The sequence below is a fragment of the Athene noctua genome, chromosome Z, assembly GCF_965140245.1.
Source record: "Athene noctua chromosome Z, bAthNoc1.hap1.1, whole genome shotgun sequence".
Lineage (NCBI taxonomy): Eukaryota > Metazoa > Chordata > Aves > Strigiformes > Strigidae > Athene > Athene noctua.
The window spans coordinates 81,412,524-81,556,702 of NC_134077.1; the positions used below are offsets into that span (position 1 = coordinate 81,412,524).

The 144,179-nt window shown below is 42.2% G+C and overlaps 2 protein-coding genes across 5 annotated transcripts; one reads left to right on the forward strand and one right to left on the reverse strand.

Annotated features, from left to right (window-relative positions):
- The first annotated feature begins 2,387 nt into the window (after positions 1-2,387).
- Positions 2,388-31,310, forward strand: RNF20 (ring finger protein 20). Of its 3 annotated transcripts, none has more exons than XM_074932319.1 (20): positions 2,388-2,444; positions 12,094-12,264; positions 12,400-12,567; positions 12,685-12,832; positions 12,980-13,162; positions 14,382-14,500; positions 16,459-16,605; positions 16,786-16,863; positions 17,176-17,295; positions 18,554-18,733; positions 18,936-19,071; positions 19,718-19,839; positions 20,165-20,562; positions 21,155-21,272; positions 22,849-22,998; positions 23,940-24,152; positions 25,243-25,368; positions 26,497-26,637; positions 29,619-29,720; positions 29,946-31,310. In XM_074932319.1, exons 2-20 carry the CDS (start codon positions 12,136-12,138, stop codon positions 30,120-30,122), a joined length of 2,955 nt encoding a protein of 984 aa, XP_074788420.1. In that variant the 5' UTR covers positions 2,388-2,444; positions 12,094-12,135; the 3' UTR covers positions 30,123-31,310. The 3 variants fall into 3 exon arrangements, with proteins under 3 accessions (XP_074788420.1, XP_074788422.1, XP_074788421.1); XM_074932321.1 differs by having other exon boundaries at positions 2,439-2,484; XM_074932320.1 differs by lacking the exon at positions 2,388-2,444 and adding an exon at positions 4,497-4,571.
- Positions 31,311-33,589: 2,279 nt separating this feature from the next.
- GRIN3A (glutamate ionotropic receptor NMDA type subunit 3A) lies at positions 33,590-109,106 on the reverse strand. Of its 2 annotated transcripts, XM_074931644.1 has the most exons (10): positions 109,026-109,106; positions 107,458-107,647; positions 77,275-77,879; positions 69,762-70,809; positions 54,016-54,161; positions 52,466-52,581; positions 49,943-50,094; positions 38,718-38,882; positions 37,897-37,970; positions 33,590-35,076 (listed from the first exon to the last, which is right to left on the reverse strand). In XM_074931644.1, the coding sequence occupies exons 2-10, from the start codon at positions 107,539-107,541 to the stop codon at positions 34,740-34,742; spliced, it is 2,727 nt and encodes a 908-aa protein (XP_074787745.1). In that variant the 5' UTR covers positions 107,542-107,647; positions 109,026-109,106; the 3' UTR covers positions 33,590-34,739. The 2 variants fall into 2 exon arrangements, with proteins under 2 accessions (XP_074787745.1, XP_074787744.1); XM_074931643.1 differs by lacking the exon at positions 109,026-109,106 and having other exon boundaries at positions 107,458-108,140.
- Between the last annotated feature and the right edge of the window lie 35,073 nt (positions 109,107-144,179).

Genomic DNA, 144,179 nt, shown 5'->3' on the forward strand with positions numbered 1-144,179 from the left:
TCTGTAGGCTGTTCCTTATACAGCTTTAGTTACTCAGTTCATCTCTGGGTCTTTGGTGTTTTTCTTCATACCAGTCTCCCCTCTGCTCATGCTAAAACAAGTGCACATGCTTGCCGAGAAACTCTGCAGTCATTCAAATTCTTAACCAGCTATAGTTTTGAATGAAGTACATACTTAATTCTCTTACAGCAATATCAAGTGAAGGACTGTGGTTGCACCTGCCAGTTTCAAGAAAAAGCAACCCCACCTGTCACATTTCTAGCAGATTCTAAATAATTGCAAATTGCTGCAGGACATCTTCCACAGTTCCTTTTCGCTGGCATTAGATGGCTTGGCTCTCCCAGTTCCCTCACAAATGTATCTCAAGTATTAATCCAAGTATTAATATTCCGTCTCTTTCTCTCCTTGGTGCTCATGTATGTGCTTGTATTTTTTTCCCACGTGTGCTGAATTGTTTGTGCATAACAATTCACAAGGACGTTACAGTTAATCTATGAACAACACTAAGGGGAACAGCATATTCCCTCTACTGGAGGGGAGCAAGTATTTCTGCTCAGAGGAAATGACTGCCTGGAGTTAAGTAAAATCAGAGTGGTAATGGACGGGAGGAGGAGAGCAATCTTTGTGTCTTGAGTTTTAAGGCTGTTTGGAAAGCCACACAGGTATCCCGATGCACAGCCATTTATTTTTTAGCATTACAGTCTAGCTGGCTGTAAAAACCTTTTAAACCCCGGTTTAGGGCAGGCCCAAACACAATGCGGTATGCAGTGTATAAACAAGCAGGTCAAAGATCGGTTTCAATGCTTATCTAAAGCATGGTAATTAAGACAGATATGGAAGGGAAGGTACAAGAGTTGGAGGGTGCTTTGCAGGAAATGGCTTTCTCTTTCCCCATAGAGGAAATGCTGAAACACGTAGAGATAAGAGACACAGATGTGAAATTCAATAAAAGGCTGTGACTGTCTCCATTTCAGTTGCAATTTTCCCGTGATAATGTAAAGCTAGTCTGCATGGGATCAACACCTCAGAAAAAAATATGTAGAGAAGAGAAAAACCCAGTCTAGAGCAGAGGGAGGGAAAACACAAGGTCTGAAAGCTATACTGACTTGAAGACCTGATTTGGAGTACATTCAATTCAATTAAAAAAAAGCTCCTTTTGTTTTCAAACGTTTTGGCCAAGGACTGGCTGCACTGAGAATCAATGACTTACCAACCTTTTCTTACTCAGTTAAGGCGTCTCCAGAGCAAGGAAATGCTGTGGGTGGAAAGCAAACATTAACAAATGTTTTGGCTTTTTTTTTTTTTTTTTTTTTAATAGCTAGGAGAGGTTTGAATGCAACATTTGAAAAAAATCCCCTGAGGTACTCGGCATTTCCAGTTCTGTTCTTGAAGTTTATTTTATGCTACAGTACAACGTAGATACAGACTTCAACCAAGCGGGTCAACTTCCCCATCCCAGCTGCTCTTACACTTTCTCACAAGGCTACAGCAGCAGACAGCAAACTGGGTCACCCAGCTCGTCCTGACAGCTGCAGGTGAAAAAAAATAAATCATAGGTAAGCTTTGTATTTCCTTGGAGGATTCAGATGTTCATTCAGCCTTAAGTCCTGTAGTGTATTACTAGGCTAGTCTATTGCTCTTGGGCATAGCAGCCCCAGATTTGTGATTTGCAGGGTGGGGACTGTGCCTTTTCTGCATTTCCCATTGGACACAGCTGCTGTGGAGATGAAGAAAGTGAACCCCCGCACCTGCACAAAAAGCTTGCAGTTGCTTAAGATACAAATCTACTTTAAACTGATAAATAAAACGGGAACTCTGCGAACCTGACGATATTTGTAGGCGTTTTCGTGCTTATCTACAACGAGGGGCAGAGATGAAGATACAAAATCTAAAATATTAAAATTTTACTTTAAACCTGCATTATCTAAAATTTTATTTCAATCTTAGTTGGCGCCAGTCCTTCGCGGTGTACGTATTTTTAGACATTTTACGTAAGTAAACGTTACGTGCATTACAAAAGTTTACCTACACTTTACCCGCGGAGCGCCGCGCGGGCGGGCGGGTGTCGCCGCGGAACGGGACTAGGGCCGCAGGCGCAGGCGCTGGGCGACCCCTCGCCCGCCCCCGGCGAGAGGCCCGGCCCCCACCGTCCTCCCCGGGCCCCGCAGAGCGGCGCCGCCTCCCGCGGCTGCCCGGGCGGCTGCGGCCATCTCTCGTACGGGTAAGGGCGCCAGCGTCAGGCGCCGCGGCGGCACCATGGCAACGGCGGCCATGTCGAGCGAGGGCAAGCGGCAGCGCGAGGGGCGTCCATGACGGGTGAGGGCGAAATGGCGGCGGGAAGGGGCGGCGCTGCGTGACGCCTGCTCAGCCGCACACGGGATTGGGCCGCCGCGGCGGCAGCGACTTCCGGTGGGCCGGAGCAAGGCGGCGGCGGCGGCCGTGGGGTCTGTGGGGCGGCCGTGGGGTCTGTGGGGCGGCCGTGGGGTCTGTGGGGCGGCCGGGGCGCGGCGGGTGTCTGGGGAGGGGCGGGCCGGGAGCCAGGGGTGCGGGGGCACGGGGGTTCTCGGGGGCGGAGGCCGTGTACACCCGTGAAGGAGGGGACGGGCCTAGGGCTGTCGTGGGGAGGAGCGGTGGGTGCGGGGCTGCCCGCAGCCGTGGGTGCGGGGTCCGCGGTGCCCGGGGGTCAGTGCCGGAGTGCCCGGAGGCGCGCAGCGGGCGGGCTGTCCAGCGGTGGGCGCGGGTTGGTGGTGTGGGCGGCTCCGCGGTGCGCGTGGGGTCAGTGGCAGGAGCGTGGGGGGTCCCCGCAGAGCGTGGAAGACAGGAACAGTGTTAGGGCACGTCTCTGAGTGTGTGGGGTCAGCGAAGTGGCTCCCTGCTTGTGCTTGGGGAGTCAGTGGCGACTTGGAGTGGGTTTCTTGTTCCGTGTGGACGATGTGGAGCCTTATGCAGTGTTTCTGGGGGAAGTCTGTCAGACTTGAATGGGCGGCCACGACAGGTTTTTGTGGTAGTCTAAAGGGCTGCGGGTTATATGAACAAAAAATGAAAATGTAGAGAGTGGTTGGTGTGTGTAGGAAACTGAATGGTGAGTTTTGGAAGGTTTTTTGACCAGAGGTGCCAGGAGCTTATGAAAAGGCTCAAACACAGTTGGTGGGCATGGGTTTGAAGTGCTAAGGCTTGGACAACTGGCCCAAGCCAGAGTTGACCTATAGATGAATCCTGTATATTTGATAACTGATAACCATTGTGCTAGTAGGTATTGTACTGTTACAACAACCCACTTATGCCGATGTAAAAAGTGCTAAAGCTTTGAAGTACTGAAGCCTGAACAACAGGCCCCAAGCCGAAGCTGTGAACTTAGTATGTAATCATTAATAAAGTGTGTGAACTCGCTAGTGAAAGATGAAGCTGCAGCTTAGACAAAATAGAATCAGTAGTGAGGAGAGAATGTATCCAACTTCCCTTGTTCAGCCTTGTTCAAGACTGAGAACCCACGTATCTGGCCTTGTTAGAAACTCCCTTGGTTTCCCCCCCGAGTCCTGGCCAGGCTTTGGGTGGAATCCAACAGGAGAATGAAACCAAAAATTTTCCTCTCAAAACAAAGGTGCCAGCTGTTCTGGCCTGTCGATCTCTGGTCTATAAGTCTGGGCCCATTTGCAGTGACTTTGGCAGCCTCACCTACGGGTGGAGGCACCGCGTAGGATTTCCCCCTTGCTGGGACAGGCTCTGCAAACCCTCGCTGTGACCGGGGCTGCCCAGCCACTGCGGGTCTGCATGATGGTAACGTATGCAAGTGGTGATGGATCTTTCTTAATCTCCATTCTCTTTCACCTGTAGTAATGATTTAATGCATTACCCTGTTTTTTCCTGTTTGCTGCTTCAAGTGCACTATTCTGCTTTTTCTTACTGCATGTTTTCTGTATTACACTGTTAATCACCAGTAAAATACGCCTGCTCTTTTCACTCTGGTGTCTGAGTTTAATTGGTATCCTTAAGCAGCAGAACAGGGTTGTAGATGAGTGGCTAAGTGTCAAGTTTGCTCTCTGCAGGAGATTATTGGTGGTCAGAGTAGATAACTTTTGGCAAGTGATAGATGTGGGGAGTGCCAGGTAGAGGTGTATTTTGGTCTCTGTGTTAGATGGTTTTAACGATAAGAGGGGGATTAAGTTGAAGCTGAGTCCCTGGTAGGGAGGACAGTCAATCTGGTGAGTCAGTGTGATTTTTTGGGGGAGAGGAGAATGTGAATAGGCTAGGACTGAGAGTAAGGTTGCATTCCTAAAGGAAAAAGTGTGTCTGTGGTTACGAAAAATTAGTGTGTCAGGTCCTGGTGTACAGTACGTAGGGAAGTGAGTAGTGGGGAGAGGGGAAGCTAGAGCTGTGAGGGATGGTGTCAGGAGGTAGAAGAAGAAATATTTTGTCTGTGGACAAAAAATATGAATGTCACTGGTGTCTTGCTGGACTGACAGATAGCAGATGTTTTTAGTGACAGCTGTTCCTCCCATCCCCTCCAGTGGCCTAGTCATTCCAGCTAACATCAATGCCCACTGAATTCCGATGCTAAAGGGAGGAAAACAGTTAAGTGGAAGTTGTTTATTTTTAATTTTTGACATGTATTTGATACTTACATTAAAAGACAGGTTACAGGAGCACTGTATGTGCTGTTTCGGTAACTCATTTAGAAATATTCTTTATATTATTTTGCATATGGTGAAGGGCAGTGCTAAGCTAAAGTTATTGTTAAGTGATAAAATTTGGCAAAGCAGTGTACCAGCTTAATCTTAAAAATACTGTAGCCTTATTGCTTTCAGCAGAATAGCTCAAGTAAAGCTACTACATGAGAACTGGCAGGTTCTGTTTGTAACCCTTGGTTTAACTGTAAATGCCATTATAAATTTAAATGGAACAATACAAATCTTACTTATGGTCTGCTTTTCATTTACTTCTGGGTTGCATTTAATTTAGAGGTAGAGAGGGATCTGCGGATTGCGTTGGCACAGCATCAGTGAATATGGGAGAAGGCTGCTTACATCTAATGAAGATCTAATTAGTTTCATTTTCCATCAATATCTGCTACATTTGTTTTAGAAAGCTTTTAAGGAGATACTTGGTATTTTTCTAAATATTTTAGGGAACTGCAAGAAATACTGTTCAAACATAAAAAAAACTTTTAATGTTGAGGGTCATCAAGTACTGGGATAGGTTATGCCGGCACACGTCAGAGTTTCTATCCCTGGAGATACTCAGAAGCTGACTGGTTATAGGCCCTTGGCGACTTGCGCTGGCTGACCCTGCATTATTCAGGGGGATGGAGCAGGTGATCTGCAGAGATCCCTTCCAGCCCCAAGTATTCTGTGATTCTGTAACTAGTAGTCCAGAGCTTTTCAGATTGCATTAATTTGGGAATATATAAACTTCAAATCTGTCTGTGTCTCTCCTGATACACGGGAAAAATCTTCAAATGGGTCTTTACAAATCTTGTCTTGGAATCACTGTTCAGTTCCATAGGATTTGTAAGATCTCTGTGTAAGCTTTTTCAGGCCTCATCTTCAAGGTATTGCTGCCCTTGGCTTTGACTGAATTTGAATATTGATATAATAAGAACAATTTGATTGGCATGAAGTGAACTGATGCCACATAATACGCAGTCTCAGTTGCTTGCTAGAGTCTAACCCTGATCATTTTTGTTAATACAGAGAGAGATCAAAAAAAGCAGAGACTGACCCTGCACGAATATTTTTTCCCCAAAACCATGATAAATGCTTCCATTTCAGCATTACAGATCAGTGGATTTTTTTCCCATCAGCTCGTTGTTAGCAGTGGTAATCCTAGTGGCGTCTTTTAAGACTTAATGTTTGACCAGTATTTTCCAAAACCTTTTGAGTTATGTGGTCTTGTGTTGGTTTAAGCCCTGCCGGGACCAGAGAGCACGTTGCCGTTGTCCCTCCCCCACCCTCAGCCAGTCGGGCTGGCAGTGAGGTACAAACCCCGGGTTAAAGTAAGAAGAAATTTAATATACAACAGTGTGATAAGCAATCTGAACAACAACAGTGGCAATGATAACAACAATAAACAGCAATAACAGTGAACAAGACAAAAGATATACAGAGAAATACCGCAAAATGGTCACGGAACAAAATCAACGCGTGGGTCCCGCCACCAAAAAGCCAAAGAGAAAGTAAAATCAAAGTTTCCCGCCCCTGGACATGACATCAGCATGGTATGAATAACCCGGCTGGAGATCCCTTCCCCCTCTCTCTCTGCTGGGGAAACTTAACCCTATCCTAGTTAAACCGGGACATAATCCACCCCTTTATTCTATCCCATCTGCGTCATGTCCAGCTGCCATTTAGCAGTTAACAATAACAAAACAACAATTTACAAAGGCACAGCATAATTCACGGCATGTTCTCACCCAGAATCAAGTCCCCCTGTGGTACGCATCGGACCTCTCCATTGTTCTGCATCACCCACCAGGTACACCCAGGTCCTTGGGCAAAAGCAATCCCGTGGATGGGTTTGCGTTTACCTTTGCCTGGTGCAGGACTAAACCAGACCATTTTCCCCAATATATCCCTCATGCGCACCACAGGGACTTTATCCCCATTTACGGCACGTGGAGGTTTCGACTGAGCCGGGCCAGCTCAACTGGCAGATCCTCTTGTGTTGACTAGCCAGGTGGCCTTTGCTAGATGCGTGTCCCAGTCTTTGAAGGTCCCACCTCCCAGTGCTTTCAATGTGGTTTTTAACAGTCCGTTGTAGCGCTCGATCTTCCCAGAGGCTGGTGCGTGGTAGGGGCTATGGTAGACCCACTCGATGCCGTGTTCTTCTGCCCAGGCATTTATGAGGTTGTTTCAGAAGTGGGTCCCGTTGTCTGACTCAGTTCTCTCTGGGGTGCCGTGTCGCCACAGGACTTGGGTTTCAAGGCCCAGGATGGTGTTCCGGGCGGTGGCGTGGGGCGCTGGGTAAGCTTCCAGCCATCCAGTGGTTACTTCCACCATCGTGAGCACGTGGCGCTTCCTGTGGCGGGTCTGTGGCAGTGTGATGTCGTCGATCTGCCAGGCCTCTCCATATCCATATTTCAGCCATCGCTCTCCATTCCGCTGGGGCTTCACCCGCTTGGCATGTTTGATTGCAGCACACGTCTCACATCTGTGGATGATCTCTGCAATGGTGTCAATAGTAAGGTCCACCCCTCGATCTCGAGCCCACCTGTATGTTGCATCCCTACCTTGGTGGCCCGAGGTCTCGTGGGCCCACCGGGCTATGAACAGTTCACCTTTGCACTGCCAGTCCCAAGTCCACCTGAGCCACTCTGATCTTAGCAGCTTGGTCTGCCTGCTGGTTGTGTCGATGTTCATCAGTGGCCCGACTCTTGGGTACATGGGCATCCACATGGCGCACCTTCACAGCGAGGTTTTCCACACGGGCTGCAGTGTCCTGCCATACTTCAGCAGCCCAGATGGTTTTGCCCTTACGTTGCCAGTTGTTCTGCTTCCATTGCTGCAGCCATTTCCACAGGGTATTCGCCACTGCCCACGAGTCGGTGTAGAGGTAGAGCCTCGGCCACTTTTCCCCCTCAGCAATATCCAAAGCCAGCTGAACGGCTTTCACCTCTGCGAACTGGCTGGATTCACCCTGTCCCTCAGCAGCTTCAGTGACCCGTCGTGTGGGACTCCACACAGCAGCCTTCCATCGTTGATGTTTTCCCACAATGCGACAAGACCCATCAGCGAACAGGGCATATCGCTTCTCCTCATCCAGCAGCTCGTTATATGGTGGGGCCTCCTTAGCACGTGTCACCTCCTGTTCTGGTGACATCCCGGAATCTTTGCTCTCTGGCCAGTTCGTAATCACCTCTAGTATCCCTGGGCGGCTGGGGTTCCCTATTGGAGCCCGTTGTGTTATCAATGCAACCCATTTACTCCACGTGGCATCGGTTGCATGATGCGTGGAGGAGGCCTTTCCTTTGAACATCCACCCCAGCACCGGCAGTCGGGGTGCCAGGAGGAGCTGTGTTTCAGTGCCGACCACTTCTGAGGCAGCCCGAACTCCTTCGTACGCTGCCAGTATCTCCTTCTCAGTTGGTGTGCAATTAGCTTTGGAGCCTTTGTATCCCTGGCTCCAAAAGCGTAGAGGTCGGCCTCGGGTTTCCCCAGGTGCTCTCTGCCAGAGGCTCCAGGTAGGGCCATTCTCCCCGGCTGCGGTGTAGAGCATGTTCTTAACCTCCTGCCCTTCCCGGACTGGCCCGAGGGCTACTGCTTGGGCAATCTCCTGCTTAATCTGTTCAAAGGATTGTTGTTGCTCAGGGCCCCATTCAAAACCGTTCTTCTTACGGGTTATGTGGTAGAGAGGGCTCACAATCAGGCTGTAGTTGGGGCTGTGCATCCTCCAGAACCCCACAGCGCCCAGGAAAGACTGAGTCTCCTTTTTAGAGGTTGGTGGGGCCATGGCTGTGATCTTGTTTATCCCCTCCATTGGGATGTGGCAACGCCCATCTTGACATTTTATCCCTAGGAATTGAATTTCCTTTGCAGGCCCCTTGACTTTCTTTTGCTTAATGACAAAGCCGGCCTTCAGGAGGATTTCAATTATCTTCTTCCCTTTCTCAAAGACCTCCTCGGCTGTGTCCCCCCATACAATGATGTCATCAATGTGCTGCAGGTGTTCTGGAGCCCCACCTTTCTCCAGTGCAGTATGGACCAGTCCATGGAAAATGGTGGAGCTGTGGTTCCACCCCTGGGGCAATCGATTCCAGGTGTACTGGATGCCTCTCCAAGTGAACGCAAACTGTGGCCTGCACTCTGGCGCTATCGGAATGGAGAAGAACGCGTTAGCAATGTCAGGCGTGGCGTACCACTTGGCTGCCTTCGACTCCAGTTCATACTGGAGCTCCAGCATGTCCGGCACTGCAGCACTCATCGCTGGCGTAACTTCATTCAGGCCACGGTAGTCCACAGTCAGCCTCCATTCGCCATTGGGCTTTCTCACTGGCCATACAGGGCTGTTGAAGGGTGAGTGAGTTTTGCTGATCACCTTCTGGCTTTCTAGTTGACGGATCAACTGATGGATGGGGACCAGGCAATCTCGGTTGGTGCGGTACTGCCGCCGGTGCACCGTCCTGGTAGCAATCGGCACTCGCTGCTCCTCAACCTTAAGCCACCCCATCACTGAGGGATCCTCTGAGAGGCCGGGTAAGGTGGACAACTGTTCAACCTCCTCCGGGGCAGCTACACCAAAAGCCCACCGGTACCCTTTTGGGTCTCTGAAGTCCCCTCTCCTGAGATAGTCTATGCCCAGGATGCACGGGGCATCTGGGCCAGTCACAATGGGGTGCTTATGCCAGTCCTTCCCAGTCAGGCTCACTTCAGCTTCCAGTAGGGTCAGCTGCTGGGATCCCCCTGTCACTCTGGAGATGCAGATGGATTCAACCCCAATGACATCAGGGTGCACTGTGCGCCAGTGTCCACCAAAGCCTTATACTCTTGTGGGTCTGACGTGCCAGGCCATCGGATCCACACTGTCCAGTAAATCCAATGATCCCTTTCCTCCACCTGGCTGGAGGCAGGGCCCCTCTAATCCTGCTCATCATCGCTCACTTCTTCAAGAATGATTTACTGGTCCCCTCAAGAGGGTCAGACATAACGTCAGCCATTCTGTTCTGCCTGGGGGATTTCTGACTGGACACTGGAGCTGCGCTCTTCTTGGAGGACTCCTCTTTTGTGATGGTCTTCCCTTTCAGCTGCTCTACTCGTGCAGCCAGGGCGGCAGTGGGCTGTCCATCCCACCTCCTCATGTTTTCTCCATGGTTGCGGAGGAAAAACCACAGGGTGCCTCGTGGTGTGTGCCTTCTGCTGCCTTTCTCTTGGGTGGGGAAACGTTTACTTCTAATGGCTGAGACATCAGCCCGTGCAGGTGGAGTGTAGGACATGTCCTCTTCCATTTTCTGGACCCTCTGAGACAGTTCCTCCACAGCTGAGACCAGGGAATGTTGAGATGAAGGGAGATTTCCCTCATGTTGCCGGAGCTTGCCAACCACTCCATCCACTGTTAGAGTCTGGGTGTCTGTCCACCAGGACACTATTGCCAATGCTTTCGAGTGTGCTTCTGGTGCGCTCTTCAGGAACTTTTGCCACATCAGGTGTGTGCAAGGGGCCTGATCTGGGTCCGTGGGTGACTGCTCATCATTCAGATCACCATAGATCATCTCAAACACAGCCAGTTCCCTGAGGTTCTGGATGCCTTTCTCAATGCTGGTCCATTTGCCTAGCTGACATAGGATATCATCCTTGTAGGGGTGCCTCTCCCTTACACTGAGCAGGAGTCGCTTCCAAAGGCTGAGGGTTTGAGTCTGCTTCCCTATTTCCCTATCAATGCCAGCATCCTTGGCCAAAGATCCCAGCTGCTTGGCCTCTCTCCCCTCCATCTCAAAAGCACTGGCTCCATTGTCCCAGCATCGGAGCAACCAGGTGCCAATCTGCTCGCCTCCCAGGAGGCCGAAATCTCTCCGCATATCTCGCAGCTCAGTCGGGGACAGAGATCTGACAGTCACCTCTGGCCCTTCCTGCTGTTCCCGTGATGGGTCTGGCTCTTCCCCATCCCCCACTTTGTGAACTGACTTTCTGGTATATTTTGTTTTCTGTATCGGGGCGACTGACACCGGCACTGCCTGGCTCTCTGGCTCAGCTGCTGTGCTGGTGGAGGCGACTGAGACTGGCTCAGTATCTGGACCGGGGGGACAGGCAGTTTCAGTGAGTTCACTCTCAGGTTCTGTAGCCTTTTCTTCCCCTTGAGGGCAGTGGGTGGTATTAAAGAGGACACGGTAGGCATGGGCAAGTCCCCAACACATTGCAGCGATTTGTGTCTCCTGGGTTTTGCCAGTTTGGTAACACACACTTTCTAAGCACTCCATCAGCTTCTCAGGGCTCTGCATTTGCTCAGGAGTGAAGTTCCAAAGCACTGGGTGTGCCCACCGACTCAGGCCTTTGCCCATCTTTTCCCACACCCCTTGCCACTCACTATTATCTGACCTCGGGGCAGGTTTCCGGGCACTGCTATTGTTAGAGAAGTGCTGCATGGCCAAAACCGAAATCAGGCAGACATCAGAAAGCATTGTGCCACAATCACACTGGCCTGCAGGCTCCAAGGATAATTGAAACTCCCCAAAGCCGAGAGGATCTCTTCCCCTGGCGCGCCCATAGAGGGGGTGAGACCCCTAACTAAAGCCCAAACGGCAAACAGGTACCGGCCCACCCCCCCACCCCCCCCAGCGATACAAAGGCAGCATAAGCATTCAATAGCCCGTATAACAACATAAGACCCTTTATACATTTTCCACCGATAACAAACGCCACCACAGGGATCATACACTGGATATAAGGATTAATCCAGCCCCACCACACAAACAAGTGGGCCAGCATTGCAAACATTTTCTTATCAAACAAATACAAACAGAAAAATTACACACAGCAGAATGCTCTATCACGCTCTGGTCAGGGTCTGTCCCTTTTTATTCTTATTTCAGCCCCATGTTGGTGCTCCAATAACGGCTGTGTTCGTTTAACCCCTGCCGGGATCGGAGAGCATGTTGCTGTTGTCGCTCTCCCACCCTCAGCCGGTCGGGCTGGAAGTTAAGCACAGACCCCGGGCTGAAATAAGAAGAAATTTAATACAACAGTGTAATAAGCAATCTGAACAACAACAGTGGCAATGATAACAACAATAAACAGCAATAACAGTGAACAAGACAAACGATATACAGAGAAATACCGCAAAATGGTCACGGAACAAAGCCAACGCGTGGGTCCCGCCACCAAAAAGCCAAAGAGAAAGTATAATCAAAGTTTCCCGCCCCTGGACTTGACGCCAGCATGGTATGAATAACCCTCAGCATGGTATGAATAACCCGGCTGGGGATCCCTTCCCCCTCTCTCTCTCTCTGCTGGGGAAACTTAACCCTATCCTAGTTGAACCAGGACAGGTCTGTACTGTGTTGAGCATCTTGTTGCTGTGATGGATCAGTATGTTTAAAACTCTGAGTTAATTGTGTTGGATGTGTGTTTGCTAGGGTTTTTTTTAATACTGTTCTTTAATGTTCAGGAAGAACTTCGAGAAGGTGGAAGTCTATATGCTTTGGTCACCATGTCTGGAATTGGCAATAAAAGAACAGCTGGAGAGCCTGGCCCTTCTGCACCTCCAGAGAAGAAGGCGGGGGTTGAAGATTCGGGGACCACAGTGGAGACCATTAAACTTGGTGGCGTTTCTTCAACGGTATGTCTTCCTTGCATACCCTCACTCAAGCTCTTGCGTATTTTTCATCTGGAAACAAAAATATTTGTCCATTTTCTGTGTGAGCATGGTGATCTGGCTTGTGTGAAATGTGCCTTGCCTTGTGCTTCTGCACAGGAGGAGATGGACATCCGAACCCTACAGACCAAGAACCGGAAACTAGCAGAGATGCTGGACCAGCGGCAAGCCATTGAAGATGAGCTACGGGAGCACATTGAGAAGCTGGAGCGTCGGCAGGCCACTGATGATGCCTCTCTGCTGATTATCAATCGGTACTGGAATCAGGTTAGTAACATGCTTTGTTATTTTATATATATTATTCTTTTGTCTCTTCTACTGTTTTACTGCACACCTTTTATTCACATCCATTCTTTGTCTTGTCTTCCCTGTTTCATTATTCAGTTTGATGAAAATATCCGCATCATCCTTAAACGCTTTGACCTGGACCAAGGTCTTGGAGACCTTTTGTCTGAAAGAAAAGCATTGGTTGTACCAGAACCTGAACCAGACTCGGACAGTAATCAGGAGCGCAAAGATGAGAGGGAACGAGGTGAGGCGTCTGGCTGGCGGCAGTGGAAAAGATGGATTTCAGCTGTGGACAGTGTTGATGTCCCTTTCTAAAGGGTGACAACTCTCTGGTTGTGAAGACTAGTGATATGTTGCACACTTACTTTTTTACACCTCTTTCTGTTCCCAGGTGAAGGACTGGAGCCAGCGTTCTCCTTCCTAGCCACTCTGGCCAGCAGCACTAGTGAGGAGATAGAATCTCAGCTGCAGGAGCGTGTAGAGTCCTCCCGCCGTGCTGTTGCCCAGATTGTGACAATGTATGACAAGCTGCAGGAGAAAGTGGATGTGCTGTCCCACAAGCTGAATAGTGGAGGTATGACCAAGGTGCTGATCCCTGGCTGATAGGCAAGAATCCTTACCTATTCCCATCTTAGACATGATTTTGCATTGTACGCATTAAAGCCTAGTCCTTCTCGTGCTCATTGATTTTCTAAAATAAATTAGCTTAGCTTTACAAACTCTCAGTAACCAAAACCTTTAATAAAGACTAATACCATATTAGAAATGTATAATAACTGCCTCTAAATTGGAATGCTGAGAACTCTGCAGTGTGTTGGGCTAAGGAAAGGCTTGTTCCTGCCGGTAGTGTGTTCATGCACCTGATAAGTTGCATATTACATTTGAATCTTATCACGCAGCTGTCCTCAGCCACTGAGTAAAAGTCTTCATGCTTACAAGTAAAGAAGTGAAATCAGTATTGCAAACTGACGTTGGACTCCTTCTCACTTGCAGTTTAGTAAAAGGTGTAGGAATAACCAGGTCCTCTTTCGACTGAGCTTTGAACAAAATGGTAGCCATCTAACATCTCAGTATGCCAAGTGTAGCCATCAATTTTGAACACAGCAGAAGAAAGCCAAATGACTAGCTTCTGAAAATTAATGTAGCAGATTCAGTGGACACTCGACTCTCCGAAAAACTTGATTAGCTTAAGGTTAGAATTTTAGTCTTTTGAATTAAAATTCAGGTGGAATATCAACTCATCTTCAGTTTGCCTTCTATCCAGAGTGCTCTGATTAAGGATGCTTTAATCAAGGAGCTCTGGCAAGTGTAGCAGTGCTGTAGCAAAGCATTACTCTCCTTAGTTGGCAGTCTTAAACTCTGTAGTAGAATTAGCATTAGTGCAGTGTGAGCCTCACTTGTTGTTAATTGTCATCTGGTATGTTAGCTCAAGCTACCTGTTGTTGCAGGTTTACATATTAATCTGCTTTAGGGTGTCACTGGGTTACAAGGGCATGTTTTGTGTTGCTGTTACTAACACAGTTGGAATGATCTCTGACATTAGGGGATGGCAATTGACAATCAGAAATGAGTAGTATGTTAAACTGCAGAGCCTATTGCTTAGTGAATGCAAGTCAAAGCTTTGTGTGGCTGGAGATCAGACTCTCAGGAACCACCTGCTGGAGCAATACAGTAAGCATAAGTTAAACCCAGAAATTTCCTTTTCTGTTTTCTTTTTTCTCTCTTTGCTGTTTAAGAATTAAAACCAGCCTTCCTTGATTTCTGTCATTTGCTTTTCTTTATGTGTCTCTCAGACATTTCATTGATGGAAGAAGCAGTCCTGGAGCTTAATACCTACCTCTCACATGAAAATGGACGGCTGCAGGAGCTGGCTGATGTTCTTCAGGAGAAGCACCGGATCATGTCTCAGGAGGTATGAAAAGGAGAGAGAAAGAAATCTGCTTTAGGTTCCTGCTTAGAATCATTTTTGTTTGCCTGTATTGGGTTTGCATAGTAAGGTTTTGGTAGCAGGGAGCTACAGGGGTGGCTTCTGTAAGACTCTGCCAGAAGCTCCCCCTGTGTCTGACAGAGCCAGCTGGCTCCAAGCCAAATCCACTGCTGGCCAAGGCTGAGCCCATCAGTGACAATGGCAGCGCCCCTGTGATAACTTATTTAAGGAAGGGGAAAAAAGACTATGTGAGAGTAATTGCAGCCAGAGAGAGGGGTGGGAACATGTGAGGGAAACAACTCTGCAGACACCCAGGTCAGTGAACAAGGAGGATGAGGAGATTCTCCAGACACCAGAGCAGAGGTTCCCCCGCAGGCCGTGGTGCAGGCCATGGTGAGGCAGCTGTGCCCTGCGCCCAGGGAGGTCCATGGGGGAGCAGATCTCCACCTGCAGCCCGGGGAGGAGCCCACCCCGGAGCAGGGGGATGTGCCCGAAGGAGGCTGTGACCCCGTGGGAAGCCCGTGCTGGAGCAGGCTCCTGGCGGGACCTGTGGCCCCATGGAGAGAGGAGCCCACGCTGGAGCAGGTTTGCTGGCAGGACTTGTGACTCTGTGGGGGACCCACGCTGGAGCAGCCTGTTCCTGAGGGACTGCACCCCGGGGGAGGGACCCACGCTAGGGCAGGTCGTGAAGAGCTGCAGCCTGTGGGAAGGATCTATGCTGGAGAAGTTAATGGAGAACTGTCTCCCATGGGAGGGACCCCGTGCTGGAGTGGGGGAGGAGTGTGGGCAGTTGTCCCCCAGAGGAGGAAGGAGCAGCAGGACAAGGTGTGATGAACTGACCACAACCTCCATTCCCTATCCCCCCATGCCACTGGGGAGTAGAGAAATTGGGAATAAGGAAGGGGTTGGGGTAAGGTGTTTTTTAAGATCAGTTTTATTTCTCATTACGCTGATTTCATTGGCAATAAGTTAGTTTTCCCAAGTTGAATCTGTTTTGCCTGTGATGGTAATGGGTGAATGATCTCAACCTGTCCTTATCTCCACCTACGAGCCTTTCATTGCATTCTCTCCTCTGTCCAGTTGAGGAGGGTGAGCGATAGAGCAGCTTTGATGAGCATTTGGCATCCAGCCACGGACAACCCACCACATTACTATAGCTTGGAAAGCAGGTTATTGCCTTAGAGAGGGACAGGAGCAACACGGTTTGAAAGTTGTGTTGTGAACAAAGGTTATGGAAAGGGTGGTTGTTGTGGAGAACTGTACATAGATTTTTCTGTGTCATTTGGATTGATTTGCTTGTTATATCACTGAATGAAAAAGTATAACCAAACTGGTGAGTTTAATGGATTTAATTTAAAAAGAAAACAGAGCAGAGGAGGTGGTAAGGTGATGCTAAGGTTGTGTAGACATCCAAGACACCTGACATGACATTGGTGTTGTTTCAGATTCCTTGTTTTCTCTGCCGTATATGAAAGTGAAATGACATTAATTGTAAGATGATCCCAGTCATTAACAGATTTGCATTATTGGTAGTATTTGTTTCAGAGGTTTCAGTTCCTTTAAAAACTATGTTAACACTGGCCTTGCTCAGTGTTAGACAACCAAGCATTTCAGTGATCTGTGGAGTAGATGAACATGTGGATTGAAAAGATCTGAAAAAAAGAAGCGCCTTTAAATAAGCTGAAGGTGGCTGCCTCTGTTCTGCCAGATATTACCAGCTTCTTGCTGTTTCTTCATTTTCAGTTTTGTCTTATTATCATTACTGTGGGATTCAGCCAATGTAAAATTCAGGACAATTCATTGGGTAGTCTGTAGCCAGCAAAAGATGGGTGGAAAGCACATGAATCCAGGGTATGACGTATAAGAGAAAAATTAATACTTAGCAGTCTCAGAAAACATTGATTTTATTCAATATGCTGGCTGAAATGCTCTTTTGATTGCAGTTCTCCAAGCTGCAAGAGAGAGTGGAGACAGCAGAATCTCGGGTGTCTGTTCTGGAGACTATGATTGATGACCTTCAGTGGGATATTGACAAGATACGCAAGAGGGAGCAGAGGCTCAACCGGCACTTAGCAGATGTTCTGGAACGAGTAAGCACCTTTCTCTTTGCCAGGAAACCAGAGAAATGGGTGTAGTTTTGATATGTGTGACATGGTACTATGCTGTGAGAAGGGAGAACCCGTAGTGTACCATCTTTGGTCTTGACTTTGTTGTATCAGCAGTTTTGACCTTTAGTTGGGTATTGATTAAATCTGTTGCTTTTTTTGCAGGTGAATTCAAAAGGCTACAAGGTGTATGGAGCTGGGAGCAGCCTCTATGGAGGCACAATCACCATTAATGCCCGCAAGGTAATGTCAGGGGCTTGCCTGTGGGCAAGGGGAAGAATATAGTCAAGGAGAGCTTATGTATAGGTCCATAGATTGGAATAGAAATTAGATACCTCCTTTGACACAAATCTCTGTGACTCTGGGCAAGCCATTTTGTCTGTGTACAAGTTTCCTACCTATGAAACAGACCTGATGAAAGTAGATTCTGTTTCACTTGGTAATGTTACCTGACAGTTAAGTATGTAATTTCTGTTACTGTATAAACAGTTGCTTAATAAGTACCCTCAGCTGATACATTAGCAGTAGGATTTACAAGCCATTTATATCCAACAGTTTGAGGAGATGAATGCAGAATTGGAAGAGAATAAAGAGCTTGCTGGGAATCGCCTCAGTGAGTTAGAGGAACTACGCCAGGATCTTGAGGAAGTAACAACACAGAATGAAAAACTCAAGGTAAGACATCTGTACCTATTTGAGGATGAAAGTGTGCTGTATGGTTTGTTGCCCTCTGTCTTGCTGTGCTGTGTCTCCAGAAAACCTGATGAATACTATTCTGTGCTGTACTTGCTCTTTAGCTGGGTTATATTTTGTACAAGGTACAATTTAGCAAGTTTCTGGGACAGACTTGCAGTTCAGTGCATTGGTGACATCATGTGGTTATAATTGGAAATTGTAATTGTTTCTTATTTCCTGTATTCTATTCTGATCTATTCAGTACATTTTAATGATGTCTGGGTAAAACTAATTTTACCTCTTTACAAGTATTGGTCCCTCTTCCACTTTTCCTCCACCCCATGCAAGTGGAATGAGAGAACTGACGAAATTGGGCCACTTGTGTAGGAGACTGGCTCTTGAAAGAGTTGAACTTCAATCTTTCCCTATGTGGTAGAAGGGACAGATAGGAAACGGCATATGAATTTCTTATGCCTTGAAGGTGGTAATGCAGAATCTGTGACTATAGTAGATAAGTATATGACCTAGAGAATAATCTTAATTTTATCTTGGTGCTCAATAGATCTGATAGCCAGTTACAAGAAATGTCTGAGCTGATAACCTAAGCTTCAATAATGAGATTTCAGAAACTGTCTTGAAGCACCTCAGTTCTGTTTATCCACGAGTTTGTTTAAGAGAAACACCATTTGGCTTACAACTTTATTTTTCTCTTAATTAGTGTTAAACTGTATGTGTCCATTTCACTGCTGGTAGTCACAATCAATTGCTAAATTTTTTTGTAAGGAAAATTCAGGTTCTGTACTTCTGCTTTCTCTCATTTCTCTTTCAGTCATAAATGTCTCTTATGGGTAGAAGGCTGACAATGACTACTTGCATACATATTTTCACTAGTTTTCTATCATACTTTTCTGTATGTTCATCTTTATTGATTTAGGTGATTATTGTTTTACAGTAAATCTATTGTGAGGGTATATCATGTTTTCCAAGCTTATATCTTTGAGAGAAACTATTTCAGAACCTGACAATCAAGAAACTTTTGACTACGAAGGAGAAACAGCCTAGTGCATACAGAGAAAGCAGACTGTTTAAAAATTGATACTGAAGCATATCACATGTATCTGCTTCATAGCAATGGTATTAAAGTGCTACTTTTGACTTTGTGGCAGGTTGATTCGATGTTCTCCTACCTTGCAAAATAGATACCAAAGACAAGGAGATAGTTTTTTATTCATGTGGTGTTTTCTTGTGTCCTGACTAGGTTGAACTGCGACGAGCAGTGGAAGAGGCTGTGAAGGAGACCCCAGAATATCGCTGCATGCAGTCCCAATTTTCTGTTTTGTATAATGAGAGTCTCCAGCTGAAGGCACATCTTGATGAGGCCCGAACTCTGCTTCATGGCACCCGCACCACACACCAGCGCCAGGTGGAACTAATTGAGGTAGCACTTCTGCTGCATCAGACTAGGGAATGTTGTCATCCCACTGACCTTTGCTGCTGGGTCTGGGTGGCTCTGGGAACATTCAGGAAATTTGTCTTCCTGGCAATAATTCATCTGTTTTGTTGATACTCATCTCGCATTGACATGGTGAGAGATACTCCAGGGTCACAGCATCAAGTTCTGTCCCCTTTTTACTCCTCAGAGGGACGAGGTCAGCCTTCACAAGAAACTACGCACAGAGGTGATTCAGCTAGAGGACACACTGGCACAAGTCCGCAAAGAATATGAGATGTTGAGGATAGAGTTTGAACAGACGCTGGCTGCCAATGAACAAGCAGGTATGGAGTTTTTCTGCTGTGCTTAAACCCACAACTTTCCCGCCCCAAGCCAGTGCTCATTAGAAGCTGCACTGCAGTAAAACACCTGGTTTGCTTTTTTGTCTGTTGTTCAATATTTGTTCTGGCAAGTTTCAATCTCATGAAACAAAGCTCTTCACTGGGAGGCCAGTTCCATGTTATCTGACTTCCTTTTAGATGCTGCAAAATACATACATTTTGCTAATAATTTGGTTTATGACAGAGTATTTTGCATTATTAAAAACTACTTTTGTGGGAATTCATTTACAAGTCTGGAATGACAACTTGAATAGGAAACCAATAATTTTCAAATTTCATCAGAGAAAGAAGTTTTCTGAAGTAGTATTTAAATTCTGTAGCATAACACATTTCCTTTATGAACATGGGAAAAAAGTAGTATTAAGGGAAAATTCGAACTGGGAATTTGCAAGGACTTGTGATTGCATGTAAAACTGGCATGAGTTGTTTTCTGCAAATTTGTTATGTTGCTATGTTGTGTGGCAGAATGATAGCAGTCTTATTTTGGTTCTTTGTCATTGTTACTTAGTTTGTTCTTCATCTCTGTGAAAGTCCTTGCAGAAGGTTGGCAAAAGTGTGGTTTGTTGCAGCTGTGTTTCTGTTTTTGTAGGCCCAATTAATCGGGAGATGCGTCATCTCATCAGCAGCCTCCAGAATCACAACCACCAGCTGAAGGGAGAGGTGTTAAGATACAAGCGTAAACTGAGAGAGGCCCAATCTGACTTGAGCAAGGTATCAGAGCAGGAAATGCCAGAAAAGAGCAGAAAGTTCCTAGGACAAGGGAATGCTGTCACCCTTGCTTGCAATACCAACCTTTCCAATAAAGCATGCAGGATGCAGTGTAATTTTTGATGGAGCTCTGTGCTCTGCTGCTTTCACTTACCAAATGAATAGTCATCTTTTGTAGCTATGTATGTTCCATGACAAGTGATAGCAGTTATGGAGGGGGCAGGCAAGCATGTATCTGGGAAGACAAGGGAAGGGGCATAAGGTAGATTTCTGGCTAAGAACTTAATGGTTTGTTTTCTGCGTCTTCTTTCTTGCTATTCCACAACAGATCCGCTCTCGCAGTGGCAGTGCTCTCTTACAGTCCCAGTCCAGCACTGAAGACACAAAGGAGGAACCTCCAGAGATCAAGCAGGAACCTGATGATTCTTCTGCTCAAGTGTCTGTCCCCAAGGCTGCTTCTGAAGATGTTAATGAAATGAAGGCCCGGCGAGATGAAGAGGAGCGGGAGCGAGAGAGACGGGAGAGGGAGAGGGAACGAGAGAAGGAAAAAGAGAAAGAGAGAGAGCGAGAGAAGGAGAAAGAAAAGGAAAAGGAACGAGAACGGGAGAAGCAGAAGCAGAAGGAATCTGAGAAGGAGAGAGAGTCCAAAGAGAAGGAGAAAGGGAAGCATGAAGATGGAAGAAAGAAAGAGGCTGAAGTGATCAAACAGCTGAAAGCTGAGCTCAAGTAAGCATTGTCCCTCACTTTCCTGCTTGAGTAATGCCCAAACTGGGGTGTTTGAGATGTCTTGTAACTTGCTGTTATGAAATTAGCTTCACTGAAGTAAAGTGAGAGGCTTCTGGCACCCTCTGTATCTGTGATTTGGACAGTGTAGTAACATTTCTCCTATGACAGCCTAAAGCATGAATTATCAAACCAGATACTTCATGGTGTAGGTCAAGTAATCTTTATTTATTGCTGCCATAACTATTGCGTAAAGTTTTACAGCAGCAGCTTATTAATAAAGAGTACAGTAGTCTTTGTGTCTTGGATCAGTACCAAAGCAGAGATGGATAGTTTGTTGCTTACTGTTAGGGTATATTTCCTCCTCACCATGCTTCTCTTGGCTTTTCAACCCATGTACCTGAACATGTTTCTTTTTGGCCTCCAGCATGTACTCCTTGGCTATTTCATGTTACCAGGGTAAGATGAGCCAACGATGAATCCATATGCGTACTGTGTGGGAGATGGAGAGGATATTGCTCTGACTTCATGCTGAATGTGTAACAGTGTAGCTTTATTGCTGTGTTCTCACACTTATCTATCTCCCTGTCTCTAGGAAGGCCCAGGAGAGCCAGAAGGAGATGAAGCTCTTGCTAGATATGTACCGCTCTGCCCCCAAAGAGCAGAGAGACAAAGTGCAGCTGATGGCAGCTGAGAAGAAGGCAAAAGCTGAGGTAAATATCATTTGTCTTTCCTTTTTCTCTCAGCGTGTTACTTAAAACTTCTTTTTGTATACTCTGCACCTGAACTGTGTTGGTTTTGTCTTCAAAACTGGAGATTGTTCCTCTTCTCATCTTTGTCACTTAGAAGAGAGATTGGAATGGTCTGGAGATGAGGGAGATTGTGGGATGTGCTCCTCTGGGAAGGAAGGGATGATCCCTTTGCCCAGACTGAGGGACATGATTCTCACTTTCTCAGTTGTAGATTCAACTTGTAGTGAAGCTGAGCATATGTCCCAGGGATGTACACACAGAGAGAACACTAACATTTCTAGTCAGACTGTCACAGACAAGATACTGCCTTCAACAGTATGTCCGTACAGAACTCACAAAATGTAAGCATAGACAGACAAGTCCCCTTCCTCTTCAGCTGGGAAAGATAGAATGTCACTACTGAAGATACATGCACAACAATCTCTAGGTGCACAAGCGCACGCACATTTGTAGATCTTTCAAGTAGAAACACAGCTGCTCTGTCTGTCTGGTACTCCTGTGATCCTGGGCCCTCTTATGTTCCTCATATACAGGTCTCACCTGTAGCAAGCACTTATTCCATGCAGCACACATATACAGATAGGGTGGAGAGTTAGATTACACAGAGATAGTTAAGAAAATATTTAATAAGAAGATAGAAGAAGATAGGACAGGCTGTGGCCATCATGTGCAGGGCTGAGCTGGACTTGATATACTGACTGCCTACATTTTACAGATGAACAGCTCCCTTTATACCCTTCTCTTTTTATCCTTGCTCTCCCTTCCCCTGCATTTCACATTCTGTGTTTGTACAGCTCTATCAATTCCTGCAGCTCTCCCAGTCCAGGATCTACCTCTGGTTTACAGTCTTAGCAGTTGCAAAGTCCAGGTTGACTTCCTGGAAGTGGTGCCTGTAGTTTCTTGGTGGCCTATCTGCTATTGTGACTGGGGAGGTTTGTTTCCTGTCTTTGTCTCCATGTTTGTTTTGTCAGGTCTGTGTCTCTGTATATTTTGTTTCTGGTTTTCTCCCTGTGCCCTCTGCCTTAGTTTCCCAATTTACAGGGTCCACAGTCAGATAATCTTGCTGGAATAAACATTCTCACACTCTCACATGCACTGTGACTGACCGGATTTGGTTCTCATCACTGCCTCCCTTAACATTTGTCTGTCATGTTTGTCACTATGTTTAGTTTATGGCTTCCTCTTTCTCTTATTATCACTTTTTGTATTGAAAAAGGTCCTTGACCAGATGTCGTTAAAGGAGCAGATACTCTCCATCCACATACCCTTACATATACAACTGCAACGAACTAATGTTCCTACTCTAATAAAACATGCTATGGAATTTTCAGGAGTTTTGAAATCAAGGTCTTGGGCTAGCAGCTCATTTTAATGGTCCACCTGCCAGTAATACACTGTCCTGTTGCGATGGGTTTCCTTTCCCCATGCCTTGAAAGCAGTTTTTCCGATGTTCCAGAGAATTGTGGGGAAAAGGCTCTTAAGAATGTTTAGGCCACGTTTTGTGTTTAGTGTCATTTCTGTTTTGTCCTTGCTGTAGCTGGAAGAACTGAGGCAGAGGGTGAAAGAACTAGAAGATAAGGAGAAAAAGGAGAGTAAAAAGATGGCTGATGAGGATGCCCTCCGCAAGATCCGAGCAGTGGAGGAACAAATTGAGTATTTGCAGAAGAAGCTAGCCATGGCGAAGCAGGTAAGAAATTTCTGATGTGTTCTGTCTTGGCTGGAGCACCTGGGAAGGTACTGACTTCATTTTATAGCCGGGAAGATTACCTGAGAGAATTTCTGCCTCTCTGTGTGCCAGAGATGTCCTTGTTTATCAAAGGGGGGAAAAAACCCAAACAGCCCAAAAATCAGCAGTGATCAAAAAAACCCCACAACACCAGGGTGTCACAAACCTCATGGTGGGGGCTGGTGGGGAATACTTAATTGTTTATGACCTAGGTTAAGAGCACAGAGGAGAGATGACTAGATCAGCCTTTAGGGGAGGAGGTTACAATTTCTCTTTAAAAGTGTTATCTGCACAGTTCATGTAATTAATACAAGTGCATGGTACCCTGACATACCTTCTTCCACAAAAAAAAGGCTTCATCTAATGATAAGAAAGCAGGACCACCTCAGTGGAGGAGAGGCAAGCCAGTGACTTGACATGTACTTTCTTAGAATCCAGATTCTTATAGTACAGAACTGTTCTACCCTGTCACTTACTTCATGTTGAAGCGGCCTAAGTAACTTTAAGGGGCTTGTCAGCCTGTTAGGTGGAAGCTGTTGAGTTGTTCACATGAAGAATTCTTGGCCTAGTGTTTATGACAGCTATTCAGCTAGCTGCCTGATGTTGGGAGGCGGTCTCTGCCCAGTCCTGGCAATGACTGATTTTGCCAGCAGACACACCACAGTCTGTGAATGCTTGTGGAGGTGACTGTCTCTTTTCTACACCTTCTAATTTAGACCATCTCTGCTGTGGTGCAGACTTTCAGGGAGCACTTTTTTTCTGGATGCTGGCAAGATGCTGTTCTCTGATACGAAGACATCTTCCCTCATCTGTGCTAGGTTTGGTGTCTCTGAGTAAAACATTCAGGGTCATTGTAACGGGTACAGGAGACAGTTTTTCCAGAGCCTGTGACCTTTTTTCAGGAGGAGGAAGCCCTGCTGTCAGAAATGGATGTCACAGGCCAAGCCTTTGAAGACATGCAGGAGCAAAACATCCGTCTGATGCAGCAGCTTCGGGAGAAGGATGATGCCAACTTCAAGTTGATGTCAGAACGCATCAAGTCCAACCAGATCCACAAGCTGCTGAAAGAGGAGAAGGAGGAGCTGGCAGACCAAGTTTTGACGCTGAAGACACAGGTAACCTGGGAGAAGGAGAGAGGACAACAGAACTGATGGGGGAAGGGGGAGGTGGTCTGGATTAACTTTGGTAGGCAGCTGAGCTCCACACAGCTACTTGCTCACTCTCTCACAGTGGAATGAGGGAGAGAATTGGAAAGGCAAAAGCGATAAAACTGGTGGGTTGAGATAAAGACAGTTCAGTAGTTGGAGGAAAGCTGTGTGCACAAGGAAAGCAAAACAAGGAATTCCTTCATGACTTCCCATGGCAGGCAGGTGTTCAGCCATCTCCAGGAAAGCAGGGCTCCATCACCTGTAATAGTGACTTGGGAAGATAAACATTGTAACTCTGAACATCCCCTCTGCTTCTTCCTTTCCACTAGCTTTTATTGCTGAGCATGGTGTCATATGGTATGGCATATTCCTTTGGTCAGTTGGGGTTAGCTGTCCCAGCGTACTTGACAGCATGAGACACAGAAAGTCTTGATGCTGGGTAAGTACTGTTCAGCAGTCGCTAAAGCAGTAGGGTGTTGTTAGTGCTCTTCTTGGCCCAAAATCCAAAATCCAGCACCGTATGAGCTGTTTATGAAGAGAATTAACTGTATCCCTACCAAAATCAGTACAGGAGGGAATGTTCCCTGAATTAACGCAGGTATGCTGCATCAGGCTTCAAAGGGACCTGCCTAAGTAAGAAAAAGACATTATTGTATAAAATATCCTACAGGTTCAGTGCTATGGAGAGCAGGAGGGAGAAGGAAAGCAGGAAGTAATTTTCCTGTCGTAATGATACTTCTACATATGTATTCTGCCATCCTTGGAACCAAGGTGGAACTGTTCATTCCCTGGCAGCAGTTCTCTAAGCCACCTTACAAAAAACAAGACATCTTGGTTGCAAGTACCTGACTGCTAAGTTTTAAAATGTTTATTGGGGAGCTCTGGATACTGTTCTTAGACTGCTAGTGTCTCTGTGTTTAAGGAGAGGAGGTAAGCTGAAGAGGTACTCCTTGGTGATGAGGAGATAGGGATAGTTTTAGCGTGCAGCTTTAATGACAACTCTGAAAACCTGCAGAGCCTGCATGTCAGTCCTGTACCTCCTCTCTCCCTTCCCAAGGTGGATGCCCAGCTGCAGGTTGTACGTAAGCTGGAGGAGAAGGAACACTTACTGCAAAGCAGTATTGGAACAGGCGAGAAAGAACTAGGTCTCCGAACACAGGCTCTGGAAATGAACAAACGCAAGGTGAGTGATTGCTTGATTTCCCCTTGGATTGTAAGATGGAGTTGTTTTGTGGGAAGTATGGAAGAATCCTAGCTCTCATTGGTATTATGGAACCTGATAGTCCATTGTTTTGGACTAGTATACCGGAAGGCTGAAGAGTCCTGAAGAGAGTTCTGATTAAACTCATCTGTAGACTGATGTTTCCTTTGATACGAAGGAGCACATCATACATGTTTCTGTGAAAGTCTGACTAGGGAGCTGAAGTAAGGTGCCTTTAAAAGGAAACCTGTTGTGGAAGATGAGGCAGCAGTCAAATGAAGTTAACTGGGATCAAGTGGAAGATGAGGCAGCAGTCAAATGAAGTTAACTGGGATCAAAGCTTTTATAGGAAAGATGGGGTAAGTAAAAGGAAAATATGGCTAGGGAATGTTAAGACCTTTAACAAATACCTAAAATCAATAAAGTAGGTCTGTTATGAGTAAAATAAGACTAAGTCTCATTGTTGATGCTGCCCTTGTTATTACATCTTTAGCAGAAATGCAGGAATGACATCAAAACAGAAAATAAAGCAGAAATACCACTGTGAACAGGAAACGGGTGGAATTCAGCACAACCATTTCTGCTTAATATTGCAATCTGTGGTGTTGAGGGAACTTGGCTGATAGATTCATTGGTGCAGGGCCAGTTAGCAAGTGATAGGAGAACTGGTGAAGAGAGAAAATGATTAAAAAGTAAATATTTATCTTGCAGTTCTGTCTAGTTCAGCTATAGAATGCCTCTAAACAATTTATTAGAGAAAATGTAGAAGGTGAAGGACTGAAAGCACTTAACAAGGAGAGAGTTGTGTGGTGATCAGTATTTTTCAAAGTGACTTGCATTGCAGTGTGATGGAGTTGGCTCTACTGAAGTGGAATGTTGAAGTTAAATGATTAGAACTTGTCAATAATAAGGTATTTTGCTGTTGAAGTAATGTTTAGGGATCAATTCCAGTTATCCCATTTGGAAGTACCAAAACTAGATTGAAAAAATAGATTTTCAGCAACCCGAGGAGTATTCTATGAGCAGTCTTGGATTGCTAGGCAGAGGGACTAGAAATCACTAGAGCTCTTTTTCCGTGTTTAACACTTCTGTACTGGTTTTCTTTTTCAGGCCATGGATGCAGCCCAGCTTGCGGATGATTTGAAAGCCCAGCTAGAGCTGGCTCAGAAGAAGTTACATGACTTCCAGGATGAGATTGTGGAAAACAGAGTAACCAGAGAGAAAGAGATGTTCAACTTCAAAAGGGCTGAGGTATATACTTCATGTACAGTCCTTCAGTATCTGTCTGCTTTGGTCTGTCCCCTTGTGCACTGAGTTTGGAGTGGGTTTCAACTACGCTACTCTTTTTGGAGTCCAGTTTCACCTTGATTTCAGCTTCATCAGGTCTTGGCTCTTTCAGGTTTTGTCCACTGATAACTGACAATACATTTGGCACCAGATGATAATGTCATTTCTTTGTGGCACCCAAAGGATTGTGATTGGGATAGGTAATGGACAAAACATGGACTGAACCTTTTAGTGGAATACTCATGGGGAATTTTAGTTGTAATTGTGGTGGAGGGACAAGGGTGGATTGTGTACTTCGTTCAGTGTTGTGATAATGTTAGTTTAATGTGAGAAAGTTTGGTTGTTTGTTGTATTGTCTGATGAATGTGGATTTTAATGATAATTCTTAAATATGTGATTCACAGAGGTAAGGGGTAGAATGTATTAGGGGTATGTGTGTGTGGCAGCGATTTTGGTAGCAGGGGAGAGGCTACAGTGGTTGCCTCTGTGAAAAGCTTCTGGAAGCTCCCCTGGCCCCAAGTTGGACCTGCCTCTGGCCAAGGCTGAGCCAGTTAGCGATGGTGGCTGTGCTTCCGTGGTAACATATTTAAGAAGGGAAACCTGGGCGGAGGAGTAGGAGCTGTAAGGGAGATACCTGTGCAGACACCAAGGTCAGTGGAAGAAAGAGGCAGGGGAGAGGTGTGCTGGAGCAGAGGCCCCCCTTGCAACCTGTGGTGAGAGGGCAGGGTCACCCCCACCTTGCAGCCCACATAGGTCGCCGGTGGAGCAGATGCCCACCTGCAGCCCGTGGAGGACCCCAGACTGGAGGAGGTGGGTGCACCCAAAGAAGACTGTGACCCTGTGGGGGACCCATGCAGCAGCAGTGCCTTGCTGGGACTGCAGCCTGTGGGAGGGACCCACACTGGAGCAGTTTGGGAAGATCTGGAGCAGTCTGGGAAGAGCTGCAGCCCGTTGGAGGGACTAATGTCAGAGAACGTTCAAGGAGGATTCTCTGCTGTGGGAGGGACCCTATGCTGGAGCAGGGCAAGAGTGTGAGGAGTCCTCCCCCTGAGGAGGAGGGAGCGGCAGAGACAATGAGCAATGAACTGACCACAACCCCATCCCCTGCCCCGCTGCACTACTGTGGGGGAGGATGTAGAGGGATCAGGAGCAAAGCTGAGCCCAGGAAGAAGGGAGAGGTGGAAGGAAGGGGTTTTTTAAAGATGTGGTTATGTTTCTCATTGCCCTACTCTGATTGATTGAAAAATTAAGTGGTGGTGTGTTTAAATTTGATGTTCTTTTTCTTCCTCTAATGAATGTCTTTTTCCTGTGATCATAATGGGTGAGTATCATTCCCTGTACTTACTTCAATCCCTGAGCCTTTTGTTTTATCTCTTCCTTCTCATCCCTGAGGAGAAAGGAGTGAGCAATCCCTGTGGTGCTTAGTTGCCTTCTGGGCTTAAACCACTGCACATGGATGTTAGGGAAGACATTAGGGTTAGTCCTGCCTTGGGAAAGGCAAACCCATTCACAGGATTGTTTTGGCTCAGGGATCTGGGTGCACTTGGTGGGTGATGTAGGAGAATAGGGAAGTTCAATGTGTGCCTCAAGGGGATTTGAGTTTGGGTGAGAACAGCCAGTGAATAAAATAACATGATGTTAATTGCAAAGTAGCACTGCTGCTGAATGCCATCACTACTGCAGTTGCTGTGTGCCATATCAATTGTATTACAGGAAGAATCACCCTAATCGATGAAGGATGGACTTTGTGCGCTTGTCATGGTTTGAGCCTAGAGGGCAACTGAGCACCATGCAGCCAATTACTCAGTCCTTCCCCCTCAGGGATAAGAAGGAGAAAATAAAAGGCTCAGGGATCGAGATAAGGACAGGGAGGGATACTTGCCCATTATGGTCATGGGAAAAAGACACTTGTTAGGGGAAGAAAAGGAGCATCAATTTAATTTAAACACCACCACCACTTAATTTTCCAATCAGAGTAGGACAGTGAGGCATACAACCACATCTTAAAAACACCTTCTTCCCCCTCCCCCCTTCTTTATTCCCAGGCTCAGCTTTGCTCCCAATTTCTCTACCCTCCTCCCCCTCCATGGGTGCAGGGGGGCAAGGGATGTGGGTTGCAGTCAGTTCATCACCTGTTGTCTCTGCTGCTCCCTCCTCCTTAGGGAGGACTTCTTGCACTCTTCCCCTGCTCCAGTGTGGGGTCCCTCCCACGGGAGACAGTCCTCCATGAATGTCCCCTCACAGTCCTTCCCACAGGTTGCAGCTCTTCCCAAACTGCTCCAGTGTGGGTCCCTACCACATGTTGCAGTCCTCACAGTGATGAACTGCTCCAGCACAAGCTTCCTCCAGAGTCCCAATCTTCTTCAGGCACTGCCACCTGCTCCAGCAGCATGGAGTCCTCCATGGGCTGCAGGTCAGCATCTGCTCCACCAGTGACCACTACGGGTTGCAGGGCACAGCCTGTGCTCTCGCTATGGTTTACAGGGGGGGTCACTGCTCTGGTGCATCTCCCACCACTCCCCCTTGCCCTTTCTTCCACTGACCTCAGTGTTTGCATAGCTATCTCTCTCACAGCTCCTCACAACTCCAGCTCCTTCTCCCAGGTTTCCCTTCTTAAATACGTTATCACAGAGGCACAGCCAACATTGCTGATTTGCTGGGCCTTGGCCAGAGGTGGGTCAGACTTGGAGACGGGAGACTTCAAGAAGCTTCTCACAGGGGCCAACACTGTAGCTCCTCCCATGCTACCAAAAACCCCACCACACACATAAACTCAGCACAAATCTCTGGTAAATCTGTTGGATTATTGAGGATGAAAGTATGAGTGGAGTTACTTAGCTAGGTGCACTGTTGGCCAGGTGCTAGTTTAGTTCTCTTTGGTCCCTGAAGAAGCTGTGACAGAATATACTGCTAGTTTATTTGGTCTCTTAATTTTTTTTATACAGGAAGATATTTCTAGGTTACGCAGGAAGCTGGAGACCACTAAGAAGCCTGACATGGTTCCCAACTGTGATGAGATATTGATGGAAGAAATCAAGGATTACAAGGTGAGTAGCTGCTCTGTCAGCTTCCCTCTTTAATTCTACTTTACTCAAAAGGCTGTGTAGTCGTATTTTCAGTATTTGACATCTTTTATCTGGCCTTGTAGCCCTATCTTGCATTGAAGAAACTACCTTTTCCTTATGAGTAATGGAAGGATCTTCATCTTCAGTCACCTTTTAACATACCTAGTGCAATGCAGTGGGCCCTCACTATAATGTTCTGTCTTGCAGGCCCGCCTGACCTGCCCATGCTGTAACATGCGCAAAAAGGATGCTGTGCTCACAAAGTGCTTCCATGTCTTCTGTTTCGAATGTGTGAAAACACGCTATGACACCCGGCAGCGTAAGTGCCCCAAGTGCAATGCTGCTTTTGGTGCCAATGACTTCCATAGGATCTACATCGGTTGATTCCTTCCACTGGAGTGACAGAAAGTTGCCGCTTATGCTGACCACCCAGCCTCCCTCACTTTCTGTGATTGTCACCTTTGGGCCAGTCACTGCTTCTGTCAGCTTGTTTGCAGTCTCTTCTGGGAAGTGTGGTTAGGGTATGGAAAGAAACAGATTCTGGATCTTGCTTCTTTTCTTGTCCCTTTTCTTTTATTCTTGCCCTCAGTTTTTCTGGATTCCCATCCATCACTTTCACACTGTGAAGTTGGGAACATCTCACTCAAGTCCTGCCTTAATGGGATGGAAGCTGTCTTTTGTGCAGCAGAGATAAATGAGGCCTTTATTTGAGGAGTTTGCTTCAAATGTTAATTATTAAGTCCCATCAAGGTATGGTAGTGTTTCTGAGAGCACATGGTTTCCCACTTAAAGGGCCAAATAGCAAATGAACAGGTAGGCCTGTAGACCTCAGTGGAGTGACTCCTTGGACCTATATTTTCCTGACTTAGAGCAAGAATCTGTGAAGGCTGGTGCATTAGTAAACATCTTCCCTACCCCACAAAAGCAAACGCACGTATTACTATCCAGAAGAGGAGAACGAGAAGATGTTGGAGAATCTTTGAAAAAAGCATTCCACTGATGAACCCTGGTTGATGTGGACATCTTCCCCTAGGTTGAGGCATTGCTGTCATTGTCCTTAGTTTCCAGAAGAGAATTTTAGAGGTTACTTCGTTGCAACTTGGACACAAAGATTAATCTTGTAATGCACACAATCTAATAAAAGCTGTTATCTGGGTTATTTTTCTGGTTTTCTTGCCTCTGGTAGTATCTCTGCTTCTGTCCTTTGTCCATTTATTGGAAACATTTTTCACAAGCTTTAAGCTTCTAAAACAGAGATCAATTTCTTCCTTCCTCTGCTTTCAAGAAATGGTTGACTGAAACAACCTTTGTCCTTTTGGCTGTGTCTTTGCTACCTTAATCCTGAGGGTCAAGATGCTGGATTAGTTACACAGTCACACAGTCACTTTGTCATGGCCGCTGGGAATTTTATGAATGGACATGCCATAGGTTATAATCTTATGCTCTCTGTCTTGCAAGGCTGTATTTGAAGTCTGCTCCTAACATCACAGTGCAAAGTCATTTATTTACAACATTCTTTCACAAGGTATGATGCTTTTCCTGTAAACTTAATTTTTTTGGAAGGTGCAACTGACAGAGGTTTGTCTCATCTGTGTCCCTTCTCTGATTCATAAAATCTGTATTACCTTCCTGTATTCTCTGTAGAAAATAACAGAAACAGTAGTAAAGTGAAAGCTATTAATTATAGACTCTTACAGTATGCATTATTATTTTTCTCTTTCTGAAAATATTCAGAAAATATTAATTCAATCTTGTAAATTATTATGAATCCTGAAAAGTGAGAAGGAACACAACCCTATTTTTGCAAGGGGAAGCTGGAATCCTGGGAGTCTGTGGTATGATTTAAGTTCTGTTACAGCAGAAGGCAGAACCCTCTACTTTCATTGGACATTGCTTTCTGGATTACAATTTGTGATGTCAGATTGGAGAAAGAATGGTGCGTTAGGATTACTGATAGTAGATTTTGTGGTACAAATGCTTGTTAATCAAAACCAAGACCTGGCTCACCAACAAACACTGTAGCTTCAAACAGCTTTGCTCTAACAGCAGACTGCCTTTTACAGCTGTGAACAACAGCCTGAATTAAACAGCCATTGTAGAGGTGTCAAGCCCCTTTACCCTTTCTCAGTCATTAGGTCACGTTGCTTTTCTACTGAAAAACCAAGCTTGAAACTTTTGTTTGTATATTGGCAGTGTTGGGTTCACTGGTCATGGCAGAAAACAAAGACTTGAAACAGTTGGGATTTGTTTAACAGAAGAAGTTGGAAACTCCTCTTTCCTCACCAAGAAAGACAAATACTTTCTTATCTTAAAATAGTATTTAAGCTCAGGAAGTCCTTGAAGCTCATTCTGGAAGTGACTACATTTCTCTATGTGCTTATAATTTAAACATTGAGAAACAGTGAAAATCTTAGGTGGTGTTTTGTCTTGCCAGAATGAGTGGAAGTAATGAAAAGTTTATCATGACCAGAAGTATTTTGGGGTAAAAGAAGGGAAAGGGGGATTCTTTCTCAAAAATCTGTTGAAATTCAGTGCCTGAGCCAGAATAATTAAGTGTAAACAAAGAAAAAGCCTCATCTATATTTTTTGGTGCATCTTGTCATAGCCAGTCCTCCCCTCCAGCTTATGCAGTTTGCAGGCTGTGACAGGTGTGTGATAGTCTCCACCCCATAGAAAGCTATGGCAGTCTTTTTTCTGTCTCCTAGGAGATCAGGCTGGAGCAATATTTCAATAAGAAAGTAACTGCCAAAACATGTCTTTGTTAGGCAACAATAACGTGGACCTTCTCCCAAAAGTCTTCTAGTTGGTGCTGTGGTAATTTAGAGCAATCCCTATTCTACATTAGACATGGGAGTAGCCCTAAGGTACCCACCAGAAATAAATTTTTTGCTTAACATTTATTAGGTGGTTGACATTTTACTTAAATTTTTGTTTTTAAATGAAGTAATTTGTTGAAAGGTTGGGTGTTTCAATTGGAACTTTGAACTAAACCACTTTTTTGTTTAAGATATTAGCATTTTCAATTTTTTTTCAGAAAAAAAAATAATTCTGGGATCATGCATGTAGAGATGAAGACGTAACAAACTTGATAAACATGCCCAGAAAACTGGGATGAAATATTTCTTTCCTAGTGTTTGTCTTAGAACAATGACAAGAGCAGTGCTCATCTGTTCTAACCAAATGATGTTGGAGGTTTTAAGGTACTGCATGTTACACAAATAAAAAGCTCTTTCTGAAAAAACGATTATCTAAATGAGGGAGGGAGCGTAAGGGAAGGCAACAAAATTAACTTGTGTGACTTTCCGATAGTCGTCTAGCTTGTCTGGAGCAAGGAAAGGAGGGACATCCTAGGTCTTTCAGACCTACCTGATACACAGGGCTCTGGATCCCACTTACCTGTTTCATGTCCTAATTGCTCTTTCCTGCATTACTGACTATATTGAAAGAAGCAGATGTACTTGCTGCCCAAAAGCAGAGGCTGAAGCCTGAACAGAGAACAGAATATGAACTCCTCTTGATGAGGCTAATTAAGTCTAGGTATCAATGCTATCAGCTTTTAGTGGTCCATGCAGAGCTTTTTATTTGCGAGTGTTTGTCAAAGGTTAAATGTGCAAAAAGGTAGAATGCCTTTTTCAAACCCCCACATAGAGTTTCAGATATGCCTGTAGCCTTTAAACCATGCCTGGTGAGAACATCACCCCTGGCAACATTCACGCAGGTAGCTGGAGATCCAGAGGGTGTAAAAATTACTTTGGTAATATATCTGTGAAACCAAAGTTAATTCTGACAGTGTTACAGATGTTCTTTTTCTCTTTAGTATGTGTTGTGAAGTGTTTAAAAATTCATAGAAATCCTGTTTAAATAACACAGTCAGTTGGGTTGATGCAGTATTTATTCAGATGCTTACCCTTCCTTCCCCTCATCATCCAGGTGCGAGGGAGCTTCACTCAGTACATTGCCTTTGAAACCACACCTCTCCTTCTCCTTCACAGTGAGCCCTGGTCCACAGGGAGGCTTTGGTGACTCCCTTGGACTTGGGTGGGAGCTTGGTGTCAGAATAAATCATGGATCAGAGCCCCTTTATGTCACTTCGGCTGTGAGCAAGAACCCTATTGTCAACTGAAGACAGAGAATATTAAGGGAGTAGTTTTGCATTGTTAAGTACTTCACCTTTGGCAGTAAATACTGGTTTACAGTACTGCCACCCCTCTTTTCCCCTCATCCTTGCTCTGTGCCACCGTGAACCCATCCCCACACATCTGCCGGTGCAGCTGTTTGCATGGCTTCTCTCTGGGTGGGAGCGAAAGCCAACTGGGGCTCAAAAGCAGACAGAAGTGTTGGGGTTTTTTTTTTCCAAGTTATTTTTAAGCTGGGTGAGTTCCTTTATCACAGTCACGGAGCAGCCACATCTGCATTTGTGCTGACAGAGCTGAGGGTATGGTGTGTACTGGGATTGCCACCAAGAATTTGTCTCGTGAAACCACAGCCTGTGCCAGGAGGGAAGGGATTGCCAACACAGAACTAGCACCTGGCATAATGAGGCAACCATAAGGAGCCTTAGCATGAACAGAGACTAGACCCATAAATATCACAACAAAAACATACTAACAAGGAACATGCTTCCAATGAGCAGTTTAAGTTTCCTTTTTTTTTTTTTTTTTTTTTTTCTTTTTTGGATTAATGCACAGAAAGGGCTAAAAAAGTGGGAACCTCACTGTACTGTTAAGTGGAGGAACCAGGAACCCTTACTGTTTGGATGTTCCTTGTTTCTCCAGTCCCTTGGGAATGGATGATGTTTGCCAGGAGAATGAGAAACTTGTTATGAAAGGAGGAGGACTCAGGAGGGTGGCAGTGGCTGTGGGCTGCTGCAATTCTGCTCTCATGAGAGCATATTGCGTGCTTTATTTTTGCACCTCTTTCTGGCATTACAAAAGTGTGTTACAAACTTTACAGGGGAAGGGGAGCAAGGAAGAAAAGGGAAAAGGGACAAGGTATGCTGGCCTAGGGCTCTGCAGTTCTATTTGTCCTCTGATACTCTTCCAGCTCTGATTTCCTGTCCATGGCGAGTTGCAGCTCCTGCTTGATGATTTCGATCTGCTTCTCCAGCTCTGTAAGCTCTTGCATCACTGAGGTCCTAGTGATATTGAGAGACTCTGCTTTTCCATTAGTTGTTAAAGAAGCCAGAGTCTCTCTTCTCATCTGTGGTAGGGGGATGTCCTGGTGCTGTTGGATCGCCACCTCATTTTGCCCTTCATCAGTGCAGATATATTTCTTCCGGTGACAGTTGCCCATATTGGCTGTATTCCACACAGCATGCTGGCTGTTCCCTAAATGGGACCTGAACAGAGATGGGAGAGTTAGTATGGAATGAGAGCCTGCACCTGTGTGTATGCAACCCTCCTGTGTGAGCCATCCTACTGGAAAAATACGATGCTGCTGTTACAAATTACACAGAAACAGCATTCTTTTATCCTTGGAATTATTTTTCTTGAGAAGCACAAATGAACATAAATGGCCACAGTTTTGTGGTTAAACCACAGCAGAGCCTAGAACAGAATCCTAAAATTCATCTTTCCTGAAACTTTTTTTTGTTAGTTATGAAATTACAGTCCTTTCAACTCCAGCTCAGGAAAATGTAAGTCCTCCTCCAAAGCCTTCTGAAAGCTTTTGTGGTTTCAATGTCCTAAGTTTATTCAGCATTAGTTCTTTGTGTGTTAGTACTGTGTGTTAGCTTAGGCATTTGCTCTTACGGAGGAAGAAAGAGGTTGCCTAGAGTTGATGTGGAGAGATGAAGGGGAAAGTGTGCCCTTTGGACTTGAAGTCTTGTGTAGTAGCTGCTTGTGCTCTGGGGGATGGACAGGATGATGTGATATATCCAAACCTTGCCAGGGACAGACATGAGCTTCCTGACACAGAACAAACAGAACTTGGAGTTCTCATGCTGGGGGAGAAATGCCCATTTGCAAACTTTTTCTAACACTTCAATGTTTACCTGTGGAAAAGTCTTTCTAAAATATTTTGATTCCAGAGAGTCTTTTTTCTCTTTCTTCGAACTTTACTCTGCATCCCTCTGAAATCAGGGCATTTCCCAAGTTTCTTCCTGAACAGAGGTGCACCCTGTGTCCTCTGCTCTCCGACTGGAGCATAAGGAAGCACAAGAGTTTGCTCTTGTGGGAGAGCAGCTTGTCTCCTACCTACTTTCCTTTTTTGGATAGATCTGTGTGCATTCGTTTTATAAACTCAGTTTGAAACTCTACAGTAATTGCTCTTAAAACTGCTCCATCATAGAGGCCTTCTGTGGGTATCCTTGGACAAAATGCCTATTAGTGTGAGCTACCAATTATCAGGTTGAAGAAGAGGAATAACATTTCAGGACTGGGATTGCTGAAAACAATAGGTTTCAGGAGGAGTCTAGAGTTGAGAGTAGATACTCTTCTCACCTGCCTGCAGAGAAGGAAGCTGGGAAGTGGAAATTTCGTTAGAGGAGGTGGTGATCAGGAATGTTTTCAGAAAGATGGGATGGCAGACAGGGAGGAGGGGAGTCTTTAGGCAGGAGTGGCAGCCCCAGCCCGGGTCACACTCCAGAGGGCTCAGGGAAGCGTAGCCAGGACATGTATGTAGGGTTGTTTATTTTTGTGTAGATCAGTGATTTTGTCATAGTTCAAAATAAAAGGAAGAATCCTTGTGCTAAACTGTATGTGTGTGTTGCAATTAAGTTATTATCTCCCAAAGAGGTGAAAAAGAAAGTGCCTCTTAAGCACGTTTCAGACAGGGAATAGGATTAGCCTGGGCAAGCAGAAACTGACAAAGCATTTCTAGGGCCAAGAGCAGAAGGCCACCACACTGCATTTCCACACATGCAAAAAAGGCCAAGAACTACTGACAAGGGGCTGTGGTGCTCAGAGCTGACTCCCTGATGTGTAGCTCTGGCCCATGGTTCCCACAGCCAGGGCGACCCAACTTGCCTTGGAGCAGAAGTACCTGCCTTGGAAGAACCTGCAGCCCTTTGTTTTGTAAATATTTCTCAGAGTCATATCATTAATCCATCATTTCTGATACATTTTTCTTTCCTCTTGTAAATCAAAACACATCTTTTCGATAAAGTGCTAGTAACTGACATAGCTTCCGCTACTGCTGGCAGTGGTGCTTTTGTCTGGGGGTCTGGGCAGGTGGTTTTAACAAAGGCCAGAGTCCACAGTTAACACTCAAGTTTCATCAAGTAAACAAAACCCTTTACAATTTGGCTACTGACGCTGAGCAGCTCAGCTAGTTTTTGGATAGGACCTGAAAAAAACAGTGGATTTTCTTCCCTGAGGAAAAGAGCAGTAGCATAATACAAATTCTTTCCACCTCTTTTCTGTATCTTTGTGCTTTTAATAATTCCACAGTCCCCAGCAGGAATAAAAGAAAGTGTAATAACAGAACTGATTTAAGAGTCCTGGGTGGTACCTTGACACATCAGTGGCAGCGCTCACTATAAGCTAGGCAATGTGTTATTAGGTGTCTTAGAGTTAAATTCACCATAAATCTGTACAAACAGCAAATCAGACCATGAGAAGAGCAAGGGTGGTGAGCGGGTATGGAAGCACACACACATGGGCTGGATGCTGTATGAGCAGAAGTTACTGGGCAGCAGCACATCTTCATTCTCAGTGTTGAAAGAGTATTTGTGTGTTTCTTTTCTTAAGCTATTATCTGTGGGGCTTATGGCCATCTCCTTGTGTTACAAAATTTTTGCACTGCTCAGTATCTAGCAAATTCACCTGGTGCTTTTTTGTATCATCAGATATAGAGAGCCCTCTCTTCTGGAAGACTTGCCCTCGCACCTGAGGTTGTGGGAGTGTGAATGCTATGACTCAGTGAGGAGGGTGTACCAGGAGGAAATGTTTTGCACCAGTCAGCTCCTGGCACTGCTGTTCCAAGATAAAAAATGAGGAATTGTTGTGTACAAGGAGGATCCACACTATGGGATTTTGTGGGAAATTATTAATTCCTTTCTGCCTCCCTCCCTTGTCACTTCTGTTTCCTCTTCTTTTGTTCTATTATCTTCAGGGTGTATTAGATCCATTAGTAGATAATGATAGATACCCAGACACAACGTATTTAATTTCAAAGTAATTTCTGTAGTTTGTTTTTTAAGGCATGAAAAACCTCCTACCTCTTTTCTACTCGTTTTGTCTTAGGCTGGCATTTGTCCTCAATAAATGAACTGTTCAGAGCACGATGTAATCTCTAGAGGGGAAAAAAGAAAATAAATTAGTATAGGGAAGATTAAGAATAGCTCCATAAGTAGGTAAACAATTTGGGCTTTGTGTGATGGACTTGTGCATAAATTACTTTGCATGTTCAAGGATATGAGCAATGTCTGTGCCTTGTCATTACAACAGATTTATTTTCCTGTGGTTTCCCAAGGAAGGGCAACTTAAAAGGTTGATCAATAGTTTGCAAACAATTCTTGGTGTTAAAATTCCTCAGAAAAAAAGTGGACCTTGGCAAACTTTATTACTTTCTAAAAGATCTCTCTCACTATACTGTTTTAAAGCAACAGAAGCTCTTCCTTTTTCTGCCTTTTGCTGCAAAGTAACCTCTTCCTTTAGAGCAAACACCTAGAGCAATTTTCTTCCACTATTTTCCCTAGAATAATGAAGGAAGTTACTCAGCACTTCCTGCATGCATCAGAAGTTTGGGAACCCATAACAGTGAGATAAAATGTTCAGGATAACAACACTGGTGTCCAAAGCATTTGTAAGGTTACAAGTGCAAATGGAAAGGTCCCTTCTGTAGGCTTTGCGAATGTAGTGGAACTGTTTCCTCAGTGCTTCTCACTCCATCATTAAGTAAGCCTCTGCAAATTCCAGAAGCTGCAGACACACTTCAAATGCCAACCATCCGCACTTTCATAAGCTTTTATACCTTGTTCTTGTCCAGGCTTTCTTAATTGGCCACATGACTTTCACTGGGTTACTTCTGAATACCCACCTGACTTGTATGGAGCCAGTACTTCATCTTGGATTTCTTCTTGATTCGCGGTAGGACTAGTCTGTACACAATGTGTTCCCCAATGGTAGTGAGAATGGACAAACCAAACCCAATGCACAACATCACAAAGAGCCCAGAAAAATGCTTGATTCCCATTTGCAGTGTCTGTAAATAAAGTCAAAAGGGGAGGTTAATGAAGTAGGCTGTTAGTGTATTTTAACAGATGCTTCTGCTTTCTCATTTGGAAATGTATCTGACTGAATACACAGTGGTGAAATATTGCAGAATAGTCTGGATACTGTTCACAACAAAGCCTTTCTGTGCTGCAGAAAACTTGGTGTTCAATCAGAGCAAAAGACCTGTCATGGGAATGAGAATCAGCCAAAGACCAGGGAATTTTTTTCCTTCTGCTGTTTCCCTAATGAGTTTAAGTGTTGAACACATACAAGAATCCAGTATTTGTGGAGTCTGCATTTGTAAAAGCAAATACTGCTTGACAGAATACAATCAATGAAATGTAAAGCAAGTCCTTCATCAGCAGTGAGTTAAGACTCACTGTTCATATTTTCTGGGAATTGATCATTAACTTCTCCTTTTTATGCTTTACCCTTGATGGAAGGTCACGGAGAAAATGTTTTGAAGTATTAGCACAAACATGGCACCACTCCACTCCCGACATCAACAGGACTGAAGTTGTGTTTGTTAGGAACCCTGACTGCAATTATGAAAAACAGGAACAGGAACTTTGTTCTGCTGACCCACCCTTTTCATGTAGGGTAGGAAGCCTTTAATTAATTTGCATCTCTTACTGGCATTAATCATGTCTGAAGACCAAGAAACCATGTTCAACAAGCAGTCTGTACTACAAACACCTGCACCTCAATGGGTGGATCAGCTTTGCATGTTATGTATAATCTTAGTACCTTTATTCTCATGCCTCCGTGACTCAGTTACGAGTTGATCAATAACTAAAATCTCTTTCTAATAATTACTGCCTACAGATTACATTGGAAATATTTCCAAGAATATAAGTTCTGCTTGTGCTTTTCTATTAAAGACTGTTACTCCCCAAGTCAGGTAAAAAAAAGGCACAGAAAATTGCTTGGGTAGGGTTGTATGTCAGGAGATGGTACCTCAGATGCTATGACCCTGGAAAATTGACCTGTGTGTTCTTTCAGTTTGTTAGTTTGGTGGGTGGGTGGTGGTGGAGATTGTGCTTTATTATGACAGCTCTGTAATGCAGAAAAGAAGCTGGATTTAGTTGAAAGATAAATCACAGAATGTTTGAAAAATCTTGTTATGGGGTCATTTTAAACCAAAGAGTTGAGTTTGCTGAAGTTGAAGGCTTGGAAGTCCCTTTGTGTACTTTCATTGGGCAATTGCGGGCAGTATTTCCCTCTTCTGGTTTTCATATTTGATTTCTGTTCTTTAAAACACATATGAGAAAGCATATCACATATTTTTAACAAGAACAGAGCTTCAGCAATCTACCAGAGTGAGAACTTTTGCATGTGGCACTGGCAATGAACTCTTATTTCAGGGGTTCTCTGCCAAAATCAACCTGCTTGCCCTGAAGTGCACTAAGCAGAATTTTTGGGAAGAGAATTTTTGTACAAGTGAATAAACACTTCAAGGGTGTTGAAAGGTATAATGGGGGTGTAAAAGCAATCTCTAAAGAAACTTACTGCAGCCTGGAAAGTGGAAAACCACAGTAGAGTGACTCTGAGGTAGAAGGGTGTCAGAGTCTTGGCATGAGAGTCTTCTGATGCTGAGAGTGTATCAGTCCAACCTAGAAGCAAAACTACCCTCTCAGCATTGGAATTTCTAATTGACAAGAGCCTGTTGTTCCATACTGTGTCCTTCCAGTTAGAGAAATAGGATGGCAACACAAAAATCACAGGTGGTAGCACTTTAAACCACTCAAAACCTGAAGTGTTTGACTGGAGGTTTGTGTTGCCTGGCCCATTTTTTTTAATGAGCAATGAAGCCCAACTTCTAGTCTACATAGCATAAAAGCAGAATGAGGCCCAACATCTGACCTTTTTGTCAGAGGTCTTTAGAGCCAAGGCCTCAGTATGATACATCTCTGAATTCAGCACATGAAAGTATCTGTAAGAAGCAAGAAGACTGCTATCTGTACTAACTGAATATACTGGTTAAATGTGCTTTTGCTAATTCTTCAAGAAGTATTAATGCAAATCACCTGCTTCCCAAGAAGGATGTTCAAAGGCAAGTATGAGACAACTCAAAGATATAAAGTTAAGAGTAAATATAAATTGAATAAGAAATAGAATAGTAAAGTATTAGATTTGCTCAGTCATCTGGAAAACACACCTATCTATATATGCTCCCAAGCTACTGCTGTTTGGTGTCACGCAGAGTAACAGTCTACAGGTGGGCATTGCCATAAACTCCTTCAGTGGCAGGAACCTGCAAATCACCTGGGTGAAAGTCCTTTTGCCTAGCTACCTTGAGAAGTAATGCAGAAGTCCCCAAAGGCAGAGGACATCAGTAGGGAGGCATGATCTGCTTCTGATAGGTTGCTGTATGATAGGGAGCATTTATATTGCTCTGAGATTAGGAACTAGGTTTAATGGAATATGGTAAAACTCTAGCCATTCAACATAATAATAAAAAAAGGCACACAGTGGCAAATGCAGTGGGGATTCCTGCATGCGTGAGAGGTCTCCCCCAATTTGAGGTCAATGTTTGATGCCACTCTAGTACTGGTGCAGAGAGAGCACTTGGCCAGCTCCTTATATGAAAAATAGCTCCCTCATCTTCAGTAACACTGCTCTCATTTATGCTGATCAGGGTCTGGCTCATTGTTCTGTCAGCTCTGCAGAATAGTTTTCTACTTTCCCTGGAAACAGGTGAAAGAAATTTCAGCACTAGCAGCTCTGATGTGTTTTTCACTTGTAATGGATAGCTTTTGAAATTGTCCCAAACAAGCTATCTTTTCCTAGGAAAGACAATGCCAAAACAAATCATCAGTGATATTTCATCTAGCAATAAAGAAGATAATGCATTGAAAATGCTGCCTGATAAAGGCTGCACAGCAGAGGAAAATTTCTGAGACTAAATTAAGTGGGGAAACTAGGTAGGGGAGAAATAATTAGCACAGTGTGTCTTACAGTGTATGGAGTGATTATTTATAGCAATATCAGCACATTTACATACCACTGTAAAAAGGCAATTTATCAGCTGTTCATAATTACTGTAGACACACACATGCTAAGTAATAAGGGAAACCATCTAATAGAGGCACCTCTCATTTTCACAGCTTCATGCTGATTGGTATCAGAACAGCAAACTCTACTGCTTATTTTGTAGTTTATGTATTTTTAGGTGCATATATAGAAGAAACTGGAATCTGTATCACTACTTTCTGCTGAAGTAGGGTTCAGATGTGTGTGTGTTAGGTTTTTGTTGGCAATAGAAGACCAACTGATTACTTTCTCTACTGCAATATCTTATTTTGTTGTGTTTTTTTTTTTTTTTAAAGGGAATAAAAGCCCATCAAGTGGTGTGTTCTCTATTAACCCAGGATAAAAATACATTCCTTGCTACAACTTTGTAATCATAAATTCAGGAGGTAGCTCTCTGCATTTTAGAAGAAGAAACTCAATTATGCCCATGTGGTGACTCTGAAGCAATAAGCAACCATAGTCAATCCTGTGACGATTACAGCTAATGGGTGCTAAGCTCTACACTGGCAACAGCCTCTAAGTTATTTGCCACTTGCAAATCGGGAAATTGGCAGTTTCTGAAAGCCAACAAATACAAGAGCAGAACTGGAGGTATCTGCTTTTTTATATATCCTCGGAGAGACTTTTCTAATTTATCAACCCATATCTACAATTGCTACCTAAACATTTCCTGCTGTCTCCTCTGTAGTTACATGCTTTCTCTTTGGGCCCTGAATAGAAGGAAGGGATGCAGAGAAGAGCATTTGATATTTGTGACCTTTCTGAAGGGAGGAGCAAAGACAAAAACTAGCACTTGGTGATTTCATTACTGTATTTCACAGGAAAACCTCCTGCTTTACTCCCTACTGCAAGAGACTGTACATGTTTTACTTTCCCTGGTTGTACTGAGAGCAGTGAATAAGCCATAAAAATACATATGTGGTCCAGTTTTGACCAGTTAGAAGCCTCTAAAGATTTTTGTGGATACAATACAAGTTGGCAGCACAGGTACTGGTGCTACATACTGCTGAACCCAAACACTAAGCAGGGCACCATGTGTATATTAGCTATAATAATAAGCTATCCTTTTTGATAGCATGTTCCCTGCAAGGATTTTAAAAAGCTCTGCTGAGATCAGGAAGTTAAATTTTGCAGCACCTCTGTGGAGAAGGAATTCTTTCCAGCTTTACTAGGGATAAATGAAGGGCAGATTTCTAAACATGTTTTGGCATATCAGTAGGTCTGCAAAATCCTACTGATGCTGATGTCTGCATTTAGGTAACTAAACTATGAAAACCTGTCCCTCTCTTCAGATTGTGGCATTTCTTGTAGCTGCAGAGAAACATTTATTTATTTATTATTTGTTCTTATGGCTTTTTTGTGCTCTCAAAGAAGTGGCAGCATTGAATATATATTTATATTCATATTAAATATATATTTATATTATATTGAATATATATAATATATATTTAATCTCTTTAGGGAGATTAACAAAGATCAGTGATTGTGGCTTTAGGGTTCCAAGTGCCAAATTTTAAGATACTGTAAATCATTGTCTTGCATTAGCAAGAGAAGTTGCTTTCCTGTCTTCTTGTGAGGACTTTTACACAGATCTGGAAAAATACTCCCCTTTTGTAATAAATATTTTTCTTTCAACTCATCCATTTTCTGAGCCCTGTCCATAGTGGGAAGAAAAACCATACACATATCATCCAAATTAGGTACTGAGAAGATGTTTGCTTCTGTGGTATCACTGGCTGGTGAACTGGGAATAACAGCTTTGTCTTCTCAGAGAATAAACTATTTTTTTTTTTCTTTTTTTTTTTTTTTTTCCCCCCAGTTTTGACAGGTGAATCTTAATCTGTTACTCATTTTCAGGCGACTCAAAACATGATTCTCCTGACTCTGATGTCAGACTCAATACTCATATACTCTTTTCTTCAGGACCATTGTGTAAAGTATTTTTTACCCCAGGGCAAGTCCAGATACCACTGCCTGTTCCCACAGTGGCACAATCCCTTCACAATGTGTTTGTCACTTTGTGATATCCTTTTTCATAACGTTCCCAGTCCTCTAGTGGGCAAGGGCTGACTCTCCTCCCCAGACAGCATACATGGAGACTGAGAAAACTCTCTTGGCAGCAAAATCTTTGTTCCTGTTGTGTTTGTTTTTCATGCACTGGTAACAAGGTACTGTGAAGGTGACTGATGGGCAGCTTTTATTTATGAGCTGCTTTATTTGTGGAGGGTCTGCATGACCTTCCCTTAACACCTGGAGTATACCACAGACAAACATAAAAACCAGAGCTTCAAGGTAATGGCTAGAAAACTGACTGTTGAGTTGTCAGATGATTGGTATAACAGAAAAGGAAATTAACTTTTGACTTTTGAGGAGACTAGGCAAAACTCAGAGCAAAAGGCACAATTTGCTGGATGACAACTGGATAAAATCATGGCAAGATGAATGAGGCACTGTCTGACTGTGCATCCCAGGTGATGCCAAGGCCAAAGATCACCAATTCAGGCACAAGCTATGGCAGGTCAAGTTTGAGCAAGTTCCGTCAAAGACTCCAGAGAGGAGCCATCAGTGGATCCCACCACTGATGAGAGGAGAGGATGAAAGGACTTTGTTTTCTCTGTGTGCCTGGTCTGGGTCAGATGGAAGCCCATGGTCAATGATCAATCCCCACCATTAGCAGCATGGACCTCTTCCTCAGGCACTGGCAGGGGGTGCGTGGCACTGTGCCCTCCCCAGTGTCACCACCCATGGAAAGTAGTGGGTCTGCACTAACAGAGTCAGTTTGGACTGCCATTGTTTCTGCATATATTGTTACTGTAAATGTCAGGTTAGATACTATCTCTGTGAAGCATCAGTAAGCTGTTGATATTAATAGTTGGGATACTGTTACATAACGATATATAATTTTTTATTCCATGTATTGGTTGCTATCTGACTGAACTGCCAGTCTATGTACAAATCAGTCTCTTAAGTTCTAGAACTTCAATTGTTCTGTGACACTTGGAATAGAGAATATGTAAGACTTTCAAGAGAAATAGAAGATACAGTTTCAACAATAACATTTTAAAAAATGTAGCTTAAAAGCTATGCAACAGTCTGTAAGCACAGTTAGCTTTCCCCAAAGTCTGACTGCTCCCTGGATCAGGAGTGGCCAGCACATCTCCTCTACACCCTGCCCTGATCATTACTGCCTGGTCTAAACAGTCAAAACCTCTGCTAATTGACAGACAACTTGCCTGTTCAGGCCATCCACCCTGCCAGCCGTCACAGTGGCTTAGTGCCACAGCTGTTCCGCTGCCATGAGTAAAAAGTTGCAAACCTGCCAATTCACTGTATATTTTGGTTCCCAAAAATGCCACACAAAGAATCTGCAGTCTCCCCTGAGTCTGGATGGAACTAATGTGCTGGAGGGGAAAGTCCTAGGAGTCTGACTCCTGCTGAAGTGGTATTCATGAGAATAACAGTAGGGTAGAGGAAGGGCTACATGTATGGTATGCAAACTGAAAACAAATGACATGGATTATGTCCAGATGTAATATGTGCAAATGTAACTCTGCCAACCCCACTTCTCTCCTGCACCATGCTCTGCCCTAAATAGGGACTTAGCAAATTTACAACAGAGAAATTTCCTTGAGACTAGAATATGACAATTTTAAATTGCTTGAGTACTCAAGCGATATTGCTAGAGACTAGCAATCAGCATGAACAGCCACTGGTACCAACAATTACTTGTGGTGAAGAGGGTAAGATGCAATTCACTGCAGCAACTCATTCCAAGTCTGAGTTAGCTGCATCCCCCATGAATGACCCAATGGGTGCTGGCGAGAGTAAGACGCCTTGGGCAAGTGCTTTTGCTGAGAGGTTCATGCAAAACAGTGGAGTCAAGCCCTACTGGCCTCTGCACTTTCAAACTCATCTTTATTTGGTTTCTCAGCTTGAGGAGTCACTGCAATTTTCCAGTCCCAGTCTGAATCATACCTTTCCAAGACAACTTTGTTTTCAAATGCAATTTAGAATGAGCGAAGTACTGCCACATAGAGAGAGATGAAAAGAGCTAGCAGTGAGTTCTGCCACAGGAAATATAATTTCCCAGTGTAAGATTAGGAAAAAATGATGAGTAGGAAGATGAATCTCAAAACAAATCTAAGGAAAAATTAACCTCCGTGGGCAAGGAGTGGCAGGTGGATAAGAATCAGGTACAGCCTAAAGAGGTAATGACAAAAAAGGAAGATGGATATTTCCCCATTTAAAGGCTATAGTGATCAGTATTTCACCTACATATATTACCATTTTTGAGTCATTGCTCCTGGTCAACGGGTGCAGTGTGTCACAGACCAAATTTATCAAAAGACAGAAAAACACCAAGCCTTACTCTAGCTACCGAAAGGCAATTGCTGGGTCTTAATTTGGTATATAATCCATGTAAATGACTACTCACTTGGAAGCTTAGACTTTTTTGAAAATTAATTATCTGCATCTGTGTTGAACATTGTCCACACTTCAGTGAATCTGTTGAGTGTTACTGTCACTGACTGAAGGATATTAAATAACAGAGATTTTTGGGCTGTACAGGAGTAAAAGATACAAACTGTCATAAAGATAAGAATATTTCCTGTGCTTCTTGATGTAATAATGGGGAAACTATGCTTTAGAGCGTGTCTGCTGCCTGGCTCTGTTCAGCTTAGTGAAGTTGCCCCAGGTGTGAAACTGCAAGTTCTAAAACCTGGAAATTCTTGATGAACAGGAGTAGATGAAGAGGAGGGCGTGTTCATGGGAGATGCAGTGAAGTAGAATAATTCAGGAAAAGGAAGGTCTGGACTTAGCAGAGCTTACCCCACAACGGTACAGCCTTACAAGTGGTCTTTTGTTTCCACTCACTCTTTCTGATTGCATAAGGCCTTTGAGTAGGTGTGGATTTGTTCAAAGACAAAGCGTCTGAGTGATTTTTTGGAGTCCTTCCATTCATAAAATCATCTAGGTTGGAAAAGACCCTGAAGATCATTGAGTCCAACCATTAACCTCACACTGACAGTTCCCAACTACACCAGATCCCTCAGCGCTATGTCGACCCGACTCTTAAACCCCTCCAGGGATGGGGACTCCACCACCTCCCTGGGCAGCCCATTCCAACACCCAACAACCTGTTCTGTAAAGAAATGCTTCCTAATATCCAGCCTAAACCCTCCCTGGCACAACTCCAGGCCATTACCATCGGTTACTTGGTTAAAGAGACTCATCCCCACCTGAACCAGCTTGCTGGACTTTGGCCTCTGGAGAAGAACTCAGTTATGCATGTTGGGTTAGTACAATTGAAGATCAAATAAGGGCTACAGTCAGATAACCTGACTAAAAGAAAAGCAGCTAGACCTGCCTTCCCTTCTGTCCATCACATGGAGGTTACACTCAAAAGAGTGAATTACTTTAAAGTACAGCATGTCTTCCAGTTGTGACCCCATGCTTAAAACCTATTCAAAACTAAGAAAAAAGGAATTTCATGGGACTATTAACTTTACAAAATCAGAATTTCAGACTGGAATAGCTTTTTTTCCCACCTCCTCTCCCTTTGCTGGCAGGCCTTGAGGAATCTTTGAGTAATTAAACCATGTCATTGTTTTTTCATGCCATGAAGGGAAGTTTAAGGCTTACCTGGAAACCAGTGACTCTTAGTATTGTGTCACTTGAACATGAAGGGGTTAATAAAAATCTAGGAAGCGAAAGAACTGGGTTTGCCTCAGAGATAATGTACAAGCAATAGCTGTGCAGGAAAACGGTATGGTCTTTCCTCGTATTTTTAAATTGCAAGGGGCTTTCAGAAGAGTAACTGTAAAAATAACATGCTGCTTATCAGATTTTTCTCTCCAGTTTGAATGCAAGGTTTATTCTATCTTTGCTCATGTTTGCTTTTCTTCACAAGAAGAGAAATCCAATTGGTTTTATAATATGCCTTTTGCAGTTTGTCAAGCCAGGGCTCATCTTTACTACGGCAGAAAAAAAGTTCCTTTTTCTTTAGACAGTCTTGAGATCCTAAGGCTTAGAGCAGTGATCTCCAGACTTTTTTGATCATGCACCTCTATCAGTAATTTTTTGAGCATGCCCCCCCATATATCTATATTTATTTAATTTTATATATATATATATATATATATATGTATTACTGCAGTTCTAATGTTTTCTTCCTGCAACCCAAAGATTGTCTCATTGCACCCCTAGGGGCTGTATACATCTCACTCTAGAGACCACTGTCTTAAAGGAGGAAATACATATTTTGGGAGAAAACCAGCTCTAAATAAACCCATATTTTTAAACTGGAATATGTTTAGAATCTAATTCTGTGTCTTAGCTATTTCTCTAGGAATACAGATCCCTGGATACAGCTACTGGAGTAAGATTCTCATGATCAGAGGAAGTTCCTTGTGTCTCATCACTGGGGAATTATTAAGAAAGTAGGTTTGTCTCTGCTATAAGAGTTTTCAGTTTTAAGACAGTTGTGGTAATTAATACCATTACCATCTGGTAATTTTCCTGAGATTTAAATCAAAGGATTGTGTTAAAATGTAGAGTAACAAGAGGTCACTGAATAAAGTGCTTGTCAGGAACAGATATGTCAGCTACATTAGAAAGAAAATTCCCCAGGTACATGTCTTGTTAGATGATAATATAATCTTCAGATAAGCTAGATCAGAATAGCAGTGAATGCACACTTTTGTTTTAATATGTGTTTTAAATTCCTGTGTTGAATTAATCACAAAAAAAGGAGAAAAAATTGAGAAGTTGAATAAAAAAAAATAATTTTATTCTATGAATGTCTGATGTTAGAATACAATTTAATCCATATTGACACGATCTTAATGAAAAAGTCTAAAATGTAGTAAAAGATGCAGAAATACCTCAACAACCTATGCATTAAAAAAATTCAATTAAAGATTTTGTCTTATCTCTAAAAAAATGCTAGCTTTCTAGTGAATTAGTCAGCAGTCAGAGGTTTGCAGACAAGACACTCAGGTGACCACTGAAGAGTGGAAGTCAGAGCCCTAGGAAACTGGGCTTCTCTTTTAGGGGAGGATGGCCATGCTACCACTTCCTTGGGGAACATGTAGGGTTGGTTTGGTATTTGGCTGAATGCTCTGAGGAGATATCATATTTCTAGCTATGTGTTTTGTACCATTGAGAATATATAACCTGTGTCTTTTGGAAGACCTTGAGCTAAAAGTGTACGCTCTAAGCTTCAGGCATGCTGGGTCTTTTGGTTCCTCAGTACTTTATCATTTTTTTACTTGACAGTCTAGGAAACTTGATGAAAAACTGCTATTCTGATAAGAGGAGTCTTTTTCTCATAAATAATGGCCTATGTCTTCAGCTGCCACAGCCGGCGTAACTCCTCTGATTTGATACCAGGACACAAATCCATGGAGATTTACTTCCAGTTCCTATAGATCTTCTTAGATGTGAGACCTGATTTTCTTCTGTTCTTAACATGGTATCTTAAGGGACCATTCTGTGGCTAAATCCTATCTTTGGTACAAGTAGCTGCCACCCATGTTAGGAATTGGTCAGGGTTATATCAGAAATTTGGAATGTACTAAATTCCTACTTTCTCTGCTTCTTTTGCTCTTGTTAGTCTCTCTGTTAGCTATTTTAGCTACCGCTCCCATGTAAGATGGTCCAGAATCATGGAAGATCCTGTAGACAGTGATACACATAATTGAGTGGAATCAGATAGATCTGTGGTGCAGTGTGCAGTTTTTAAATGCTATGTTGCATGCCTCGTTCATCTCCAAAAGTGCTCTCTGATGCATGCACTGCATGCCTAACTTAGCTGCACAGTCTTGCTGATGTTTTTCTTGTGCTCTGATCTGAACACTGCTGGGCTTAGCATCTCCTGCTTTTGAAGCCTAATGTCTTCCTCCATCTGCAGCCCATCTCTGTCATGTGTGTACATCTACTGCACATTGTGAACATGAGGGAATAATCAGCAACTTGAGCAAATCCTCATTTACGTGACCCAATTTCATTGCTTACCTCTGTGACAGCAAAGCTTCTTTTCCCACATGGAACAACCTTGTACCATTTGTCGTGCAGAACATCCATGAAACCATGGGACTTGTACTGACTTATCAGTTCAGAGATGTTTGAGGTGAGAGGAGAGTTGGGAGGAAGACCAATACCATATCCTAGAAGGAAAAACAGTACAATCATCTCTCTCCTACTTGTTTGCTTTTTGCTAAAGTATGTTCATTTCAGATATAAACTACCAGCATGGCAGCTCAAGTTGGCATTCTGTTTTAGCAAGCCAGTTCAAACCTGGATGCTGGCTTACTGTGGACTGAGAATGCTGAGATGAGACTTTTTACTGTGCAAAGTAAAGGGGTCGAATACAAACAGGAAATGCAAATTCAAAATTGTTAAGCCACAAAAATATGTAAAATTGGACGTTCAAAAACTCAAGATGGAGGTACAGATAGATGAATAAATCTCTTATCTCTAGAAACACAGCATTTTTCATGCCCTTGCCATGGGTTCTTCTTTTTTACCTTGTTTTAGGGGTACACAAAAAGGCTTGCAAAAGGGCCTTAACATCAGGTAAACCATTCTGTGATCCCTTTACATTTTTAGATCAGTGGATGTGACTGTGGATGTCATAGTTGACATTTTCTTTTTTTCCTATGTATTTTCTGATGAGAAGCTGTGTCAGTGTAAATGTACATGGGAGCAGTCTATATTGCTGTTCCACAGCAATTTAAAGCCCAGGAGCTATGCTGTCCATTCGTGCAGTTCTGCTCTGGCAGTGACATGCAAACTTAGATAGTAATAAATACAGTTTTTAGCTACCGTGGTGTCTTCTTTTACCATGTTAAAGTGCTGGTAAAGGACTTAGTGTTAAATGAAAATGGATTCTGTAACTATAATACGGTCTTTCAGTTTGCAGAATCTATGTGTTTTGACTTTAGAAAAACAAATACAGTTCATGCCTGGAAGACATGCAGTTGCATGCAGAGATGTCCTGCCAGTTGCCTGCAGAGATTCCTTTCTAGTCCATTATGGATTTTTGTTTTTCAGCTCAGAATTCAGAATTTCAGACTGTCTCCTTTAAAAAAAAACCCACAATACAGGAATTAAAAAAACCCAAACCCCTAAAGGTACATGAGTGGTAGATTTGCCATCATAGTGACTTGCTTTTCAATGATGCAGAGTGATGTGCTGATATGTGTACCTACAATGCAGTAGCTTCCCTTGCTGTTGATTTTTGTGCATTGTGCCTGTATTTCCACCTGAATATATTTGCTAACACTGAAGGAAGGAGAAGGCTTTCAGAGAAGGCATAGATAATATTCATGAATACCACATTTTCAGCATATTTAAGTGTTTTGTTAGGTGATAGGAAGTCCAGCTATGTAAAAACATTTAGTTTGGGGTTTATTTGTTTTTTCTGTATTGAGATTTGCTTTACTTGATTCAAAGTTGTGGAAGCTGATGGTTTACTTCGGCAGAGCTGACCTTTCTGAAGTGGAAGATTTATCAGATTTCATGCACATGGTGAAACATGCAGCTGCACACACACAAATCCTGCTGCAGCTTGAACAGCTCTCAGTGTATCTATCCTTTCCAATAACAAAAAGAAAAGAAGAAAATTGATTGCTTTCAGTCTCTGGTGTGAATTCAGATGAGAGACACTGATGAGGTATGGCAAAAAGGAGCATTCTGCAAAATGCCTAGTGCTGGTGACTTGTAGCTGAAATGATTAAAATGCTTAAGCTTCCTCTGGCCTTCATTTAGAATATTGCCTTGCTCAATCAGGTTTGAACATTTCTGAAGAAGGTTGTTTTAATGTGTGATGGAAGTGGCCAGAATGATTGTCCCTGGAGGGGAGAAAAGAAGGACCTTCAATCATTTTCACTGGCCATCTATCACAAAAGTGATTCCTGAAATCTAATAGCTGCTAATGTGGTGACCCATGCTATTAGCACTTTCAGAGGAGCCTTGCTTCCAGGCTGCCTTCTGATCTGTCCTTGCTAACCCATCAGGGCTGCCGAAGGCCACGTACCAGGGTAGTCTCCCTTCTTCAATTAGCTACAGATTCAGTGGGAATCTTCAAAATGGGAACTGACCTTTAAAATGGGAACAGTATTTATCTACTTCAGATGAGAGTGAAAATGTAGAACAGCATTTTGAACATATTTCACTGAGTTTTGAACATGTGTAATGAAAGTGAGCCTACAAAAAGCTAGCCTAATTTCAGGACCTACTTTATTTCATTGTGAGCAGTGAAATGGACTGTGCCTCCTACTTGTTTGGAGACAGACTGCCTGAACACTTTGAATAATTCCTATATAGAGCATGTCAACAGATGGTACAAATCATCTGAAAGTTCAAAAATCACAAAAAAGGGTGAAACTTTAGTTCTGCTTTATCACTGAGAATTTTACCATAATCTTCAAGGGGTCCACAGCTTCACCTGCATACTTTCACTGAGAATACCAAATCACAATAAAGCAAATGCAACACATGAGAAATAGAGCAGTATGATATTAAACTGATTATTACCTTCAATGGCAAAGGGTTTTCCCACAGTTAGAAGCTTGCAGTCAGCATCTATTGATACTTCATAATCTAAGAGTGCTTTATCCATGATGAAGGCATCGAGTTTCTCAGGATCGTGCCTATGTTCAACATCAAAGTCAGAAACAATCATTTCACAGTCTAAGGCTCAGTGATGCTCACTGAATATTTATCTGTGCAGCTCTCTGGAAGATTACTGAATGAAAACCAAGACCAGGGACTGCTATTTTAACTGCAAACTGATTTGTATTTTGAAGAAGGGAATTGTGCATGAAATACAAACTGTGCATCTACAGCAGAACAATGGGCATAGGTTTTACTTTGCTCCCATGAAATACTATGGAATTGAAAGACAGAAAATAGTAAAATATGATAGACTTTGACTCAATTGAAAGATAGCACAAAGCTCTATTGGAAAAGATCAAAAATTGCTAAAATACCAGTGCTATCTTGGCTTCTTTGTGACGTTAAAGTTATGGTCATGAGAGCAAAAATGCAGGAGGATAACTCATACAAAAGCGTTTCTCCTCCTTTCCCCTTGAATATGAGATAATTTCCTTCACCCAGATCAGCTTTTCTCTACATTCAGATTTTGTGAACACAGAGGACTCAGTTTTACTAACATAATCATTTAGGAATAGCACACTTGAATAAAATGATGTTATAAAAGAACAGTTGCAGTGCCTGTTCTCATCTGATCCAGGGACTGCCCCCTCCACTTTTGTCACCTTAAAGGTCTGGGTGCTCTCCTGATGTGAAACTGCATTACTTCATTGATTTCAATGGATTGATTCCAGTTCAACCCAAAGGAACTCCCATGTATCTTAATTATCATTAGGATGGTTCTGGGAAAGATACGTAAACAGGAAACTACTTCTGGTGAAAAATTCTCAGGCCATCTGTTAGGCAACTTCTATGTGTAAAATGAATGAATTATTTCAGGCTTATTATCGCCTCTCCTGTTTTCTGGCAGAATGAATCGGTTGCGTGACCCCCAGATTGTTAGGCACAAATGTCTGAAACACAGAGATATCATGATTCCCTAAAGCAAGAAGACTTGGTGTTTATCATTTTTTACCAGACTAATGCTTCTTTTATTCATTTTAATGATAAATGCTTTAAGGTTTCTCTCTAAGAACCTTCTCTTCTCCCAGCATGCTGGAGATGCTGAGGAACCTCATTCACAGCTTTTGCTTGGACTGTGATTTTTTTTTCTGAATGCTCCTCACTGCCTGATGAAGGGCTCCCAAGCACAGAAACTTGCCAGGATTTATACATTGCCCATGCTTGATGGCACTCTAGCAGTTAGTGCAAAGCACTGCTTCCCCTGGAAAGACTCCAGCTGGTGCTACGCTAGCTTGCTCTCCAAGTACCGCTTCCTCCAGGTGATAACGTGCTTTCTCCTCTATCTCCCACACTCCTTTCAATGACTGTTTTGTGGGATAAGTGACACTGAAAGTGGGAAACCCATCACCATCTCACCGCTGTGCATTCTAGTCAAGAGACCAGATCTGCTGTTGCACGCAAAGGCTCACTTTAGATATGCCACTCCATCCGGGGTTGCAGGGACATTGTACCGTCGCATGTACTCATGCATCTCTGGGAAGCTTTGCCTCACATAATCTTCTGCACTGCTTTCTCGCACGGTTCCAAACCGAAAACCTTGGGATGGGTGGTGGAGCTGAGGAGATGAAATTACAGATTAGAGTAATTTGCCTCCTTCACAACTGGTATCTTGGTCTTACGTGTGAACAGTTTATCAGAAATTCTCTGCATTCAGAGACCAGTCTCTGATGTTTTCCTGCATTCCACTTTCCGCATCACAGAAAAAGTTTGACAAGACTTACCAGGTGACTGATTAGCCTGTTTGTGTACTCTCAGGACTTTCTTCAAATGTGAAAAACATTTCCCTTGAGACACCCTGAACCTCCAAATCCAGGTGTTTATTTGGATTGTTTATCTTTCAGCATTCAGGTACTGTCATGAGAAGCCTCTAGGCTTGCTAGGATTCACTTTCTGGGACACGACGTAGCCAGTGAAGGACCCACAATCTGGATTAGTTTTGGCAGAATGTCTTTTACTGACTCCATAAGGATGAGATGTGGTCTTCTGCAGAAGGGTAGTACCACCATTTCATTTCTAGAAGCCACGACACCATACCATAGGCCGCTGCAGTCTTTTCTGCCATTCTCCACAGCGAAACTATGGACTGAAGTGCTGTGGACACCAGAAAGTCTCCCCTGGCAGTGGGAAGGAGGAAGACCACCCCTCAGCATAGCCCAAGCTGTAAGCTTGATTACCAGGTTATGCACACAGAATTTCTGCAGGTCTGTGTCCTTTCCACAGATGGCTCCACTTTCTCTATTAAAGCCCAGAGTAGTTTGGATGTTCACAAGTTTCAGACCTCAAGTACCCTCTCTGTCTTTGGAGTATTTAGTGACTCATGGGGAAATTCTCAAATTGCAGTGGAGGTGCCAGGCGGTGTCCTCTATTATGCCAAGCACTTCTGTGAGATGGCCGAGTGTTGCCAATAGTAATTGGAAAGCTTTCAGCAATGTACCAGCTTCTTAAAAGGTCAAACTTTCAGATCATGGGAAGGCAAATAAAGCTAAGGCTGAAGTAGTCATGCTCTGTTTACTTTCCAGGAGGCTCATGATTTTCACAGCAGCTTGCAAAGATGATCTCACCACGGCCATGCTCTGCTTTGCAAAGACCAAGCAAAGAGGCATTGTGATGGTCCATCTGTCTATCTGCATTATCATCTACGTAAAACAAGAGTGTAGGGCAACACAAAGCCACACAAACAACACTTCTCACTTTTCAATGACCCCATGGATAAAAGAGTATTCCTATCTTTTTTAAGAATAAAAAAGGTAGGATGTAAATGCACAGTCATCTAGTTCAGTCTGAAAAGGAACAGAAAAAGGTATTTTGGATGGTATTTTGATGTCCTGGAAGATATGAATATTCTGTACTTCTGGTAATTTTTTTCTGGAAAGTGGGCAGGTGCTTTCCACATTGTGCTCTGTGGATCTGGTCCCTGCATTACAAACCAGGAATGAGACCTGCAAGTAAATGCAAGACTGTGGGCATGGAGGGAGTCTTGGCATGTTTTTTGAGGTGTTCTGGTCTGGATAACCATGGGACAAGTAATGCAGGGTGCACCTCCATACAGAGGTGTCCATAGAGCATGCTGTGCCAGAAGGACTGTGGGTGCAAAGGGAAATGTTCTTGCCTGAAAGTGTGGAAGCAGTGTGCAAGTGCCAGAAGATGTAAGTAACAGAGACTTGTGCTGTCACAATACATCACGGAGACTTCCAGCACAATGCTTTAAACCCAAATCTAGGTCCAGTCTCGAGCCACTGAAAATGACAAGCTGAAAGGATGAGCTTGGAGTGGGCTCCATGCACTCTATGTCCCAAGAAGCTACTCATCACAGTCAGTACTATTTTTTTTAGGGTTTATTTCTTGTCAGTTTCAGTGGAGAGGCCAAAAACCCCACTGAGTCTCAACACAGAACCATACTGCCATCTTCCATGTCAGCTTAGGTGCTGTGATATTTGTGGCCCACCTAGTGATGCCAACTGCATTGCAATGTCTGATCTGCAGATAAAGACTGCTGATGCCCGACTTCACTGGAAACTATCCCTCACTCAGACTGTCACCAATGTCTACATCTAGGTAAAAACCCAAGCCTCTGAGAAAGGCTAGTACAAAAAAAGAGAGTAAACTGCACCTCCATGCAGATTTCTTCCCCAAATGCTTTACTGAGGACTCTCCATGCTTTGTTTTGTGTTGGGCACACTGTCAAATTTCACCACAAATGAGAAAACATTGGAATATGTATTAGATCAGAAGTCCATCTGGCTTAATATCGTGTCTCTAGCAACACCATATGTCTGGTGGGAAGTCTTAGGAAGTCTATGTAAGGAAGTTATGTAGTGATCCTTTGCATCCTATGCTCTACCTGCTTCTGGCAATCTATGCTTTTTTTTTAAAGCATAATTATGCACCTGCAACTTTGTATTTGATGACTCTTGACTCCTTTTATGAAGGATAAATCTTAATAGTGTTGTAATCCTCCATGTCTGTTAGGACTTCTATTTTCTTCTTATTGCTGCTTATTCACATGAGGAAAAGGTTTGCCTGCAGCTATATGAAGAGTGAATTAACAAGGCAAAATGCTGCTGAAGGCAGATAATGGACTACCTGCACTACCTTCACTGCTGATCTACTCAGACTGCTAAGGGTTACTTGCTTCAACAGAAGATGAAAACTTCAGAATGGAATCAAGATTCATCAGTTCTCACTGCTGCTTTCTTACCTTCTGTAGTACTCTCCTGGGGAGATTCTGTGAAAAGATGGAATCCACAAATATCTGTATCCCAACAGGATAGGTAAATGTCCTAGCCTTCAGACTCTGTCTGAGTCTTGCCATATTAGCTGTCTCTTTTTTTATTCATCTTTTGTTTCTCATCTTTCTTTTGTGTTTCTTATATTTTAAGAGTCCTGTACTGAAGGAGCCTTTCTGTTTTCTTTAAACCAGTAACAGAATCCTAATGCCTATGGCTTCAGAGAAATCCGGAAATCTGAAAAATCAGCATTTGAAGAATCAAGAATGGATTATACTTTTTTAAAAACCAGTAATTTGTGGGAAACAGTTACTTGATTTTTCATCAGTAATAGCACATATAAACACTATCTTACTGAGATGAAACAGCTGTCCAAATTATGGGTATTTCTAGTATGTAGAGACTACACTTCTGTGTATATTCTACTGTGTTTTTCTTCATTCAAAGCTCTGTCAGTGTGAAATGTGAAGAACCATCAGAAAGCAAGTAATGGGCACTAGGAACTGTTGACACTTTTTATATCTGTAGTGTACCTAGAGATTTGCTGGCAATTCAAGTATGATTAAGAATAAATGAATGCAAGAGCTGCAGATCCATCTCCAGACAGGAGTTTTCTTGGCACTGAGCTTAGAGAACCTTACAAGGTCCCTACAAAATCAGACATCTATGGCTGTAAGAAATCGAAATAACAAGGGTTTTTTTGACCTAGAGAGAGGCTTTTAGGGGATTGTGAATTCCCAGCTTGACAATTCACTGACCACTCACTCCTTTTTTAAAAAGCGTCATTGCCTCTGAATATAATTGCTCCTCAGTCAGTAGGCTAACTCTCTACTCCCAAGCAGACTCTCCCATGCAGTGCAAGTGAGTTAAGCATTGCTACCACACATGGGACTCATTAGTATTTAGCAAGTAACCAGCCCTTTGAATGTTAGCTAGCAAGGCCACCACAGCAAACTGCAGTGTGACAACCAAGCAGCCGAGTGGAAGAGATAGGGGAATGCCAACAGCCTGGGCAATGTAACAGTGTGTATATGAATATATCAATGGAGTAGTTAAAAGCCGATGGGTTTTGGGGGTTAAAAAGCTATTTAGTGTTGCTAGTTAGTGGCTCTCCCAAAAAAAGGTGAAGGCTATTGAAGCTAACAGTATCATTTTTGCAGCTCAAATACTGGAGATAACGGATTTCATATTAGTAAACTGAGTATTATATCTAAAGCACTGGTGTATTCCATGAATGGCCATGCTACTTAGGTGCATCCCAAATTTTTAGAACCATCTTCCCAGTGAGAAAGCTGTTGCACACCAACTTGTGAGACATGTGGTGACCTTCCATTTGGATCTGGCTTAGTATGTGGTGCAAACTCAAGAGATGGTCATGAAAGCCCTCGCAGCAGAAGGATGTAGTGCCAGAAGGAACCAAGTGCTTGTTGTCTTCAATCAGTACTCTGACTTTGCAGGTTCAGGGCTGCAGACTGCTAAGACCAGAGGACCTTGCTGCATAGCTTGGGGGCAGATGTTTCAGGAAGATGACCCACTTTCTGACAACAGAGGTCTTGGGAGGGACGACTAGGAAATACTGCTGGGAAGTGCAGGATGAAGGTACAGGAGAAAGGATGAAGAATTTTGGAAGTGAGTAGGCTTTCTGGAACTGGGGTACTAATGCTGTCCCTGTGGCCTCTAAGGACAATATCTACAGTGGGATGCATGGCCTGTGCCAGTACTTTCAAGAACAAGTCTCACTGTTTAAGAAAACATACCATGGGTAAGAAATCAACAAGGGCTAATGTTTTCTTACCTCATGTAATAAAACAAGGGGTAATGTGAATACTTCCAAGTGCTGAGGAAGTGAAATGGTTGTTGAGTCACTTGATTGCTGAGACAGGGAGGTCATGTAGTGTTAAGGAAACTCAAGAGCTCTACAGAACATCCAGCTTCTCTGACAGCACCAGGAAAAGCTTTGGGACTTCTAAGAGTCTTCTGTACCTTGTATAGCATTGTGCTACTAGACAAATGATGTTTGTGCTGCTTGCTGCCAAAAGCAAATACTGCAGCTACCAGTTCCCTTGGATTGGCACCTTACTTTTTGATTTTCTTGGTTTCTCTCTTTTGTTGTTAAAACATCTGCGTGTAGGAAGTGAAGAACTTGTTTTATTTGGGAAGATGTTGAGAAGAATTGGGCATCTGCATACATCTATGGCTTGGTGTGCCAATTATGCATGAAAATACCAATGTGATAAAACCACAGGAACAGAAACAAGAAAATGCAATCCTGAATGTCAGGGATTTTGCATTACTTGGCACATGCCAGTTTATGTAATATAGTGCTATTGCATTCAGTGCCATCAGCTAGGCTGAGAACACCTAGACTCAGACTTGACAAGACTCAGGCATAGAAATATCCTATGCAAGTTGGGATTTAAAGCTGAAAATGTATGAGATGCTTCCAGCAGTTAACTCTGACATACTCCAAAGTTGGACTGTTGGTTTTGAGGTCTTTCTAGCAGGTTCTGGCTTCTGTATGATTTTCAGCACTGCAAAGCTAGAGGATTTGGCTCCAAGACTTTTCCCCCCTTGGTGCCCTGGTTGTTATGTCTACTATCATTTTGAGGTTTGCATCAAACTTGGTTGTCATGTATTTTTGCAGTGTGTAAGAACCCCAGGTATTCACAATATAAATACAGAGAAAAGATGTTCTCAGCTCCAAAAAAGCAGGCAAGACAATATTGCCTTCTGGTCCCATGGAATTTGAGCCTGCTGGGAACTGTGAAGAGACAAGGAAGGTCTAAACAGATCAACTGTTGGGAAGGGAAATTACAGCTATTTTCTATAAGCAATGAAGTGACTGAAATCTAGGAAATGCTTTCACAGTACTTGATTGAATGATGGGGTGCACTAACTGCCTCACTGAATCTGATTCAGAACTATTCTGTGCATCTGGATAGCTGGCTGGAGGAAAAATGATTCAGGAACTCGATTTCTAATTGGCATCTCAAATCATTAAAATGATTTCAGCATTCATTCATTTATCCTCTCCTTAACAAAATTCAACTCCATGAATTATTCTTTGAGGGAAATGAGAAAAGGGCAACTCAATACACAGTGGAGTGCAGTGCCAGTGACTGCACCCTACAGTGACAGATGTTAACATGGATTCAGCTTTTACCACCACCTACAATACTGCTTTTAGTTTTGATAGGGTACAGAATGAGGGAACATGGCTGAAAACACTTCCCATACTTTTACAACAGCTTCTAAGGAAAAATTATTATGTAAAGGTTTCTGCCCCATGATAGTGCTGGTTGTGTTTAACGGACATCTCGTATATCAGCGGAATTGCTGTTAGTGCAGCATGATCTCTGCCAGGAAACTGCTGCAGAATCTTGAAAAACTGTTCAGTTTCAGTTGCTTATCGCTGGAAAGGGGTAGCATTAAGTGGTCTGCTCTGCTGTGAAGAGCTGATGTGCTTTTAGAGCTGTGCTGTTTTGCAATGAGTCTTCTGTCTTTCTCATATGAAGCAATAGCATTTTATCTTGCCTTATGTAACCAATACATTTAACTGGTTGTCTAGCTGCTAATAGATTTCTCATGACCCCTTGATAAAAGAAATGCAACTGGTAGTGATAAGCAAAGTTTCAGGTGAAAAAGAACAAAACAAATGAAATTTAAAAAACCCCAAACAATGTAGAGCTCTGTTCCTGGGCTTTTCCCTACTGGGGAAAACTAACTGGTGAATATTTATGGGGTGCAGAGGGAGATGAAAGAAAATTATTCACAGTGAAGCAATGAATTTCAAATTTTAGCAGATGAAAATTCACAGCTGAACTTCTGGAAGTGGAAGTACTGTTCAGAAACTGTCCTATGTGTTCAGGCTTAGAAAGTGGAGACGTTCCCAGGGCCTCCAGGAGATGGTGTATGCAGAATACATTTGAAAGCTCACTTTCCATTCTCTGTTGCAAAAACTGCCAGTGGAGCTGATTCTTGACTTGCCAGGATAATGTCAGATTTTGTTAAAATCCTGTCACTTTGAATCCAAGTCAGTTAGGTCATTAGTTGGCATAAATCTTTACAGCTGCATTGAAGTCAATAAGTTTCAATCTAGAAACAACTGCACAGTCCAGTACTGACAGTTTATTCTCCTGCATTGCAACAAGAGCATACATGAAAATAAATTGTGACTTAGGTCTCCATTTAAAAATATAAAGCCTCTGTATTGACACTCTCTGTGTGAGTGCTAATAATTAATTATATGATCTGCTCTGCTCCTCTGTGTGCTGCAAAAGCTTTACAGCTAAGGGATGAGACTGGGGACTGTAGTTTGTGGTAAGTAAACTAATTTCTGAAGATTGCCTGGCTGATTGAGTTGCTGGGCAGTGTTTTAGTGCAAAAAGCTCCATAGGAACAGAACTCTGGTGAATATGAACTTAAAGGTGTGTTTATCCCTGTTTTTAATAGCACTTAAAGAGTTTTTTGCACAGTGGGATCTTTGAGTTGGGATTTATTTCAGGAGAGCTGAGAACTGTAAGATAGTAAGTGTAAATTATTGTAGGAAGAATTGATAGAGTGAGGGAAAAAAAAGGGATATAATTCCCAAGAGGCAATGGATCACCTGTTTTCAGTTGTACTTCAGCAGCACAAAGCAGCTGTAAAAATGGACAGATTGGAGTTGTTTCACCAACCATGTTCTTTTGGTTCCTACCTGTAAAATAGGTCTTACACTGCTCTAAATCAGGTGAAATCCTTTTCAAATTAGAAGCAAGGGAAAGAGAGCTGTTTGGCTGAATACATGCTCAAAGAGACACTGGAGATTTCTTGTTAAATAATCCCTCTTGGCCTTTATCCTGATTTTCAGGTCTGTGGATGAAATCGTATCACAGTTCTCTACAAGCAACTGAGGGCTGGAGGGGGAAACCTAATGTGACAATAGCTTAAAGTGTAGGTAGCCTTCTCTCCTTCAAAACAACTACCTTTCAAATCCTTTTTCTTAGAAATTTGTCCTGCTCCAGATGTTGCTGGTTGATTAGGGCAACACTGTCAACAATTGTCCCCCAAATACCACAGCTGAACACAGTCCTTTATGGTGACACTGCCTAAACTTGAAAGGAAAGGCTAGTGCTCTGTAGTTTCCAGGAAAGGAACAGACAACAGTTTCCTATTGCAAATGGGTCACCAGTTACTAGGATGCAGAGGTTTCCAATTGCAGATCATGGAACTGTCTACCAGTGCAGCCCTAATTTCTTAAATATATTATTTTCTGTTGGCTTTTGGTTCAAAAGCATCAAGTGAAGGTAAATCAGAAGGAGTCCTTTGTTACTGACATATCCAACATTGGAACTAAATGTTATTTTTTTGTCCTTCTTGGAATCAGTTTGGGACAGTGAGGCATGTATTAAGCATGGAGTGTAAAAGAAAAATGCTGGGCTCACTTGTATGCCTTGACCTCTCTCACAATGAAATATGGACAACAGTATTTGACTTTACCTGGTGTTCAGCCAAATCTTATTGTACTCAATGAAAACTACTTGTTTTCTAGAGGCCTTGACCCCTTGGAATTCCTGAAATCCAGGGGATAAGTGCAGGAGCTGACTGAGGACTTTCTATCACTAGGAAGGTGAGCCAGGCTAGTATCCAGGACTCTGTTTATAGATCACAATGGCTGTGACTTTTGTGAACAATAATAAATATCCTCAATACTGCTAAGTCAGCTGTACAATGATCTTCCATCTGCCAGGTGATAAGATCAACCCTTATGCATCTTCACTGTCCTCTGCTCCTCTTTGACAGTTTCTTCAGTAACATCTCATATTTCTCTGATTACATTATTTCCTGCAAGGGTCTGAGCCCCATCTATGATGCAGTTGCTATTTCTGGTGGTGTGCTCACTTTCCTTTTTTTAAAACCGATGTCACATACAGGTACACTGCAGATTGAGAATAAGAAACGGATGTGAATACTGCTGGGAAAATGCTAAAACACATCAATTCATTCTGGTGCTGAAAGAACAACCTTCATGACCAGCACCACACGGAATAAAGACATCAGGACTTCCTCCCTTCCACTCCTACCCCTACATTCTTTGGATCAAACAATTAGCATGGTGAGGTAGAGAGTGGACAAGACAGTAGGTGACAGTGCAAAGGCATTGTGTGTAGGTGAAGACCTGGAGCAGTAGGGGTTAATATACAAAGATACTAAAAAGAAAAAGGCAAGAAGGCATAAAAACCAGGTCTTGATGGGAAAGGAAACTTGATATGGAGGACACTGCAGTGCACTATCTGATAAGCTGGATATCAGAATGATAAAAATCTGAACTAGACAGATTCTGAGCCTCCAAAGCTGTAACTTTACAAGAAAGCTTTAGCGAGGTGATGGGGAAGCTAAACAAGTCAAGTGTTCACCACCATAAATTGCACGGGGAAGCTAAAGAAGCCAAGATTTCACCTCCATAAATTGAAGGGGTCTTTCATTGCTGTATGAGATTGCTCTACAACACCTGTTCTTTATTCTGACTTGAGTCTCATGCTTAATTTCTCCTTTGTATGAGATTTTTTCCCTTTGGTCTCTGTGACACTTAAACTCCTGAGTTCAGATCGTTCACTGACTCATTAATACTCAGAAAAGCATCATGTATTAATTAGCAGGCTGTGATGCTGGGAGTCATGACCTTTCTGTGCCCAATGACTTCCTGTACAGAAACATGCTCTACAGATTTTGCAGCCAAATTCTTTTAATCCTGCAGTCCCATACAAATATTAAACCCCGTGGGAGCAGTAAAATTTCTGTTAACTCCACTGACTTCGTTGCTTGGCTTTTTGCTATACAATTTAATGCATTGAATACAAATTTAAATACATGCGATTTCATTATATATTTAATACTCAGCAGAGCAAGTGGAATTCCTTATAATGATACAACTTAGGTTGCTGCCATGAAAGACCATGGCAGTCTTTAAGAGCATTTTCTTCAGTGTAATTCTTATGAGACTTCTTTTTTTTGGGAAGAAAATTTATCAATAAACACACAGCAGTTATGGCCTCACTCTAAACCTTGCTGAACTTGAGGGAAAATATCATTAAATTCAGGGGTATTTGAATCATTCCCCTAATGATGAAAAAGGCCTATGTAGTGGCTGGACCTTTCCTTTTCTATGGTTTGGTATTGCTAAAGCTCAGCTGCAGCTAATTGCCAGTTGGAATTTCTGGACTGTTTTAATACATGTAACAGGGAGTTTTTAACTGACATAATAATGGACATCAGGCCTCTAAATTAACTGAGATTTTCATAAATCAGAAACGACAGCTCACACTCTCACATTTTGTATTTTAAATCTAGAAACAAAAATCTGGGCGACTGTACATACTGAATTCTTGAGTAACAGAATCTCATAAATATCTTGCCTAGATTACTCAAAGTGCTTAGCTTTTGTCATAAAAAGATGGACAGCTTGTAAGAGCAAGTGTTCAGATAATGGATTGGAAGAGAAGCAGAGACTTCTGAGGACTAATACCAAAGCACACCACGGCTGTTGAAAGGACTGTTGGATGAGACTTGTCAGAGTGATTGTATATGTCTGCAGTGTATTTCTTCAGGCATCTATGGTTTCTGTGTGACATCACTGCTGGCCATGCTAGTACACCATCATGCATGATGGAGAGTAGGCACTTTCAGGGAATGGTTTGGGTGATCTCGCCCTGAAGTAAGTGTCTTCAACAGCAGCCCAATGTGCCCACTTTCCCTAACTAACTGTAAAAGCATATTAGACTGAGTAAATAATTTGTAATTTCTCCACTGCAGATGTGTAACGTTAGATGAGATAATGCAATAAAATTGCTGATGGTGGGATTCACAGGTGTAGCCCTTTTTGTTAAATAAAACTCAATAGGTTAGGTATTTTATGTCAAAATACAATGTGGAAAGGAACTCTGCTATTGTCAAAGGGTGTTTTGAAGGTAAAGTGATGCAGAGAACTAAAACTATAACCGCAGTAAATTAACAGGCACAGCTACTCTAGTTTATCCTAAAGATGGCAAAGAAAAGTTGAAAGCTGTCACAGAAGTTAACAGTGGTTGAATAGCACCTGAAAAGCTCATTACATTGTTGAAAGAACAACACTTTTGGCAGAAAGAAAGGCCTGGCGCTGGACTACCTTATGGAAAACCTGTCCAGCTCCTCAGCTTCTGCTGTTGCATGCCTTCTTGCTGGAATGTTTGAAATGTTTCTTCTGTCCTCTGGGCTTCCACAATTATCTTGCCTCAGATAATCTGAACTACTCAAGACACTCCTGCCTTGATGGTCCATCTCCAACTTGTGCTCTTGCATTAGAAGTCTGAAAGCAAAGTCCCTGCTTCAAGTCCCTTTGCCACTAAAAAAACCAACTCCCCGTGGAGATCCTGTAATACAGTATCATATTTTTGGATTTGATAACAAAGGGTTTTACTGGATCCAGCCTTAGTTGCAGGCTTGCTGGCCAAAGGAAGGCACTGACACTGCTATGTACTGACAGATGATTTCTTCTTTTCCCTGTCTGTGGCACTGAGACCTAGATTACTCATATGCAGATAGTACTGCTTTATGGAAACCATACCAGAAACCGAAAGATAAAATATCTGGATTTGTCCCAAGACTAGCTAAAAAAGGCAACAGCCATAAAGATACATGCTTCTGAAGCAGAATGGTAACAATTCTCGTTTTTGTGCCCAGAGCCCCTTGCTTATCAATGTGCCCCTTCTCTGCTCAGCCTGTGCCTGCAAGGCTGTGTACTCAGCTGCTGCTGTAGATCTGTAATGCAACTGCCACCTATCAATCAGGAAAAAGACAGCAGTGGCCAGCTGTCCTAGACTACCTGTCTCCATTTGCATAGTACATGGTCCTCTGGCACCAGCTCTGTTTTAAAGAGTTACCTGTTTGGCCACTGTGAAAATGGGCATTGGCCCCAGCAAAGGACAAAAACTTTGGGTGGTGGGTTTTTCAGCTATAGATATAATATCATATATACCAACATGAGTATTATGTCAATATAGAGTATAATGTCATCACCAAGGGGCTAAGGAGCTATACAATAAAAAAAGTGATAATCAGGTTTGGGAGATGTCAGGAATAAAGCCAGCTGTCTCCAGGCCATTACAGGTAGGTAGAGCAAGTGATCAGACCAGCTCAAAGGCAGGCAGCTGGTCTGCATGCCCGTAGGCTGAATAACTGACCCTCTGGAGAAGTCAACTTGTACAACAGCATACCTGGTCTGCCAAGCATTCTGACAAAGAAGAATGTTTTAAATTTGTTCATCCAAAGATGTGACATTAGGAGAAAAACTGAAAAAAGCCTCTGTTATTCAGATGAGAGAAAGGATAAAAGCAGTATAAAATGATCCAAATACAGGATTTTTCCTCCATTTCTATCTCCTCTGCAAACAAGTTTTTAAATTTCTGTGCCATGTATTGTAGAGAGCTTTCTAGGAGGGAATCAGGACACTGCTACAGCTTTCATCCAGGTAACTGGCACGTTCATCCTGTAGCTATCCTCCTGAGCTCAAACAACAGACTGAACATGTTCAGGTGAGTTTCTTCCTCAAAAGCTGTGTTTGCCAGTTTCCACTGGCAAGAGATGATACTCTGAAATGTGTAAGATTAGAAAATGAGAGGAGAGGGGGCAGCTGTGGCCCAAAGCTTCTCATTGTCTTAGAAAATTAAGTTTAGATGGCAGGACATTGCTTTAATATTTCTGCAACTTACTGGCTATGTTGTAGCTCTTATTGTAAGGAGTCACCTGAAATGTGACCTAGTAAAGGGAGTAGCCAGTTTTGATGGATACTCCAGAGATTTGGCTTTAGTGACTCACCCTTGTTAAGATTCTTACACAGAAAATACATACTAAGTTCCCCAGATTCAAGACATATTCCAGGAAATTAATTCTCCTGCCTCCCACTGCTTGCCTTCTGCTCTGGTTTGTCTTGTCTCACTGGCCGCTCCTTTCAGCAATGTGATGGTATTTCTATATTCCTTTACTTCCCCTTCTACATCATTAGTGCATTTAAAGGTCCAGTGGAGGTATGTCTAATTCTGTATGCCACTTTACCTTGTGACTAGTGGTTGTACCCCAACTCATTTCTTTTGATTTCCAATTAAAATGTTATACCTTAGAGACTTCAGCAACACAGGAGTACCATCTTTCCTTTGCTGAGCTGAAATGAGCAACTGCTGAGCACTGTACTGCTTGGTCAATTAAACATCACTGTTGTAACACGAATTTTTGTAGAAAGGCAGATAGTATTTATTCAGGCAATATCTAACATTGTCTTTTTTTAGACAAGAGAGAGCATACATATTCCTGGAAATCCTGACTTTAGATACCAGGTCTCTAACCTTGAAAAAACCTTTTAATTTTTCCCAACTTGCCTGCCTTCCTGACTGTTTGCAATGGTAATTAGTCAATGCCAGTCACCCATCAGATGGGATTTAATGTTTGTGGCTGCCAGCCTGAAGAAACTGTATGTCTTACATCACCTCAAGAAGGTTGCTCCTCTATTGTGGGTTTGTTTTTTAAATACATTTCAAAAGCAACGGCATATGTATCCTGAGAGAAGCAGCAGAATGTTTAAAAGAATATTAAAGCTAAGATTATTTATGCATCCTGCTGCCATCTTTTTGAAATGAGTCTCCACCACTGAAAAGAAAGAGGTAAGCAGATCTGGTGAAAAAAACCCCCACCAACAATCTTTAAATCATGTAAAAAATGCTTTAAGCAACTAACTAAAAAGTGGTGCATGTACCTCTGCAACTGTTGTGCCCCAAACATTTCCTAAACCTAAGCTTTAAGTCTTACAGAGAACTTTGAATGGGCACAGCTCAGGCTTCATGTGAGAAAAGGTTAAACCACTACATTTTCTATTATTAACTACTCTTACAGACTAAAACTTTGGACACAAATGCATGAATGAAATATATGAAACTATTTTGTAGTTCATGTATTGGCAGGCAATCCTCTTCCATAAAATCTACCTTGTCTTATTCCCACACTGGACTCTGATAACTACTCAGAAGCTTAGATCTAGTCCATGAAGCAGAGAAGTGCCTGCCTAGGAAAGGCCAGTAATGCCACTGAATTAATGGGATCACTGAGGTTACTAACTGTGAGTCATCAGTCTTTCTGTTCAGGACAAAGACCTGTATTTGCAGCACCTGATATGCTTCAATACTCTGTGCTTAATTTTGTAACACAACAGCCAAGCTTTACAGCACAGCTTTAGATAATTTTACTTTTTTGCAATTGCAGAAATTTCCCAATACCTGTTTTATGAATTCCATGTGTGGTCACAATAATTATGCAGAAAACCAAGATGTAATCTGATGCAATTTGATTTGATGGAATAGGTGATGCTCATGCAAAGAGTAGAGGACTAACCTAATTTCCAAGCCAATATTGTAGCTCACACAACAATGACCATAACACAGATATTCCTGGAGCTGGGAAATTCAGCTGAAAGCTCTCCTTTGCTTGTTCAGAATGCTCTGAATAAAGCAATAGATGATTCCTGGACTTTTGCAGCTTAAACTGATGTAGCATTTATGATACTTTTTCTGGGAGGGGAAGGGCAGATTATTAGTAGCAATTTGCTTTAAGCCATAAATCAATCTTAGAGTGTCTCAGGCCAACCATAAAAACTATTACTCTTTGTTTAAAATATTTTTAGTAGAAACAATCTAGATAATATTGGAGGAAGTGAGTCAGAAGTCATACTCACAAAGTCAAAACTGCACAGTCATTAGTCTGAATGCAAGGTTTTACTGAGGTAACATATGAAGCTTGACCTTTGCTGTCTGGAGGGACATATGTAACCTTTATTTACACAATTTATGAAAGCAAAAGAAATGTTCAGTTCTTAAATTCTTAAAATGACTTTTTCCAGTGGCACAATGTTATACCAATTCAGTCACCTGAGACAAATTAATGGTGGATGGTTTCAAAGCTATGTAGCAGCAGTTAGGTCATGAGTATAAAACAGCAGACAATACAATCATACCTTCACTGGAGAAAAGTGCCAAACAAGGAAAATTTGCTGTCAGGTGAAGAGGATGCCTGCTGCTGTGTCACCTGCAGCAATATATTCTCTCTACAAATTATTTAGCATGTGTGTTTTCATGATCATGGCAAATAAAATCAGAATAGTCTTATAAAATGACTGGACTTAAAATTCCAGCTGAAGATCCCTTCATCCTGCCTTGGGAGCTGGGGAGAGAGTGGGTGTAGGCAGTCCCGCTTCTACATTTTTTCCTTGCCTCACCAAAAAGTACTAGGAAGTCTGAGCTATTTGCAGATGGGTTGTCTACAACATAATTTATCTCCTCCCATGACAGTTCCTCAGCAGAAACAACACTGCAAATCAAACGTCTGACTAGTTGTAAAGTGAATTTCACTGTTTTGATGCATAAGGCAGGATTTTTCAAAAGATTTCAGTGCTGCTCCATTTGATTTAGAATTCATGGGGAATTTTACCAGTAGTGCCTATGTAAGCACCATTATGGCTTGTGAAATATAGTTTGCAAAAAACATCAGTGGTCTTGTTTTCATGCTGTGTGGTTGGTTTGTTTGAATCGATCTCAAGATGACCCAAATCATCCAACTGATCAAAACATGTACAGGCAAAGGGACTTCAGAACTGAAATAAAACCCTTAATCTGCATGTAGAAGCCATTTTTCTTCCCTGCAGTGGGCAACACCAAAATCCTTCACTTTCCTCTGCACTCTCAGTCTTTGACATCCCACCCCTACACTATGATGTTTAAAGATCTCTCACTGAAATTTCCTAATGAAGTGCCATCACGTGGTAACTAGTTGTAAGTGTAGCTGCTGTTCTGCACACAGATTGGTTTCTGCTTGTGTTGGAAACCATAAATTACACCGCAGTGAATTCTGACTAGGAAGAAGACATGCTTTACCTTTGGGTCATGTATTCCAGAAAGCTCTTCATAGATCTTCTCTCCTACCATGACAGCAGCTAGGTTGGCTGTGTATGTGGATAAACAAAACAGACAGAAAATAGCCCAGAGATTCATTAAAAACCTTCCAGTCCAGCACTTGGGGGGTTTGATGGCAGCTGTTCTTCCAAACAAGATCGCATAGCAGACGTTCAGGGCAGAGGAGAAAGAGAAGACTTTGTTCCTATTTCTTCCCTTGGGGGTCATCCCAAAAGGACTTTTCCACTCATACAGGGTGAGGAATACAGCTGTGATGTGGAGAGCCACAAATATCCCCAGCCACATAGTCCAGTGAAGTGGCCACATAAAGGCTCCAATAGGAGCTGCTGTGTCTCTGGTCCTCACCAAGATGCCCAAGCTGGTTGAAAAGAAAGGGCTGGTGAAATCAATTACTTGGCTGCGGGCAGTGTTAATGCTAAATGACGTCACTGCCATGTGAGCTGTGCCAGCGAGAAGGTCTCCCACCAGCCCTGTCCAGTGGCCATTCTTCCAGGCTCCATATTTTCCATCACCAACAATGTACAAGTCAAAATCAAAATTCATATCCTCAGCTAGCTTCTCCAGCAGGTCAATACAGTAGCCATAGCAACACTTCTTCAGCTCAATGGGAACAGTGTCATTTCCTCCTTGAAGCGTTTCAAACAGGTTATCCAGCACGGCTGAATCATTAGTCAAAGGATCCAGGCACAGCTGCCCTGCTGGGCAAAGACCTTCATCATCTACATCTCTTGTAAAAACGAATGGATGCTCAATAAGAGTTACCACTCTGAGATGCAGCCGGGTGGGGTGTTGCATGTGGTTTTTATGTCTCTGGGCCTGTTCTGGCCATATCCCATAGTCCATGATTATCTTTCCTTCTTGCCAGCTCCCCAGACGAGTCCACATTGGGTTCCCGACAGGGTCGTGCTGCAGATTCCAGATGAAGAAGTTGTTTTCTGAGCTGACAACAGAGGAACCTTTCACCTTAATGTGGCCACTGAGACCGTCAAAACTTGTGTTGGCTAAAAACCTGTTGGAGGGAGAAAGCAGAGCAATCAGAAGGAGGCAACTGAGGTCATCATGCTAAAGCATATGCAGACACCATGAATTTACGTGTAAGAGAATAGATTTGGGATGTTGTTGAACACCTGGATCATTAATAGCTTTTCTATGGCATGATGAACAAGCCACTTAATTTATGACTAAAGTACTTGGAAATGCTCTCCTGCATATCTTATTATCTAATGTAAATGAAATCTCTTCGGGAAAGATATTCTTTTTACTTACTAGAGAAAAATGAGAGAACACCAATTTTTTCAGCTACCTTTGCCTCATAAATTAATGAAACACAGGTTAGTTCCAAACTGAACTCACCAGATCTGTAGTCAGTTCCCTAGATAAAAATGTGCATGAAAATGGAAGAGTGGAAATTATGTATCAAATGTCCTTCCAAGAAAAATCCTATAATCTCAGTAGGTTACATAAGAGAGGGTACTGAAGTGCTGTCAACAGCTTTCAAGCACTCTGAAGTGAACCAATCTGGATTCAGACATGCAAATTTGGCATTGGTAAATCACGGTTAGCCACCTCAGAGTGAAGAAAGGGACTCAGTGAAAGATGGTTGCCCTAGGACAGTCCATTTCAATTCTTACCAAAACCAAAGAAGCTGCCTAAAATACCTGCAAATATAACGTTCTGAAAAGTACAATTTTGACACTGTAGTAGATCTCATGAACTGTGCCAGTTTTGGACTGTACATTTTGCATTGAGATTTCTCAGCTTTTACAGTTCCAGATATTCACAATAAAATGAAGTATTTCCTTTGTATTGGGTGGCAATGTTTGCTAGTAGTTGCTGCCCTGTATGTTGAATTCAGCTTCTGGTAAGTCATTATCAAAGAGGTTAATACAACATGGATAAAGGAACAGGGAACTGAGCAGGAAGTAAGTGCTATGAGGAGAAAAATCCTTTTTTGTGTAAACACCATGACCAGCTGAACTGCACTCTGTTAATAACAAAGCTGCTACGCATTATGCAGAGGCTGTAGAAGAATCCTGCTAAGTCTTAGTACAGTGATTCCATTAAAAACAACTGAGTTAAATTGCTGCTAATACGGTGCAAGGTAAGTCAAGCATATATTTTTCAGTAAGAAGCATTCAGAAGACACACTATTTAGCTCTCACAGTAGAATATACCACCTCACATTAGTTCTGGGAATTGGATGAAAGCAACTATTGAAAGAAGTATAAAGGCTGTAGCTCTCATTCCAGCCTCAATAAGCAAGACATAAACTTTAAGCAGTGTTAACTGTTTATCAATAGGTAGAAGGGATTAAAAATAACCTCAAATCAATTTGAAAAGGATAAATCCACAGCAAGTGTGCGTGCATGCATACTTCCACCCCTTTGTTTTGACTTTTGATGATTTTTTAATAGAGTTTCAGCAGTTAAAACTCCAGACTCTGTATATCTCAAGATCGTTTTCGTCCTCATCAGAGGGTAAATTTAGAAAACTAAATAACGCAGTTTTGAGTATGGTTGTGTGTGTGACAGCCTTCTCTGCAATGGCTTCACAGTTCTTCTTATGCAGTCTATTTTGAGTAGGTTGAGTTTGGAGAAAGATGATACAGCCAATACTGTCAAAAGCAATTGATCTGTACATGTGTTAACTTGGGCCTGAAAATTATACCTAAAAATGCACACAGGTGTTTATAAATTAGACACATGCATAAATGTGGTTTTCACTTTTAAAATCCTTCATCACTTACTCTAGCGTTAGTTAAACGGTATCATAACTTCATTAATCAGTGGTGTCTGTCACTGTTTGGTGAGTCCCTTCCTCCTATTCTGTGTTTTGTATTACTTGCATGTTTCTGTATGTAAACACTATCAAGACAAAGTTTATAGGGGAAGGCAAACTTAAGCACTAAAGAAAGGTTTATGTGCCCATAAACTTATATGTTTTTTATCTCTCCTCCTCAGTCTTTGTAAAAAATTGTGCAACTTTTTCCTTACAAGCCTTGCTGGGCTTATATGCTGAAGCCATCACTTTGACAGTAACAGTAAAACCACTGCATGTGTAGGTGGGTCTGTATGTAAAATTTTGAAAGAATTGTTTAAGTGTGAAAAATAGTGCTAACAGTTCACAAAATACCAAAACTGAGGGACACAAATGCTCAGATGGAATAAGCTGGCAAAGGTCTAATGAATTTGGCCCCATGTTGCCACTACAGCTCAACTTGGATATCAGAATGCTGCAGACCAGGTGCTTTGGGAGTAGATAAAGGTATGGAATAATACATTAGATTTATTTTCTCCAGGTAGAATGAGAACAGTGGAATTTATGCACTGTGTTCTCTGATAGTCACTGTAGAAATAAGTGTGCCCATGAGGGTGAATTGAGCCCTCTGTACCTGTCCTGTGGCTGAATTGTGTTAGAAGCGGTTACCTGAGAGATTTAGTAGCATTTAAATGTATGAGTCTGATACCTTATTGAGTTAGTGGCTTACTTTTGCAGCTGATTTGCATGTTCTATATATTTGGTAGTGACAGGACATTAATCAAAATAAATGAGGGGAACCATGTGGGAGATACATTTTAACAGCACTTTGTTTTATATGTGAGTGGCTATGGTTGCTATTCATTTGCATATGCTGTATGCAGCACTAGTGAAACTCATGCCAGGGACTTCACGTAAAAACTCCCTTACTCAATAACTTTAGGAAACAGATAAGAGGATCTGACTACATTATTTAAGCCAGAATCTCTAGTGTGAATCTTTCAGAATTACAAGTGCTGAGTATTGCACTGATACATTGGCAATATCTGAGCACTATCTTTTGAGAGATTTGTATGGAGAGATGATGTATACAAATTTCAGAATGTGAAGGGCCATATCCTCAAGTCTGACAGCTGAATTAACTTCCTTTATGCTTTGTCAATATGTGTGAGCTGATGATCACACTTACAGCCTGTGATAAAGTCACTTCAGTTTGACCAGTGAGTCCAAAGTGTGTCATTTGCCCATTTCAGTCTTATTTGTTTTTCATGTGCTTTGTTGTAATAAATGCTCATTAGAGCTTTTCCAGAACTACCATACTCTAGCAGTGATACCTTTGTAGTACCTTTAATAATGATTTAATTAAATTATTTAATTTTCTTTCAGGCTTGATGGCTTGGTTGGAAAGTTTACTGGAGGCAAGAACTAGAGTGGGCAGGCAAACAGCAGGCTGCTGAAATTATCCAAGATGCAGAGTTATAAGCTGTAAGACTAGTTGAAGCTGTAAGACAGGTAAAAAACTGGCTGGATGGTTGGGCCCAAAGAGTTGTGGTGACCGGAGTTAAATCCAGTTGGTGGCCAGCCACGAGTGGTTTCTCCAGGGCTCAGTTTTGGGGCCACTCCTGTTTAACATCTTTATTGATGATCTAGACGAGGGGATCGAGTGCACCCTCAGTCAGTTTGCAGATGACACCCAGTTGGGTGGGAGTGTTGGTCTGCTCGAGGGTAGGGAGGCTCTGCAGAGAGACCTGGACAGGCTGGAGCCATGGGCTGAGCCCAACTGGGGGAGTTTCACTGAGGGCAAATGCCAGGGACTGCCCTTGGGCCACAACAGGAGAGCTGCCAGTCACAGAGGGACCTGGGGGTGTTGATTGACAGCCGGCTGAACAGGAGCCATCAGTGTGCCCAGGGGGCCAAGAAGGCCAATGGCATCCTGGCTTGTGTCAGCACTAGCGTGGCCAGCAGGGACAGGGAAGGGATCTTACCCCTGTGCTCAGCACTGGTGAGGCCGCACCTTGATTCCTGGGTTCAGTTTTGGGCCCCTCACTCCAAAAAGGACATTGAATGACTCGAGCGTGTCCAGAGAAGGGCAACGGAGCTGGTGCAGGGTCTGGAGCACAGGTCATACGGGGAGCTGCTGAGGGAACTGGGGTTGTTTAGTCTGGAGAAGAGGAGGCTGAGGGGAGACCTCATCACCCTCTACAGCTGCCTGAAAGGAGGGTGCAGAGAGCTGGGGATGAGTCTCTTTAACCAAGTAACAAGTGATAGGACAAGAGGGAATGGCCTCAAGTTGCACCAGGGAAGGTTTAGACTGGATATTAGGAAGCATTTCTTTCCAGAAGGGGTTGTTGGGCGTTGGAATGGGCTGCCCAGGGCAGTGGTGGAGTCCCCATCCCTGGATGTGTTTAAGAGTCGGGTTGACATAGCGCTGAGGGATCTGGTGTAGTTGGGAATGGTCAGTGTTGGGTTAATGGTTGGAAATCGATGATCTTCAAGGTCTTTTCCAACCTAGATGATTCTGTGACAAGATGAGGCTTTGAAATTTTAATGCCTCATTCCGCCAACAAGGATGCTCCCATGAGCAGTCAGCAATAGATCAGGGAATCAATCTCATCATAAGAGGAACGAGAGATAGAGACAACAGTATAATCTTCAGGGGTTTGTACATCTATATCCATATTTATATCCGTATAGATAAAGGCATGCTTTGCTATGGACCAGATCTTGGTCTTGTACACAATCATTATTCTGCTCCTGAGTGTCATTTGAATGTCTGCACAGCCAATGTATGAGTGCAGTGTTGGCAATGAAAACTCAGGTGTCAGCTATGCCAGCTTGTGGGGATGGCTGTTTAACTACACACTGCAGTTAAAAGAGGTGAAGGTCTATGTCACTATGCCTTCTCCATCCCCACCTACTGTAGCTCCCAGGCTATGTATCAGGACAAATGTGTTCATTCAGACAGAAAAATGCCCACATTAGTAAACACTCAATTAAGCACCAGAGAAAAGTTTCTTCTTTGGAGGCACTTGCCTAAAGGCACGCGTGCAATGGACAAGGCTGGTCACAGTTAGGCCAACTCCTTGGTGCTTCACACCTGAGAAATTATTGGTACCACTCCAAGGTAATAGTGAATACTGCTAACTCAAAGACATCAGTACTGACCAGCAGGTATCTGTCTCACTTATACACTATAAAAACAGCTGCAATGATTCAGGACAAGGGTTTATCTAACCTGTTATTTTGTCTTTAATAGGGTCCACAGGCAGGTGCCTAGGGGAAAAAAAAGGCGAAGCATATGATCCTTTTTCTTTTCCACAATAACTTTACTGTGATTAAAGGACAAGAAATTTCACATATGTGAAATTGAATATTGTCTACCAAAATATAACAAAAGTTGGCAGCAGTCACTGTTCATGAGAGAGCTAATGCTTTTCTGTAGAAAGCAATGATGAAGAATTATTTTGCAGGAATACTTGTAAGAGTTTTAATTTTGCTTTCCTTTTTCTTTGTCCCTTCTTTAACCCTCAGAAAGTCTGTAAAACTACTGTGCTCAAATATTTGTTACTTTAAGAAACTCTTGCTGAGTTTTACTTTTCAGGGACTGAGGTATGAGCTAGTTAAAATACACAGAGTACTGAGATAAAATTAGTATCCCAAGTCAGTGGGGGATATTGCAAGCCAGTGCAGTATTTCTTCCCAAGCTTTGTTTCACTCTTCAGAAACAGGGTTTTTTGACTCCTAAATTATGGAGTAGTGCCGACTAAGGAACTGTTAGGGACTGAAATGGTTGGGTTTTGAGCAGTGCTGTTAACTACAGTATTGTGAAGACACATCTCAGATATAATTTCAAAAAAAGTTGTAAATACACAAAAAGGTTCAACGATTTTTATCCTAACTCCATCCAACAAAATCTGTATGCCTAAAACCAGGTGTAATGGAGGGGAAACATGCAACAGTCACTGGATGTAAAGTAGCTGATGAATTTACATACTTAGCAAAAACTGTTTTGTTTTCTAAAAGAAGTATGCAATTTTTCTTCTCATGTTAAAACCAAGAATATTTCTAGACAAGAATCCCCAAGCGGTTTTGGGAATAACTTCCATATAGTGACATGCAATGATCTACAGGAATAGTTTTAGCAGAAGCTGAAAGAGAACCCTCTTACACCAAGCAAGAGAGAACACTTTGTAGTTTTGAGTGCTCTCACCAGAAGCAGTGGCCTTTGAGGTGGTCAAGGTACATTTTTTTGTTTCTTTTCCTTGGAAGCACACTGGCAAGGACTACACATCTGCTTTTATACTCTTTGATTGCTTTGGTAGAGAAAATATTCGTACTGTGCTTTGCATTCTCTCAGGTAACTCAAAATCTCAGAGAATTTGACACTAGCCTTGACTATTCCCTCTTACATGCATAAACATAATACAAAATACTTTCGGAGCACAGTCTGTAGCCTAGTCTACATTTACTGTGTGATCTCTACTACTGTGGAACAGTGTCATCTTCTACAGCGGCTTAATCTGCCTCTGTGGCTAAATTTGTTTCATTTTTTGCCCAGAAATAATGAAGCAGGAGGATGTACTGCAACAAATGCATGTATGAGGGAGGGTTAACAGCATGACAGCTAAGCCACTGAAAATGGTTGGGAGGGGGAGGAAAATTATTTTTCTTGTACTACAAATATTAGCTACAAAGAAGAAAAACGGGAAAAACTTACTTTGACAAATACTGTCCTGAAGTGATATTCTTTTCATCTGTATCCATGCAATTCATTGTACTTGGAATAAGAGCTAGTTCAGGTTGAATCATAGTGGCTGCTGCTACAGCTCTTGCTACCAGCTCCATTGCATCCTGTACATAATGCTCAAAGACTGACTGTGTTGTCTTGCCATGAGCAATAAGACCAAGTGGCAAACCTTCTGTCCTCAGTTCTTCAACGTTCTGTGAATCCCCAATAATCCAGTGAAGTTCTGGAGGCATCACACCAAATTGGGTAGTTATTTCAAAAATCCTACGCGTTTTTTCCATGTCACATCCAAACATCACCATGGTGGATGTTGTCTCTTTGATGCTCTCCAGGTAAAACTGTAAGTAGTTCAGAAGGTCACTGGTTGAAGTGAGGTTTGCTGTGATGTTTATAATGGATCCCAAGTGGAACTTGGAGCTCTGTTGCGTGAGGAAGAGAAAATCTGTGATGTTCCATTCCTCCTGGCATAGCATCAGGCTGAAATTATACCAGTTGTTCATCGCAAGGATCGAGAAAGTGACATCAGCATCAGAACTCAGAGAGTTTTCTAAACTCATCTGCAGGTGAAGGGGATTCTGCAGTTAAAAATATGAAAGACAACTCATCAGAAATATGCTGGACACAAAGTCAATGAGTTTGCTTAATTTTCATTAACTCATTTAGTTCAAAGTAATCACCTGTCAACTAAGAGAGCTATGTGAGAAACAGGGAAACTTACACCCACCCATCTTACATGGACTGTGTTTCATGGGCTTCCTTAGCTAGAGTTTGAGTCAACTTCAGTAGTCACTAATGAGTCTGTTTTCAAGAACCTGTACTTCATTCAATCCATTTGTACTTTTGGATTTCTTGGCATTCTCAAGCAGATTTCTCTGCTCTCCTAACAGGGGTGTATAAATTAATGTTCAAATGCTCAACCCTGGTGTTAATGTTCAAATTCAATGGATGTTGACAAGTTTTTTGGTAAACAATAAGAAAAATAAAGAAGAGCCCTCAGTTCTTTTTATCATCTTTTCATCTTTTTTTTTTTTGGTACTTGGGGGCTTTCGTTACACAAACAGGAGTGGCTGTCTACAATCAATACACATAATGTACTGCCAACAAAACAAGAGAAAATAGATTCTTTAGTAAAGGAAAAGTTACTGAATGTACAAGAGGCTAAGATATGCAGACCGTGACTTCTGAGCTGGAAAATATTAGATAAATAAGCATTCCATACTCATTTTTTTCCATGTCACTGATGATAGAACTTAACCCGTTATGTTTCCCAACACCATTGCTCTTGACTTTATCTTTTCCAGAAAGGAGGAATAATGTGAGGCTAATTCATCTGTTCTCTTAAGGTAAGTATTTCTTCCTTTCTTAATATTTCATCCATAAATATTTTCCCCTTACTTTTGTTCCTCTCCCTTCCCTGCTCCCAAAAATAAAGTTAAATCTTATCTACAGATTTGTTAAAAAAAATAAAGAATCCAAGATATTTCTGACATTTTGCTACAAAATAATGTTTCTGTTGGGCCTTCAGCTAGCACATTATACACTGTCACAACTTCTGGTCTGAGCTGAGAACTTGACGGTGTTCAGCAGAGCTTTGCTAAAAAAGTTATTTTACTTTACACCGTCACTCAATTCCAGCCATGAGACTGATCAAAACATGTGAATTATGGTTCCTGTTTTAGAGCATCTTTTGCTTTGTGAAATCTTTTATTGTGACTTTATGTTATTTGTCTGCATTTATGCTCCCTCACAGGTGTCTGACTTTTATCTTTCTATGCATTAAGTTACTAAACATTTGAAGTCTGTTATTATTTTTTTACATTTTCAGTAGCTGATATATATGAGGGATCAAATCTCTACTGTGTTTAAAGTTGGTATAAAATGCTGTCATTTTGATTTTAATAGTATTTTACTGTTTATTATAGGCTTTAATTTGTATGGATTTTAGAAATATCATTCTGAATTTGGAATAATACAATAATCGTTCAATTTACATTAGTTTTACAAAAATAAAACCCGGGCTCTCTGATATAGATGTAAGGGGTGGAATGAGAAAAAAAAAAACAAAACCTGAAGAGCTAAACACCATTTATAAACAGCAAGCTTTCATTAAATTGTGTTAATTTGCAGTTACATGAACTCATCATCTGTTTTCCAGAGCAGATCATTTGAATTCAGAGCTTGATAAAGAGAATACAGAAATTGAAGATGTTCTCAGCAATTTTTCTTATCTCTTGGTTTTGGTACCTGTGGCCTTTTTTTTACATAGATGCAAGAATAAGCTAATTAAATAGATCACTGTCCACAACTGATGCACATCATGTACTGCCAACAGACTCAAGAGGATTGACTCTTTGGTAAAGGACAAGTTACTGAACGCACAAGAAGTTAAGCTGTGCAGACTTTCTGAGTTCTGTTCTGGAAAACATTGCCTGCTAATTAAAACACATGATTAGTTCAGGAAAAAGAAAAAGCATTGTGCATAATATGTGGGTTTTGGAAGCTGATTTGAATAAATTAGTCTCCGTAAACTGAATCACAACAAACTTTTTTTCTGAGGTTATGAGATGATCACGTAAATTAACTCTAGTTTGTCTCTCACTGAAAATATGAGTGTAGAAAGGATTTTCCTTGTGTTCTCTCTGTCCAAGATCAAGCAAAAGTATGAACATTTTTTACATGATGATCTGCCTCCAATCAGCAAAACTTTGTAAGACTATTGGCTTAGTTGAGTGTTGGAGAAGAAATGAGTTATTCAGAATACATAAAACATTTTGCATATATGATAGCACACAACTTAACCATACCTGTACGAGGAAGAGCAAACATCTTCAGTACATTCAGACACATAACACCCCAAGCACAGTACCGTAGCTATTATGATATAGGCGCAAGTATTTAAAAAAAAATCAATTATTGGATTATTGGATGCAGAAACCCATGCGCTGATGAGTGATTTAAGTTAGCAATAAGAGCTGTGTCCATATCCTTGCATAAAACAGCCCCAGGAAACAAACTTGAACATTTGTGTTGCTCCACTTGTCCCTGGTCTGTTTTTTATGTCAGTTAGGTTTCTCATACCATGAACTGGCAGTTTGGGTCTGAGCATGTTTTGGGAATCACTCCCAGCAGGCAGTATGGACAAGAGTGCATGAGAGGTGGCTCTCCATCTTATCCAGCAGGTTTAGACTTTTGAAGACCCCTACTATGTCCTCATGCCAAACCCAGTGAATATGCACAGTTAGACATGTGCAAGATGGCTTCTGCTTGTCTACACATGTTCTTCCAGTGTTAAAGCACTCCAAACTGCTGAAGATACACAAAATGTAAAAATTATACCTTAGAGTTACTGGGCATTACACCGGTCCCAGAGCAAACATGGCACCAAGCATGGAGTTCAGAGGAAGTGAAGCTCTGCTCAGGGCCAGAAAACTGGACATAATTTTACTCAGCAGTGCAGGTGAAGGCAGTTTCCATCTGACTTGGTATTCTCAGGAGCAGGGCTGGACTCTCCTAAGCACTGCAGCTACAGGCTTAGTTCTCTGGAGCTCTAGCACTGGTCCCTGTCTTATGTGCAACAGAGGTGGATGTGCCAGTCATCCAACAGACTGTTCTGCTATTGAGACACTACTCCTCGCTGAACAGAGATGGATTTGGGATAACCTGGCTTATAATGAGCCTGAATGTAAGAGTGCTTCTTGCTGTGAAACCATCTGTGCTTCAGCTGCCACTTTCAAAAGCCCACAGGTGCATCTACATGAGCACTTATCACCTCTGTGATTTATTAGTTGCTAAATTCCTGTTAATATGCTTGAAAGGTAAACATTCAGCCCTGAAAAAGTAGAAACACCGTCTGCAGAATTTTTCTGATACAATAATATACATGAAATTCAGTCACTAGGCATTTGTCTTCGGTTTAACTTTCAGCTAATTCTCAGCCCACCATGCAAACACCGCTGTAGACACCGGGGAAGAACAGCAATTAATGTCTGCTTTGTACTGGGACTAGTGGAAGGGGATGCTTGATGGGAGATGTTGTTTCACATCTCAGCCAAGAACTCTCTCTGGCCTCATCTAGTGCGTGCTTGGTTGACTTCATCAGTTTTATATGCAAAAGAAGATCCTTTTAGGAAAGAATGTGGAGATGTCTGGATTTAATGTGTTCTTAATTGTGAAAGGTTTGTCATTTGCAGAATGCAGTTGAACGTATAGGCTCTGAAAAAAATCACACAGAAATCATGTCAGTATAAAGCCTTTGATATTACAGTGTTCTTAATACCTTTATGCATGTTTATTGATTTGTCTTTCTTTAAAATAAAAAATTACTGCTTTTTATGAGGAACTTCCAAAAATTGTTTCTTCAGTCATTTAGTAGCAATCACTGAGACAACATAATTTCACTGCAAAAGCTTCTGACAACTTAAATGATAGCTTAGATGTGTATAACTTTGTACTTAACACGGAACAGAAGATTTATGATAGCATCAGTGTATTGAACACTGTACGTTCAGCCTGATTAAAGTACTTAGGCAAAGTCCTTGATTACCTCACTTTGGAAATTAGTAAAGTTTGACTATTTCAGTTAAACTGTCAATTAAAGCTCATATAGAAATTCAATTAAAATCATTAAAGATTATATAACTTGCGACAGTTTTTCTTCAAATTACACAGACAATTAAACACCATTTGAATAATGTTAACTGTGATCTATTTTTAATAATGTGTTTGCTTTTACATAGTGTCACTAGCAGAAACATTTTCTACGTCTATAAGAGCTTAATTTTTATTGCATGTCATCAGCTCCTGTTTTATAAACCAGCCATGATCAGCTCACTTCAGTGTTTACTCAGTAAAGAACAGGCCTAGAATCCTTAATTTCTGACTAATCGCCTTTGGATTGGATACCAACAGTCTTTCTACTGACTTTCAGTGGGCTTTGGACCAAGCCATTCATGGACTATTAAGCTTTACATGGTCTGATGTGTTTCACTCCTGTACATCAGCAGAGACTGTAATGACTTATTTGCTTTTTGTATCCCAACCAGAGCAGTTTTACAGTTTCATTGCCTGAGACACCTGAGATAACAGGTTCATTTAACGACTGAAACATGATTTGCATTTCATTAATGCAATATTTTTCAAGCCTCCATTTCAGTAGTCTGTAGAGCCATCCTTAGTCCTTGTAAATCTTGTAAGCATGAATGCCTGGAGCTGGACTGACTTACACCCTGAAAGATCTGGCCATTTATCTCTTCAACCAAATTTGTAATGCTAATTAGCTATGGTCACAGTGACATTTTATTTGACATTATGATAGCTTAATTAGCAGAGTTAAAAGCATATATGTGAATATTCTTTTGCTAACTGTGTAAAAGAAAATAATACACAGAAAATACTATTCATCTCTGACTCTTGGGGGCAAAGGCAGTGCTCAAATATATATTTATGATAAGAAACACCAAAGAGAAAAAAGGCTAGGTAATTGTATCAGACAAAGCTCCACTGAAGGACAAAAAAAAGCCTTCTGGCTTACAGTGCAACTGTGGGGACTCACAGCTTTACAAACACAGCTAAATGGCAGCTGTGAGCAAGCTGATGCCACAGCTCTTTCTTCCATGATTGAAACTACAAAATTGAGGCTTAAAACTTAGTTTCCTGAAGGCTCTGGGCACACCTATTGCTTCTTTCTTTCATGCCATGAAAGAACATGCTATGAAATGTTGGGTTTTTTAAATAACTGCCATACTGCTGACACTGCAAAGCTTCAAGGAGGATTTTTTGTTGGCAGCTGACAGACCATGGGAAGGACTTGGAATGGAGAGGTCCTGCCGCGTGTGCCGACCAGCCATTGAGCTGCCCACTGTACTGCATCCCGGTAAGCCCGGCAGCAGCGGAGGAAAGGCGTGCTCCAGCACATCCACCCCCAGGCTGCTGAGAGAAACCTGCTCTGCCCACAGGGCAGACCGTGACCAAGAGGCAACACTTCTGCAGGTTCCCACAGCACAGGGTGAAGTGTCCAGGTTTTCTTCTCAAAGTCCATTCTGCACCTTCTGCAGAGATACAATCAGTGTGCAGGGCAGGCACACATCCCTCCGCTCCCCTGTGAGGAGCACCCAGAGCTGCGCCTGGGTGTTTTGTGGCTCCTGGGTTCTCTCCTGGTCCCAGTTAAACCCCAGAGCCTTGACATGGATGTCAATAAGCATTAGATTTGGCTCCTAGGCCTTCATCCAGAAAATCAACTAAGCATCTGTTTAAGCAGCAACATCAGTTATGATTAAAAACACCTGTAGTACATTTCTTCTGCTATTTAGGCTTTTGATTCTCTGGGGAAGAAAATCCCAGACCTGCTTTGGCCCCATAAAGAGGAGGATGACTTCATGAATGCCTTTTTCTTGTCTTCCGCATCTGTTTCCATATAAACACCTGCTCATGACTAAGACCATAATTTGAAACAGGGTAGGTCCCCACACTAAAGCCTATTTTTTTTGCAGATGGTTTAAAAGCTTCTGAGACAGAAAAGCTAGCTTAGACCAGCCAGAGCTATTCTGATTCCTGCAGCTAAAGGGGCCTGGCATCTATTCAGGCAACGCTTATAAGCAGATTCTAAAAAGGCACTGTTGACTTTAAAAAAATCACAAAACCACTGGAGTTAGATTAATTTAAGCCTTGACTTAGTCTGTCCTAAAAATGATTTCTCTCTTTAGACCAGATAGTCATGACTTGAGGTTGCTTAGCACCTCTAATGCCTACATACAAGTACTCCCAACTAATCTGAATATGTACAGCTCTCTACAAGGTCAACGAGGCAATAGAAAACATGAACTTTCAGCTATTCTTGGAAAGTAAGACCCATTATTTATCTTCATAGCCACTTATAAGTTATCATAAGTAATACTACTTCAAAACTTCAAGGTGTTCTTTGCTCCAGGAAGAAAAAAAATCCAACATGTAAAGTCTGACAAAGAATATTTCATACAGATGCCAAGAGACAAAATAGTTTTTCCCTTCATCAAATTTGTCATTATAGTTAAAAAAAGACAGATGGTTGCCAATACAAATAGATCTGGGGAGATGCATTAGTTCTCCATCTCTTCATCATTAAAATGGCAATGCAAAAAGCTAGAGAACCACCTCCACTCCACTTCACTGGTACACTTCAAACGGGACAAAGAGGTGGCCAGGTCCATGTCTGTGATTCTTGCTCCCAAGTGCTAAGTACTGAAACTAACGCCTGCAAAGCCCTTGCAAATGCCCGGGTAAAAGATGTCAGAAGATACTGAGTATAAATATTCACCACAAAGGAAAATTTGTCACTGCATGGTATTATTTTCTAAAAGCTCAACACTGTTATGGAACCAGGTTGTCACAAGTAAGTGAGAACTTGCCAGAAAGACCAAGGAGATCCTGGCTAGCTCTACCCCAGCTTTTCTAATAACATTTCCCACTAACACATTTCTTTACAGCTGGCCTCATCTAGGCTGTCATGTTTGTGAGCAGGATTTCTCTTTTGGCATTCATGCTGCAGCTACCCCATTACAAGTCTTCCCACACTTGTAAAGGATGCAAAATACAGTGGCTGTTCCACAGAGGCGTATCTTTTGGGGGTTCTTCTGAATGCCACTATAAGCCTGAATGGTTGGAAAATACCATTTAGAAGAATTTAATTCTTCCCTTAAGGAGACACAGCATTCAACTAACTCAGAGCTCTTCAGCAGACTATCTAGGGGAGTTTGTGCGCTCTTCTGTTGAGAAGCACCTCAGAAACACTGGTGCTTTTCACATCCTTGCCATCAGTCAGAGGGGCTCTGTTTTAAAGCAAGTCCAAAGCAGTCTGTTTTCTCATGTGTGTTACTCAGGCAGTGAACAGGGGAAGGGCTTTTTCCCCCCAGTTTTTGGTTCATGAGGGTAGGTAACAATTCAACTTCTAACAGCATCAGGGCCAGAACGAGGGCAGCACTTGGGAGCAGACAGTGCTTGGAATCTGGACTTGCTGAGATATGCCTCCTTGGTCCTGGCACACCTAACATCTGAGATGCAATGCAGAAAGACCATGTTGTTGCAAAGAAATTCTGGTAACACACCAGTGGTGCTGTTTTAACCTGGAGAAAATGATTTAAGTAGCTACCAGAGCACGCTCTGTGTGTGTGTGTGTGCGTGTCTGCTAATTGAATAATTTGCATTAGTCTTTTAGAGTGATTACTAACAACCCTAGAGCAAAGATATAGGTGTGATCAGGCTACAGTAATAAAATGCTACTTGGATTATCAAGAAATCACAGTTCAAAGGCTGCTGAAAAAAACAAACAGGGTTGTATCAAGGATCCCCAGAAGTACTGTCATAAGATGACAGCAAAAGCCTTAATACCACAAGCACAGGACTGCATCAGAGGTGCCACAGCTGAAAATCACAATGGTCAGTTACTGGCCACTAGGAAATTGCAACATGGTCAGCTGAGTAAAACTGGGTTAAGGGGGAACAAAGAACAAGTATTCAATCTGTTGTAAGTACCAGACACCACAAACATCGATATAAGGTGGAACTGCAAATGAATGAGGAATGGGCAAGTAAATACAGCAGAAGTACAGACAGTATTAACAAAGATACAGAAATGACCAAAAGCAAACCCAGAGGAGGAAGAAATTCCCATCATCAATATGATACTCCTCCCTTTAGAGATCCTGGGACACAGACAACATGGTACAAACAACCCCCACACCCTTAAAGCATACGCATACTTGCTCTGTCTCCCTAAAGATTTGTGATGCCAACCTCAAGACCCAGAGGTATATGGAAGGGTGAGGCCAGTATCTGAGAAGAGATACAGAAACTGCATGGATGACAATCTGAACAGTATCATTACTGAGAATGATCTGTGGTACTTGGATAATTTGCCTGTAAATGCTGGCATCATTGGGACCAATAACACTACATTGATAAAACTGTTAGGGTTTTAATTAGACTAACAATAAATTTTTGGCTTTGCATGTAGAAAGGGTTTCTAAAGCTTATGTTAACGGCACATGGTGTTTGCTCTGATGCCTTGCTCTTGAGGACTACCATTAACACAGTGCAAGAGTTGACAGAGAATTTGGCAACCAAGGCTGTAATTACAATACACACTGTCAAGCACTGCTCAACACTGGGCTCTTTGGCATGTCACCCCTGTCAAGAGTCCTCAGCTTAAAGGGCTCTTGGAATGGCATGCCCAACTTTGTCCTGTTACAGCAACTTCCACCTTTGCACCAGCAATATGGACATGTTGCAGCACATCTCTAGAAAACGCTACTTTTTCACAAGCACAACAGGCTATGAGTACACTTTCTGTATTACTTAGCTTTTTAGGTACAAGCAAAATTCTGGCTGAACAAAAAGAAACTAATTCTGGAAGAAAATGTAGAATATAAAGAGACGGGGTATAGAGAATTTATGATTTATGTTATGTAGGTAAAAGAAGTTTGAGCCCATTCTACAAAAGTAGCTACTGTCCTTTCTGACATGCACCCAGTGCACCCATGCAGCATTTAATCCAATTAGATTTTATTCACCACTAACACCAGCACCAAGGAGTAAAATCTGGACCACTGTTTTTCACTTGCCGTCCAATTTCAGCATGGCTTGAAAGTGTCTTCAACTCTTCTAAGCATTTGCATTCCCCCTTCCCTCAGTAGCTGTGCCCCCACATCTCATTATTTTTGCAAATGACTATGTGCCTACCACCAGACTGTGCAACCCTATCTGGTGTTTGCAGCTCAGCAGAGTGAAACTAGGTCATTCTATCTAGTAGACAAATAGGGAAGGAGGTGGCAATTCAACCAAGAAACCTTCCCCATTTGTTCTGAGCCAATGTTATAAAATGATGTTCAGGATGTGGCGTGCAGAGCTGTCCTGCTGCAAGCTGGACCTCCAGGAACAGGACAGCCCTACAGACTCCTTGCAGGGCACCAGGTGCTGCTCTTCAAGGACAATGACCATCAACCAAGTTAGCCTATTCATCTTTACGGGTCCCTCCCTACCTGTCGGAGAAGTGCCCACAGGTCGTGTTGAATGCAGTTATTTATGCATGGAGCAGTCACTAAAATGATAGTTGCGTGTAGAAAAATACAGTGGGAGAAATTAATGCTGACCCATGTCCCGTTCCTCAGAAAGCCAGCACCAGCTCATCATTGCATCCTCTTCTGCTGGGCCTTGCTCCAGGCATGTTCCACAGGATTAATTTTGTCTACAGGTGCATTTCGCTCTGTATCGATTTTTTGTATGAAAGAAAGCTGAGAATTAAGCTTGCAAAGACTGATCTCTTAACTCTAGAGGCCAGAGTAGATTAAGTAAGTTCATTTCTGAGGCTAGACATTTAAATCATGGTTCTAAGGTGAATATTTATGTGTACTTCTTTGGCTTAAAATCAAGAACAGAATTTAAACATCTCCACTTGAGGTTTCTTATTTAATACACCAAGGCTTTAATTAGAAAGACAAGAAATCAGAAAGAAGAATTCTAACTCGCTCTCAGGGCAGGGGGTAAGCAGGGAAAAAAAAAATTAAAAATCAAACATCTCTTTTAAGAACAAACGCACTCTGCATGTGGTGGGGCAGCAAGCTAACAGAGGGGACTGGCCACTGGGACACGTGATCCCACGCAGCCTTGAAATGCCACCCGCTGCCTGCCCGAAGTCCACGACGCTGTGCTGGTGGCCAGTGTAGGAGGGTCTCATCCTGCACGGGCATTCCTGCCTCACTGGGCACCTTTCACCAATTGTGCCAGGCAGTGAAGCTACTTTCCTCAGCAGGAGGCAGTCTGTTTGCATAAGAAATAGTTCAAGGATAAGTGCTGCTCAACACCTGCTGCAGCAGGAAAAAATAAACAAACCGTGTGATGTTAGTTTCTCAGCTGCAGATTTACTATCTTTCAACAGAAGACAATATGATTTTTGAAAATGTAGCAAAGCCTAGTGGCTTATATTCGCTGTAAATTTTTTAATCACTGCTCCCTATTTTTCCTTTGCAATTCTGAATGAATATGTTGTCATTACAAACCAAACAAACCCCAAAACTGTACAATTTAGAAGTTTCGTGGCAGTTTGCAGATTGCTTTTCTGGGCATGCAGTACACAAAATAAGGCATGTTCCTCTAATCAGGAGGCGCCTACCCTCCCGCCCCCAAAGGCAGAAGCATCTGAGTTTCCAGTAAAACGTATAGCAACTACCCACAAAAGTGTGTGACTGCGCAGAGCCTGTTACCAAGGCACGCAGGGAGAGGAGGAGGAGGAGGAGGAGGCGGAGGAAGGGGCCCTGGCTGTCTGTCGAATATAGAAACTGAGCGATCCGGTCTGAAATCCCTGCCTCGTTTTGTGCTCCTTTTGTGAGCAAGCCCCTCTCTGTAAAACGGGGATCACCCCCTCCACAGTGGCCACAGACCACCACTGCTGCAGGGCCAGGCTTTGTGTTCCTTTGTGAAACAGCTCTCTGTCCATCTTAAGGCTTACAACAAGATAAATATTTCACACCCTTTTACACAGGGAGGGATCAGAGGGAAAAAAGGAAAAAAATAGGTTAAATCACATGTCTTGGAGAATATATGAAGGTTTTGCCAGGAGCAGAACCTAGGGCTCAAATCTCCTATTCCTTCTTGTGCCAGACACAGCTGCCTCAGTAGTTTAAAGAATGTAGAAAATAACAAACAGCCATTTATTTTATAGGTTATTGTAAAATAATTTGGGCATTTGTATCATCACACTATTCACAGTGCACAGGTCTCTCTTCCAGACTAGTGTTTACCCATCCCATGGATACTTATTTCATCAGGACCCTTTGTCTGCAGGCATTTGCATACTGTGATTTCCTCATTAGTTTTAAGTGGATAAACAACTTAGTAATAATCCATTGTATTCCAGAAGAGTCCTGGGTACAGAGTCGTGAAACAAGTCCTCACTGTAGGAGGTACTTCACAGACCAGAAAGTGGTTTACAGCTAAGTATTGTGGTGAGGCTTGGGAGAATGTATCAAAAATCACCACCCATGCCTGTTTGAGTCTTTGATTTATAATGTGCAAGATCATCAGGTGAACATTTACACATGACTTCATTGTGACTCAATCTTCTGCTCTCATCTAAATGCTTGACAGAAGATACATTCTACTATCACCTCTCTCCCATGCACAAATATTTGCATAGATTGCTACTAGGTTTTCTTTTACTCTGCATCTAGCATGGACATTTAGAGCAACAATGAAATGATTGCACAGAGCTTCTAAATCACTACAAAATATGAATGATATTTATTAACCCTTCCTTCGTACTGAGTTTGGATGCAGTGGAGCAGAGGTAACTGATACTTTATAAGCTTTAGGCAATGTCCATCCATATGTATGAAGTATGTAATAGTGGGGACAGTCTGAAGATAAATATGTCACCATGCACACTGGGAAGAACAGCACGTCACGCTTGATAGGACCATCTGGCTGTACTCAAGATCTGTACTGCTGTCTGACACCATCACTTGCCAGAAGCTAGCACTAATTGCAAGACACTGGCACTGGCCAAATAAATGTAATTCTCTCTCCCTTCAGCTCTGCCTGTGGCTCTTCCCAGTATCGCATTGTCAGGAGAAGCTTGTCAGCCTTCCCCTGTAAATATCATTCCTGCTGCAATGGCATAAAAGCACCATATGGATGTGTCACTACTGGTGGTAATGGACCCCAATAACTGCCTGGCTGCAATGGACCCCAGTAACTGCCTGGCTGCAGCAGCAGCATGGCAAAGAGAAGAGCTTTTAGCCTTACAGCCTTCCCTCCCTTTTTGTTGTGCCGCTGATGCTCCGTGTGCAGCCCGCGGGCCAGCTCTGCAGCAGAGGCCAGCACCACACCACTGGTGAGGCTGTAGAACTGCATAAACTGCACAGAGCTGAAAAAAATGGAAATCCATACTGCATCAAAGAAATACATCTGCCCTTGTTAATGAGAAACTCAATGGCACGTGGACAAAAATAACTCAGCATACTGCTCTTACTAGTGAGACCTTTGGTGGTGGGGAAGAATATACTTTTTACCCTTGTAGAAAAAACTAGTAAGGGGTAGCTGGACAAACTGTTGTGATGGAACTAAATACCAAATTTACTTCACTGTAAATAAAGTTCTTCATCCCACCTATTTATGCAAAAACTTATTTGTACTGCTAGTTTACATTTCTTGAGGGGGAAAGGGAAAAACTGTTGTGGCAGGTTAATAGGGGTTGGCTTTGTTTATGAGAAAGTAATGAAAGTAACAGCAACAATTTAACAGGCTAGATGTTACTGACGGGAAAAATGCTTTGCAGCACTGAAATGAGAAGAAAGGCTTTTACAAACAGTTTTCTTTTCAATACTGGCTTCGCCTTCTCTACTACCATTCCTTTAAATTTCTCCTGCATCCATATTCCCCTCTTATAAAACATCTCCTCCTTAAAGTTACGTAGGGTTTTTGCAACTCTGAGACAGCTGAAAAGCGGTATACTCATTGCAAAGTACCAATTACTCAAGTACATTGGCTATTTAATTTACTTTTTAAGAGCTTTGTGCTTTAGGATCTGCTGGGGCTGCACATTTCTCTGAGTCAAAGGCTCTCAAATACTCGGAGCCAAATCAATCAATAAACTCTCGTCCATGCTTGAGCTTTGTACAGACATATGACACATTTTCTTCCTCACAGCTCAGCTTTTCCTGCCCTGGCCCATGTCATGGTGCATACAGATGCTATGCTTTCTCTAGGTCAGCTCTTTAACCCTGATGTCAGCAGATGGCTGATGAGTGATTGCAGCTGATGAAGAGGCCCTCAGCTCCCGATGATGAGCTCTATGAGCGTTTTGATGCACTCGGACAGCCAGACCAAGCTCTCTGTGACAGGCTGGGTGCATCTGAGGCAAACAGCACCTTTATTTACATAGCTGCAAACCCAAAAGCATCAGATGCAGTTATGGATCTGCCTGTGTATGACTGCCCTCTTCTGCACTTTGTGACTTATAAACTCTTAAAACACAGCAGCTGTAAGTTGTTTTGAATGGCACCTCATTCATCAGAGCCACCATCCTTCCTACAGCCTTTGCCAGTCCAGCATCACAGACTAGTATCACAGTCAAGTCCAGCACTACCTGTTCTATGGACTATATTACATTTATGAATTTAACAAACTAGACAGAAGTTATGAATTAAATGATATGGGAGCCAGTCTTGAGTTATGCAAAATACACTGTGTTAGGTATTCACAAAATTGCTTCAGCATAATTGTTGGCACGTGGATTGTTTGCAAACAGCTAGCACAAACTACTTAGTGTTAATCATTTGTTCCGTGACATAGTTAGTCATGCACTATTTCTGCTTTGTGAGTGGGTGATTGTATCCTCCTAAAGGAGAGGGTAAGAACCAGCAAAATGAAGCTCGCCCTGGGAGTTTAACATGGGTAAGTGCTTGTGATAAAGTAGGAAAGCGTCATGTCTCACTAATCTCAGCAAGATGTTTGCGTCTATCCATCTCCATGCAAATAATCCACAATGACTTTGCAGAGTCTGGTGAACCAAGCCTGGGGACAAGGAATTCACATCAACTATTTTTGGTGCCGTGATTCTTTTTAACTCTCTGAGCAAGGGGAAGTGTTGCAGAGGAGTATCTAATTCCTCCAGACAACCTGAAGGGAAGGGATGACAGACCACCGCTCTTAGGAGTTTGGCAAGAACATACAATCAAAACTGCTGCATGTCTCTGCAGGAAACAGTACTGCTTCAGGGACAGAGAACCTATAATAATAATAATAATGAAAAAAAAAATCACAGAAAATGTATATTCCCTGGAGAAATAGGAATGTATTTTTTTCTTTTCCTCATTTCAGTTTTCTCTGTTTACATGATGCTAGCACTTGAATGCAAATCTTGGTCAGTTTCCAACGGATAAATTATACTTCTACACATTTCAGTGACCTAGGATGGAACTAAGGAAGATGAAAAACCATAAGCTCTGAGTTTTGTTGTAATACTGCTTTGATATTTTGCATTGACCTGGAGGCTGCACTGCTGCGTCTGAACAAGGGTACCAAAATATTCTGTAAAACTCCCTGCTTAAAGCCCCTTACCAGGTACCACACAGAACACCAGGATGTATTATTAATAAATTGGAGTGAAACAGCCAGCCAGCGATGATAATAAAAGGGAGAGAAATACACTCACAGAAAGCAGGATCTTCTGTGGAAGGTTTGCTTTTCTCTTCTGAAATGTAAGCCATGTCTGGAGACCACTCAATGATGGAAGATTTTATACACATTTGAGCATACTGATTGACTCACATGTGGACTGATAAACTTGGGGGGACACACACCAGGCAAAGAGGTGTGAAGGCTGCTGGAACACCACCCTCTGAGCTCACAGTGAAGGCAAAGGGAATTGTCAAGCAAGAATGCAGTGTCAGTCTCCAAGCTCACACTGTGCGACTGGAAGCACCGCTCAGGTCAGGTAAAGTCCTCTGCAAAAAGAGATTTTGTGCACAGCAGGGAACTTGCTTTCTGGGTTGGCTGTTTCTTCCTGTCACTGCTAATACCCTTAAAAAAGGATGGATGCTCCAGAACCAGACAGAAGTTCCAATGGCGACCACATCATTGTTATGTTGGGCAGTGGCCAAATGTGCATGCAGACTCAGCACATCATTTACAGACACGCAACGGGGTTGCTGCTGATTTTGACAGCCTTGGACAACTTTTAACCTTCCAAAGGTAACTTCTGACAAAGCAAGGAAACTCAGCTGGCCAGATTGGCAGACCAGTAACTGTTCCAGTACTCAGCCCAGTGTATTTTCCCGTATGTTTTTAACTGTGCTGGAGAAGACTGAATTTCCCATTTCAGTTCCCTGTTCAATGGTCAGACTGCACACTCCTTTCTCTCCCTCCTTTCTCCCCCTCTTACTGACAATAATAAGTGATTTTGCAGCTTATTATTCCCTAATAAGATTGTAATAATTTTGTATGATTATTGGAAGACATGCATTTGATCTTACAGTGCTGGCATAACACAGATCCACAAAAAGATGAATTGTCTGAAATATTCTTTGAGCTTAGTGAATGGTTTTCTGTAGATTTTGAAGTGAAGGGAACTCTGGTGAAAATAAGGCAAAGTCAGGTAAAAATAAAGGTTAAAGTTGATGGAAGTATTAAGTTCACTTCTGAATATTGTTTTAATATCGCACCAACAAGACACAGATCCTGTTGGACTAATTCCTCATCCTAAGGAAAGCCATACCACACTTAACAGGAAGTCTGAATATATTAGTTTGGTATTTTTAATGATGGCAATTGCATCAGAAACAACACACAGATACTCACGTTCATGAAATGATTCGCTTCAGCTGTTCCTGTTCTCAGCATCTGCTTTTCATGAACATTCCAGTAATCAAATTACACTAGGAGAAATGCTCACAGAAAATGAATAGCAAACAGAACACTTGCAGTATTTGCAAGTTCCAGCTTCCATGTATATCTCCAATTCTTGTGTTTATCAGATTGTAAGAGAAAAAAAAAAATCATGTGGCTCAGCCAAACAACCAAAATGGTATCTCAAGCTGGTCCCTATTCAAAGCCAGTGAAGTAAAAGGAAGCACTTTGATACATTTTTTGGAAGGCTCTAGGATGCAGTTATTTCTAATGCTTATATTGTTTGTGCTTGTTCCAGAAATTTCAGGTGGTTTTCAGGCAGAAAAAAAATGTCTGTGATTATCAGATGTATTATTCACTGTGAATTCTCACTTCTTCTTCCTCTTAAAGTACACTTACTAGGAATACAAGGGCAGTATGATCTGGGCAACAAGCTGCCATTCAAGCAAAGCACCTTTCTTATGCTAATCATGCGGTATGCTGCATCCCACCACGGTCTCAATTTGCAATTTATTCTTCTGCTGTAAACCTGTAAGGGTTGTGAATGCCCAAGGAGGACTTCACAGCACAGCTAACTTTCACATAACTACATGTCACATATTTATATGCACTGTCAAAATGGTGGGAAGATACGAAATTGAGTTTCACTGGAATCTAGCAGGCTGAGCTATTTATAAATAAGTGTCTTATTTTTGGTGCTCTTCAGAGAATGTGATGAACAGTGAGTGATGAGCAATTTATGTTGCTGATCATTTGTATCACAATAGAGCCTTGAGGTCTTTTTCTGGAGTCAAGACTATTAATTTAGGATCTGTGTTATCATCCTACAGTGGAAGACAGGACCTCAGAACAAAGGCCAATGGGCAAGATTAAGAAAGGGTGAAATGAGCATACCACACTGAAAATGGAAGAGTAGATAGATAATGGTGTAGCTGAAAAAAAATTGAGGATTCTTGGGGATTCTGGGCATCAATATTCAAAACAGACCAATCACCCATTTCTTTCTCTCAGAAGAAATTGTCAGTGTTAAGGAATCCTTTTCCACAAGTGTTCTGCACTGAAGGATTTTCTATTTATACAAAGAAAGATAACAACAAAATATGGCATAATGAAAGTGAAATAAATGCTGTTAGGATTACATGCTCTAAAGAGATCTTAGGGGTATAACTGAATGAAAAAAGCAGATTTTAATTAACAAGTATGTAAGTACCCTGTACTATGTAAATAATTAATGCGTATAAAAAGATGATTACAAGGGTAACTGAACAATCATCATTTCGGCTTCCCTTGTGTTGACTGCTGATGAAAGATTCCTAATCAGAGGCCACAAGAGTATTGTCCACCTCACCAGCCTATCCAGCCTAGAGCTATACTGATACTTTGTGATACAAACTTTTGAGGTGATTAAGTGGGTTTTGAGTGTCTTTTTTTCTCTCCTGAATGTCCGAGGAACAAATACTCATGCCATGTTTTATCATTTTCCCCCATTACCTCTGCAGTAAACAATTTTATAGATGCCAGTGGGAGTTTGGAATGAGCTGCCCCTCTGTGGCTGAAGGTAGCTGGTAACAGCAGTAGATTATTTTCCTGCCACACCAGTCAGTGCAACTGGTTTTGCAAAACCGGCAACAAAAGGGAGATAAGGGGATCATTCAGCACCACACTACCTCCTTCTGCAGTCCTGGAGCAAGGAAACATCACTAAATGTTACTGGTGCAGGTTGTGTGCTTGCTGGATGACTGGGGAAAGTGAGATGGCAGAAGAGCAGAGCCTTCCTTCAAAGTGTTGCTTGATTTTGTACTCTGGAAATAAGAATAAGCTCCTGGAAACTTCTGTTCCGCAAGTGCAACATGGTGCAATGATGCCTGAAGTTTTTATGTCTCAAAGCTTAAATCAAAATTAATCAATGCTTTTTGCTGTAATTATTTACCTGCATTTGCCTCAAGGCTGTTATTGAGTATATTTGTCCCCTTGGAGCTCTATAGTTTATCACCTATCATATGCAATTTAAACAGAGGAAATCCAGGCACATAACTCTTTCACCTTAATGACCTTCAAATGTAGGAGTAAAATCAAACCCATGGTATCAGCGTACTAAGAAAATGTAAATCACAGATAAAACAGTTCCAGTACACTCCCAAAAGAGGGCAATGATCAGCTCCAAATACAGGTTAGATCTGTTTTACCCATGTTGAGTACAATAAATTCTTAAGAACAACTGTTCGCCTACAGAGAGCTGTTTAACCAATACGTATGAGTGAGCCTTACACGCTAGGAAAGTGATAAATAATTATGCTTTCCTCTAAAATAGCACCGGAAAATTATCAAACTGTGAACTCATAATACTGACTTTTCATCTGATTCAAAAAAAAAAAGTTCTTTTTAAGCCAGTTTGAGTGAGTATGCTATTAAGATGAGTGTAATGTAACTGCTTTATCAGTAGCATCATTGAGAGAGCCTGGTGCATAATACAGCTGCTCTTTCTGGCTATTAATTGCTATGTTTAATAGTTCTTTCCTTGCAACAAATGCAAAACTTAATTTTTAAAATCTCAGTTTACGCTTGAAGATCTATGTCGTTTTTTAACTCTGTCTTAAGTTAGAAAGCCTTGTAAAATGTCTTATGAACAGCATGGGCAATCATTTCCTTCACAGTCTTAAAAAAGCTGGAAGTGGAATAGCATGCCTTTAGGGAAATACTAAGAATTTAAAATATGCCTGTGCAGCATATTCATAGATTTTTATAATGCATTTCAAATACTTTCCACATTGTAAAACAGGCTTTGGAAACTATCATCGCAGATGAAAGCTGGTGAAGAAAAAGTAATAAAAATACTGTAGCAAGAAAAGGAAAAAATGGTGCCTCCTTCTGAATTCCCTAACATTTCATTTCTCCTACATAATAATAACAATCCAACGTTCAGAGTAATTTCCACATTTAATGTGCTTTAGTGGCAGCTGAGGGTGCAATTGTGTTCACATTCATTCTTCTCCCCCTCCGCATCCGCTGCCTGCAACCATGCAGATTCAGGTGACTGAAACATTTCAGATAAAAGTTAATTAGCCAGCACGCTGCACATCAGATCTTTTCAAACCCGTGCCAAGTGGAAACTTTCCAGTCAGCTCCTGAGGGCTGTCTCAGCTCACCACTCCTGCAAGGGTGCAGTCCACTGCAAGGGAGACTCCGAGGAGCAGGGTACATCCAGGAGGTTCCACATCTTCTCTCAACTTGCTGATCAGTACTTGCACACCTTGCAGAGATAGGGATGGCTGCGTAGCATGGCAGTGGTACACATATGCTCTCTGTTTACACCAACAGGGTGAGATATATATATATAGAGATATATATATATATGGTTATAGGGACGCAAGATGCTCGTGAATGGCTCTATTGTACTATGCTGTGGTGAAGTGAAACAGTAAGCTCACAGCTGAGTGGTGAACATCAGGCCTGAACAGAAATGCATTTTGAAACCCTGTCTACAGCCAAAACCAACTCCCAAGGCTAGCTGAACATAAACATTTGGTCGTAATGACCGGCAGAGGCAGCATGTTAACAATTATTGTGGTTTGTGGTATGTCATGCTGTCAAGACCCTTGTCAGTTCTTCATGTAGTTGTCTGTAATTACCAAGAGTAATGTTAGTAGCTTGATGTGACAGCTGTGAACTACTTGGGGCCAGATTGTGAACTTAGTCACACTGATGAGGAGTCCATTTCACAAATGGCTTTGCTAGAGTGTAGCTCTCAATAAATGAATCATGTATCATTGCTGCCTACTCAAGCTTAAATCTTTCTCCCAGTTCTGCTGTTACTTCCACCATCTGCACATCCTCTCCTCATGGTGGTGAGAACCAATCTGGCTGATTGACATGGTGTTTGGGAAAATATGGAGACCTTCAGGGCCAGACCAGAAGTAACAGTCGCTGATGTCCAAAGCTGCAATCCTAAAACCACTGTGGCTGAACTTGCTCCCATTTATTAGGAAATCCCTTTTGGGTACCTACTGGTAGGATGCTGTGTGTATCCAAGCGACCTTCGTCTGTGTCCTGGTGCTCTGAAATGCTGACCAGAAGATATCTGATCCCAGGTGCCAGAGCATCAGGTGAGATTGTGTCCCGAGATGCCTACATCCATCTCTCTTCCTGTAATACTCAGCATCAAGGAGGAATGTCCACGAATGACACCTGACCACACTAAGGACTCACACCCTTTGCAAGAAGCCCCTCCGGCAGCAGCAATAAACTGCTATCTACTTTGAATCTAATCCCTATTCCTTTCACTGCTTCCTACACGTTGCCTTAGCGGTTTCCTGGGAGGTCTGCACTATTTTTTGGTGAGGCATTACTCACTGGAGGTAACCGTCCTTAGTCAGGGAGCAAGACAGTCCTGCTAATTCAGTTCTGACTTGGGCAAGCTGTTTCGCTCTGCACTTGGAGACCTCAGCTCTTTGTACAGAGCCTCATATAAGTTACAGTTCCCTTGTTTTTATGGTTCTGGAATTACAAAAAGTAAAGAAACAGAGAAGGGCACCTCTTCCTTTTATTCTCAATTCAGTTTATTTTCTCAGTCTCTCTCCCTGTGTCACTGACATTTATGTTTCTACTTTTCTTGCTTTCTTTTCTTGTTTTCTTCCCTGTCTTTTCTCTGGCTCCTTTCAGCTATTTAGATTAAACTCTGCAATGCATAGCTACTGGTATTGCAGTGAGATTTCTTGTACTCTCTTTTTCAATCAAACTGAAAAGGTGACCCTTCCCCTCTTTAAAAGCCCTTCAGTAAAATCTACAAAAGCATGGATTTATAGCCTGATTACTCTTTGAAAGACAAGTCTAGATTTTTTTAAAAGGAACCATGTTTTTTCCAGTTTTCTGCTAATTACAATAGATAAATTTGAGCCGTGCTATGCCTGGATTTCTTTCACATTAAATATTACACCAAAATCCACAGAGGAAAACACATGAGATAAACATTTTATTTGATGGCTTAAAACTGCAACTAAATCCAACATAATACATTCTAATACTGTGAGTTTTCAGTATTTCAAGGGTTTAAAGAGTAAATAACTAATTTGATATACACTAGATGAGAACATTTTTAAGTAGTCTTTGAATATAGTTGTGAGCATTGAATTGAGTAACATATAGCATGACAGGATAGATCCCTGTCTGTTTTCTGATTTTCACAGCTCTGCTTCCATTTTAGTGGAAGGATGGGGTGCTTTCTCTGACTTTTCTGGACAAATACTTGAGGGAAGTTATACTGAACACCCCAACTTGCATTTCAAGAGAGTGTTTTCTTTGTTAATAAACTGTTTGGTAGTGTACCTTTTGTATTCATATAGTATCTGCTAGCAAATTTTCTTTAAATTTGTCTTTTTGGGCCACATTTTGATTTTTTACTTAGTAAACAAACCAAACTATTCTTTGGTGTTTTTTTCTGACAATGCATGTCATCCAGTAAAGTAATAATCAAGGATTTAACCCTGTCATAATCACTCATTATCAACATGAGTTTTTGCAGTGTATTATGAAAGACCTCTTCCAGGCTATGCAGTGAGAAAGGCATTGCTCTGTGAACACCCAGAATAGCAAAAAACACAAAAGAAAAGATCATTTATGGTATTGAATATGATGTTAACTCAGCTTTTTCTGCATCAGTGAAGCAGGATCAGATAAGGAAAGAGAAAATCTTGTTACTAGCCAGCTCAGTTATTTTCTCCAGAATCTAGTATGATATTATGAGTACAGCAAGGAAGGACACTAATAAACAAATGCACATCAAACTAGAAAAAAAAGTATCTTCCTTTTGAGTTTTTGTATCAATTCAATACAGATATTTGTCTTCCATTTATGTAGGAAATGTCTACTGGTATAGTATTTTAACTACAAGAATCACCTTCCGTCCATCCCTTTCCCAGATCTTAACTCTTCACCACCCTTTGTACATGGAATTGATATAACTGAAAATACAACAGAATTTATAAAGCTGATCAAGTGATTTGATAAAACTTGACAACTTGACAAAACAGGATGTACTTCAAGAGCAAAGTGAGCATTGGCATAATTTTATCTAAGGATTCCCAGAGTCAGATACCTTAAATAATTACAGACTCAGTACACATTCTAAATCTGGGTAATATCCCCTTGCTGTATTTGAGATAGATTGCTCACTGTTGACTTGAAGCCACTCAAAGAAAGACCCTTTGATGTATATATTTCAAATAATGCTGCACTATCCATTCTTAAAGTCTGTAGTACTTATATCCCTCTAACTCTGAAATAGGCAAACATACACACTGTGGCATGTCTAACATTTTTTTAAATAATAATTGACATGAAAAGAAAAATGTGTGGAAAATTATGGATAATAATGCTGTGAACAGTGATTGTGCAAATTAAGTCTCACAACTTATATTGCAATTAGAAATACAATAAAATAAGAACACCTTTATGCTATCTAAGCTAAGACTTGAGGAAACTTAGGGGAGTTGAAGAAAGAAGCCTGCTGTAAGATTTCACTGAGACTTGGGTGGTAAGGAATACTAAATAACTAAATAAATAATACATTCTCATACTTCAAAGTATCCTATAGATTTACTACGTACCATGCTAAAATATTCTAAGTGGCAAGATCCCTTAATTTCAAAAGCCCAGTGGCAGGATTGCAAATTCAATGGCTTTCTGAGGGGCTTTCGTCCAAAGGAGAAGGGTTGGAGGTAGCACTGAAAGATGCTACTTGGGAATGTTCACCCCAGTAAAGTTCTGGCTCCTTCTGTCTCAATGCGATGTTAAAATTAAGGATCCAGAGGAGAGAACTGGAAGTAAAAATACTCTTACCACTTTCCTGCATTCTGAAAAAGGATATTTGACAGTCATGATGAACTGACTGAATCCTCCTTAAACACTGTTACTGGAATAAAGAAACTAGTTATTTTTTTCTGTTTCATTATTCCATGCTTCTGAGTATGCAAAGCTTGTTGATAGAGGAACTATCCTTACAGAACTCCTCATGGGTAGGTAGGCTGCAATGTTCTGTTTTATACAACTGGGTGCCTTTAGTGGTGTTCTAAATAGTTTTTATTATGACTCTTGACAGTTTAGGGGACAAGGATGACTTCTTGTATTATCAAGCACGCAACACACAGAGAAAACAGACCTTGAACATTAAAGAATGTGAAAAAACGCAAAATACAGAAGGTGCCAATACAGCTCCCAAATGGTATGCCAACATCACTTTCACAACACCTGGGGGCTTTCTGACCATGGACAAGAATATAAACAAGGACTCCTTTCCCTTCAACACACGTCATTTATCAGTTTAAAGGTAATGGATAGATTGGCTTCAGCTGACAACACAACTGAACTATGAAAGCTGTGGTACTCTCATAGCTTACAATGTTCAACATAGCAGAGGAGCACAAGTAAAGCGATTCTCAGACTAACAACCTGAGGACAATGCGTGATATTGGGGAAAAGCATGTGAGAGGCCAGAAACTGCATCAGTTAGCAAACACTGCATCATTGCTTTTTAACAGAGGACTGTTACAATGCGGAGACCTCTTGCATGATGCTAGGACAACAATGCTGCCAGCAAAATGTCAGTTATGCCTTTGACATCTGTGTTTAGAAGAATTAATGACTCTACAGGATACCTGGCACCAAAGCAAAACTGTTAAGTTACACAAAGCTTTTTTACTTTAGCTGTCAATGTGAAAGGACTCTCACTTTATAGCAGATCAGTGGCCTAAACTGTGCAAGTTTCAAAAGCTCACTATGAGCAAAACTGCACAGAGAGCTTTGGCTGAAAGAGAAGCTGCTAAACATCTGTTTGCACATCCTTTCATCCTCCATCCTTTTTTCCTTCAAGGCACCTCCCATAAACCCTCTTGAAGTGCACAAAAGGTATGCAGTGTCAGGTGAGAAGAGTTGGTGATCACAGGGAAAGGCCGAATACATATTCCTCATCTACACAGTAAGCAGTACAAACCTAAACATTTGGACTATGTCAGGTTAGCAATGATAGCTTGAATTACCAGAGCCTGCAGCTAAGCATGCGTTTTGGAGTCTCTCCTGCAAAATAAGATTAAAAAAACCATTTTTTTTGCTTATCAAAAAACACTTTTCTGCAAAAAACACAGCTCTGGCTCTAAGGAGGAAAAAGCGTCTTTGGGCATTTTGCTGGGCAGAAACTTTTCCCCATGTCCATTCCCTTGCTGGAATTTCTGCCTGCCCTCCCTGTTGCACTGCACAGCCAATGTCTTGCAAGTCAGTATGACTTCTGCAGATACCATACACACAGTAGTATTCCTGGCTATTTCCAAAAGGCAAAGATGTGTAATTCCCCACTAATTGTTCTTTGATATATATAAACTATAAAGCTGCTTTCAAAAGAAAGCTTAATTCTTTAAAAAAACACCCCCAAATTAAATGTTAATGGTCAGTTTATTTTTACAGCATCTGTTCTGAGGCTGAGCTTGCTACTTTACCAGGAAATTCACTGTTTAACCTAAAACACAGACTTATTTATTTTTTTGACCTCTCTGAAGTCACCGTGGTAATCAGCAGTGCTGCAATTCTAGTTCCTCGGGAAACCAGATAAAGCACAGACTGGCTATGCAAGGACTGATGATTCAGATTTACTTTATTCTGTTTCGTTGCTCTGAGAAGATTCCTTTTCGTGTTAAAAAAGACATCTATGCTACTGATTTATCTGAAAGCCATTGAAAATACTCCCTAAGTTCTGAAGTTCAGAGAATACTACTGCAAACATGATCTCCTCTGTGTTTCTGATAGTATCACCTATAAAATGGTTATTATGGGCTATTCTTCCCAGACTCCCGGTGCTGAACTACAGTACTAGAAGTGATACCACTACATTTATTTATGGTTCATGTTCCCTGGATCTTTACCCTGTTCCATCCATGGGAAAATTATTAAAGGTGTTGGCAGTCTTGGAATGAAAAAATAAAGTTTTTTTCTTCATACAAGCATATGTAACATGGCAAGCCTTGCCTCAATGCCATCAGTGCTCATGAGCTGCAGTCTCAAAAATAATGAGCTGTCAGAGCTTCAGTGCAATTTGCACTCAAGTTAGTAGTAAAGAAATCCAGTGGTTTTTTGCTTGCTGAACGATAGTGTTAAATTGTTACTTTTGCTTACCAAGAGTGTGAAAATTTACTGGAGTGACAGTAAACTCGGAAAAGTAAACAGCTTTTTTCAGGTCTTCACAGTGTCTGGATTTACTGTCAGTATATGTTAGTCATTAAATCACACACACAAATGAAAATGAAGACAGTATGGCACATTTTACTGTGTACTGTGCATCCCCTGAAGACATGTGTGCGTGTTGCAAATGTGCTGGTTTTGGCTGGGACAGAGTTAATTTTCTCCATAGCAGTTAGTCTGGGGCTATGGTTTGGATTTGTGCTGAAAACAGTGTTGATAATAACACAGGGATGTTTTAGTTACTGCTGAGCAGTGCTCACACAGGTCCAGGCCTTTCCTGCTCCTCACAGCACCCCACCAGCCAGGAGCCTGGGGGGGCTCAAGGAGCTGGGGGGGACACAGCTGGGACAGCTGACCCCAGCTGACCAAAGGGATTTTCCGTACCATATGGCGTCATGCTCTGCGTATAAAGTAGGGGGAAAGCTGGCTGGGGGCTGCTGCTCAGAAACTGGCTGGGCATCAGTTGACAGGTGGTGAAAAACTGCCCTGTGCCCTTGTTTTGTATATTCTAATTCTTTTATCAGTATTATTATTATCCGTTCCTTTTCTGTCCTATTAAACTGTCTTTATCTCAACCCACAAATTTTACTTCCCCCCCCCCCCCCCCAATTCTCTTCCTATCCCACTTGTCAGGGGTTGTTTGAGTGAGTGGCAATGTGGTATATAGCTGCCTGCCAGGTTAAACCACGACATTCCTTTTGTCCTTGTTGGCACCCAACAAGGGACCTCTCCAGCATGTCACCTCTTCCTCTGGCAGTATTGAAAAATCTTTGCCTTCTGGCCAGTCTGTGATCTCTTCCAATATTCCTGGGTGACTGAGGTGTCCTACTTGTGCCCATCATGTGATCACTGCAAGCCGTTCACTCCCCGTGGCATCGGCTGCATGGTGTGTAGAGGGGACACTCCCTTTGAACATCCAGCCCAGCACTGGCAGTCGGGGAGCCAGGAAGAGCTGTGCTTCACTACCAATCACCTCTGAAGCAGCTCAGACCCTTTCATATGCTGCCAGTATCTCCTTTTTGGTTGGAGTACAGCAGGCTTCAGATCCTCTATATCCCTCCAAAACCCCAGTGCTTAACCCTGGCTGTCCCCTGGTGCTCTCTGCCAGAGAGCAGGTAGGGCCATTTTCCCCAGCTGCGGTTTAGAGCACATTTTCAACATCTTGTCCTTTCTGAAACGGCCCAAGGGCTAATGCATGAACTATTTCCTGTTTAATTTGTTCAAAGACTGGTCACTGTTCAGGGCCCCACTTGAAATTCTTCTTCCTCTGGGTCACTTGATAGAGGGGGCTTACAATCTGACTGTAATTTGTAATATGCATTCTCCAGAAACCTGCAATGCCTAAGAAAGCGTGTGTTTCCTTTCTTCTAGTTAATGGAGACATAGTTGTCATTTTGTTGATCACATCCATTGGGATCCAATGACATCCATTGTGTCATAACTTAGCAGTCCAGATGACTTTACCTCCATGCTGCCACACACAATACCACACTTTGTGATGGCTGCTGTCTTGTGGTTGTTAATTGTCATGGGGCAAGACTGCTCTTTTTTTTTTTTTTTAACTTCAGGAGAATAGAAATTAATGAGAAACAGACTTTTAAAGATGCTTGAATGACCACAAAACCTTTGAAAACACTCTACATATCCATTCGACTGTAGGTGCCCAGCTGTGACACTGTGGCGTGCCTCGTGACATCATGCATTTGAAGCGTATCATCAGATGTCACGGAGGCAACATCCAGCATTACTGAAACATGTTTCAGTTCTGGATCCTTATTTTCCTGTTCATTTTAAGTATTGCTTTTTGTCATGTTAGGGAGGATTTGCTTGAAGATCAACATGCTTTACAATTACAATGAGTATCTGCTTATTATAAAGTTCTGTATGAATAATGTTAACATTCGGCAGTGGTACAAGCACTGTATGTGTCCATTCCTATCCTAGCTCAATGTGGAAAATGAGACTTTGTTCGGCATTACCACCTTAAAGCCATCCTTGCAAAAATTCTGAACGCTGAGGAGAAGCAGCTTGAGACAGCATCTAGTGAACATTGAGTTCGTTAGCATGTTTGCCATGCTCTTCATAACAGCAGTCAGTGGAAAACACTTTTCAAGGGCAAGTAAGTTTTGGGTCTGCTTCTGTTGCTGCCTGGAAGAAAGCTAACTGCAGGCAGTCTCCCAAGGTGTGCTGTGGTGCTGTTTCTGGAGGGAAGGAGGATTGCTCTGCCTAAGTATCAGTGGGAAGAGTGACCCCCGGGAGGCTGATGCTTCACACTTCTGAAGCAGGGTTAGATCTCAGTCTTACTGACTTCTCTTCTCTGAAAAACTGTATGCTGGGCCTATCAGCACTGTCTTGCCCACAAAGCTGTCATTTACACTTGCTTCCTCTAAAACTGCCAGACAGTAGAAGCGGCCACTCTGTAGCTCCAAGGCCATTAAGCTGGGAAGTCCATGCTACGTTCATTTCATGCCAGTGCTGGCACGGGACTGTGAATGACACAAAATCCCTGCCTGTAGCAGGTAGTAAGACACCAGAGGCTGTTGAGGCCAGCATCTCCATGGTCCCCTGGGCCCAAGATGCTGTTGGAAATCCTGTAACTCTGGCAAGTGTGCAAGGTAAGGCTGCTAGAGCACTGCCTCCAGGGTTATCCTTAAAATTGTATTTACTACATTAAAGTATGAAAAAAAAGTGTTCAGAAAGATGTCAGGCCCTCCAAGACCATCCTGAGAGACTAATGTATTACCTGCTGGCCTTTGAGCAAGGCTGAGATTTTTTTTAAATCCAGAGAGCCTTGAAGAGTGATTTTTTTTTTAGCTCAGCTGAAAAAAACCCACCAGTCTCTATGTAGCACAGGTTCAATGTCAGGCATTGGCTTCACTGTCATAGAAGACAATGACACTTAAATGTCTGCTTAAGAAGAAAGTCCTGATTTGGAACCAGTTGGCTGCCCTCTGAGAACAATGTAAAAGCTAAGCTGGAGCTGTGAAGTCTGTGGAAAGAAGCAATGAGTCTAACCCTCTGCTTTATGCATCTCGTGTCCTCAGACAGCTTTGGATCAACTTAGACCCATCTTGCATGGAATAGAAAATAATTCTGATTTTAACAGATAGAGCAAGGAGATGCTGGGTTCAGGAGCTGTAGACTCCAGCAAAACCGCAAGTGTAAGCGCAAGGCTGGTACTGGCATCAAACAGCCATCAATAGTGGCATTCAGTGGCTCTTGAGTTTCTGCATAAATCTACAGAAACCCGTTATGTGGGTTTTGCTAAGGTAGACAAAACTGAGCTCAGACCAGCATACAGCAGACACACCTTCAGTTACAGACTAGCACAGACTTTCCTTGCCTACCTTTTCTGTCATGATCTAACATATAAAAATATAGGAGTTTAACAGTGATTCAGGCTGGGTTTCATATTTGCTTTTGGAAAGCAAATTCAGTTGGTAAACTTTTTTCTGATTATGTTTTCAGAGCAAAGTTGAGCTATCTCTTTTTATATAAACCAAGTATTTCTCCTGGCTATTTAAATGGCAGCTTCTGCCATTTTACTCATGACTTCCCTTGAATGGGTCACACAGAACAGAATATTTTCTTCCAACTCTTTTGCCTGAAAATTATTACTAGCATCAAACACACATTTGCAAAAAATAAAACCATCACCTTTTTCCAGAGTGTGTAACACCAAGTTGCCATCTCTGCATGACGGAAAGTTTAGCTTCCCTTGGATACGACTACTATTCGTGCCCATGATAGTCAAACAGACTATAGTTTCTTACTATTTTAGCTACACAATCAAACAGACACAGACTTTGGTTTCTACTGCTTCAGTCGGGCAACCAGATTTAGCAAAACTCTGGTCTAGCAGTGATGCATGAACTACAAGTAAAGAAAATCCTAATGCTTCAGATAGCTCAATGCAAAGTCAAGTTACAGTGAACAACTTCCCTGAGAAGTGTCATCTGGTGAACAACCTACCGTGCCTACACACAAACAGCATAGCATTTACACTGTAACAAATAAACACCCGGAATGCTGGTTTCAGCCTTCCCCCCCCCCCCCCCCCCCGCCCCCAACAACCTTTTGGTCTGCAAAGCACGTCTTTCTCCAAAATCCAAGCTAAGGACCTGCAGAAGAGCAGCTTGTGCAGAAGAGCACCAGCGCACGTCCCGGCCCCCCTCTTTTCCTCTGAACTCGACAACTTAACAGGGCAGACGACTCTGGGCTCACAACTTCACTTTTGCCACCGAGCTCTGCCTTTCCAGAGAGAGGCGGCTTGTCCCCCCCACGAGCGGGTGCAAGAGGAGGGGAAGACCGCAAACCGCGACTCCGACGGCCCCGGAGCCAGCGCTCCCGCCGGGAGAGCGGGGGCCGCTCCCCCCGCACCCCGCCCGCTCCCGGCTCCCCCCGCCCTGCCCCGCCGGCAGTCGGCCCGTCCCCGGTCCTCGCCCGCGGGTACCCGGGGGGCGCGGGGCGGGAGCCGCCGGCGCGGGGGGCTCGGCGCTGCCTTGCCCCGGCGCGGGGGGAGCCCTGCCCGCCGCCCCGCTCCCCCCGGCGCCTTACCGGGCTCCGCCGGGGGAACTCGCCCAGCACGATGCTGACCACGGGGATGCGCAGCGCCGCCGAGATGAAGTCCAGCTCCAGCATCTCCCCGCGGCTCTGCGGGAAGGCGAGGATGGCGGAGACCCCCTGCACCACCACAGTGTGGCAGAGGCTCTGCAGGAAGGAGACGGGGTCGTTGCTCCAGGAGGCGCTGGGGGAAGAGAAGGGGAAGAGGGGCAGGTCGCCCAGCCCCGCCTCGATCGCCATCACCACCTCTAGGGACAGGTTGTAGGGCAGCAGCCCGGCCACGCCGTTGAGGTTCGCCACGGCCAGCAGCAGCGCGTCCCGTGGCGAGGGCTGAGGGGGCGGCCGCCGCTCCCCCCTGCCCCCCGGCCGCCGGCCCCGCGGCCCCGCGGCGCTGCCCCCCTCCTCGGGGCTGCCGCCCCCCTCGGGGCTGCCGTCTCCCCGCCGCCCGCTCGCCGCTTCCCCGGGCCAGGCGGCGGCGCGGGGCTGCAGGTGGGTGGCCCCCACCCTGACGGTGTGTCCGATGCGCCGCAAGATCTGGCAGGGCTGCGGGTGGGACGCGGAGCCGGGCACCGCCGCCAGCACCAAGGCGCAGGGCGGCAGCAGCAGCAGGCACGCCCGCCCCAAGAGCCCGCGCACCCCCGGCCGCCACATGGCCGGCAGCCCCCCGCCGCCGCCTCCCCCGGCCCCGCCACCCGCCTCAGCCGCCCCGCGGGCGGCCGGCAGCGGCACCAGCCGCGGCGGGCGGCCCCCGCGCAGAGCCGCCCCCGCCGCCGCCCATGGGGCCGCCGCCGCCGCGCCCACGCCCCGAGGTCGGAGCTGGCGGGGGGGGATGCCGGCCCCCGGCCCGCCCCCCGCAGACCCGCGGGGCTGGAGCGGCCCGGCCCCGGGGCGGCACCCCGCGCCGCCCCCCGCAGCCGCCGGCGCGGCACCCTGCCCCTCCGCCCGGGGGATGGCTCTGCCCGGCCGCCCTGCAAGGAGCGAGAAGCTCCCCCAGGAGCGTGCGCTCCCCGGCTCCCCCTTCCGAGACCACCGTGCGCTCCGCCGCCCGGCACCCCCCGCCCCGCCGCAGCCCCCGCTGCACCGCACGCCCGTCCCCGGCTCCCTCGCAATCCTCCCACCCCCCCGCAGCCCCCGCCCGGCTCCCCTGCAAGGCTCCCTTTTCCAGCCTCTCCTCCTCTGCCCTCCTCGGCGCACTCCCCTGCCCCGGCTCCTCCGGAGGCGAGAAAAGTTGCCGGGCGGCCGCGGCGGCGGCTGCGGGCGGTCGCTGGGCTGCGCTACGCTCCCACCGGGAGGAACGGCGAGCGGCAGCCCCGCGCCGGCTCCTCCCCGGGCCGCCGGGACTTGTAGTCGCCGCCGCCCCCGCGGGCCGCCCCGAGGGAGGAAGGAGGGTTTTCGGGGCTTCGCCCGCTCCCTCCCCGCCGCATCCTTGCTCCCTCGGGGACGCGTCCCGGGACAGCCCCGACGGAAACCTCCACCCGGGTGTTGTCTGCCTGGGTCTTCTTCCCCTACCCCGCTCCCCCCGACGGAGAAACGAAGCAGTTTTGCGGCGCCGAGGGCGATACCGGGCTGCTCCGTCCCCGGAGGGGCTGCGATCCGGGGAGGGGGGGTCCCCTCGCCCTCTCGGCTGTGGGGAGCCGCCTGCCTCGCCGCCGCAGCGCGCCCGTCGGGTAAGCCAGGGGCGGGCTGCGCTCCGTGATGCGCTGCTGCTGCTGCTTCAAACCCGATCGGTTTTCGGCACGTGGGACCCGAGATCCCTGCTCAGCAAGCCATGGACACTTTCTAAAATTGCTTTTACTATAGAACACCCTTATCCTGAGAGAGAATAAGGCAGAGCAGAAATGGGCGTTTGTGTGCGTGTCTGCAAGGGGTTGGGACAAGTCCCGTCCTTGTCTCCCTTCTGTTAACCGGGTTTGATCCTGGGAGGTCCGGAGCCACGCTAGTCCTAGGTCTGAGACTGATATTCCGATCGGGACACCGACGCGCTCGGCGTTGTCTCCGCTCCGGGACCCCGGGGGAAGCCCTCTCCCACAGCCACGTTATCCATCAGAGGGGAAACGACCTCAGGGCTCCCCCCGGGAGCGAGCTGCGGGCTGACTGCCCACACGGGGGAGGCCCCGAGATTTCCGTGTGTTCCTGCCTCTGCGGGACTCCTGTCACCTTTCCCCGGCTGATCCAGCCTTGACTAAAAGCAGTGCGGTTTCCTGCTGTGCCTCCTGGAAGGGCAGTTCGAGACCTTCGCTGCTGGAGTGGTTGGAGACTTTCTGGTAACTTCTTCACGACCAGTTTACCCTGACCTAGTGCTAGCATTATTCTTTAAGTTAAAGAACTCTCCTCCTCCGAATGTTCACCTTCTTTCCCCTTTCTCCAAGATGTATCTTCTGAGCTGTTTATGAGGAAACATTATATGCTCCCTTTCTTCATCTGGTATGCACAAAACTCGTGTAGAAACACTTCATCATGCTGTATAAAAAAGGTGGTCACTACCCTCCAACAGGTCTGAACTGCAGGTTTTCTGATTTAAATTAATCTTTCTTGAGGCAAGGTCACCCGAGGTGTACAGTCTTCAAAGAGAAGTCTTACTAAGGTCTTGTGCAGCTGTGCTGAAATTTTTCTCTGTCTCTTATGTCCATCATGCTAGCACTAGCACCTCGTCATGCCTGCCTGATGTTGTTACCATCGTCCAAATGACCTGCAAAGCTAGTGTTTCTCTCATACTGCTCTCTGAATTGGTATGTGGTTGCAGAATTGGTTCTGAGGTGGAAAACTACAAATGGCAGGGTGGTGATCTGTAGGCCAAAACTGGCTATACCAGCTGCTACGTGTAAGGGTGAGCTAATACTATGTCTAAGAGTTAACAACAATTTCTTATTTCCCTTTTTCTTATTCCTTTTTCTCCTGGTCTTATTATCACATTTTTATTTCTTGATCAACATGGGGTCCTCCTGATCCTTTTCCACTTTTAAAAAAAAAATTTTTTTAAGGTATGGATCACGTTAACAGAGGTATTCAAAATATCCTTTGTTAGCGATAAGGAATTGCTGGAAGAACTGGCTTTGTATATGGTAAATTTCACACAGTGCAAACACAAATTACTTCTTTTCTCCCAAAACCACAGGAGTTAGCTTTCAGGCTGTGAGAATGAGCTCACCTGATATCTGTACAACTCCAGAGGTGTTGTCTGTATTTGCATCCTTTTTGTCAGGTTTGGAAAAACCTGGGAAGCACGTGACTTCTCTGCTGTGCAGTTAGGTAATTACTAGTTTTCATGTGGGAATTATTTTTATAACAAACGGTTACTCTTCCATGTCTTAACTGACAGCCCTGAATTGTCAGTCATTTGAAACTTCATTATAGGAGCAGATCTTTCTCTGGCTTTAGGGCAGGTGATACTCATTTAAAAAAGCATTTCAGAAAATGTCATCAAACTTATTACTGAAACAGCTCCGAAAATTGCATGAGAACTTAATCAGTAAAGGGAAATCATTCAGTATCTCCATATTTTGTTTTTTAATTTGTCAATAATCTATGACCAGATTGCAATCTCTGCTCTTTTTGGTGATCATGCAGTACCACTCTTACGAGTACTGCTGTAAATAATTCCTGGTCTGCAGCTGATTTTTGAGCAAGTCATCACAGTTAGAAACCTGAACTGTATGGAGTAAGCAAACTCCCCAGGCATTGTAATAATTTTTACTGGAATGGCTCTAACTCTTGAAGTTATCTTTTCAGCCTGATTATTTATAACAATAAATGATGAATGTGTCTTCTTTGCAATTTGTGTTTATTTTTACTCTTTGCTCAAATATTCCTGTTAATAAAGTTCTCTGCAATACCCCTGATATACCAAGGTGCTTAAACACAGGCTTTTTTTTAAGAAGGCATTTAAATGCTCTGTAAGAGACCAGAGTATTTTCAGAAAGTGATCTGAAAAAGGGTATAAACCACACCAAAGTGTATACATGTAACATTTGGAAAGTTGTATCATTATTTTTACTGCTTTATTTGCATAAATATGCATGTGGAAAAGAGCACAATTGGTTGAGTCTAATACGGGAATTGGAGATGGCTGTTTGTCAATTGCACCTGCTTTTTAGCAACACTGCAGTTCCTCTTCCAAGGCTGCCAGCAGAATAAACTTTTTGAGATTCTTGACTTTTTTCTTCTTCAACTAAAGGACTGGCTGCCTTCTATTTTCCTTCCCCCTTTTCCTTTTCTCATGGTGGTTGCTGCACTAGGAATGTCCACTCTGCTCCTCTCTTGTGTTAAATATTTAACTGAAAGAAGACCAGGCTGATCTGGGCAAGTGGATGGACATCCTCTGAATTGGTTGCCACCTCGGGGTAACCACGAGTATAGCAATGCTGGTGGCATTGATTGCTGGGGAATGGTGACCACAGAAACTCATCCTTGATCGGTGGCTGAGCGTCACAGTTAAAGCTGGTGAAAACTCTTCAGCAACAAAAACTGCGATGGGGAAATGTGATTGAAATCACTGATCATATTTCTCTTGCTGCTTTTTCTGCTTGCTTAGCTCATTGTCATTTCCCTGAAGTAGAGTTGGTTTATCTGGCTTTCTGGGCTGCAGAACAATTGTGTTTCACGCGACCTTCTGCAAGGCTTGTTCCCTCTGAGGAACTTGGCTCATTTGGAAATACGTTATCCCTGTCCTCCCGTTCATGTTTGTGCTGCTCTACTCCCCTTGCTCTGATGGAGAAACTCCTTGAGCTTGTCAGAGCATGATACCCAGATTGCTTAACCTCATGTTCATCTGCCCCATTTTTAGCCACTCACATTCTTCAAAATGCCCAAGTCACTAGACTGAGATGCAGAGAGTACCACACACTATCTCTTTACCCTTGGAGAAGGTGAGGGATTTATTTTGGGTCAGCCTGGCATGAATTTTTTTTTCCTTTCATAGCCATCATTCTAAAATGAGAATTAGGGAAAACCAAACCATTCAGGTAAAATTATTTTCTTCACTAGGAGTAAACAATTTCATTTCTATTTAGACGCCTCAGTTTATTGAAATGCAGTTTCAAACATTTCAAAATGTTTTGTTTTTCATTTGAATTACCATTTAAAGGAAAAATAAACCCTGAATGTTCCTTACTTTCTGTCCTCCACACTTTTTCCAGCCAGAAGAAATTTGCAAATTCTTTCAGATATCTAAAACTTCATTAAGAATGTTAAGTAGGGTATTATATTTGAATATTTTTGTGTCACTGTAGTGCTCACCTGGTGTGAACTGACAGTGCACTGGCTACTGCAGATTTATGCCTGCAAATATCCTCCTGTGGGCAGGCCTGGTGTTGAATCCAAACCATCACTTTGAAGTCAATTGTTTCACCAGTAAGGGCTACATGCTGCTTTACTGCCCTAAAAAAAGTGTTTGAGACAGTTTTTACTCCCTAAATAAAACTCCTATTTTGTTTCTTCTGTCAATATAAATCCAGACAAACTCTGATACTGTCAGAGGATGTTCAGAGAGTCAGTGAGGAAAATATGCAGTGAACCACTTCATAGCTTTGGTCCCATTTGGAAAGAGCAGGCAGGAGATCTTGAATCATTGCCACACAGCTCACCAACCCCTCTGAGTTTGGTAGTCTCCTCTCTGAAATGGATGCTACCATGGGAATATCTCAAGACAATCCAGGTCTTTCCAATAAATGGAAAAAAAATAAGTGACTAGTATTCAGTCACAAGCTTCTCTCCATCACTGGAACTAAATGTACCTTAAGTAGGCATGAGTATACTCTGACTGTGAGACCTGTTTCCATTGCCAGAGTGAAGAAGGAAGAGTTTAGTTGCAGGTGAAAGTGTCGTTCTCCCTGTTCATGTGAGTGATCCGATCGATTGTTTTTATTGCTTCTTGTCTGAGGGGGTGGTGTATATCTTCCCAAACAAGTAGCTGTAAAACCTTTATGAGATCCCCACTTGCCACATATTTTGTTCATGCCATATATTTTGAGTTTGACACTTAGTCATGTTTTTCTCATTGCTGGTCCTTTTATAGCATTCCCCATTGTTCTCACTTTTGAGATACATTAATCCTGGGCAGCAGCTAAACTAGTAGAGAAAGCACCATAATGACTCCGTTGGATAATGAGCCTCTGGCTATAACTATCTAAAGTTTCTGTCACTGCCTGTAGTTTTTATTTTTAAGTCTTTTCTGTTCTGTTGTCACATCTCCTGTGTTGTTCTTTCACAGTTAATATAACAGTGATGAAAACAACTCCAGTAGGAAGGAACAGTCCCAGGACTGCTTACCGCATCATGATGGATGGCACAGAGAGCCTTTAGAAGACCCTCAGTTTAGGCGGATAGTTATCTGGGAATCCAGGGGTTTGTTGATGTAAAGTCTCGCTCTTGAGTCTTGGAGTCCAACTCTGGTGGAGCCCACTGCACGGGAAAGAGCTGTCTGGCTACTTCAAACCTAAAGGTACAGGAGAGATCTGGCCAGGGGCATTTAATCTCTAACAAAAAAGCACCAGTTATATACCAGAAGTGTGTTATCCTAGTATCCACAGGGAATTGATGAGGAAGAAAAGTCAACCCCACTGCAGGTCAGCTTCCCTAAGAAGAGACCATGGAAATGGTTTGAAGGGTGATGTGTGCATATGTTTGTATGTCATTACTGTGAGCATATCAATTTTTTTGTCAGCAAGCTGGCAGGTACTCCCTGCCCCAATTTTTCTTCCAGGAGATCCTCTAGCATGGCCCTGCTCAGGACATCTTCTGCGAAAACAGGATGCCATTCCGTGGACTTTTCTAGGAGCAGGCTGGATTTAATGCAGTTTTCCCTGTATATGTTTGCTTTTTTATTCCAGGATGACAGCTGAGTGCTTGTGAAAATTTTGGGAGGCGGGAAGAGAAAAAAGAGAAAAAAACTGTTTGAAAGCAGTGTCAAAATTGTTACCAACATCAATGTATTTTGAGTAGTGAGGTCAAACATCTTCTCACAGAGCAAACCCATAGTTTTGGAAAAAATACCAATACTGCTTTGCTGACATCGTGGCACCCTCTGCATTATATCATTTCCCCCATGTTCCTGCGGCAAATCTAAAAGTATTATAGGCTGTGTGCAACCTTTGCACTGTTTTGATTGGCTTCAAAAGGCAACTTGGTGTAAATGCTCAATAAAGATGAATAAAGTCTGTTTAACTTTCAGACAGTCTTCAATTTCCACAAGGTCAGGAGAGCACCCCCCACACTACATCACCCTGGCAACATCACATGCTCTTTACTGTTCATTCCCTCCTGCTCCTTCTGACTTACAGGTGGGGGTAAAAGGGGAGGGGGAAGAGTGAGAAATCATGAGTGCTTATCAAATTTAAATTATAAGGGTGGTGTAAAAAACAGGAAAAGACTGAATAAGCAAACTAAGGAAAGGCCACAACAGCATCTGTGTAAGAGATAATTCACCCAATTTGTCCAGCTAAACAATTCTGTCAAGTTTACCAAGGGCTGCAGAATTGGCAAACTGCCTCATCTCCTTCCAGAAGCACAGAGGCAGTGTCGGCTTAACCCTTCTGTTCACAGTTTAAAGAACTGGTTTTGAAAACCCTCTCTCAAAGTAGCTGGGATGACCTTGTTCAGATTACTGGCTTTAATAAGGATTTCTGGTACAAGAAAAACTGAGTCGGACAGGAGTCAGCTTGCCAGGTGCAGTCATGACAACTGCATTCCTGAAAGTCTGTGGGCTCGCTTGTGCCTTTGGGCACTGCCTGAAGCTGCACAGCAGAAGATGAAGCTTGTCAGGGATGCCCCCGAGGGATGCCACCCTGAAAGAGATGCGAGTCCCTTTGAGGATCCAGACCTCATGCAGAATTCTATCCCTAGCTTTCATCAGAAGGAAAACCTCCTCAGGGTCTGAGTTTGCACAGCAGTGCTTTCTAGCCCCCAGGCTGGTGTGGTACCCACACCTGTTGATTGAGCCCCCCTTGGTGGTAATATTGAGCAGCAGGCTGCTGGTCTCTCCAATAACTTGCTTTTTCTTCGCAGTATTAGCTCACTGGCATGCATGTGAGTGTGGTGTGCATGTGTAACAAATAATGGATTCCTTTTAAGATTCTTCTTGCTGGAATGTCCCTTAAGACATGCTATATCGACAAGAAAACCCAAACCAAAACCCACTCTGTTGTGCCCAGGTGTAGTGCTGAGGTAATGACTTGGGGAAGCCCTGGGAGACATTGCACACCTCGCTCACTCTTTGCTTCAGTAAGAGATGTCTGAGGTGTCAGCTATGCTATCCAATCTATCTTTCTGAGCCAAACACCCTGATAAGGCATGAATGGAGATAAGACTCTCCTGTACCAAGGAAGTATTCAACAGTTTGTTCCTATGCATCTGAGCTCATAGGCTACCCAGAAGGGGTATAGTCTGAAATATAGTCTAAATTACAACCAAGTCTCCTTTAAAATTATATCAGAAACAATATGTGATAAATTACTTAGAAGGCTAGATAATGCTGAAATTTGGCAGGATTAGGCTCACATAGGAGATTACATTGGCAGAAGGGAAATGTCTGTAAAATGCTGACATGTGTGATAAAGTACAGGTGAGAATGCCATTCACCCAAGGTTGTGGTTTTAGAAGAAAACAGATGAACTGTATCTGTGGCTTTTGTTCCAGGATCCCTTAAATAATGTGATTCTGGACACTCTCCTGGCAAGGTAGTACAGAAGAAGCAATAGTTAAATCAGGCACGGCAAATGACAAATGGTTTTTGTCATGCTCCAGAAGCAATCTAAGAACTGGAGAATTTACACATCTGTTCAGTGAAAATGAATTCTGATATTTATAAAGGCTACTTTTAAAAACATAAATTCCCTTCAACAACACACTCATGAAATTCCCAAGCACTAATGCCAGTGTCAAATTATTCCCATTGTACAAATAGGCTGTCTTTGAGCAAGCTCAAGTATTTTTAAAATGGTGCTGGATAGCAGTGGATAGGTATATCCTGTGAAAGGAAAGAGTAAAGATAGCTCACACTTTAAAATTGTGATGTGCTTTCCAGCTCTGTTATACACTCCATGAGTCCTTACTGAGTTTCAATTTCTTGCTATCAAATACAGACTCCAGCAGTGCTCTAGCCCATCTCATGGAGACAGAAGGGTGTTACCAGGAAAGAAACATCTCTGAGAAAACAGAGCACCACTCTTGCATCACCAGAGATTCTTGAAGTATCCTTTTCACAAGCTGCTTTAAACACCTAAGAGCTCTGTGATGAGGAAGAAGAAAGTCAAGATTATTCTCTCTTGTTTGCAAGCCTGCAGAATAAGCAAATGTCAGATGTAACTCTTACAGAGGGTGTGGATAACCACTGTTGTGCAAATCGCCAGGAAAGACCACAAAGCATCAAAAATGGAGACACAATTACAACACGTTGAACATCACTTAGATTTTTTTGTGTGTTACTGAAGCCGCGTGCATCCCTATCACTTGACAAAGAGCTATGATAAAAAATGAATTTTTGCTTTTTGTTAGGATTACTTGAGAAGGAAGGCAAAACAGCCTGATGGATTTGAAAGGTAAACTATTAAATAAGGCTCTTCAGACAGCTTGCCTTTTCCCCTTCTGTATTTTAAAAGGATTTTTATGTAAGAAGTTGCTTGGATTAATATGACCATAGACATAGTTTAGATGAGATGCCACCAGAAGAATGCAGTTGTCTTGTCCTGGTTATTTCCACAGTGGAGCAGCTTCTGTGAGCTGGTGGAGGGAGCGAGGGAATCTGCTGTACACACCACATGCCTCTAGCAATAAAGAAGAAATTGCAGAGTGTACTGGCACCTTGAGTTTAGGTGCTTCTCTTGCTTCTAGAGAAGCAAAATTAAGCTCTGTCCTTTATTCAGTTTTCACAATAAGATTCAGACCCACCACTGAAAGCCAAATGCTGCCACTGCTGAATTTGTACACTGCTTGACCCCTGCAAATTGACCTCAGTGGGAGCACTAGTGGAGTTAGGCACTACGCTACGGGAGCAAGCGGGCCGTTTCTGACAGTATGTCAGTGACTTCAACAGCTGTCATCCTGGGCACTGGCTGCTCCTAGCTTTAATAGCAGAAGTATTTTTATGGCTGACAAAGACTGATGAAAAATGAAAATTTTGGAGACTGTTTGGAATGCAGATCAGATTTAAAGTGCTCAGTGTGTCCTACCTCATACTTTTTCTGCAGGCAACAGGAAACTCCTTGGAAACATCCCTTGAGAAGATATTATTTTAGCTGATGAATTTCAATATAAATGGGAAAGATATTATAGAATCTAAGAGTAATTTTTGCCATGGAGGGGTAGACTTCAATAGCAAACTGAATTGTTTGCCACATGCACACAAAACGTTCATGAGCTAAACCTGAATAAATATGTAGGGAAGAAAGCAGAACTGTAGCTTAGCTCCATGCATTACCTATATGTACCCAAACCATTACCCAGCCATAGGGGATATCTCATGTGGAACTGTAAGCTGAGAGTACATAACTACCTGGTTTAGCTAGGAGTGAACAAGAGAAGAAGACAAAACCAGACATGCACCCCTGAACAAAAAAAAAGTATCTGATGTCACTTAGAGAAAATTTCTCTCTAATAAGTGATTATAAGTATTCTGGAATGGAGAAAAGTGAGAAAAGGAAATCCAATATTGAACAGCCTCATGACAAATTGATATGATCTGAGTCTACCAAAATCAGTAGGTGGCTTCTGCAGATAGTATTTTGAGGAAACCTTTCTGATTTTGATTAAGCCACTGGTTTGTTTACAGGAATGGATTCAGTTTGTAACAGACTTCAGCTACTCCAGCTGAGTGAATTCTGTGTCTTTTGTCCCCTAAAATAATTTACATATAAATGTAATATTTTTGTCCTGGGTGTGATTTGTTTCTGTAGATATCCTAAAAAATTAGAAAAAGAAAATTCCATAAGGATGATGGACTTCTTTGAATATATTCGTAAAAAAAAAATATTTAATCAGTTCAGGGCTACTAAGAGTCCTAAACTGATTGGTTGGGAGCTGCATGATTGCATCCTGTGTTTGGGAAGTGGGAAAAAGAAAGAAGCTAAAATTCCCTTAGTCCCCCAAATAAATCCCCACCTGATCAATTAAATGAATGAGTTCTAACTCAAATCCATGTTTTACAGTTGTAGTTTTGCAGTTAATAGAATAAGAAAGTTGTCCTGAACCCTGTGTGCCTTGATGAAACCTATCATGCATTTGAATTCTGTCTATCAACGACTTGTAAGAAGCTACTTTTGATAAATCTACAAGCTGAGACTGCATTTGACAAATAATTTGGGGAGCAACAAATATTCCAGAAAGAAGCATAGGCTGGTTGCAGAACAGAAAAAGAAATGAGATTCACTGAGGCTGCTATGAGTTATTCACTGATGACTAATAATAATAAAAACCCTCAAAATTATTGGAATAGATGTGCTATCCCTGCCTTGTTAACAACCCACAGCTGATATGGAGGCACTGCAAGTTTGTTAAGGGACTAAACCTGTCTACAGGGAAAAGCTGAATCTCTTTAACCTAATAGAGCAACTGGTTTAGTTACAGTGGTGCCCAACACCCAGGGAAACAATCTTGATCTAAAATAAGCAGTATTCAGACTAAAATATGTGTGCTTTTATGCAATTCTCCAGACTGGTTTAAATCAGTAGTTTAAAAGATCACATTCTTATTTAAAACCGTGCTATTTGTTCCTTGCTCAATCCTTCCATTTGTCTGTGAAACGTAGCAAATATGGAATAGGATCGAATCCACATAATTTGAGATTAAGATGTCTGTGTTATTACTCATGTTAAACAGTGGAACCATAATAATCACCTGTGAATAGATAAAAGTGTACATGTTGACAGTATTTTATACAAAGTAATAGCTACATTTGTAGAACAAGTTGTGTGTTGCATTTTCTGTGTTGAGAAAGGTCAAATTCTAGACCAGTTATGAGCCGGAGATTGTGGCCAATGGCATTCCTTGAAGGAAACCAAGAGGAGAGTATGACCACCCACCTTTATGACCAGCAAATTGAAGACAATGAAAAGTAAAGATTGTGGTTGACCTGCTTGTCCTATTTCAACTGGCAAAATTTATTAAGGCCATAGTGATTTAGGAAGCTTTCTGACAGTGTCTGCTGGAAGCTTTTTAGGGCAGATGCTTTGGTTAATTAACTTGTGTTTGAAGTTAGCTTGGATATAGGTGAATCATATGTTGATATAATATTAGACCTAAATGAGTTTATGAGTCTAAAGCCAATAGGCATTCAGTAGGAATTCGGCCCCCTTTGACTGTTCCAGCAAAAAATCATCAGTTGTGGGAGGAATAAGTGTATGAGTGTGGTAATAGTTTAATCATACCGAAAAGATCATATTATCTCAGCAGAAGGCCTTGTGATCAAACCAACTAACTAGTAATAACAGCAGGGTTCTGGTAGAATGGTAAGCAAAGTGGGGAAAGTCCATGACATATTATTTGCTTTTGCTCCACTGAGGTAAATGAAGTTGTACAAATTAACAACACCTGCTGAGGACTGGGTAATTTAAAAGATTAGAGCCCCCACCAAAGATATTCATACACTGAGTTAAACTGCTGGAAGAGCAAACATCGAGTTCTTCTGGTAGCATGCCAGGGAAACATATCCTGCTAAAAATTCTGCAGAGGACTGCCAGAAAATCAGCGAGCATTTGCAGTTAAAAAGTTGTCAAAATACTCTTGTAAAAATAGACTTACTGTGAATAATGAAAAATACAGGTGAAAAATGCATACAGCTAATGAGTGAACAGAAAGCTGAATGAGTTAGAAATGCTTTAAATGCCATTTTTCTTTGTGTTAGATAAAGGGCAGCTTTCTAATTAAGTCAACAGTTATATATAAATTAGGGACATATTTTATGTCCATGTGAAAATCAGAAGTTCAGAAAAGCTAATAATATTTGGTTAGGGATTCAGAAGTTTCTTAAAAACTTTAGAAGCAAACTGTATTCCTACTGCAGGTTTTCAAGGTGCTGAAGTAACACCATGGATAATAGATAGTACTTTGGGGGAAGGCAGGGCTCTGGCAGCTGAGGGTGCTCACTGTACCTCGTACTGTGTATTTTCCACCTGAAAAAACTCTGGCATGAGGGAAGGAGAGGACCTGAGGTGTGCACAGGGAGGCTGCCTGGCCCGGGCAATAGAGGGAAGCAGGGCTACAGGGAGCTGCCATGCCTTTTTTGCTGTCATGCAGGGTTAAACGTTCACTGAGTCTGCTGTAGAGTGTTACCTCCTTTGAAGATTCACACTGGTGTGGGTAAAGCTTTTAAAATGCAAGAGTTTTGGAATGGTGCAAACCTTGAAGACCTTGAACCAGCCTATTAAGGCAGTTAAAGGAGGAATTGCTCTAAGACCAGCAGTTTTCTAATTGGAATGGCTTCCTTAGGGGAGCGTGCCATGGAGTAGCTGGTGTTGACTCCCTGGTGAACACACAGTTGTCTGGTTGAATCAGTCTATTGTCTTGATATGTACTCATGTGGCCCAAAGAAAAATGACATTAAAATTGCACAAGTATGTCTCAAGCTGCTTTTGTATGAGTTATTTAGTTTCTATAGAATCTTTCTGGTTTTACCCTTATTAAGTTCAATATGACACTTCCTCAGAGGAAGGCAAGACAAAACCTGAAAGAATAAAAATCTTACTCATCCACTGATCCATGTGTTTTTGTACACTTCCCATAGAAATACAAAATTGGTTTTGCTCTCTGCTGGTGCTTATGCTTTTATCTCCTGCATGCTAAGGTCTTCTTTTGGGTTCACAGAGTTTTTTCCATCCAGATGTCTGAACATGACATGTAGATTTTGGAGTTCAGAGATGGAAATAAGATCAGTGATATAACCTCAGCAAGTCAATCAATCAATCAATCAATCAATCAATCAATCAACCAATCAGTCAATCACAGTACTGGTTTCATAGGCTTTTCAGAATATCACCTTACTTGCACCCCAGGTCTGATGAACTCAGTAGTACCTTAGGGGGGTGGTGGTGGTCAAATATTTTTCACTTAAGTGTGTCTGTATGTATTTTCAAAACACAATAAAGACTTGCTGTAGCTGAGGTTGTCAGCCTGATGTTCTCTTCTGTTTGTTTGTCTTTCTGCACTTGTTCTGTTATTGTCTGCATTTCCACAGCCTGAGATCTTTTAGCACTCTGCCTTAAAATATTCTGTCTCCTCCAAGCAGCATCAGTAGTCACTCCTCAGATAGTAAAGTTTATTTTCCTATCTTGTCTGGAACTCATGTATTCACTCTCTGCCACTCTTGTAAACCTTAAGCAAGTTAGTAATTCTGCTTCAAGTGACACGAGAGCAAAGTTGCACAGATGAGTATGTGTACACTGATTTTTGCAGCTGTGTGAAGTACGCCTGAAAAGTTCTGGAGTACACCATACAAAATATATTTTTAGTCTACTAACACATTGTGTTAGACATAAAAGACACATGACCAAAATCCCAAGCCTATTGACTTACAAAATGGCAAAAGAATGGATTCCTGATGTAAATATTATTTATTTCTAGCCTTTTCTGGGACATGTTTAGGCTTATCTAAGCAATTTTCCCCATGCTATCTGAGAGTCTTCTTTAAGACTCGAGTAGTTTTCCTTTTTTCTCATTGCCTCTCTGCTTCTGTTTTTATTCAATGATCTTGACATCATAGCAGCCTTTTCTGCAATGGAAAAATTGCATGGGTTCAACACGTTTCTCCCACTCTTTGTTATTTTCAAGGAGGGACTGATAGAGGGAGTATTTGTCATGCTGGGTCATTCAAGGGGCTGAGGATGAAACTTCCAAAGGTGCCTGAAGTGCTTATGCAGCTCTTACATTCGGAGTGACTATCACCCATGCACAGTTACAAAGACTGAACAGAGATTCTGTGTTAACAGCTTTCCAATATCCCAAGTAGACATCTTTTTTCCTTTGGTTTCATGACACTGACCAATGCCAGACGTGTTAGCATTGGCATTACCAAGATAGTCTCCCTCACTGAAGAGAGGCAACAGTGGGTACTGGGTTGTTTAATCTAGGCAGGCCTAGTTAATAGGCCAATTAATTAGCTGAATGATGACTCCGCAGTAGTATGATTTATAAGGACAGTGCTTTAGTAGCAACAGAAGAGCTGCAAATGCTAACACTACACTGATCTAGACATTACACTTACTTTATGTGTTTAGGGTTTGTCATAAGACCAGAAAACCTTGAGTTTAGAGATTAGAATCAAAATTTATGCACCTGGGAGTGTGAAGAGGCAGCACTTTGAATTTACTGTTAAGTACTTAAACCCTAAACATCTTTCCACAACAGCTTCTGAAATCGATAGAATCCCTTCCAACAGTTAAGACTTTTTTTCTTGAAAGTCAACTTCCAGACACGCAGATGAAGAATGTCAATATTAACTTCTGGAATTTCATAACAGACAAATGTTTTAAAACATCAGAGATTCTAGGATTTATCACTGAGAAGAATGTGCATGCTGGGGGCTAGAAAAAATGTGGGGTTTAGCTTGTTTTTATTTTACTGAAATGTTTCCTATTACATTTCTGCCGCTTTATGGAAGGAGGTCCCAGTTATGAAACATCTGTAGTGGTCTTATATTAGGAGACTTTTTATTTCTTTTTTTTTTTATTTTCCAAACCTGAACATTTCACTTTTAAAGTAGACCTGTGCATTCTCTCTTCAGGTTACCTTCAGTGTAGCTGAGGGATGGCATTCAACACCTAATCTAAAAATGGAATTCCCCACACATGTTCAGGAATCAAGATGAAATACTGAGAGAAGACACTGGATTATGATCAAAAGGGAAATGAGAGAAAAAAAAAAAGGTAAGGTCATTACCATCCAAAAAACCTGGAATACTTAAGGACAGCAAATATTTGTGGGCAACACTGAGTTTGGAAGTATGAAGCAAATCATGCTGGGTCACCCTAACTGCCTTTTTTGTTGAGGTGTTTGGCTCTAGTAACAAGGAAAGAGCAATGGATGTATTCTTTGACTTCAGCAAGGCAAGGAAGTACAGGTGAAGGGCAGCCTTGATGATAGTGATCATGAGAGGAGCAGGGTTTTCAGCTCCTGGGGAAAGAGAGCAAAACCAAGACATGAACAAATACCCTGGCCTATGAGAGGAGAAGAATGCACCTGCAGGCACTGAGGTAAGTTGGCCAATACCCTTGTGTAGTTGCTCTCTTGGTTTGGGAAGGCCCTGGAGGCTGGAAGCAGGTTTCTGGGAAATGATGGGCAGGTGTTATCCATCTGACTCTCTGACAGTGGGTCTGATTCCACTTTCAAGAAAAAAAGAGAAAACCTGCAAACTTCCAAGAAATATTTTTTATATGAAACCTATATATTTTTTAATTCTCGATTTCTGTCCAGTCTATATGAGATTGCTTAATACTTTAGTCCTTTTCTAACCACATGCATAGATAGTCCTGGTAGAGTTACTGTTTGACAGGTGGATGAGATTTGCTCAGTACTAGAATTAGAAGTCTCCTAAACATACATATTAAGTTCTGCTTTTTTTTGGAAAAGTTCACCTTCATTATTTGAGTAAATTTAGCTTTTACAGTACCTGAAATAGACAGGGTTACGTCCGTTTTGTAGACAAGAAATACTGATCAGAGCTGATTTCTTCATGGCTACACTGCGAGGTCTCAGTTCACTCAGGTGCTTTTTTTATGTGCATAGCTGGGAAAATGAACAGTCATGTTGACGTCAATCCAACCATACTTCTACACTACCCAGTGGGAGGAGATATTCAGAGGAAAGGTTTTCAAAAGCTTTAAGTCATGGCCTGTTTCTGCTCCTTTACACAGGGCATAGGGTTCTGGCATCTTTTAAAATTGTTTTAGTTATTTTAACCATCATAAAAATGAGTTACGAAGTGAGAATTCTCTTCCACTCTGAAGTGAACTTTTGAAGAACCCTTCATGTAGTTTTTGTTGATTTTTATTTCCTTTCTGATCTTTTTTCAGGATTCCTCAATTTTTGTCTTCTAAACAATAAAACAACGGAGTTTGGAAATTTATTATGTTATAATTTGCATGGAGCCTTGACTACCTACTTTGCCTTTATGTTGTTATCTGAGCTCAGTTCTTTCGGGAATTGTGAGTGAACAGGATATGGATTCTTATATCCTCCCTTTAACTGGGATGGTGAATTCTTCTCAATAGAAATTTCATCCATCTCTACGCATTTAAATAATTGTAATGCTCGATTTGACTTTTGCTAGTTCAATGCCATAAAGGGATCAGGTGATGGAAACGTATAAACTAATTTTATTTATATATAATATAACACATATAAGAGATTCTGAACACAGCTTCCTTCTGATTAAGAGAAACTAGTTTATATTTCTGTGCATAAAGTCTTTTTAATCTGTTGAGTCAGACATTTTTGTGGGAAGAACTGAACTTGTTTTAAAGATGGAATTTGCTACTTCGGATGTTCATTCTTGAAAATTTGGAAGAAAGTTCATTTCTTCATTGTTCTTGTAACAACTCCAGCTTGCAGGACAACCCCTAATCTCTTCCACTTCTCCCTGTTTTCCATTTTTTTCATAGGCCCTTTGTTCTCCATACCCTGCCCTGTTATGAAAAGGTCTCATCTGAGTATCTTCTGGGTACTCTTTTTTCTTCCACACTGGGTCCTGATTTGACAGCTGCAAGTAGGAGTGTCTCTATTAATACTCAGAACGTCTGCTTCAAACACACTCTCAGCTTCCTACTAATTCTTCTGGAGATGATCTGCCAGTTGGTGATTTCTCAGGTCTGTTTGTTGGGGATGCAATCCTCCCATCTATTGCACGGAAAATTTCTTATATCCATGTTTCTCATGACATCTGTTTTCCTCTCTGATATTTTGCTTTGTGGAACATTTGCAAATGGAGGGAAAGGATGGTGATCTCGGACCATAAGCTCTTCCTTGAAGGTCAGACTCAGGCAGACACTTGCTTTTCCTGATGGTTGGTGCTCCAGGCTCTCCAGTACACAGACCCAGGCATAAAAAAAGGCTTTGCAGGTTATTTTGAAAAGGAATAGTCCACATTAGTTTAATTTGTCTAAATAATGCAAAAATAGATGGTAATTTTAAAAGATCTTAGATGAAAAAGGTATATCTTAGGGTCTTAACAGGCTATTGTCAAGGATAGTTCAGTTCCTCTCATTAATTCAAAGCAAGAGAAAGTAAGATCATCCTGCAAATACAGAGCCAAAGTTGATTTATTAAAACCTTATGACTCACCAACTTCCTCCTCCTTCTCAAACCTGAATTTTGGATTGAAATCCTTTTAAAAAAATTCCTGTAGGCAATAATGAGGGTGTTCTTCATCAATCTGTGATGGATTAGATTTAGTAGAGCCCCAATTCCAGACAGTCATTCCTCACAGACTCAGTATAAGTCTGACTCATGGTTTATTGCTGCTACTTGTTTTTTTCTCCTGTGTCTTGATTCACCTTTTTTTTTTTTTTTTTTTTTTAATGAGTAAATGAATATGTCATTAAAGAAACAAATCCAGGCATGCTCTCTTTCTCTCTCCCTCTCTGAATAAAAGATTAATGGCTGAGGGGCTAGGGAGTAAAATAAGAAGTGAGGATTACTGACTGGCTATCCTGGAAGTCCAGTTCTCCAAGACTGAATACCGAGCCCTTTCGGAAAATGAGGTAGTATTGATGTATCTGATGTGGGAAGCACTAAAATGGAGAGTCCGAAGTCACTAATTGATTTTGAAGAGTTGGACATTTGCTGAAAAGGCCAGTGTCTTAGGAGAGAGAAACCACCCCCAAACAACCCACAATCAAAAGGTTAACACTTTCAAGGTATATAGCACACTGGCAGATCTAGATTTTTGCCAACAGACAGGCAGCAAAATGGCTGCAGTTGAAAATTCAGAATAAGCATACTGACTTTTTGTAGCCAGAGATGGGGTTTATGGATACCCTGTGTTAACAGTACAAAAGAAGGACAAGTGATGGATACCAGAGGAATAGCATGCTCTGCAGTTGGAGAGGGAGGAAGAACACATGCATTTTTTCTAAAAGCCTGTACACGAAGAATTCTGTTGTCTGCTGTAATTAACTGAGTGAAATAAGTGATTCTGTTGCAAAGATGAAGCCCACTGGGCAGTGTTGTGGTTTACCCTGTGTCATAGGTAATCTTGAATCTGAGACAAGAAGGTGAAAAATGTCTCTGAAGTAATTTAGGTGATAATGCATTGTATTCACCATGATAAAAACCATGTGTGAATCTAATTGTATCTACAGTGGATTTAACAGCTGCCACGTGCCAATGAAATGGAATAAGCAGTGGGGATGGAGCAGCAGATCTGGTCCTGGGTCTCTGCTTATGACATGCCATGTCTCTTCATGCATAGCCAGGGGACTGTGAACTCTGACCAGGCTCTGGGCTTTGTTATTTCAACTTCCATCGACGCTGGTAGATGTCTGGGCAGGGGGTAACACATTGGTCTCCTTCACACCTGCTTGCACCACAGCTGCAACTGAAGGCTCTACAGGTGCTCTTCTGAATATCTCTGCATACAAAAGGTTTTATGAAAGTCTGGCACCATCTTCTTCATTTGCAGTCTTTTATCCTTTACTCTGTTGTCAAAATTCAAGCAAATACAAGCATATTTGTGAGGAGAGCACTGCAGACTTCAGGTGTTACCCGAGTTGTTCTTACATGAGAAGTGTGTTGCCTTGCCTGATTTAAGTCTCTAGAAATGATACTATCTAAGTGTGCTAAATGGAAGCCTGGTGGTAAAATGATGAAAAAGCACTGTAAATCTGTAATTTTCCATCAGGAATTATTCATGAATGTTACACAAGTCACAAACAGGAAACTTGTACATACAAAGTTAGTTAAACATAATAGTTCACTTATGAAGAGAGCTCACTCATGTGAAGTCTTACCATATGGCCTCCACTAGTAGAAGCAGAGATCCAAGGCCATATTTTTGCTGGTGTACACAGGCATAGATTCATTGACTTTAATGAAGCTGCAGTTTACATTAGTTGAAGATCTAGCCCCTTTGAGAGGTTTTGTTGTTGTTTCTCTACTGACCCATTTATTTTTCTTTGTGTTAGTTAGAATGTGGTTATAAATCCAGGTTTCTAAACTCTGTTCTACAATTGTTTAGGTTTCTTGTCTCTTCTAACACATAACATGAATATTTCATGGGGAAAACTGGATATTATGTGCTTTGCTTGAGATCCAAGAGAATCCAAATATTTAAACAAAGATGAGAAAAGGAGCTTGAAAATATTCCTAATATAATGGTAATAACAGCTATATAACACATTCAAATTGGGAGAGACTCAAACCAGCTTGTTTCATAGGACTAAACGTCTCTTAAGATTAGCATCTCCTGTATTAAAAAAGAACAATAAGTTATTACAATGGGCTTTGTTTGTCTCCCTCCTAATCTTCCAGCACTGCCTGCTGCCATATAATTATTTTTGGGAACCTGGACCACCTCTGTAATCTCTCCCTTATACACGTTTCTTGTCCCATATTACTTGAGAGCACTGTGAAAGCAGAATGGCTTTATGGGCTAACTCGAGCCTTTCAGTCATGACATCACAAAGGTGGTAAATGGGCAGAAGTCTGCATGTTACAAGCTCTGCCTACATCAGCCCTTTATGTTCAGTGCTGTCCAGACCTAGGTTATGCTACTAAAAGCCAGGGTATTCAAAAGGTACAAATATTAGTGAATTGTACTATTCTGTGAGAGGTCTCATAGTAGATTTGGGGAAGAGATACAATTAATTGTAATTAAAACTGTCTTGGAATGTGATGGGACAATTCCACATATTTTTATGGCAAAAATCTACAGTTCATTAGGTTGTGCTTTGCAAATATGCAAGGATGTTACAGAATAAGATTACATCTGAATGCATTGGCTTAAGTGATGATTCATTACATTTTTTCCTGAGCTGCTGGTTGGGCAAGGCAGCAAATAGCCAGCCAAATGTATTTTAAGCCACCCCAGATACTCCAAGCTTGGTAAAATTGCTACTAAATATTCCTGTCCTTGCCTAGGAACAATTTTACAGGATGCTGATTTTCAAAGCAGACAAATATTAGCACATCTAAGAAAAATCTCTGCTGTCTTGAGTGCATTGTTTTAATGCCAAACTTTTGTGTCTGGTCAGCTCTTGACAAGCAGCAGGCTTGCTAACAAGGTTTAAGAGTATATAGAAAAGCCCTCAGTCATAAGATACTTCCTCTGCAGCACCAAGGAAGGGTGGATTTTTGAGATGAGAAAGGCATAACCACATGCAAACATGAGTCCTTGTTAGTGCTGCAGCCTTGCACCCTACTGAGTACAGGAATAGGCTGCAGGTGAGAAGATTAAAGAGATGAGCTGCATAAAACCCATCTCTGGTGCTGGCACCTGAAGAAGTTTGCACTAAATTGGAGTCCTGGGGACTTTTGGTCCAAATCACACCTACCATGCAAGTATCTGTCGTAAGGCAAAGACATCTTACTCTGTCCCATCTTCTCAAAAGTCAATAGGGATGCTGTGACTGAGTGTTCTTCACTGCAGCGTGGAAGAACAGGAAGGCTGCATGTTGGAGAGAAAACTCACACTGGTTGTAGAGCCTCCCCGAGTCCTGGGACATCAGTGGAACTGGACAGGCCAAGTAAGGGAATTCAGAAACAAAAGGGACAAAACTGACATTAATGAGGAACTGTGAAAGACTAGTCCTAGCAGCTAGGATCTCTGGAGAGGACAGCAAGGAGAGAGTTCAGATTCTGTGACTCTGTTAACACCAGCAGCGTGGTAAAGAAAACATGGATTACCAGACCATTAGGTAACTACCATACTACTCTGTTTTACCTGATGTGTCATACAACTGAATGGCAGACCATTCATGCCAGGAAAAACCTGACTTCTTAAGTTAATGATGATCTGAAGTATTAAAACAACAGTTATTTTGAAAATTTTCTTATACTTCCAGTTTTACTTTTCTTGTTTCTTTTAAATTTTTGAATAATGAAGCTACACTAATAATTTCATTTTCTCTCCAAGAAAATAAAAGTATGTTTGGACCCACAATAATTCATTATTTTTGCATCTTACACAGTTCCAGGGACAAAACAGCTTTATTATTAAAATATAACAAGTGTGTTTCTTTTCCTCCCCTACAAGTTACAGTCCTTGCTTGATTAGGATTTCGATTTTGTGGGGCCTGAAATAACCTGTTACATATTTGTTTCTAGTGTCTCTAGTAGATGAGATCTTCATGGTTAGTAAATAAGTTAATTCCTCACAGTTACACAGTAAATATATGAGAGCCAAGCACTCAATGTGAAATTCAGTTCCAATCCAGTACTTTAACCACATGGGTCTATCTTTTCTTCTGACCATGAAAAATATTGCTGTTAGGTGGTTGACAATAAATGGCCACAATTTTAGAAAGGACAAGTGAAAATGTGGCTTTGCAGATGATCACTGATCACAGATACGGCTTTACTGCTGGAAAGGGAAGGAGAAGAGGGAAAGAATAAGGAAGCAGTAACTCATGGTTGCTTGCCACAGTGCTGAGACCTCACACATTCCCTCTGACTCTTGACCCAAACATCGGCAGCTGTAAGGATCTGGAGAGGAGATATACGTTTTTCTGTGATATGCAGGGCAGTTTCATATGTCTCCACATCTGAGGTTCCCTGACATGACCTTGCTCCATAATCATGACACAGGACTGATAGGAAAGGGGGCTCTGCCACTCCACTTGCCTTGGGATTGTGCCACTGCTAATCAAACATCTCCCTTTGTGGAGGCAGGTGAATCCAGGATGTACATGGAAAATATGTTCAAATGTAGTGAAATACAATTTGTTCAAAGTTCCACAGCAGCATCTAAACTGGAGGATTTGCTACGCATTGTGCATGTGTGGGTAATTCTGAATCCAGCTTGGGATGAGTGATTGGAAGCATATAGTGACAGCAGTTCTGACACAGTTTTACTTAGAAATCAAAGCAAAAGTTGACTAGGAACCAACCTCAATTCAATCCAGATTTGGACTTAAATTTTGTGTATAGTTTTTTTCCCCTTTTTTCTTTCTGGTGCCCCCAGTAAAACAAAACAAAACAAAAATTTCTGGTTCTCTGGGTCATCTGTTCTTAGAATCAAATGCCTTTCTTACACTTCAAAATATTTTCCTACACCCAGTCTATTCACATGGACTGGGACTGAGAAAGACTCTTCTGTGTTCATTACAAATCTTAATGGGAAAACCTCAACTCAGTATTCTCAGTCATGATCAGGTGTAATAAAGCGTGTTGGCAATACATGGAAGACTACAACAGAAAACAGAAAATTTTGCCATTCAAAGAGAAAATAGCAAAATCTGTGTGTTACATTTTCTCTTGTGAACAGATCAAATTCTAGAGTGGTCAATGGCTTACTTGAAGGAAACCAAGAGGAGAGTGTAACCACGTGCCTTTGTGACCAGCAAATCAAAGAGTCAACTAAAGAGTCAAGGAAAGTGAAGATTGTAGTTGACTTGCTCTTCCCAGGTCAGATTATTAAGGCCATGGTGATTTAGAAGCTTTCTGACAGTATTTTCTGGAAGCTTTTTAGGGCAGATGCTTTGGTCAAGTTTACTAACTTCTGGCCACTTATGTGTCAGTTCACTCAGATTTCATACTGAGGTGAAGAGAGAATAGAAGAATCTCACTTTCTGGAGTCTACTTAAATGCCCCAGACATGCCTAACTCAAGTGGAAAAGCTGGACTTTTCATGCAAGTTAGAATTTCATGTGTTCTTTCAACCTGATTCTTAAATCAGGAATTTCAGACAAAACAAGATTTAAAAAATGTGGTACAGCTTGTTTCCCTTGATTTGAAGCACCATGAATCTTGAATGAAATTACAAGTCAATACATAGGTTTACCCCATCTGTTTTCTTATCCTTCTGGCTATAGACACACAAAAAAGGCAGAATGTTCATTTCAGGTGTGTTTTATAAATTTTAGCTAGTTCTGCCCTTCTTTGGGCTTGTTCTGGATTAAAGTAGGAGGGTTTAAATATACCCTCCACAAGAAAATCCTTCCTTCTGTAATTCTCCTAGTATTCAAGAAGCTACCAAATGAGATGTGATACTCTTAACCAGAAGAGTCAGAGAGAGATGTGTTTCTAGAGACACACTAGGAATGGGAGCATATGTTTTCACGTGGCTAATATGTCAAGAGCTGAGATAGCCAGAGGCCACTAGCCTGAGCAAATGAGCAGTGACACATAGATGTTCACTGACATTTGTTATAATGTGAACAGACTTCTTAGGTATCCTTATGGTAAGAAATCATCCAGTTTAAAGAAAGTTAAGATGAAACTAACACCTGATATAACACATGTCATTGGCTAAAACCAGTCCTATAAAGACATGCTGCAGTGCTGTGACAGGAATCAAAAAAAATGCACTCCTAAGAATGACCAGGTCTATTTCTCTGTCTTACTGCTCATATCAACCCAGGAAGCAAAGATAACTACTGAAATCATAGCAGCGAAGGAATTTCTCAGCACTTCTGCTTCACTTGTAATTTTTTAGAGTCTCATAATACTTGCCTGTCATAGCATTAGGATGTCGTAATGATTGTTAAGATTAATGAATACCCAGCTCTCAGGATGGAGAGCACCCTTACAGAATAATCATCCCAACACCAACAAAATCACACACAGAAGAGGGGTCCCATGGTTCTGGTTTTCTGTCCCTCTGATCTCTAGCAGGTATTTGTCTCATAAGTGTTGTTTTGACAACAGAAGTTGGCTCTTGCTTTCATTGCAGGTGCCAGGGTGTAAAAGCCACATAATTTGGGGTCAGCAAACAGCCACAGCTCTGCTAGAAAGCCTGCTCCTGATTTAGATAAGATGCAGGAGTTACATATTCCCTGAAAATTTTTTAATTTCTGGGCTCCTTCCTTTAGGGGAAGAGATTGAGAACTCTGAAAGTCCAGAATTTTGTGAAGTTTATCTAAATTTTTTTATTGACATGAAAAGGATATGAAAATAGCTTATCTTGTGAGCTTTCTAGTGTTGGCTCTTTTTTCTTATTGAGGAAAACTTTTAGTTGTGGATTTTGGTTTGGGTTTTTTTTTTGGAGAGGGGTCCACTCTTTCCAGTTCCTGAAGCCTGAAAATTCAGACTATGAGAAAGATTCTCTTTTTTGCCTGTTAATTACTTTTTATTTGGTTTGACTTTCAGATATGGCTAGCATGAAAAAGTGTTGTTTCTGATTTTCAGAAATAACTCTATCTTGAACTCACAAGCCTAGAAACCCACAGGTAGCTTGAAGTGAGACAGCCAAAACTGGACCCAATCTGAATTAATGAACCCTTCTTCTTTCATTTACATCTCTCACTGTGCATCCAAGGATGTCACCTCCATGTTTTCCATACAGCAATTAAATGATTAAAACAGAAATGAAGCTTTATTTTTCCTGGATAAACTCTTACATGTCTGCAGATGGCTGGCAGGAGGCATGGCATTTTTATACTCATCTTGCACTCCTCTCTCATTTCTCGTGGTTTCTATCAGTGCTATATTAAAGAACGTAATAGTTTGCAGGGTGGCAGGCAGCTGGAAGGCTGAGGCGCTGTGCTGATCAACCTCCTGCATCCTCTTCCTGTCCTCTCTCACCTCCCCCTCCTGTTATTTTCCTTTTATTTAGACTGGGTGAGCTCTTTCAAAGGTCCTGTTTTGTTGTTCTCCTTGTGTAGTGCCCTGGAATAGTGAATTGCTGCTGCATGACCCAGGTCCATAGGAGGTGCTGATACTATGTAATATCGTACTGACTGAACAGACGGGTAACCAGAAGCAGTAACTGGGCAAGCGGAGAATTGCCATGTTCACTTCAGATAGGTTTTGTTCTGAATGTCAGCAATTAAAGTGGCATATCTAGCACCTGCTTGTGCAGACTGCTGTGATATATAGTTGCTCTAATCACCTCTGGTATCATTTGTAGATTTCTGGAGTTTGAAAACATCCCATTACATATATCTTTTCTCACTGCTTTAGGATATGACCTTTTTTTCTGGTATAGTCCCTGATAATGTCATCAATCCTGATATCTTCAAAACAGCTGTTTTGATGAACATAAATAAAATCTTGTCTCTTAGATTTCTTGATTTTGTCTATGTGCATGTTTTGTTAAGAGGAGAAAAAATAAAAATCTGAGCATACAGTATCTGAATGTCTTATACAGTGATTATATGATTAAAATTCTCTCAGAATATCTGTCTGCATTTTTGAGTTGCACAATGCAACCTTAATGGCTGGTAAGGGCTAAATTTTGTCACAGATGAAAAGAACACAAAAAGTGCAAAGCTTGTTAACATGAGCCAAGCCTGCCATTTATCTGATATTTTCAGCACACTGAATGTATCTAAGCAGTTTTGCTGCCATTATGGAACTTATTTTAGACATATCAAGTGCCAATTTTCTTTCAGATCATAAAGAAAGATGAGAGAACAGGAATTTAGTTGTTTTGTTGATAAAGCTTGTCCTAGATCATCATAAAAAAGAACTGCAATAAAGCAAGGCTGCTTGGTGCACACAATGCAGCAAATAGCAGTTCTGCCATAAGTGACAGAATTAGAAGCCAATTCCTGCTGATACTTATCTATGCACCGAAGTGTAATTGAATCAGAATGATGGGAGCCACAGACAAGCACAAAGACACACTTCTGTGCCAACTGTGTCTCTGTACTCTGAGAATGCTGAGGCTGGGGACTGTGCTAAAACGATTGAGGTCAAGAGGACTGGAAGGAGACAAGGATGGACACAAAACCTCCCCTCAGACAGGTGTGGGATAGAGACCAAGTATCTTTATGTTCCTGTAATGCAGGAGCACTTAGTTTGTAAAGACCACTGATTCACACTAGTCACTGGATTGGACATTTATTTAGCTTTTTGTCCTGCACTTTGAACATATAGAGGCTGCAGGACCAAGTGTTTGACTGCCTGTCTCTGGAAGTGATGAAATCAACCTCCAACATACTCCAGACACTCCTCTTCTTTTGCTGACTGTGGTGGTAGAAGATCAGGATGTTATTAGTCATGTGTTGTGGATTTTTTAATTCTGGTCCTAGAAAAATTGCTAGGAGAATTTACAAGTCAGAGGTTGTTTCAGACACAGTGGCTGGACACTCGCAAGGTAGTTTTTACTCTCAGTGGTATAATTCAGAAAGCTGTACTAGTTAACAGCATCTTTGATAATTTTCTATCTCTACTTCGTCTTCACTTTTTGATGTTACATGCATAGCTGTGTGTACATTCACACGGTAATACAGGTGTACATTACCATCTGAGTGGGAAGGACTCGAGACCAAAAGGTGGAAAGTTACTAGTTGAACTCAATGTACTAGTAGCAACATGAACTGCAGATCACTACTGACAGCAGCAGTAAAATTTTGCACAGGTAGGAGGAAGAGATATGTCCTCTAAGGACTAAAATTCCTACTTCTGGGACCTATCTGAGGTTTTGTCTTGAACTTTCTTTCTGAGTCCCAGAAGAGAGGAATGTTTCAGTTTTCTGAATTTGACAGCAGAAAAATATGAGTTGATCATACATGAATCATAAACAAACAAATAAACAAACCAAAACCACTCCAGCAAACAAACCAGTAATGGAAGTACCTGGTAATATGTTCACTTCAAAACTCTCCACAGACATCCAATGGGCTATGACAAAAGTTCTCAAATTGTCCCACTAGTTACAGTATCAGGCCTAATTTGATGCTTTCTCCTGACAGGGTACCTGGTTCGTGGGCATAAGAGAAATAGAAGATGTGGTGTATTGATTAGTGACAGTGCCATGAAACATTCACATAAACTGCGTAGTAGTACATGGTACAAAATTATGGCCTGTGGACCTATTTGCTGCCTTACATTGGGAAGATGTTGCAACTGATGTCCTGAGGGTTAATTGTAGCAGAGAGATAACGTCTTGTTTAATGACTTAAATGATAAAATGGAAATGTTGTGCTAATCCAGATGGCGTGGAGCTGGGAAGGGCTGAGCATGATGGGTAATGGGTTTAAAATTAAATATGATTTTGATAAATTGGAGAAAGTGCACAGTATCAGCAAGATGAAATCCAGTAAGTGCAAATGCAATGTACTATGTTTAAGGGAAAAAAAAAAAAAAAAAGAAGATAAAAATCAAGTGAACAAAGAAAAGGCTGGTAACAGAGACAAGTAGATCACAGACTGAGTGTGCATCAGCTGTGCTGTTGGGGGAAGGGAGGAGGGAAAGACACTTATAATAAAAACATCTGTTAAAAGGAATATCAAATGTCAGATGTGGGAGGAAATGATGCCCTACTCCTGGGCAGTGATGAGGTCAGAGCTGAGGCACTGTGTCCCAGTGCAAGCAGAGGACTGGGAGAATGTTGGTTACAAACTGGAGAGAGTGCAGGAGGGCACACGAGGAATGATAACAGATTTATGAAACAGGGCCTGTGAGGGAAGGTTGAATGAATTAGCTGTGTTCATCTTAGAAGTATAATGGTGAAGGGAGATGAACTGTAGCTGTTTTCCAGAATTAAATGCTTGCATAAGGGACAGCAGTAAACCATTCATCATGATCTCTACGTGGGGAAAGTTAAAAGTAACTGCAGCTAAAGAAAAGAAGTAAGACTTGGTGAGGCATTGGGTAAAACTCTTCATGCTAAGGATAGTTGATCAATGACGGAAGCTACCTAAGGAAGCTAAGGAATACCTTTTCCTGAATGCTTTAAAAAGAAGTAAGAGTAATATCTTTTAGAGGTCATTTAGGATGCACCAAATGGTTCCTCAGGAGAGAGAGAGGAGGGACTACCTTGAAATAATAATCCTCTCCTGCAGGCTGCTAGGGATCAGGGAAATAGAAACTGAGTATACAGATCCATAGCTTCTGCCTTCTGAAAGTCATTGGTTCGAAGAGATCATCTAGTTTTTCTGGTGACAGAATGTATCATTTATTTGATTAGGAATATTTCCCTGTATCTACTGGACATACTGGGAGCTAGAAACAGAAGAGGTGTGCAGAAGAAGTAATGATGTAATGAAAATGTACATAGATAAAAATGATAGATATAGCCTTAAAAAGATTTTTTTTTTTTCATTAGAAAATTGCTGATGTCTACAGTGAGGGCAGTAAGCAAGAGAGCCTGTAAACAGGGTTTAGTATGCATCAGATTTTTCGTATTGTTGCTTTTCTTCACCAATGACCTGTCAAGACAATGCATATTCAACCTTTTGGCAATGATGTTGTTCATGAACCCTACTCTGCAATATTTGCAGTGCCTTCATACAGAAGCTTTACTTTTTCTGTAGGGTAGTTTACAAGTGGTTTGCAAGTGTCGTTTAATAGATCACAACTAATACATGGATTTAAAACCCTGAAAGATACTCTTGGCTTATGGCAAAGGGATGTAACTGGATGACTTCTCTGAAATCCCTTCCAGCTGTACTTTTTCACTGATTCCACGTTTACATTCTCATGACTCAAACATCAGAAATTCAGACAGTATGCCTGAGCATGGAGCTTACAGTACATATGTATTAGCATTTTCACGTTATGACGTGGTGGGATTTTAGGCCTAGATAGAGAAAAACACACGGGAAATTATGCTTTTCTTCTGTTTGTAACTCCCTCATAAAAAAATGAGGATGGAAGGTTCTCGCACAGGAGAGAGTAGAAGCAACTCTACCAATTTTCACCATACTCCACTGTAGGGGGACAGGGGAATGGCTTCCCCTAAAATACTTGAGGACATATAGTGAGCTGGGGAGTCTCCTGTTTTCATTGAGTCTTTTAGTAGTTGGTGGGTTTTTTGGTTTTTTGGTTGGTGTTTTTTTTTTTTTTTTTTTAAATATTGTCTGTTAATCAGAATCATGAACTGTAGGGCTGTTTTACCAGAAGAGTGTATTTAGTTCAACTGGTTGAAGAATTTTCAGATCTTGGATCTCTTTAAATAGGAGATTGTTCCATCCTCTTAATTTACTTGGTGATGTCAGTGAAGAGATATGGCTTCAGAAATAGTTTCTGCTGTTCCCTGTGTGAAATTTCCAGGCTAAAGCTCTGATTTCATGAGAACTCCAGATTTAACCACATTGAAGGATGAATATTTGACCTTGTATCATTTAAATCAGACCTTTGCTACTTTCATATTCTAAAAGCAGAATTAAAATATCTTTTTCTGGTTTGTTAAATAGGAATAGTGTATGAAAAATAGGAATTTTGTCTCTTGACCCCCTCCTTAAAAAACTAAATCCTTTGCATCTATGTTCCTTTTGAGGAGATAAGCAACCCTTCCTACACTTTCAGGTAGGGAGGAGCTCATGTATCTTTACACATTCTTATACATCAACAAATAAACTTTGAGATGACAGATGTACAAGATCTTGCTACAACTTCTAGGGGAGTACCTGCAATCAATGATACCATCTAGAGATGGTGAAAAGATCTCACCAGTCTCTGCACCTTTTACCTACCCAGGGGTCACCTGTGGCCTCAGAGAAGGATGTGAACCATTATGGAAGGTTTTGGAAGGACATTTTTATGTGGATATTTTTATGTCCCCTTAGCATAGGAAGATACATGGAAAGATGAGAATTCAATTTAGCTACTATTAATATTTGTAATCCTCTACTTTTATTTTTCAGGAAAGTTTTCGGATCTTTTAAAACTGATGTGCCATCAAATTTTTATATAAATATGCAAGGAACAATGCCTGTGGTGCTTCCATCATGATTCTCATTTTGAAACAAAGAAAAATGGTGCTAAATTAAAAAAAAAATATTTTCCCAATACTTTGCCAGCTCGCTTATGCTTGCAGGAGTGTACGAATTTGTTATTTTATGGTCATTTTGTGGTTCACTGTTTGATATTTTCCTCCCTACAGTGCAGCTTACAGGTTTTCATGAATTGAGAAACACTGCCTGTGGTTACAGTCTAATTGCAGAAAGGGTATATATCCATCAGGAAAAGCAGCACACAATTGTCTAGATGAATAATAATAGATTTTCGCCTTTGTCTAAGAGCATGTCTACCCAGCAGTCACACCTACAGTTCATAATGTGGAGCTGACATTGGTCTAGACTGCCTTCTACTTAGTGCTCTCATGGTTTGCATAAGAGACTCACTTGTTTTCCTCGTGTTCTCTGCTATGTTATGTGCCAGGAGACCCTGGAGAGTATCTCCTTATCTTTTTGAGTTACTCATCTCGATTCCAATGAGGCCAAAGCAATGGAATGATGTAATTAAGAATATCAAACCCTTCTGTTTACAACAAATTCAGACATAGCAGTATCTGTAAAATAAGCTGTTAGAAGATAGAATAGTATTAAAGATCAGGATTTATTTATTCCAATCTTTGCTGTTATGACTCAGACTGAGAAAGTGGATTACAGAGTCTCTGCTCTTCAGAGAAACACATTTACACCAATTATTCTATTTACAAGGCCATGCAGAGACATTTAGTGCTACAGCAAGGGACATTGTGACACAAGGTTCAGGGGTTTTGAAAGTTGTATTTGAGGGGGAAGGGAGAGACAAAAATGAAATTGTAACAAATCTTAATTCTTTTCTGTAGTTCATCTACAGATGTTCTTTAGTTGTTGTTTTTGTTGTTTCTGTTTGTTTCCTGATAGCTTTTTAGCAGTTTTCTGCTTGTTTTTTTTTTCCCAGATTGTTTTTTTTTTCATACTTCAGAGCTATGAAGCTTTAGCCAAACTTCTGATTTTTCTAGTTCTTTGTCAAAACAAACAAAAAAAGGGTTTGACCTATCCCATGAATCTCTTCATTTTTTAAAGAAAAGCAAGCACTTGTCTTAGCAGTTTTAATAAAAAATAAATGTTCCTTCACTAGTTTAAGTAGTGGTTATGTGGGAGGGGGTTGAGTAATTTAAGATGGATGTGGCAGAAAAAAAAGTATTAGCCAAAAATTGAGGAGTTACTCCTTATTCTGCCTCAAATATATTTCTAATGAAGAGATTAGTCACTAGTTGATATACTTTACCTATGCTGAAAACCTAAAATCCAAAGAAGTCACTATGAGAAAATCAGACAACTTTCTAGCTGATTGTGACACTAAAAAGAAATCAAATAGAGAATTAGTTTCATAGTAGTCTGGACTGTTTTGTTTCTTTTGGTCTGATTACCTATTTTACTCCCAGATGGACTTGATTACAGCAAGTACTGTATGTGCATTAGCAAAATGCCTGTTAATAACACTGATGGTAAAGCAGTGATCACATACTGACTGCTGCAGGTAACATTAGATGAGAGGGTTAAATGAACACAACTTGCAAGGTGCAATTGAAAGTGAAAATTCCCTTTGGAGTTGTTGCTGTGAAGGCGTTATATGAGATCCCAGTTCTCAGGGTATGTGATCCTACCTCTGCTGACCTGTATTAACTGTGGAGTGAAGCACTTGAATTAGTGCCTGAAATCATTTGAAGAATGGATTGTTCTGACATGGTCTATAATTGAAGTAGGTATATGCTGCAGGTGGTTTTGCAAATATGTTTACCGTATGCTCACACCCATGTGTGTGACTATCTGTGTATCTGTAAATTAAATGTGGGGCTTTGTATAACTGTAATAAGAACAGTGTAAGTCAACACTGTATGTAAGGTAGCTCCTGTGCCTGTTGGGGAGGCCAAAGACAGTTCAGATGAAATCGGTCTTCCACATTGAAACCTGGATCCTGCAGTGGCAACTGAAATGGCTGGAAAGAGTCACCTAAGGGCTGTACCTGGGGTTAGGAACAGAGGCCTGGAAGAGGCCTCTTCTCTTTTTTTTCTGTGCACTGTATTTGGTGTGCTGGGATCAAAAAGAACAGACCATTGTTGTAGCCTCCAGCCTTATGCAGTTGTGTAGCAAAAGCAGCACTTGTGCCCTCTGTGGCAAGAGGGGCAAGAAAGTACTCTTACTGCAACTCAGACCAAGGTCCTGACTAACATGGCTGACATGTCATGTGGCAAGTCTCACTCACTGACAAATTCAGTGCACACTTGGAAAAAAGGGGATATAGCTGTAGAGAGCCACAAGGAAAACTGATGGGTTGAGCATGGATCCATGCTTCAGAGAGCAGGAGAAATTTGTTGGTCTCATGAGTACAGTACTTCGCTCCATTTGGAATATACAGAAATATACCTGGATATTTTGTTATTGTCCTAAATCACTAACTCAGTTTCAGATCCCTATTTTTATTCTAGATAGACTTTCTGAAGAATTGTGTGCCATAAATCTGTACTATAATAATGAAAGGAATCTGTCCCTTTCTTAGCTTGTAAAGGACTTGAAAGATACAATGGTCTATCTTAGTTTAAGAAATTATGAATTAATCCTGCTGAGGCAGGGACTACTAGACAAAAAAGCAGAAAAAAATGCTTGAGTTTTCCCCAAAAATATATTGGAAGGAGTTGTAAGGCTTTGCTGACAATATAATCAAGATGCTAAATAATTTCTATGAGTAATTGTGGTTTTTCTACTCTCTTTGAGTACAAGTGCATAGCTAAGGCTTTGCTTAAAGTAATCCTGAGTACTGGTAGCAGTGAATACTGGGTACTGCTGGAAGTCTATCTTAATACAGTCTAGCTGTAACCCCAAAGGCAGTGCAAATACAAACTCAATTATCCAAGCATGGACCTGTGCAGTCATGTCTGGTAGGTACCAGCTCCCAAAGCAGCTGTCTTAAAGACACCAGCAGGTATGCCTAGAAGAATTGCAGCCCTGGTAGAGATCTTCACAAAATAAAGCCCTCTCAGGAGCCAAGAATGTCTTTGCCCCTGCATCGAAAAGCTCTGGGCCTTCCTACAATGTGAAATCCGGCACAATGTCCTCCGTGCCAGAGTCCAATGCAAATTTTATACAGACAGTTAAGCATGCAGTAGCGGACCCAATTACAGTATCTTGTCCTTTAAGATACCATGTTTGTTAATGCTTTATGTTTTCATTCTGGACTAATTTCTTTTGGAGAGGTATCTACCCATGTGAAAGCAAGAAGATACTGAGCATGCCTGAAAAATGTAATAACTGATACTTCCCAAATTTAGGATTGAAACCATACTCTTGCCCTGAAATCAATATGCTATTAAATGCTGCATTTGATTGAAATCAAATAGGGAATCTGTCTGGGACTTTATTTTTTAACAATAGCTACTGGTCTGTAATATCACAGGGACTAATCATGCTTTTTCTGTGATAACTGGATTTTACATATGCAAACCCATCTAAATCAACGGTTGTTAAGATTTATGATGGACAAAGTATCTGTCTTCCTGTTCCTACATGTTCTGCTGCTTAAGGATACCAATTAAACTCAGACACCAGAGTGAAAAGAGCAGGCGTATTTTACTGGTGATAACAGTGTAATACAGAAAACATGCAGTAAGAAAAAGCAGAATAGTGCGCTTGAAGCAGCAAACAGGAAAAAACAGGGTAATGCATTAAATCATTAATACAGGTGAAAGAGAATGGAGATTAAGAAATCGATCCATCACCACTTGCATACGTTACCATCATGCAGACCCGCAGTGGCTGGGCAGCCCCGGTCACAGCGAGGGTTTGCAGAGCCTGTCCCGGCAAGGGGGAAATCCTACGCGGTGCCTCCACCCGTAGGTGAGGCTGCCAAAGTCGCTGCAAATGGGCCCAGCCTTATAGACCAGAGATCGACAGGCCAGAACAGCTGGCACCTTTGTTTTGAGTGGAAAATTTCTGGTTTCATTCTCCTGTTGGATTCCACCCAAAGCCTGGCCAGGACTCGGGGGGGAAACCAAGGGAGTTTCTAACAAGGCCAGATACGTGGGTTCTCAGTCTTGAACAAGGCTAAACAAGGGAAGTTGGATACATTCTCTCCTCACTACTGATTCTATTTTGTCTAAGCTGCATCTTTCACTAGCGAGTTTACATACTTTGTTAATGATTACATACTCTGTTAGCAGCTTGGGCTTGGGGCCTGTTGTTCAGGCTTCAGTATTTCAAAGCTTTAGCACTTCTTACATCGGCATAAGTGGGTTGTTATAACTTAGTACAATACCTACTAGCACAATGGTTATCAGTTATCAAATATACAGGATTCATCTATAGGTCAACTCTGGCTTGGGCCAGCTGTCCAAGCCTTAGCACTTCACCACATTCCTCTTCTTCCCAACTGCTGTTTTTAGAAACAACCTTTTGTCTTTCACTTATAAAAGATATATTTTTATATTCTGTAAGATTAGTTCTACTAGTATATATAGATAGGAGTTTCATTATACATGTAAACTAGCAGTCCCACCAGATTGGAAAGGCACAAATTTATGTAATTTAATTTTATTTCTTTCCATGTGGGAAACTTAAAAAGCTTAAAAAATAATCCAAAGCCTAATCATAAATGATATTTCCCCAGGGTTCTAATGAGTAGAAAATGATCTTTGTTTTTATTCAGATGTCAAAAGAGGTAATCTAGAAAATTACTACAATAGGCATGCATAATAAACTTTTCAGTCTGTTTACCTGTCCAGTTGAATAAATGGCCAAACCCAGAATAAACACTTTGCGACCTGCTCTTGCCAGAACTGCTGCTGGGAATAATCATCCTCAGTCTATGTATGCTTTGTGGTTTAGCCTCTTAAGATAAGGTAAAAGGGTTGAGTTGAGGGTCTGAGGATAAAGGATGAATATTACTTTTGCTATCTGACAAAGTCAAGAAAACCTATTTTTAAAAAAAAGATTTAATGTTAATAGGTTGGACGTTATTGCTAGATGATGCTATTAATTCTGACATTGCAATTGGTGCAATTATAGGGATTTTTTTTGCTTATACTCTGATGGAGTATATTTAGTAAGAGCTATCATCCAAAATCTTCTCTGTTTATCTTTTTTTGTTGTTTTGGTTTGTTTGGTTTCAGAGAGAGCGTGCTTAGACGGTTGAGACTTTTTATACTGAATTTGTGTAAGTGACATGGCAAAGTTGTGTAATAATTTCTCATTCAACTGCTTCTACATTAACAACTCATTTTTCCAACCTTAAACACAGAGAACAAAAATAAAGTGTAATGTAAAAAGGCAATTTGTGAAGACCATATGCATTTCTTAAGCTCTTCTCGGTGATTAATGTAACAACTATTTTTCTATCTAGGTCTCAAGGTATAATATAATCGAGGAAGCCCCTGTGTTCTGTTGAATGCCACAGGTGAGGAGTAAGTGTTAGACCTGCTGATCATTTGGTCTTGGCTAGACTTTCTGAATAATTCCTGGAAATATTGCTTCAAAACTGGATTAAAATGCAACCTGACTGGGACACCAAACTGCTCTGACTAACTAGCCTGAATCTTCCTGAATTATTTGTGCAGAACAAGAAATTGGTTTGCATGCTCAACCAAACCTGGATCTCAGACTGGTGAGGTGCTATCTGGTCAGAGCTGAAAATGAAACCTTTCTCCAGTCCCTTTTTCTCCTCCCCTCACCAAAGGGCATGAAGCTCTATACTTTGGCAACCTGGGGAGGCACCTGGTCTTCACCTAGTGATCTCCATCTGGGTGCCCCTATTCATGGTCTGCTGCCCTTACACCGAACTGTTATGCTGCTCTAGCTTTTGAGAGTGCCACTTACCTATCAGCTCATGGAGATCACAGAAATGAGCTCTTCTGATAGGCCAGAGATGTGGTGGAGCCCTCTCTTCTGTCCAGGGAAAGACCAGAGAGATTTCAAATGCAAGAAAACCTT

Bases quoted from the DNA above. Each gene is read 5' to 3' on its own strand.
- RNF20 (XM_074932319.1), top strand. From the start codon at position 12,136: ATGTCTGGAATTGGCAATAAAAGAACAGCTGGAGAGCCTGGCCCTTCT. The intron at 14,501-16,458 runs GTATGAAAAGGA...TTTTGATTGCAG, and splicing joins ACCGGATCATGTCTCAGGAG to TTCTCCAAGCTGCAAGAGAG. The intron at 25,369-26,496 runs GTGAGTGATTGC...TTTCTTTTTCAG, and splicing joins TGGAAATGAACAAACGCAAG to GCCATGGATGCAGCCCAGCT.
- GRIN3A (XM_074931643.1), bottom strand. From the start codon at position 108,114: ATGTGGCGGCCGGGGGTGCGCGGGCTCTTGGGGCGGGCGTGCCTGCTG. The intron at 54,162-69,761 runs GTAAAGCATGTC...TCATCTCCTCAG, and splicing joins CTGGAATACATGACCCAAAG to CTCCACCACCCATCCCAAGG. The intron at 38,883-49,942 runs GTAAGCAATGAA...CTTTATTTACAG, and splicing joins GAAGCTTTGCTGTCACAGAG to ACACTGCAAATGGGAATCAA.